Consider the following 121,896-nt stretch of genomic DNA (forward strand, 5'->3'; position numbering starts at 1 on the left):
GTAGGGTCAAAGGCATGGAGAGGGGAGAGCGTCAGTCGTGTCTTCAGTGGAAAGAACAACTTGACTTCTCTGAAGCAGCGTGATTATGGAGGTACCTGTGGAAATGTAGGCATTTGGACTTTATTTAGTGTTTAAAGAGGGATCATTGCTTCTCGCTGCTATGATCATGACTTGCTTTAATGATGGTGAACCTGGTACATGAGCAACAGGGCAACTTGACCTAGTTTGAGGCTCCTGCTTTCCTACATGGCCTGGATCTGGTGATCCTGAACCCCAGCTCCTGTGCCACCTGCCCTGCTGGCAACCTGGGGCAGCAGATGGATGAGGGACACCATGGTCCCACCATCACCACCTGACAGGCACCGGGCTCTGCCCACAGGGCACGCAGAGTCACCATCGCACTGAACCTGCACTTTTATTCCAGGGATTCCCAACGTTTGACAGGGTGGAAGCCCTGTGGCCAAGACGTCTGGATCTGACCTGGGGACCAGATAAACTAAGGCTCAGAGCCAGACCTGCGGTAATGGAAGAAGCGGGCCCCACCTGCACAGGTTTTAGGATCTGGGGGTCCAAAATCTTGGAGCCAAGGTTGCCCCTGAGCCCCAGACCTTTCATTTGCAGGCCCTGAAAGTTTCACAGGAAGCAGTGATGTTCCTGCACTGTCTGGCCCTGGGGATGCACCCCCAGCAATCATCCACGACTCCCTCCCCGCCTCCCCGGTGACCAGGCCCAACACGGCCAGCCAGCCACGGTGAGAGCACAGAGCAGCCAGGGAACAGCGCACAGCCCGCTGGCTCCAGATCCAGCTGGGCAGCCCCCTGAGAAACTCCTGCACCTGCATGGGAGAAAGTGCACCAGGCAGCTCAGAGGGGACACCTCCCAGGGTCCGAAGCATGGAGAGAAGGTGCACCAGGCAGCTCAGAGAGGACGCCTCCCAGGGTCCGAAGCCTAAAGGAAGCCTGGCTATGCCGGCGCGTTCCGGAAGCGCCCCTGCCGCTGCCGGCTCAGGTCCTCAATCAGGCCCCGAAGCATCTGCGTCCAGTCGTCACCCTTCCGCATCGGGGTACAGCGCGCCTCCTTGTGCTCCAGGGCGAGGATCTCCGCGGGAGTCTCCGGGGTCAGCCCGGCAGCCAGCACGGCCTCCGGGAACTTGGCTGCAGAGGCGGGAGCCAGACAACAGCGGGGAGGGCTGCGGAGGCAGGGCAGGTGGGAACAGGGGGCGGAAGACAGAAGACAGCGGGACAGGTACAGAATGAAGGCCAGGAGGGAGAAGAAGGAACAGGGGAAGGGGAGAGGTAGGGTGCAGAGAAAGAGAGAGAGAAAAAGACCTGTTTGGTCCCTTGAACTTATCTCTGCAAGCAAATTGCTCCTCCTTGTTGGAGGCCCAGCTCCCCCTTCCAGGACCACAGTCTCAAGACACAGTTCCACGCAGCACCCATCATGCTCATAAAAGCCATCTGTGGGACTTCCCTGGCCGCCCAGTGGTTAAGACTCTGTGCTTCCACTGCAGGGGGGCATGGGTTCCATCCCTGGTCAGGGAACTAAGATCCCGCGTGCAGCAAGGGGCAGCCAAAAAAAAAAATGTCCATTTGTTCACATTCCTCTCTCCCCTGCTTGGGGAAGAGGAGGACCCCTGAAAGCCAAGGGGTCCCCCCGACACACAGGCACCCACCACCTGTACCTGGGCTGCCTCCTGTCCACCTGCTGGTAATGGTAGCTCACAGCCACGGCCGAGTGAGGGCACAGCAAGTACTGGTTCTCTTCCCAGCAGCGGCCCATGGTCTGGGTGATGGCCTCATCTGACACTGACTGAGAAATTACTGCTTCTGAAAGCTGACAGGTTTCAGGGTCAGAGGGGTGGGAATCAGGGCTGAGGGGAAGTGGGGAAAAGGGGAGAAAATTCCCACCACGTAACATAGCCAGATATGCACCAGAAACGCAAATGAAACGTTCAGATTGAATGGCTCAGATCCAGCTCAGAGAAAAATCTGGTTTCCCACGTTTCCCAGTTTCAAATGGATTCACTCAAGTTAGGGGAAGGATACCTTTGAGTTTCAGGTCAACACATTTAGTTAGAATTTGGCTCATGAATCAGCAAATTAGTGTATGTAGTCTTGTTCGACAACGGGACGGAACACAGGGTAAGGGCACTCAAGCCTTCCTGCTGCTTTGTTGTTGGCACGCCCCCTTCCTGTGGATGTGAGAATAGCTTCCCGTCAGTTCCCACCCAGCTCTTGTGGCACCTCCTTTAGGAAAACTCCCCACTACCTTTAGAAAGAGGAAGACTCCCTTCTCAGTGCTCCCTTGGTGTAGATGGTTTATTTGATCATTCTCTGAAAATTCACTGCATGCTTACAATGTGCCCAAAACCCTGCATATACTCAACTGCAACCAATAGAGACCAGAGGGCATTATAAATTGTTTAGATACCTTCCTGACCCATTAGGGTTCACAGAAGACAATGCGTGTGTTTTATTTATCTTTGTATCTCCAGCACCAACCATAGCTCCTGACTCATGGTCAATATGTAATATGAGTGAGTGAATGAATGAATGAATGAATGCTGCTCCAGCAGTTGGAATATCTTCCACGTGTACGGCGGGGGAGAGAACGAAGAATTGGGGGATATGGTGTCTGTCTTCATGGAGCATCTCATTTACATGAGGAGAAGGATTGTGGATGTCAATACAAACCATTAAATAAGTTGAACTTTGGCTGTGTTACGGTCCGAATGTTTGTGTCCCTCCCAAGTTTATATGTTGAAGCCCTAATCCCAATATGATGGTATTTGGAGGTGGGGCCTTTGGGAGGTAATTAGGTCATGAGGGTGGGGCCCTCATGAATGGGATTAGCATCTTTATAAGAAGAGGTCAGAGGGCTAGCTAAATCTCCTTCCACATATGAGAAGGCAGACAACTGCAACCCAGAAGAGGGCCCTCAGCAGAACTCAACCACGGCACCCTGACCTCAGTCCTCCAGTCTCCAGAACTGTGAGAAGTACATCTGTGTTGTTTCTAAGCCGCCAGTCTGTGGTACTTTGTTATAGCAGTCCAAACTAACTAAGACAGGTTGCACCAAAAGCAGCATAGATTCCAGAAGACAGAAATTCCACTCCAGTCTGTGTGGGTGTATCTAGTTCTGGAGACAACCCTTTAAGATGGACATGGACCACTGAAAATTACGTCATGTAAGGGACAGCTAAAGGAAGGCTTAGCAGGTAAACGAAGATTCTCTTTAAGTATGGGGATCAGATGGCTCACCAGTGCACAAGCTAAGAAGTAACAGGTTCTAGCCTGATATAAAGACCTTCATAATGATTAGAGCTGATGTGAGGTAGTGAGGTCCTAGGCACTGGAGATATACACAGTCTGGATGACGATTTGGTGGGAATGTGGCAGAGAAAATTAAAAGCAAATTCAACATATGAAATTCTTTTTTTATATTAAATAAGTTTTCATCGCCAGGTTACCTTAAAATAAAAGCAATCCCTCCCTAGGCTCCTACCCATCTGAGGAGATAAAATTTCTCCTTCTTTCTTTTTTTTTTTTTTAAAAAAAAGCTAATAGAACAATAGTCTCTGCTCATACTGGATGGGAAAAGTGGCTTCCAGTTATTATTGGAAATCAACAATAATAAATAAAAACAACAGTTAATATATTAAGCCCTATATTGCCAGGCAGTATACAAAGTTCTTCATGGGTATTATTTGACTTAAAATTCAACAATGCTATGAGGCAGGCATTCTCTTTATCCCCATTTTATAGATGAGGAAATTGAAACACGGAATTTAAGAAACTGGTCCAAGGTCTCACAGCTGGCTTGGAGTTAAGCCCCACCTGACTCTAAACCAATAACCTCTACTGCCTCTCCTCATTCAACAAAGAAATCCACATGAAGTGACGGCAGGTGTGCCAGGCTTATAGTAGGTGCTCAAGAAACAAGCATCCCCTTTCCTTGAACAGATTTTCAAACCCCAAGTCTGGTCTTGTGGCTGCACCTTTCCCTTCTCCGTGGTGTATGGGTGGTAACTGACCTTGCTGTGCAATTCCTTGGGCAGACTCACACCTCGGGTCCTTTCAAACTGCTCCATGAGGGCTCTCGTCACCTGGCTGTCAGAGCCAGAGAGCAGCCAGAAGATCCTCTCCATGTTGTACGGCACCTGGGCAGAAAGGCGGGGTCCCGAGGGTCACGCTGACCTCAGCCCTTGACCACCTCCACCCAACCAACACCTGGGTCAGACCTGCACATCGCCTCACAGGCCCCACCTGAATGTCCATAGCTGATGCCAAGGTTGGTTTGACGGCCTCAGACAGAGAGAAGTCTCCCCGCTGGACGGCCCTGTGGATGATGTCATTGGAGTTCACTGCCACGACCAGGTGGATGGGCAGGCCCATCTTCTGAGCGATGAAGCCAGCTTAAGAGAGGAGAACAATGGTCTCTTAGACACAACACCAAAAGCACAACAACACAAGAAAAAAAAGTAGATAAATTGGACTTCATCAAAATTAAGAAGATTTTGTGCTTTTGGAAGCTTTTGTGCTTCAAAGGAGACTATCAAGAAAATGAAAAGACAACCCACAGAAGAGGAAAAACTATTTGCAAATCATATACCTGACATAGGACTTGAAGCCAGAATATATAAAGATTTCTTACAACTCAACAATAAAAATAACCCAGTTAAAAATTAGGCAAAGGACTTGAGTACATATTTCTCCAAAGAAGATAGACAAATAGCCAATGAACACATGAAAAGATGCTCAACATCATTAGTCATCAGGAAAACACAAACCAAAACCCCAGTGACATACCACTGCATACCCACTGGGATGGCTAGAATCAAAATGATAGATAATAACAAGTCTTGGTCAGGATGTGGAGAAACTGGAACCCCCCCCCCATACACTGTTGGCTGGAGTGTAAAATGGTGCAGTCACTTCAGAAAACAGTCCAGCAGTTTCTCAAAAAGTTAAGCACAGAGTTCCAATATGACCCAGAAATCCACTCCTAGTTTCTATATACTCAAGATAACTGAAAGCAGGGCCTAAGCACAAATGTTCATAGCAGCATTATTCATAACGACTAAAGAACGGAAACAATCCGAATGTGCATTAACTGATAAATGCATAAACACAATGTGCTATAGCTGTACAATAGACTAGTATTCAGCCGTAAAAAGGAATAAAGTACTGATACATGCTACAACATAGATGCGCCTGGAAAACATTACACTAAGTGAAGGAAGGTCAGACATTGGATGATTCTATTTATATAAAATGTCCAGAATAGGAAAATCTATAGAGACGAAATAGATTAGTGGCTGCCTAAAGCTGGGAGGGATGAGGGGAAATGGGGAATGACTGCTAAAGGAACAGGACTTCCTTTTAGGGTGAGGAAAATGTTCTAAAACTGATTATGGTGATGGCCGCACAAATCTGTGTATACTAAAAACTATGAAGTTATATACTTGAAGTGGGTGAATTGTATGATATGTGAATCATAGAGCAATGAAGCTGTTACAAAAAAAAGAAGGAAAGAGTAGGAGAAGGTGACTGTGCCCTGACACTGTTCCCGTGCCAAACCCTGCCCCCAGGCAGGTACTGACACATGCTCGCCACCATTTGCAGAAGAGAAAATGGAGGTTCTGAGAAGTTGAAATGACCCATCCAAAGCCTGCTAAGTGGCAGACTAAGGATTTGAACTAGGTCTGTCTAAGTCTAGAGCACATGCTGAGTCCCCTGACTCAGTCTCCTAGAACCAGCGTCCTCAGACTGCATCCCCTGGAAAGGGACTGAGGGGGCACAGAGCAGCCCTAATAGCAGTGTCTATTTGCATGGAACAAACAAAGAATTCCTCACCCTGAAGGATGGAAAGCCCAGAAAGGCAACGTGGTTTGGGGGAAGGTTCCTACTGCCATGAATGGCTTATCTCTGATGAGTAGGTGAAAGGAGTTAAGGATAACCGCACCGCCCAACATCACTCTTAATTTTGCAAAGCACATTCACAGTCTTATTTCACGTGATCCTCAGTAAACATCATGATATCCTTGTATGACAGAGGAGCGACGGAGGCTCAAGGGGTCCAGGGGCTTAAGGTCAAGCAGCTAGTTCCTGATGGAGCAGGGCTGGATCGGAGTCCCCTCTGCAAACACTGCTTTTGTGCCAGGCGCTGTGGCAGATACTGGGATGTGTGCAGGTGGCATCACTCCCTGGAGGGTGATGCAAATGGGCAGCCATGGAGGGGGAAGAAGGCTGAGCCATCCTTGTCTACCAGCCAGCCTGCCGTTCTTTCCATCCCTGCGTTAGCTGAAGTCAGGAAGCCTCCTGACCGCTAAGATACTTTCATGGTCTCACCTAAGCTCTCCTGGACGCCCATCAGAAGCGATGCCACTAACAGAACCATCAGAAAAAAAGGCATGCCAATCAGGAGGCATGCTTGTGAGGATTCAGGCTCTGGAGCCAGCCTGCCTGGGCTGCCATCCTGGTTCTGGGACTGACTGCTGTGTACCCAGGGGCAGGCTGACCAACTTCTCTGTGCCTCAGCTTCCTCGTTATAAAATGGAAATAATAGTATCGTCCCCCTCATAGGCGCATGTGAGGATTTAAGGGGTTAATACGAGAGAAGCACTTAGAGCAGTACCTGATGCATCGTCAGTGCTTGATAAATGTTAAGTATTATTATAGGAAATGATTTGAATGCCACGTAGCTCTATTGCTCTTGACCCTCATAAAGTTCACAGACACGCATAAAGAATCTTATTTCTGCGAGAGATATGGTAAGTGTTCCAATCTTTGATAGCTGAGGAGCTGAATCTAAGAGACAAGACGTTTAGCGAGTAAAGGACAGAACTGGCACAGAAGCCTAAGTCCAGGACTCTTTCCACATCACACGGTCTCCAGGGAAAACACGCCGTGCCAGGCGAGCCCTTATCTTCAGAGCGGGCAGCTGGCTGGAGCTGGGAGGAAAGTCCACGTTCCTGGCAGAGGGCACTGCCAGCCGGGCCAGCGGCTGAACCTTGGCCTAGTCTCCCCACGTTCTGCTGAGCAAACACATCAGATCAGGCAGCCGGAGCACCTCGGGGTTAACCCATCCTCCTTCCCCTGTGGCAAGAGGCCAGGATGTCACCCCCAGGGAGTTGGGGCAAGTTTTCTGGAAGCTTCTTGTGTGTCATTTCCCATCACTTAGGACACAACCTTTATCCTCAACCAAAGTGCAGCTGGGAGGACGGGGACCACAGGCGTTTTTCTGGAAAGCCCATTTCCGCCCAGGGGTCTCCTCACCTGCGAGGCTACCGGCACCCCCCGATGGTACAACCACCTCCACGGGGGGCAGTGGGTGCAAGTCTAAGGTTGGTGCACACCGGAAATAAGCGAAGAAGTGGTGGGCCATTTGCACGAGGACCCGGGACCAGTTGATGGAATTCAGACTCATCAGACTGTGCTCCTTGACAAAGGCCACGTCGGCAAACACGGCCTTGATGGGCTCGTCCAGCTCATCGCTGTTCCCCTCCACTGTCAGAGGAGAGAGGAGAGGGAGTTATCATGAAGGACCCCCCGGGGGCCAGCACGTGCCCATAAGGTCAGCATGTACTCCTAGAGACCATCCTGCTGGGACCTTCACTCAAACCACGTCTCATATCCTTGGGGTCACATTTCCAATGTTTCTACCATTATCTAAAACGAAAGAAAATGTCAGCTTTCTGGGATATGGGGGAGAATTCCTCTTTGTATTCCATGCCCTCTTCCCCAGTCTCCGGGGATGGTTTATCAGATTGTGAGATGGTGAGAGGCTGGGCTTTACTTCACCATCCTCCATCAGGGGCTGGAGGGAAAGAGTCGCTCTTCCCACGTGGGTCCCTAGTCCAAGTTGCATCCCTCAACCCAGCCCAACCAGCAATCCAGCCAATATTGTTCTCTTGTCTGAAACCTGGGTCTGTTTCTCCACTGGGTCCAGACTTGGAGGACGGTGGGAGAAGATTATCAGGGGAAATGCCAGAGTAGGCACCGAGGTTATTTTTTTTTTAAAATAAATTTGTTTATTTATTTATTTATGGCGGAGTTGGGTCTTTGTTGCTGCGCACGGGCTTTCTCTAGTTGCGGCGAGCGGGGGCTACTCTTCGTTGCCGTGCACGGGCTTCTCACCGCGGTGGCTTCTCTTGTTGCGGAGCACAGGCTCTAGGTGCTCGGGTTTGCGGCATGCGGGCTCAGTAGTTGTGGCTCGCGGGCTCTAGAGCACAGGCTCAGTGGTTGTGGCGCACGGGCTTAGTTGCTCCACGGCATGTGGGATCTGCCGGGACCAGGGCTCGAATCCGTGTCCCCTGCACTGGCAGGCGGATTCTTAACCACTGCGCCACCAGGGAAGGCCGGCACTGAGGTTACTATTCATTCCACCCTTCATCGTGTAGCAGTGATGAGGCTGCAGGACTGACTCCAGATCCATGTACAGGGGGGATATTTGCTGGGGTGCTAGGAAAAGATTCACTGTTTTTAAGAGAGAGCCACAGGAAGAGAGACTTGGTTACCTTCAGTAACCATCATATGCCACACGAGGAATGAGGCTGAATGGAAGATGGAGCAGAGAACCTGGCTCCAGTGAACCAGCCAGTCGGGAGCCTATCCCACCTCTAGACTTCCAGGGACATGAGCTGAAAAGTATCCCTGTTCAAGCCAGTCTGAGTTAGATTTTCTGTTACTTCCAACCAGAAACATCCCAAGTAATATGTAACTAGCTCTTGTTGATTATCCTGTGCTTAAGAAGAACCAAGTATACAATGTATATGGAAATGCATGACTTTAGAAAACATTAGTGTCCAACACACAGCAATCCAGGTGGCCCATCTCTACTCCCTGAGCTCACCAGCCCAACAGAAAACACATGCCCACCGTTAGCTCCCGAACTAACACACATCCTCCTGGAAACCAAATCAGAAGATTCCAGAAAGGAAGGGAAGAATTTGAACAGTCCTGTTTTAGAAACAAAAGCTAATTCCTTTAAAGGTTCCTTTCTTATTTTCTTTCTTTCTTTCTTCTTTTTAAAATTTTTTGGCCATGCCACACAGCATGCGGGATCTTAGTTCCACAGCCAGGGTCGAACCCACGCCACCTATGCTGGAAGCGCGGAGTCTTAACCACTGGACCACCAGGGAAGTCCCTGCCACTATTTTTCAAATGTGCACCATTCTCCACCCCATGGTCAGGAACGGCGCTTCTACACATGCCCTTAGGTCAAAGCCTTCCAACATCTGTGGACAAGGAGAGAAGGGCGTAGGTGCAGATTAGAGGTACGAAAAGCTCTTCTCTGCTTTGATTCTAGGTAAAGACAGTCCTAGATTCATAAAGAGCAATTTTGGTGCTTAGGGTGTAACAGGGACACTCAGGAACCTGAACCTTGTACATTAAAATCTTGTCGTGACTGCAGGAAAATGCAGCCAGATATGGGTAATTCATTACTAAGGCTAATGTGTAAGATTTTTGCCAACACCCGCCTCAGCTAAACCATAAACTTTTCAGTGGAATGCGTATGTGCTTGCTAAAGAAAAGAGTAGAAGGGGCTTTTTGTTTGCTCTTGAACAAACAGACAAAGAATATTCATGCTACTCCCATGGGTAAGGTTCGTTCTCACTGTTCTTTTGGTCCTTGACAAAATTGGTGTTCTATAAAAACATCATCTATGGGATTATAACAGGAGGCCAGGCCAGTTATAGAAGGAAGGTTTTCTGCCACCACATTTGCTGTCCTGCCAGGTGAGTGACCAAACCAAGCCAGGCCACCTGGACAGCTTGCCCAAGGCCACAGCGCACAAAACCTCACCAAGACCCCTACTGCTCATATTCCAACCCCTTCCTTGGGGGGCTACCTGGGGGGTCGTAGGGTGTCAGAGGTAGAAATAAAAAACAAAAAGTATGACTCCACTCAAACCCATCCCGCCTTCCTACACTCTTGAACTCCGTAATGATTAAACGCACTCAGAACAGATGGCCAGACATTAAGGAGATGGTTTTTGCCTCTCTGCAAACACAAACGCTACGATTCGTGATGTGGCTCAGGAAGGGGGGTCACTAGCAGTGGGTCCCACTGAGTAGCTTCTTATTTTAAATACTGAGACCTGCTAACCAAGTGCATAGCTTAGTTGATTCAACACTGCAAGGGAGGGCATGAGCTGCCAACACGCGACGGCACATTCTCTTAAAAATAATTATTAAACGTGTTTTTGCCATCTGAACTTCAGTGCCCTGGGACAGAACCCAAGTCAGTTGGCTCAGGCTATGACTCTGGGTAGCTGCCTGTAGATATGGACCAGCAGGGTGCACATGCAGGGAAGTGGCATTCTCTGGGGTATGATTTTCAACCTGCACTTCCTCGGTTGTACTGTCAGTATTGGTTTACACACCTGTCACCTCCAGTAGTTTCTGAAACTGTGTAGCCACGAGCCTGCTCAGAGCTAAGTCAAGGCATACACCAACCTCTAAATATGACTGATGAAGGAAGGGAAGGAGAGAGAAAGGGGAGGAGGAAGGATGGTCAGCTAGTCGATTGACTAGTTTTGTTCCAGCCCATCTCCCAAAACAGACCACTCGAGGCAAAGCCATGCTGTCCCCGGAGCCTCTGTCCCAACACTCACCTCCAAACACGTGGACATTCTCTCTCAGCACTGTCGTCATCTGGAGCTCCTGAATCTTTGTGCAGCGACCTTTGGGCAGCAGAACAATGATGTCCACGTTCTCTGCCCCCTGAACACTCTCGATAGCAGCACTCCCTGTGTCCCCAGAAGTTCCTGGATGGGAAGAAGGAGGAACCCTCCTCTTTAGGACGAGGGAGATGGAGAAGGAAAGCAATGGCCCCTAAAGCACTGTCGTCAAGTGAGGCAATATCCTGGAGGGTAGGAACCCAGTACTTAATCTGGGGTCCTTGAACCTCCAAGGGGACCACGGATAGAAATCAGGGCATCTGTGAGCTTGGCGCCATACCTTCTGTGTATTTTATGTATTTATTCTATTATTATTCTAAGAAGGTTCCACAGCTCCACCAGACTCAAAAGGGTCTGTGGCACAAGAAAAGTTTAAGAACCCTGCTCTATAAATTAGGAGGTTGGGATTACCATATACACATTATTATACATAAAATAGATAACCAACAAGGACCTACTGTAGAGCACAGGGAACTGTCCTCAGTATTTTGTAATACCCTATAAGGGAAAAGAATCTGAAAAAGAATAGATAGATAGATAGATAGTTAATGTATAACTGAATCACTGTGCTGTACACACACACACACACACACACACACACACACACACACACAGACACACTCACACACACAGCACTATAAATCAACCATACTTCAATTTAAGAAAAAGAACCCTGCTCTGGAAGAACCAATAACACACTCCCCGAGAGACGTCAGTGGAGGGCATCCTGTGGGCGGACCCTGGCAAGCTGGGGCACTGTAGGGCTCCAGGGCGCACGGCCACGATGCACACCTACAACCACGGTGATGTGTTTCTTCCTCTTCTCCAGGAAGTACTGCAGGAACTGTGCTGCGCAGCACAGGGACAGGTCCTTAAACGCGTAGGTGACCCCATGCCACAGCTCCAGCACGTTCAGCCCATTCCTCAGTCTGGATAGATGGACCACCTCTTTGTGTCGGAATCTGCTGAAGGCTCGGTCGATCAGATCTGCGAGGGGAGAGAGGGGACGTTGGACGGTGATTAAAGGCCATTCTCTTGTCCCTCAAGTTCACTCTCAGTCTCTTTACACTTTTACATTTGAAGTTTCTTTCCCTTGTTACCAGATAAAAAGACCAGAAGTTTTTATCATAAAGGATACTGTGTATGAATATAATTGTTTAATCCTAGGAAAAACGTCTGAAAAGGCATGAACTAAACTGTTCATGGATTCCTCATAGTGATGGCTCCAGAGACCAGAATTGGTGCTGTAAGACTTTCATTTTTCACTTTATAAATTTCTTCATCATTTGGATTTCCTGTGTGCATGTATTCCAATGAGATTCAATTAAACCATTGCATAAGAAACAAAGCAAATGTCTCATCTCTTCTAATTTTCCTTCCTAAAGACAGAGACTTGTTTGTTTTTGCATTACTTAATCTCACACCTGTGATGCCAGAAACTTGAGATGGTTTACTTAGAATCCTACCTAAGGCTAAGGTCATCTAGAGTAGTGTTTCTGAAACTTTAATTAGTGAACCAATCACCTGGGATCTTAAAATGCAGGTTTGGGGTCTGTAGGTCAGAGAAGTCTGAGAATTCTAATATGTACCCAGGCAACACCATCAGTGCGGGTCATCGAACTACATTCTGAGTCCTCTTCTTCTCAGCCCCAAACTCTCACCATTACATTTGGTCCACAGACCAGCAGCACTATTATCATCTGGACATTTGATAGGAATGTAGAATTCTCAGGCCCACCCTAGACCTACTGAATCAGAATCTGCATTTTAAAGATATTCCCACAGAGAATCTGTAGGCACATAACAGTCTGAAATGAGCTGGACCAAAACACTCTCAAAGTCCCTTCTGGAATTACCATTAAAGGAGATAAAACAGCAATCTGAGGGTCTGGGTGTTTTATATGCAGGAAGGAAATACCCCACATTCAAGCATCTCAGGACAACAGCGAAATCCCTTGAAAGGGTTTTTAAAAAATAAGCAAAAAAAAAAAAAAAAAATCTCCGCAGATCACTTTGGCATTCATCTCACTGGAGGTGGGAGCTGGAATGAATGAACACTTTGGGGATATTTCCAATTCTGGGATTCCAGAGTCTGGAGAAAACTCCAAAGTTTCGGAAATGTGGCTAGGGACCTCCTAGGGGTTAAATGATGGATTTGCAACTCCACGGTGGGCTGGGCTGGCAGAAGAGTGAGATGGGAGAGTAGAAAGGCAGGGTCTGCTCACCATTTAAGTCATCTCTTGGAATGAGCTCGGGGCCAATGAAGAGGCTACACAGCTCCTTCACCAGGCTGGGGTAGGAGACCACACTCCACTGACGCAGGGTGTCTCTGTCCAGCTGAGGCAGCTTCTCGGGCATGTAGAGGCCCCCATCCGGAGCATAGCCAGAGAAAAGGGCCCCTTCAAAGTCAACCCGTGGGGCCATCCCCCGAGTACTGACGTACCACATGATCCTGGAGGCCTGCAGAGGGAACAGTCCCAGAGACACTTGATCTCCAAGCTCAGTACCCCATGGGACCATGCTGAAGTACACCCAGCCCCTTCGGCTAGCCCCTGGGCCATGATCCAGACTGGGAGGCTGGAGCTCTGTGAAATCTCAGGCCAGCTTCACCTGAGACTGCGCAAATCCTGACCTCACCAATCAAAATGAGGTCATTCTACTGACCTACTGCCACGGGAGAGGGGGTACTGGAGCATTCTGGGAAAGGAGAACACTTGGTCCTCACTGATGAGGAAGAAGTCCTTGGAGTGGGGAGAAGGAATAACACTAATAAGGCACGTGTCATTTTGATACCCCCTCGATAAGGAGAGGATGACACACTTGATTACACTCCCTTTTGAGAGATGTATCTTCTGCTGCTAAAAAAATAATCATCACCTTCCATGGATTTTTAGCAATGCTGCCTATAACCTAATGGTTCTCCACTCTGGTAGTTTGTTGCAATCAGCCTGGGAGTGTTTAAAAAAAATACCCCTACTTGGGACTCTACCTGGATCAATTAAATTGAAATCTCTACATGAGGCTCCTTGGGTGGGTCTAATATGCAGCAAGGATGAAGAATAGGGTGGCCAACCCATCCCAGTTTGCCCGGGACTTTCCTAGTTTTAAAACTGAAAGCCCCAAGTCCCAGGAAACCCCTCAGTCCCAGGAAAACTAGTACGGTTAGTCATCCCAGGTGAAAAGCAGTGCCCTGCCTCTCAGCCCGATCCTAAAATAGTTAGAAGTGCTGATATGCTACTCTTACTATCATCTGGCCCGGCTCACTGGTCCTGTCTGGAGGCAGAACTCTGATTAGCATGGAAGGGGATATGGTCCAAGGGCACCCCAGGCCTAACTCTGGTCACACTTCACATCAGTTAGGTTCCCGGGAGCCAAGAACCATGTTAAGCAGCTGGGCTTGAGCTCGGAACACCTTTCTCTGGATCATGGCTGTGAATTCTGATTATAAATCCCCACAACACCTCTGGGGATGAATTTGACTAGACATAGCTCTCAGTACCAGCTTGGACTTACTTCTGTGCCAGGGCCAGAGGGGAACCCCTGCCCTCTGGGGACAAAGCCACCTGAAGCCTTCCACCTATGAGAAAGGGAATGAGCTAGCATTGACCTGGAGGAATTCTGGTTCCCTAGACTGTGACTCTGACACACCTGAGCCCAGAGCAAGTCCTACATGGGCTGTCCTGTGCCACGCCCAAGCCTACGAACACGAATGCATCCAACTTTGAGAGGCAGAGACAAGTTGAATTGTCCAAATCATGAATCTTTTGAAAGTGAAAGTGGACGTTATTAATAATTACGCTGAGACAATGGGGATAAACCAGAACCGTCTCAGGCAAACTGGGACATATCACCTTGTATAGGGGTGCACGGCACAGAAATGAAATCAGGCAACTCCAAAAGCCAACTGCAGGGAGTACGCAAAGAAGGCCCAGTGTCTCACAAACCACAACAGGGTGGGAGGGCACAGGGCTAGCAGTGCCTTCAAGCAAAAGAGTAATTTCTGTAACTCTGCGGCAAGGGTTAAAGCCAATGCATAAGACCCTGGAGTAACGGGAGGGCGGTCGTGCCTGGCCACTTCCCGGGGTCCGATTAAAGGCAAGAAGACAACCGGGCTGCCAGAGAAGCCGTGGCAAGCATGAGGGCAGTCAGAGCTACAGAGAAGCGCGAAAGAAAATATCTGCGGAATGCACTTTCCCGGGGCGCTGGTCTCCGTTCCCGCCTCCACCTGGCCCAGGAACAAAGGAGAGGGCCTGAGGCCGGGCTCTGCACATGTCAGTGGGAAGAAGTGGACTGATAAGCACACGGGCGGCTGTCTGCACCAGGAAGGGCCGCCGCCGCCGTTCTATCCAAAGACCCCAAGGGGCAGCCTTCTGAGGCCAACACGGCAAAGCTACAGGCGCTATACACCACTGGGTTCAGTGTAAGGTAAATTGGAGAGAGAAGCCCAGTAGTAGAAGCCGCTGCCACAGGACGTGGAGAAGCTGACGAAAAAAATCAGGCACTCTGGTTGGACTGCTGTATGGGGGCTCCAAGCATCCGACGGGGACTGAACTAAGGGGCCTCTGGCGCACGATTTTATAATTTGCCCCTGTGACTCCGCTGGGCCCTATTCCAGGTTAGAAAAACTCTGACCAATAATCTGGATGAAAAGCAAGGGAAACAAGAGAGCGCCGCAAGACAAGGAAACGTTTCAAGAAGGGTTCCTCCAGGAGGCGAAGAGATTTCTGAGCAGGGGTGAGGCCATGGGGAAGACTTAAACCTCTGCGGCCGAACCCCTGGCAGCCGATCGCTGACCTCGTACTGCGGCCCCTGGGGTGGAGGCCCCGATAGGCCCACGGCAGGCGCCGGCCTCTCCAAGGTCACTGGGCACCAGTCCTCCGGCTGGCCTGGTCTTGAGCCAAGACGGTTTTGATAAGGTCTTAGGGATAAGGCTCCACTCCCAGCCTCTGAAAACGCCGCAGACTTCTCAGTGTCGGGGCTCTCTGAGAATTGCAGAAATCCTGCCAAAAGTGCAAAGCATCGGGAACGCTCAACCCTCCCGGGTTCCTCCAAGTCGCAGCGCCCGAACTAGAGACTGAAGAAAGGGGTTAGGGAGGCCGATCCAGCCACGCTGAAATCCGGGTTCAGCAAAAGTTCCAGAGCTCAAAAGTCTCGCTACCGATTACCCCTGAGAGGGCGCCGCGATCGCTGGAAGAGGACCCGGAAAGGGGACCGGGGGCCGGCGCGCGCGTTCTGGAGGCTCGGCCGCTGGGGCGCCCGCTCGCGTGGGGGCGGAACCCCAATCCCCGTCCCGGAATCGGCTGGTTGGGCGGGAGAGTGGGAGGGCTGCGGGGTCCGGGCCGGGTGCGCTTACCTGGTGCCAGGCCCTGGGAGTGGCGGGGCGCGGCCCGGGAGGCGGATGGGGCGCGGCGGGAGTGCCTGGTTCCGGACGTGCGCGCGGGACGCGGGGGCAGCGGCCAGGCTTCCGGTCGGAGGATGAACCGGGCCACCTGGCAGGGAGGCTAAAGGCGGAAGAAAGCGGCGTGGGAAGAGGTGGAGGAGGGAGCGACAGGGAATGCTAACGAGAGGGAAACCATTTATTCTTCACTTAGTATGCTTTTCTGGCACTTTGCTAAGCGCTTTATTCACAGTCTCTTAAATCTTCCTTGCAAGCCCCGGAAGCACCACATCGTCGCACGTTGCAGGGTAGAAAACAGCGCAAGATGCAAAGAAGAAAGGCCCTTATCGTCTCTGGGCTTCATGCTTCCCACCTACGAAAACTGGAAGGCTGACAAACTGTTTCTCAAACTAGGGTTAGTGAGTCAGGAATTCAGAATCCACAGGGATACGTGACATCGTATTGTAGGAAAACACTTTTTATTAAGCACAGATATATTCTAGGGTAAAATGCCTCCCCAATTTATTTTAAAGAAAAAAAGCAAGACGTGAAAAAATGTCTTCCAGATATAGCCAAATGCCCTTGGATTCACGTCCCTGCTCCTGGGACCCGACCCACTTAGATGGCAAAATTTGTGGAACTGGATGTGACAGATGCCGGATAAGCTTTAGACTTGCCTCTAGGCCGGGCTTGGTCACTGTAGGTGGTCCCACTGGGCGTCATGGGGATGGAGGGAATGGCCGCCCTCTGGTGTTGCCGTTACTTCTGCTATCTTCCTTCTATTTATGACATTCTCCTAAACCTGTGGTCTCTGCTTACTCAAGTTACCTGCCCTCCAAACTTTGGCCCACACATGGTGTCCACATCCATATAGGTCCACGCACCTGCCGTCGACTGACTCCAGTCTGAGTGGGTCTCAAATTCCTGAAAGAGAAAGTCTGACTGGTCACTGCTCAGCTTAGAGATTGTTGTCATGGAATTCACACAGCGGCCAGAGGGACCATTCCCAGAGAGGAATATAGGTCAGGAAGGGACCTGCAAAGAGTTTCCATCCCCTGCATCAAGTGTACTTAATAACTCAAAGGCCAGGGAAACTGAGACCCATGGCAAAAATGCCATAAGATGCCGCAGAGTTTGTTACAATACTCATAACCAACAAAGCATCTTCTACTGCTGGACGCTTCTTATACGTATGGTTCTTTTTTTTTTTTTTGGCCACGCCGGGGCATGTGGGATCTTAGCTCCCCGACCAGGGATCAAACCCACCTCCCCAGCACTGGAAGGGCAGAGCCTTATCCACTGGACCACCAGGGAAGTCCCTGTATGGTTCTTATATGTACTAGTTATGCACCCTTTTCTATCATACTAAATAACGTCCTCCATTTCTGAATTTATTTGGAATAGCAGTAATTGTGCCTAATTAATAAGAAGCAGATGCCTTTTAATGTTCTGATAACTGGTTTTACTCAATAACTTTTGATAAACTTGTAGAATACATTTGAGAAGGGTACAAACAGTTCTGCAGTTAATATTACTTCGTGTTGCTCTTTTTTCTATTTTCTTCATAGCATTTATTGCTCTCAGACTCATGTGCTTGTTGGCTGTCTTTCTCTCCTCTCTATTCTAATGGAAGCTCTATGAGAGCATGGACCTTATTTGTTGTATCCACCACTCTCTCCCCTAGAACAGTTACTGGCCACACTCAGTACATGCTTATTGAATGAATGAATAAAATGCATAGAAAACAAAATTGACTTGTTTAAAATATTAGCCATCTGGATGTCGCTGGTAACTCATTTAGCAAAGGCCAGCCTACAAAAGTTGATTGGATAGTAGTGTGAAATTCCATCACACTAGTGGTGGCCGTGTTAAACATCCCTGGAAAACAATGGTCAGCAAGAAAGTTTCAAGCTTCAGCATGAGAACGCACTTTTGCAGTTCCATACATTGAGAATTAGACAATCCGCATAGACTGAAGTGATCTTAAATGCAGAAAGGGAATCTGCAGGCTGTGAAACTTTCTTATTCCTCTGGGTGAGCCAAGCAACCATTTCCCGTGGCCCAAACCCGAATGTAGACCCTATTCTAAGAAACTTTTGATGGCGTTAGGTCAGTGGTTCTCACACTCCCAGGCGTATAAACATCATTTAGGCCTGTGCTTCTCAAACTTTAATATACCAAAGCTTCACCTGAAGATTTTGTTAAATATGGATTTTAATTCAGTAGATCCGGGGTGGGGCGTGAGATTCTGCATTTTTAGCAAGTGTCCAGGCAAGACCAATATTGCTGGTCTGAGAACTCCACTTTGAGTAGCAAGTACCTAAGAAGTTTGTTTTAAATGCAGATTCCCGGGTGCCATCTCTAATATTCTGATTCAGAAAGTCAGTGGCAGGGACCCAGGAATCTTTATTTTTAACTAGTGCCCCAGGTGACTCTGATTCAAGTGATCTGTTGGCATATTTAGAGAAGTTTTGCATTTGACCGTTGTAATAAAAAAAAAACCCTCAAGAAGAACAAGGAGGGCTTTCCTGGTGGCGCAGTGGTTAAGAATCCGCCTGCCAGTGCAGGGGACACGGGTTCGATCCCTGGTCCGGGAAGATCCCACATGCCGTGGAGCAACTAAGTCCGTGCGCCACAACTACTGAGCCTGCACTCTAGCGCCTGCGAGCCACAACTACTGAGCCCAAGTGCTGCAGCTACTGAAGCCTGTGTGCCTAGAGCCCGTGCTCCTCAAGAGAAGCCACCGCAATGAGAAGCCTGCACACCGCAACGAAGAGTAGCCCTTGCTCGCCACAACTAGAGAAAAACCTGTGCACAGCAAAAAAGAGCCAACACAGCCAAAAATAAATAAATAATAAAAGAAGAATAATGAGCTAACAAGCTGCCTTGAATAAAGGCAAAAATGGCAACTAGGGAAATAGGAAAAGCGTTTGGGGGGGATAGAGAGGAAGCTTTTTATGGGGACCCTCTCACGGGTGGTGAGGAAGATTGACTCAGGGTAATGCTCACCTTACAGTGCTTCCAAATGGCCTTTGGACACCTAAAAATGTCCAACACAGAAGTTCGTGAAGGGGTTAGTGACGTCACGAGCTCTTAGTATAGAGCATGACATCCTTCATGACAATGAGCCTGGATTCATATTTCAGGAAATAATTGGAGCAACAGCTCCTTTTTAGAGGCAATTAGAAATATAAGAGCATTAACATTTTACTTCATCCCCTATACTCTCCTCCTCGCTCTGTCTGCTCGGGCCACAATGGTGCCCACCTCTTCCAACATGTGACAAACATGGTGTCACTTCAGGTCTTTGCAACTGCTCTGTCCTCTTCCCAGAATGCTCTTCCTCTCGGTGCAGTCAGGTTTTTGCTCCAAGGTCTCCTAATGCGAAAGGGCTTCCAAAACCACTTGGTCTAAAACAGTACTTAGTTATCCTTCTACGCTGCTTTACTCTTCTCCATAAATATCACCACCAGACACTCTAGAGGGTCACTGGTTTCTCCTCACCATAATGGAAGCTCCCAGGAAAACAGGGAATCGTTCTGTTCCATTCTCTGATGTATCCCCTGTGCTCAGACAGTGCCTGTCATATAGTAAATGCCCCGTAAAGTATTTGCTTAAGGAAGACATTACTACAGCAACGGAGATGCTTTTCCCTCTCTCTACCCTGACACCTTCCCTTCCTCCTGGTCCCAAGGTTCTTACCAGCACCCTGACCGGGAATGAGAACAATCAGTTAACTCTTTTTAATAACTAATGCTGCGGGCTTCCCTGGTGGCGCAGTGGTCACGTGCCGCGGAGCGGCTGGGCCCGTGAGCCATGGCCGCTGGGCCTGCGCGTCCGGAGCCTGTGCTCCGCAACGGGAGAGGCCACAGCAGTGAGAGGCCCGCGTACCGCAAAAAATGCTGCTCTGAGTGTGGTTACTCTATTTTGTCTTTCTCAACAAATTATAGAAAGACAAAAGAGTAAGGTCAACATATAATAATTTATTACTTCAGGTGAGTTACAAAACGATAAGTGACCATCAAGTTGACACAGGTATTATCCACGGCATGTGGATGACACAGGTCAGGGTCACAGAGAACAAGCCTGAGACAACATGGGACACGAGTCAGGCAGGTCAGTCATAGATCAAGCCGAGGCTGGGAGGAGAGGTTGACTGTCTAGGACAGGGGTCAGCAAACTATAGCCCACGGGCTAAATCTGGCCCACGGCCTGTTCTTCTGGATACAGTTTTACTGGAACCCAGCTGTGCCCATTCATCTGAGTACCGCCTGTGGCTGCTTTTGCACTAAGACAACAGAGTGGAGAATCTGCACCATAGACCCTATGGCCCGTGTCAACTGAAAAAAAAAAATGCACAGAAGTTGAGAATTGTGTTTTATTCGGTGGACTGGCTGAAGACTTAAGCCCGGGAGGCAGCCTCTCAGATAGCTCTGAGGGACTGCTCTGAAGAGGTAAGGGAGAAGCCAGGATATACAGGAGTTTTTGCAACAAAGACCGGGTAGTCGGAACATTAAGAGATTACTATTAATTAAAGGAAACCAGACATCTCAAGTTAATGAATTGAGCGCTCTTCTGTGTATGGGAAGATGTAAAAGTCTGGGCTCATTGAAATCATTCCCTCGATGTGCGCCGCAGCTGTCTGGGGCCGGTGTCTTGCTTTTCTCCACCCTGAGTCCCCTCAGGGTGCACAGTGGGTGGAGGCTGCAGCGGCCAACGGCTTGATGGCCCCAACATCCTTTGTTTACTGATGCGACAGGCGATATTTTTCACCCACACCCGCAAAGCCTAATATGTTTACTATCTGGCCCTTTACAGAAAACGTTTGTCCACCCTGGTCTAGCAGCTTCTTCCTAAGTAGAATGACAGGCAGAGAGTGAAGGTGGGAAGTATTTGTCTGAATACTCTGTGGGAGACTCGGAACTTGTTGACCATCTATCTCACAACACGACTCCACAAGCAGAGTCAGGAAAACACCTGCCAAGGGAAGGAGGGAAAGCACCAGGGCCAGGAAACAATGCGAGTCACACAGGGGCACAGAGGGAAGGGGAACAGTTTAAAACACAGGAAACATTTTAGAAACCTATGATACTCAGCTGAGCTACCTGAAAGGAAGGAGCAAAAATGCTGGAGGTGTATCCCAAGCTGTAGGAGGGGAGGGGAGAACGGTCCGTTTTCCCTGGTGCAGAAATGGAGCAAGTTAGCCAGGGCTTGGGGACGGAGGCACACTAGGTCCCTGGGGGCAGATCTTAGAGACATCACAGTGTCTTCAGGAATCAGATATGATTCTATAAATCACTCCTGCATTGGTCAGTCATTGGACACGGCTACCCCGTGGGGGAGGTATGACCTTGGACGAGGCTGATACAATGGCTGTCTACAATTGTACCGTCAGCTGATACAACCTCCAAAGAAGGCTGTGGGTCGAAGGTCTTCTCCCAGCAGTTCCCAGCCGCTGGGGAAGAAGCTTTTTCTTCCTGAAGGAGTATGTGAGCAGGACATCACAGTATCCTCCACATTTAGAAAATGATTTAAGAGGAGTAGAGCTCTCATTCTCTGGAACTGACATTATTAAAGTGATGAACACTTACTCTGCCATTCACTCATTTTTATTCCATAATATATATATATATGATGTATGATTAAAGATATTTTATATATATTGGACACCTAAAAAAGTACCAGGCACTGGGCCAGGCTCCAGGCTCTGCCCATCAGGATCCCATAGTCTGCAGAGCAGCGGGGTAGGGACAGACCGAAAGACACACACAGCCCAACCGAGAAGTGCTGCAGGGGAAGCAAGCACAGGCCTGGCTCAGCACACAGAGTTGGGGCTCAGGAGATGCAGCCACGGCTTCACAGAGGAGGAGGCCCCTGGTCTAGCCTGAGCGACTCGGATTTACAGCTTTAGGTGGAACAGAAGTGGGCTTCTTTCTACCCATTCACGCCATGCAGAAAGCTGAGTGATACAGAGCTTGTGGCTCCCTTCTCTCGCGCCTGGTACTGCCAACCTGTGTTCCAACTCTCTGGTTCCTGATTCCAGCATAAACCAGGGTGTTTACATTCTTTGCCACTAGATGGCAGTATTCGGTCAAGAAGACCGGCTACCGTGGCTTATTGCTGTCTGTCCCAGTTCCGATTTTGGTTGATGCGGGGAAGGGGGGCACGGGGAGGGGTCTTGGGAATGGCAATAGGGTTTTCCATTTTTTTTACTTTAATTCATAAAATTGTATATGACATATATATCCATGCGCCTAAAGGATTGAAAAATCAAGCAAATACTGGAATATTGGTGTCCATGGTAGACTGGAAATTACTGCCTGATGTTTTCCTAGAAAATTGGCAAAACTAGAATTTTGCCATGAGAATTATTTTTTCTTACTGTGTCCCCCCTACCTCCTGGCCAGGTATCTGGTGTACAGATTGGTGATGTTATACTTAAATTCTTTTCATGATCTCCAGCTGGGACCACCTTCTATCACTTTTGAGTGTCCCGCCCACGCTCCACCCAGTGAGGAGAAAAAAAATTTCTAAATGCAGAGGATACTGTGATGTTCTGCTCACATCCTCCTTCAGGAAGAAAAAGCTTCTTCCCCAGCGGCTGGACTTTCTGTGGCAGTTGATATGGGGCACGTCTGGGGCATTCCCTGACAGCAAGACGACACAGATGTGCCCAGCTGCGCACCTGAAAACCACCACATAAGCCTCATGATCCTAATCTTCCATGATAATGAGTCATTGATAATATCTAAAGCTAAAAAAGGAATGAGAGGGGGACCTTCAAGGTGGCGGAAGAGTAAGACGCGGAGATCACCTTCCTCCCCACAAATACATCAAAAATACATCTACATGTGGAACAACTCCTACAGAACACCTACTGAATGTTGGCAGAAGACCTCAGACTTCCCAAAATGCAAGAAATTCCCCACGTACATGGCCGTGTGGCTGACACGGTCCTGGTGCTCCAGCTGGGTGTCAGGACTGAGCCTCTGAGCTGGGAGAGCCAAGTTCAGGACATTGGTCCATTGGAGACCTCCCGGTCCCATGTAGTATCAATCGGCGAGAGCTCTACCAGAGATCTCCATCTCAGTGCTAAGACGCAGCTCCACTCAACAACCAGCAAGCTCCAGTGCTGGACACCCCATGCCAAACAACTAGCAAGACAGGAACTCAGCCCCACCCGTTAGCAGAGAGGCTGCCTAAAATCATAATAAGTTCACAGACACCCCAAAACACACCACTGGACATGGTCCTGCCCACCAGAAAGACAAGATCCAGCCTCATCCACCAAAACACAGGCACAAGTCCCCTCCACCAGGAAGCCTACACAACCCACTGAACCAACCTCAGCCACTGGGGACAGACACCAAAAACAACGGGAACTATGAACCTGCAGCCTGCGTAAAGGAGACCCCAAACACAAAATGAGAAGACAAAGAAATACACAGCAGTTGAAGGAGCAAGCAAAAACCCACCAGACCAAATAAATATAGAAGAGATAGGCAGTCTACCTGAAAAAGAATTCAGAGTAATGATAGTAAAGATGATCCAAGATCTTGGAAATAGAATGGAGAAAATAAAAGAAACGTTTAACAAGGACCTAGAAGAACTAAAGAGCAAACAAACAATGATGAACAACATAATAAATGAAATTTAAAATTCTCTGGAAGGAATCAATAGCAGGATAACTGAGACAGAAGAACGGATAAGTGACCTGGAAGATAAAATAGTGGAAGTAACTACTGCAAAGCAGAATAAAGAAAAAAGAATGAAAAGAATTGAGGACAGTATCAGAGATCTCTGGAACAACATTAAACACACCAACATTCTAATAATAGGGGTCCCAGAAGAAGAAGAGAAAAAGAAAGGGACTGAGAAAATATTTGAAGAGATTATAGTTGAAAACTTCCGTAATATGGTAAAGGAAATAGTTAATCAAGTCCAGGAAGCACAGAGTCCCATACAGGATAAATCCAAGGAGAAACATGCCAAGACACATATTAATCAAACTATCAAAAAAATATATTAAAAGCAGCAAGGGAAAAGCAACAAATAACATACAATGGAATCCTCGTAAAGTTAACAGCTTTCAGCAGAAACTCTGCAAGCCAGAAGGGAGTGGCAGGACATATTTAAAGTGATGAAAGGGAAAAACCTACAACCAAGATTACTCTACCCAGCAAGGATCTCATTCAGATTCGACAGAGAAATTAAAACCTTTACAGATAAGCAAAAGCTAAGAGAATTCAGCACCACCAAACCAGCTCTACAACAAATGCTAAAGGAACTTCTCTAGGAAGGAAACACAAGAGAAGGGGAAGACCTACAATAACAAAGCCAAAACAATTAAGAAAATGGTAATAGGAACATACATATCGATAATTACCTTAAATGTAAATGGATTAAATGCTCCCACCAAAAGACATAGACTGGCTGAATGGATACAAAAACAAGACCTGTACATATGCTGTCTACAAGAGACCCACTTCAGACCTAGGGACACATACAGACTGAAAGTGAGGGGATGGAAAAATATGTTCCATGCAAATGGAAACCAAAAGAAAGCTGGAGTAGCAATTCTCATATCAGACAAAATAGACTTAAAATAAAGACTATTACAAGACACAAAGAAGGACACTACAGAATGATCAAGGAATCAATCCAAGAAGAAGATATAACAACTGTAAATATTTATGCACCCAACATAGGAGCACCTCAATACATAAGGCAAATGCTAACAGCCATAAAAGGGGAAATTGACAGTAACACAATCATAATTGGGGACTTTAACACCCCACTTTCACCAGTGGACAGATCATCCAAAATGAAAATAAATAAGGAAACAAGCTTTAAATGATACATTATACAAGATGGACTTAATTGATATTTATAGGACATTCCATCCAAAAACAACAGAATACACTTTCTTCTCATGTGCTCATGGAACACTCTCCAGGATACATCATATCTTGGGTCACAAATCAAGTCTTGGTAAATTTAAGAAAATTGAAATCGTATCAAGTATCTTTTCTGACCACAATGCTATGAGACTAGATATCAATTACAGGACAAAGTCTATAAAAAATACAAACAAATGGAGGCTAAACAATACACTACAAAATAACCAAGTGATCACTGAAGATATCAAAGAGGAAATCAAAAAATACCTAGAGACAATTGACAATGAAAACAAAATGACCCAAAACCTATAGGATGCAGCAAAAGCAGTTCTAAGAGGGAAGTTTATAGCAATACAATCCCACCTCAAGAAACAAGAAAAATCTCACATAAACAACCTAAACTTACACCTAACGCAATTAAAGAAAGAAGAACAAAAAAACCCCCAAAGTTGGCAGAAGGAAAGAAATCATAAAGATCAGATGAGAAATAAATGAAAAAGAAATGAAGGAAACAATAGCAAAAATCTATAAAACTAAAATCTGGTCCTTTGAGAAGATAAACCAAATTGATAAACCATTAGCCAGACTCATCAAGAAAAAAAGGGAGAAGACTCAAATCAATAGAATTAGAAATGAAAAAGAAGTAACAACTGACACTGCAGAAATACAAAGGATCATGAGAGATTATTACAAGCAACTATGCCAATAACATGGACAACCTGGAAGAATGGACAAATTCTTAGAAAAGCACAACCTTCTGAGACTGAACCACAAAGAAACAGAAAATATAAATAGACCAATCACAAGCACTGAAATTGAAACTGTGATTAAAAATCTTCCAGCAAACAAAAGCCAAGGACCAGATGGCTTCACAGGCGAATTCTATCAAACATTTAGGGAAGAGCTAACACCTACCCTTCTCAAACTCTTCCAAAATATAGCAGAGGGAGGAACACTCCCAAACTCATTCTACGAGGCCACTGTCACCCTGATACCAAAACCAGACAACAATGTCACAAAAAAAGAAAACAACAGGCCAGTATCACTGATGAACATAGATGCAAAAATCCTCAACAAAATACTAGCAGGCAGAATCCAACAGCACATTAAAAGGATCATACACCATGATCAAGTGGGGTTTATCCAGGGAATGCAAGGATTCTTCAATACATGCAAATCAATCAATGTGATACACCATATTAACAAATTGAAGGAGAAAAACCATATGATCATCTCAGTAGATGCAAAAAATTTTTTTGACAAAATTCAACACCCATTTATGTTAAAAATCCTCCAGAAAGTAGGCATAGAGGGAACTTACCTCAACATAATAAAGACCATATATGGCAAACCCACAGCCAACATCGTTCTCAATGGTGAAAAACTGAAACCATTTCCACTAAGATCAGGAACAAGACAAGGTTACCCACTCTTACCACTATTATTCAACATAGTTTTGGAAGTTTTAGCCACAACAATCGGAGAAGAAAAAGAAATAAAAGGAATCCAAATAGGAAAAGAAGAAGTAAAGCTGTCATTGTTTGCAGATGACATGACACTATACACAGAGAATTCCAAAGATGCTACCAGAAAACTACTAGAGTTAATCAGTGAATTTGGTGAAGTAGCAGGATACAAAATTAATGCACAGAAATCTCTTGCATTCCTATACACTAACGATGAAAAATCCGAAAGAGAAATTAAGGAAACACTCCCATTTACCACTGCAACAAAAAGAATAAAATACCTAGGAATAAACCTACCTAAGGAGACAAAAAAACCTGTATGCAGAAAACTATAAGACACTGATGAAAGAAATTCAAGATGATACAAACAGATGGAGAGATATACCATGTTCTTGGATTGGAAGAATCAACACTGTGAAAATGACTCTACTACCCAAAGCACTCTATAGATTCAGTGAAATCCCTATCAAACTGCCAATGACGTTTTTCACAGAACTAGAACAAAAAATCGCAAAATTTGTATGGAAACACAGAAGACCTCGAATAGCCAAAGCAATCTTTTTTTTTTTTTTGCGGTACCCGAGCCTCTCACTGTTGCGGCCTCTCCCGTTGCTCCTGTTGCGGAGCATAGCCTCCGGACGCGCAGGCTCAGCGGCCATGGCTCACGGGCCCAGCCGCTCCGCGGCACGTGGTATCTTCCCAGACCGGGGCGTGAACCCGTGTCCCCCGCATCGGCAGGCGGACTCTCAACCACTGTGCCACCAGCAAAGCCCAGCCAAAGCAATCCTGAGAAAGAAAAACGGAGCTGGAGGAATCAGGCTCCTCGACTTCAGACTGTAAGAGCTACAGTAATCAAGACATTATGGTACTGGCACAAAAACAGAAACATAGATCAATGGAACAGGATAGAAAGCCCGAGATAAACCCATGCACATATGGTCACCTTATCTTTGATAAAGGAGGCAAGAATACATAATGGAGAAAAGACAGCCTCTTCAATAAGTGGTGCTGGGAAAGCTGGACAGCTACATGTAAAAGAATGAAATTAGAACACTCCCTAACACCATACACAAAGATAAACTCAAAATGGATGAAAGACCTAAATGTAAGGCCAGACACTATAAAACTCTTAGAGGAAAATATAGGCAGAACACTGTATGACATAAATCACAGCAAGATCCTTTTTGACCCACCTCCTAGAGAAAGGGAAATAAAAGCAAAAATAAACAAATGGGACCGAATGAAACTTGAAATCTTTTGCACAGCAAAGGAAACCATAACAAGACTAAAAGACAACCCTCAGAATGGGAGAAAATATTTGCAAATGAAGCAACTGACAAAGGATTAATCTCCAAAATTTACAAGCAGCTCATGTAGCTCAATAACAAAAAAAACCAAACAACCCAATTCAAAAATGGACAGAAGACCTAAATAGACATTTCTCCAAAGAAGATATACAGATTGCCCAGAAACACATGAAAGAATGATCAACATCATTAATCATTAAAGAAATGCAAATCAAAATTACAATGAGATATCATCTCACACCAGTCAGAATGGCCATCATCAAAAAATCTAGAAACAATAAATGCTGGAGAGGGTGTGGAGAAAAGGGAATACTCTTGCACTGCTGGTGGGAATGTGAATTGGTACAGCCACTATGGAGAACAGTATGGAGGTTCCTTAAAAAACTACAAATAGAACTTCCATATGACCCAGCAATCCCGCTACTGGGCATATACCCTGAGAAAACCATAATTCAAAAAGAGTCATGTACCAAAATGTTCATTGCAGCTCTATTTACAATAGCCTGGGCATGGAAGCAACCTAAGTGTCCATCATTGGATGAATGGATAAAGAAGATGTGGCACATATATACAATGGAATATTACTCAGCCATAAAAAGAAATGAAACTGAGCTATTTGTAATGAGGTGGATAGACCTAGAGTCTGTCATACAAAGTGAAGTAAGTCAGAAAGAGAAAGACAAATACAGTATGCTAACACATATATATGGAATTTCAGGGAAAAAAATGTCATGAAGAACCTAGGGATAAGACAGGAATAAAGACACAGACCTACTAGAGAATGGACTTGAGGATATGGGGAGGGGGAAGGGTGAGCTGTGACGGGGAAGAGAGAGTCATGGACATATATGCACTACCAAATGTAAGGTAGATAGCTAGTGGGAAGCAGCTGCATAGCACAGGGAGATCAGCTCAGTGCTTTGTGACCACCTGGAGGGGCAGGATAGAGAGGGTGGGAGGAAGGGAGACACAAGAGGGAAGAGATATGGGAACATATGTATATGTATAGCTGATTCACTTTGTTATAGAGCAGAAACTAACACACCATTGTGGAGCAATTATACTCCAATAAAGATGTAAAAAAAAAAAAAAAAAAAAAAACACCTAGGAAAGGTTGTAAGATAGAGTGGTACAAACAGTAAGAGAGGCATAGTGACTAGAGTTCAGAGTGAGGAGGAAATACTTCCAGCTAGGAGGAGGGGAAAGGGAAGGGGCAAGGATGACTGTCTTCTCCCTACATCTCCCACCTGTGTGGATGGCGTTAACATCGCCATGGTAAGCCAAACTGGGGCTTCCAGGAGCATCTTCAACTCCTCCCATTCCCTCTCACCCACCTTTAATGGATCCCCAAATGTTCTCAGTTACAATCACAGAATAGCTCTCCAATTCATACACTCTCACCTCCTCCCAAGTTCAGCTCCTCTCCTCTCCTGCCAGAAGTTTTGCAGGAGTTTCCTAACCAATTTCTCCACCTCCAGCTCTCTCTCCATCCAGCCCGTCTTTCACGCTACCTAGAGAGTAATATTCCAAAATCACAAATCTGATTAGCCTTCCTCTGCTTAAGAACTTTGGTTGACTTTCCATCACCTAGCATAGCAATATCTAAAATTTTGTCACTAGCATATCAGCTTCCCTACTTTATTGCTGTCACATCTCCTTATGTCCTGTGCCCAGATTTTTTTTTTTTTTTTTTTTTTGCCTGTGTTTCTTGGCCCCTTCCCCCCACTTCACCACTCAGCTCTGTGTTTTGGGGGCTGGAGTCTATGAATAATATTTTCTGAACTCCTTTGCCAGTTGCTTTTCTGTTAGGACGTAGGGTATGGCAATCATCCAACCAGAGGGCAACTGGAAATCAGCAGGAGGAGACACTCTTCCTTCTGCAGCAGTTACTTGAAGTTCTCGTGGTTGCTGCTGTGACAGCAGGAGTGCAGTGGCTCTAGATTCCAGCAGCCTGGTCAAGGTGGATCCAGAACTGAAGGTACCAGCAACCTCCAACCTTGTAGAACCAGGTGTAGACCCCTGGGTTCCAGCTTCAAATTCCCTTTTGCTCTTCCAGCTCTTCCATCACCTTGGTAACCAATCTCCCATATTCAATTCCTGCATTTGAAATACCTAGGGTAATATCTGTTCTCCACCCTGGACTCCTGTACTGTTAGTTATGTACTATTTTTCTCTAAATGACTCCTTAAAAAAAACAACCTGACCTTATCCAAGGTAATAATATTCATGAGGTCATAAGTTGATGTATATTTTTCTAATACATGTTCGACTAAGTGCAAAACTATTAATATGTAAATTGTCCATCTATATCCCATCTAAAATCATCTCTTGTACTGATATATATCCCATTTGGGGAAACTATAGGCTAGGGAATACAGTCCAGCCTCCCCATCACCATCTGGTTGTGGCCTCCCTCTCCAGCTCCCATCTCCGGTTCCCCTACACAGACTCTTCCATCCTCCTCTCTATCCTTCCTCCCCAAATGACACGCCTTTCTTCAACAACAGTATATTTTTTTGTTCTCTGTTCATGAAACTATCCTGATTCTTTCCCTGACCAGAAAATCTCTTCTTGGGACTCCTCTGCTGACGTAGTGGTTAAGACTCCGTGCTCCCAATACAGGGGGCCTGGGTTTGATCCCTGGTCAGGGAACGCAATTCCCCCATGAATGTCACAACTAAGGAGCCCGCCTGCCATAACTAGGACCCAGTGCAACCAAATAAAAATAAAATAACTAAATAAATATATTTTTAAAATTACTTCTTACTCTTAATTCAATCATCCCCTACATTTTGAAGTATTATTTAAACTTCATGCTCTTCAAAGGGCAGCTTTGACTCTCTTCACGCTCCTTACTAGACAGGGAGTTCCTTTGTAGATTCAAAATATAACCCCTGCAGGAACTTCACACCGTAGGTCAGAGTATTGCTTGTTGAGTGAACAGTCAAGAAGATGAATTATCCGATGCCTGTGGCTTCGGTGGGATCCGAGGCTGGGGAAAGTCTACCCTGGAGGAGGGAACAGAATGGCGCATGCAGTCACCATGAAGCACCAGGTGAGTGCTTCCAGAGCGGCCCAAATTGGATATTCCAGTAAATCCAATACAGGAAGAACAGCAGATACTAGCTTTAAAGAATTAGAATTCAATAAACTATGCTTTGCACGGCGCCTCTACTGGACAAGGGTTCAGCAGCTACTTCAGGACGTTTCATTTCTTCGAGATCAGTCTTCATGCACATGGACTGTCCAGTTATTTGACCTAGAGTAACAGGACATTTCTAAACCAACAGTAACCCAACCATCAATGGCTCAAGAGGTCAACAGCACCTGGACTATTGTCTTGTCAACATTTTCTAGACCCGTGCTCCATGGAGAGGGTAATGTTAAGCTCTGGTTTAGAAGAATTTTTATCAGAATAACCAAGATATACCTTTAAAAATTATAATGTGGAAAAAACAAAAGGCAAAACCATAAGCTTTGGGCTTCCCTGGTGGCGCAGTGGTTGAGAGTCCGCCTGCCGATGCAGGGGACACGGGTTCGTGCCCCGGTCCGGGAAGATCCCACATGCCGTGGAGCGGCTGCGCCCATGAGCCATGGCCGCTGAGCCTGCGCGTCCGGAGCCTGTGCTCCGCAACGGGAGAGGCCACAGCGGTGAGAGGCCCGCGTACCGCAAAAACAAAACAAAACAAAAAAAACCCCATAAGCTTTGTGTCCAGCAGACGGGGTTCAAGCTCCTATTTGGCAACTTCCTATTTGGGTAGCCAGGTAGCCATTACTAATCTCTTCTTACCTTACTTTTCTCTCCTGAAAAATGGGGATAACAATGCTTACCTTAGAGTATTGCTTTGAGAATTCAGGAAGAATTTTCAGAGAAAGCACCTACTTAGTAGTCAATTAGTGGAAGCCGCATTTTATCACTCTTAACGTCATAGAATTCATGGACTCAAATAGAAGTGACGATTGGGGATGTCAATCTAGAGGAACAGAACCCCCAGGAGGGCTATATGGAGAGGGACTGTGGAGCTGAGCCTTGAGGGGTGTCAGTGGAGTGACCATTCTGGCTCTAAGGGGCTGATGATTCTAAGGCAGAGAGAATGCAGGGCTGCAGGGTCGGGGTGGCTAGTTGGCCAAGGGCTGCTGGAGAGAGATTTCACTTTGAAGTGTCAGGCTGACTTTGAAGCCAACTGGAAGCCTCCAACCCTCAGAGGGCAAGGGACATAAGGACACAGGGACACAGGACAAGCAAACATGATTAGCTTTTACAGCCAACACAGGAGACTTAGGAACCAGCCTTGCAGATAAGTTTTGAGTTCTTCCTTGATTACATCAGCCCTCAAGTTAGTGCCACTCCCTGCCACGTAATCCACAGGATTTTCTACTCTACCGTGTCACGGGAAAGGAGAACTCACTGGGGGGCCCAAAGGAAATCACAGGAAAGTCTCACTTTACACAATAGGGATATTCCTAAAAGTTCTGGCGTAAAGGGAAATTTTGCTGAATGCGTTTTTCAGTATAGTCTGTGTAAGTGTGATTCCCTTTACAGGGCAAACCACAACCGGCAATTCTTGTTTGGCATATTTGTCCTTTTGTCCCACTGTGGCTTCTTCAAGGAGGCAGACCTCTAAAAGGCCAAGGACATTGAGTGGTTTCAAGGCAGATCCCATTCTAGGTACCGGACAGTTTTTATAGGGGGGATTCTTGAAGGAATTTACAATGATTGAAGAGACAGAATAAGCATATGAAAAGCAAGGCTTAAGAATGTCTTTTAAAGGTTTTCGTCAAAGGATGTACATCCTGAAATTCCAACGAAAAGTTTTTTTTAATGTTTATTTATTTATTTGGTTGCACCAGGTCTTAGTTGCAGCAAGTGGGCTCCTTAGTTACAGCTCACAGGCTCCTTAGTTGCGGCTCCAGGGCTCCTTTAGTTGCAGCATGTGGGCTCCTTAGTTGTGGCATGTGAACTCTTAGTTGCAGCATACATGTGGGATCTAGTTCCCTGTCCAGGATTTGAACCCAGGCTCCCTGCATTGGGAGCGCGGAGTCTTATCCACTGTGCCACTAGGGAAGTCCCCCCACCAAAAAGATTTGAAACAGCACATGATAAAAACAGAGGACTTGCAGGACTGATGACACGGCCTGCGAAGCTGATACAAATTCTTCCCTCAGGACGCATCAAATGTGCAGCTTGAACCATACTGCCTTTGCCGATGTACAGCTGGGGTCTCAGGAAAGAAAGAAAAACCCCCAGATGCCAGGAACACCGTAGGAATTGTAAGTCAGAGAAGTAAGCAGTGAGCTGAGGCTGGGGCACCTGGAGACATTACCACTGGCCCAGGGAGATGGGAAGGAAGCTAGTCCCCAAGTCAGGAGATAAACGTAAAAGTCGGCCCTGGGCTGGAGATACCTCTGGACACCTGGCACGAGCAGACGCCAAGTGCTCTGATCCCCTCTGACTTCACTTTCCTGAAGGACTTGGGTTGACACAGGGCTTTCACAAGGCAGAGAATGTCAGGACCATTTAATAGATAAGGAAGTGGAGACCCAGTGAGGTTGAATGATTTGTCCAGGGTCACACGTCTGTTAGCCAGAAGAGCTGGACCCAAACTCAAGTCCTTCCCCTCTTGCAGCCCTGCCTCTAGTGAAGTACATGCCATCTCCTGAAACACCCAGGAAGTGGGGAAACGGACACTGCAGACATCCTGGGATCAGATCCAAGTGCAGAGGTGCCTGGCCTCAAATAACTGGCAGTCATACCCTGGCTACCAAGAGGCTGTCACCCCTCCCACGCCTCCACGTTGCTCATCTGAGTAGGGAAAGTGAGGAGAGGGGATGTCTGGTGGGGCTTGGAGGGGGCTGGAGTCTGCGAGTGGACAAAAATCAGAAGCCGGGCCCGTGAAGTGGGATTCTTTCTTTCTTGAAAGCCACTTGAACTTTGTCATTGCAATTAGGCTTATCTCTTCTTGTGTTTACTTAGCTTGTGGGCGGGAGATGTCATTACCCTTTTTTAATTTTATGGAAAAATACTTACAAGTGGTAAATTTTGAAATGGCCACTAATTTCTGTGACTTCAAGACTCTCTCTCTCTCTCTCTCTCTCTCTCTCTCTCTCACACACACACACACACACACACACCACATACAGTCTAGCCAAGAGGAGGCTGCCCCTTTGCCATGGGAGCTGTCGCATCTCCAACGGCTGTGCTAGCCCCTTGACCAGCCTCTGAGCTGGTCATACCAGGCACTGCCTGGACGGAGAGGCAGGAAGGGCAGGGCAGGCAGAAGCGTCTGCAGGGAGTCAGTTCACAGGCACTGCTCTCCCTCGGACACCAGAAAAGGGTCCAGGCTTCCTGAGAGGCCTCTGGGATTGGTGCCGTCCTGCCCCATGGGGAAACTTTTATGATGCTCTGTCCCCCTAGCCACCGTAGAGCCCAATGAGCAGTACTGTGGGTTGTGTCATTTGACATCCATGGTCAAGGGGAGAGGGTCTGGATGTGGAATTCATATACCGGGCATCCCTGTACCCGAGGAGGGGTGTTGGGCAGGCAGTGGCTGCCTGAGAGAGCGTGCTGTGTCCAGGGCACTGCCAGGAGATCCTCCCAGATAGAGCACTTGATGGCGGGGAGGGATTGGGGAGTGTCTCAGGTATAACTTGAATTTAGCCCGGGGCTCGACCAGCGCACGGTCGTTAGGCAGACACACGTCAGCTATTAGCCAGTGCGTTACCCTACGTAACCCAGATGCCAGCAGGGATTAGATGGTACTCTGGGATTTGGACAAAATTAGTTTGAATTCCTCTAAAGCCCAACCTAGGATTTAGGGGGATCCCTGGGGAAAATGCACCCTATGGCCACTCGGCTTCCTGGTACTGTTTTCAGGGTGCTGTCTTGGCTGCATTACATCAACCCAGAGATGAAACTCAGCCCATCATGTTCCTCTTGCACATCTATTGATTCATGGGTTATTCTTTACTGAAGCATGGAAGTAGCTGGGGAGAGAACTGAAGAAAGACAGATGGGGATTCAGTTGGCAGTTTCAAATTCAACACCAGCCTTCCTGGAAGCCTGCCTGCCTCCCTACCACTGGGGATGCCTTAGTGACTCGGTCACCCCACACCCTCTTGCTGGCCCCTCTCCTTTCTGCCTGCTGCACTGTTCTCTCTCCTCCCCCATCACCCAGGAGGGAGAAAGATGCAACTGATGTGTCTCTCTCAGTCTCCTGCCCAGAGCAGCCCTGCTGCCTCATCAACTCAGCCTCACCAAACACAGACCCCGGGCTCCCTCACCCTCTCTCCCTTATCCTGTCATTTTCTCTCTCTCTCTCTCTCTCTCTCTCTCTCTCTCTCTCTCCCTCTCTCACACACACACACACACACACACACACACTAATCTCCTGGCTGCCCAGCCCTGCCCAATCTGACTACTCTGTATCTCTCGTTTTTGTTTAACAAGAAACACCGTGGACTCATTATCTGCTGACAGTTTTTATTTGCTGACTCGTCATTAATTGGACGTCTACTACGTGCCAGTATTGGGAATACCAAGGAAGAAGTACAGTGGAAAAAAAGGCAGAGAGAAATAATCCCAGTAGGAATGACAATATAGGTACTTGCAAAGTGTTCTCTGAGCCCAGAGGATTCATAGAGGAGGCTACCAGGGGGAGAAGGACAGAAGGGCAGGGGGAGCCCTGTGAAAGCCAACATAGAGGCATGAGCACCCCGACAGGTTCAGGGGTCCAACAGGTCCTACCTTCTGCCTTCCCCTATCTTGTCCCTGCCTAATTAAATGCATCTCAACCTCCACACACCTGGTGTAAAGGTACGCTTTCACACTTCCAAAAGGAGATTTTATTTTTTGGCTGTGTTGGGTCTTCCTTGCTGCACACGGGCTTTCTCTAGTTGCAGCGAGCAGGCTTCTCATTGCAGTGGCTTCTTTTGTATCGGAACACAGGCTCTAGACACGCAGACTTCAGTAGTTGTGGCTCGCAGGTTCAGTAGTTGTGGCGCCCGGGTTTAGTTGCTCCGCGGCATATGGGATCTTCCCGGACCAGGGCTCCAACCCGTGTCCCCTGCATTGGCAGGTGGATTCTTAACCCCTGCCAAAGTGGTTAGTGGAAAGTCGCCAAAAGGAGATTGATTTGGACTGTGGAGGAGCCTGTGAGGAATTCCCAGAATACAAAGCAGCTCTAGGGACTGATGACAACTTGGTAAAAATTAACTTAGTGTGATGATAAAGATGAGAAGAGATCATAAGGTAACTAAGGTGAGGTTTTGAGATTAAAGGGATTCTTTGGTATTTTTCTGAGTGTCTAAATCTAGATCCACACGTACACATACACATCTCCACGCATATACGTATAAATACATATACACATGCACACACACACATATATGCGTGTGTAGGTATGTATGCATACACGTACACGCACACACACATTTCATGGGATAGCAGCACCTTAAAGTCTGCAGAGCCATAGGGCTTTGACCTGATTGGCTCTCATCAAGGTTTGCTGAATTGGAGCAAATCACTGCTGCGCGCAGCCTGTTTTTTTTTAATCATTGACCATTGCTCTCAGGAGTTAATGTTTGAACCTGGCCATAAAGGAGTCGACAGCGGCTGACCTATGACCTACATTTGAAGGGGAAGGAGCCCCCTATAAATCAGCCCACGCTGGCAGCCCTGCCAGCAGAGCTGTTGACTCAGCTGTGAAGGGAGCTTCGTCGCCACCATGAACTTCTCCGGCAAGTACCAAGTGCAGAGCCAGGAAAACTTTGAGACCTTCATGAAGGCAGTCGGTGAGTGCTGGGCCAAGGCTGGGGGCCATGGCCATGACGGTCTGGTCCTACACGTGGTGGCGCTTTGGGGTCCTGAGGTCTGGATGCGAGGAGCGGTCCAAGCTTTACACAGACCAGGGGTCCTGTTCTGTTACTTTCGAAGTGTATGCTAGTCCTCCCTGCACAAGGCCACGCCTTAGGCAAGTGGAAATAGCACTGAACTAGGGTCTGATCTGGATTGAAGCCGCCTCTACTGGTACCTCATGGTGTGACCCTGTTCATTCACTCGTTCATTCATTTATTCATTCTTTTTTAAAAAATATTTATTTATTTATTTTTGGCTGTGTTGGGTCTTCGTTTCTGTGCGAGGGCTTTCTCCAGTTGCGGCAAGTGGGGGCCACTCTTCATCGCAGTGTGCGGGCCTCTCACTGTTGTGGCCTCTCCCGTTGCGGAGCACAGGCTCCAGACGCGCAGGCTCAGTAGTTGTGGCTCACGGGCCTCGTTGCTCTGCAGCATGTGGGATCCTCCCAGACCAGAGCTCGAACCCGTGTCCCCTGCACTGGCAGGCAGATTCTTAACCGCTACGCCACCAGGGAAGCCCCATTTATTCATTCTTCTAACAAACTTTGATTCAAGGCCAACCGCACGCTGAGATGAGTGCCGTGCTGGGCAGATACCACGGAGACAGATAGCAATGAGCCACGTTTCCAAGGTCACAATTTAGAGAAAAAGAGAAGAAATAAATGAAGTCAAGCATGCGCTAACGTGTCCTGAGTGCTGACTCAGCATCAGGCCCTGTGCTAAGCCCTGAACAGGCAACATCCCGTGAATGCCTCACCAGAAGACTCTGAGTTGGATACTATTATTTTTCCCATTTTATAATTGAGGCAATTGAGGCCTTGAAAGGTGAAGTAATCCCAACCGGGGTCACATAGGCAGTAATCCCAAACTGAGCTGGGATTTGAAGCCGGCTCTGGTTCCCAGAGACACATTTAAAATCCCTTCGCCCCACCCCACCGGGTCACTTACAGGAGGATGTGGTGGTCCTGGGAGGGCATCGAGGGAAGCCTTGGGAGGAGCGAAGGCGAGCCTTGGGAGATGAGCGGGTGTCCCCTGTGGGGCTGGGGGAGGGGAGTGTCCTCCAGGGGGAGGGAGCAAAGGGGCGGGGGGACAAGGAAGGATGCTGAGAGGAGAGGGTGGGGAAGACAGCAGAGGCAAAGAGAGGAGGAGATTCGGGGAAGCTGAGAGCTAGGACTTTCTCCTGTAGGGCACGTCATAACACCTCTCTGTGTCCTGCATCCCCCACTTGGGCAACAGGACCCTCCCCACCACTGTCCATGCACCTGGTTTTCATGAAGCTCAATTCATGTAACAACATAGACATGCTCTGAAATTCGTAAAGCTCTGTCCCCGGGCAAGGGACACCTTGTCCATCTTCCTCAGGAGCCTCAGTGGCAGAGGTGGAGGTAAGGATAGGGGGACATAGGTTTGCCAGGCACAGTCTGGGTGTGTGCCTGCCGTTCTGGCATAATTATTCAGAGCTCCCCTTCCACTCTCGGGGGGGGACCTGGCTTGGGAGACAAGCTGGATGGTCCCCTGAATGTGGAGGACAAAATCCTTTACACTCAAAGGAGCAAAGTCTGAAGGCTTTAAAGTAGGAGGAACGAAGAGGGAGAGCAAGTAAGAAGCAGGTGCTCGGCCGAGAAAAGCTTCCCCGGGCAGAGGGGTGTGTTTTTTTATAAACCAACTGGCAAGATAGTAGGTACATGAGATCAGGCCAGGTCAGGCCACTGACCTTCCCTTTCAGAGGTCAAAACCCACACTGCTCACAGGACTCCAGAAAGTGCTGGGGCCTCCGGGAAAACACGGCATCTCCCCTCCCCCTCCACATCACGGGGTTTCTCTTGTGACCTTGCAGCTCCCACCTCTGCCCACCTCTGAACTTCCAGTGCTTTCCACCAGGTATGCCTGATGAACTCATCCAGAAGGGGAAGGACATCAAGGGGGTGTCAGAAGTCGTGCATAACGGAAACCACTTCAAGTTCACCATCATCACTGGCTCCAAAGTGATCCAGAACGAGTTCACCTTGGGGGAGGAGTGTGAGATGGAATTCCTGACTGGGGAGAAGGTCAAGGTAGGAGGTGCCCCCTCGAGCCACCCTCTGCTTCCAGAACTTTCCCTGGAGCCTGGTCCCAGGCTTCCTCCCTCAAGGCTCCCACCTCACAATTCCCACTGCTGATACCCTATCTCTGAACCCACTGCCGGGGTGAGAGGCAGAGAGACAAAGACAGCTCTTAAGGAAGAAGCTCTTAGGGAAGCTGCCAGTTTCCTGCGACCCTCTGGAGGAGTTCTGGCCCAAGGGTCCGAGCTCTCCCATATAGAGGGTATGGGGAACCAGGCCCAGAGTGGGAGTCTTAGACTCAGAATCTCCCAGGCCCAGCAATGGGCAAGTGGCAGTCTGTGCAAAACCCCTAACAGAGCCCTGAGTTCATCCGTGAGCCAAAGGAAATGGCTTTGCTGAGCCTGGAGCTGGTGGTCGTGGGGAGAGACTTCCTGAAGGAGGTGCCTGTGACACCAAAGAACCAAAGCAGGCCTTCAGACCAAGCCTTGTGGGTTGGTCAATGAGCCCCTAGACTTTGCTACCTCATCTGTGAAATGGGCACAGTCACCCTTCCCAGAACAAAGGCAGCGGGCGGGGCGGTGTCACCTCCGCTGGTCTGTGGCTGAGGTGTGCGATGAGAGCTGGGTGTGGGATGTGTGATGGTGGGCAGGCGGTGGCAGGGAGATCCAGGCAGGGGGGCGCCCCCCACAAAGGGCCTCTGTTCCTCCGTCCGAAACCCCACACACCCCAGCACCACCAGTACCACTGAGTGGCCATCTTCACTCCTCTCCCCCAACATCTGCTGGGTTTCTGTTACCTCTTCCTGGATGCATATGAAAAGGAGACCGCAAGAGGAAAGATAAAGGTGCTAGAAGGAATAATATAAAATAATACAAAGCAAAAATATGTGTTCTTCCAGCTGGCCAGGATTTTGAATTTTGCCACTCCCTCCCTCCATTGGCTTGGAGAATTGCGACTTGAATCAATTTTATTTGTGTTTGATTTGAGACAGCTTAGGGGTCTTATGCTGACTCCTAGATCACATCCCATAGATGAAAAGTCTGGCAAAAGAAGCCCTGCCGTTTTCTTCAGTTCTTACACGCACCTCACTTCTGTTCAGAGCCAGAGAACAGGGTTTGGTTGCTGCAAGCAGAGACCTGTGCGGGGGAGCCAACCTCATGAGCGAGAGGTTTACTCCCTCGCAGACCCTTCCTCCCAGGCCGTTCCTTTTGTTCCATGCAGGCGGTGGTTCAGCTGGAAGGTGAGAATAAACTGGTGACAACTCTCAAAGGCATCAAGTCCGTGACTGAATTCAACGGTGACACAGCCATCAGCGTAAGTTGACGCTCTGACTTGTGGTTCCTCGTGCTTGCAGCCAGGGGTCAATCTCTGCTACCACTTACTGAGCACCCGCTGCGCCCAGGAAGCTTTCACACATTATCTCGAATCTTCCCACCAACACTGAACTTTCTTAATGGGGAAACTGAGGCAATCATACCGCCAGGAAATGGCAGAGCTAGGGTTCCTCTGAGCTGGATCTGTCTCACAGGGCAGCAGTCCACGGCGATACACTGCACCACCCTAGGAGAAGCCGGCTCCTACTGGAGACGGGGGGAGCTTTGTACATTTCTTACTGGCTTGCAATGCATGCTAGTAAGTCATCTTGTTCTAATAAAACCAGTGCAGTGTGTTAGGGCAGTTTTCCAATAGAGAAGTATGGTGTCTTAAGGAAGGGGCACACTTTTCTAATTCACCAAAAGCCCCCCATGTGCTGGTGTTGGCTCCAGCTGGTGCTTCCCTGCCTCTCCCAGTTCCTTCAGGCTGTCCTTCCACCACCACTTTCCTGGTCAGGGTCGACCACTCCTACCTCCCCCACTTCCTTCCTTCCTCACTGCCATCCCCTGCCTCCTCTCCCCTTCCTCCCCCAACACCCAAATAGGATGGGGTAGGAGAGGAGCCTGGTAGGAGACACAGGGTCGTGCAAAGCCACCAGCACAGGTCACACTTCCTAGACTCTGCTGGGATGTGGACACAAGTCTCGCTCGCGGGCTGGAGGACAGAAATCCATTCATTCCCACCTGTGGTCCTCTGATTCATGGAGAAACCTTCCCATGGACGCAGCACCCACGCTCAAGGAAGGCTTGGTTTGGCAGAAAGTTGGGCTGTTTCATTGCTTTTTCTATTTTATGACGTTGCAGTAATTGTTGGCCATAACCCTTCCCTTCTGCGTCACTAACCAATGAACACAGAGTCCTCCATCTGCCTTGCAAGCCCAGGGAACTCAGTAAATGCCTTTGCCCTTTGGGCATTTATAAGGAGAATCATATTCTCGGCAATTTCATGGCAGCTTATGGACCTGACACTCCGGTTTGTGTGTGCCACTTCACCCTTGGTGTCTGGCTGTCGGCCACGTCCTCTCCCCGATATGGGAGTGAATAGTACAGTGTTTCTCCTGCAGTTATAGTACAGTGTCCCCCCGGCTCTTCCTTGCCCCCAGGTTGTATTTTGGGGAGTAACAGAGGCAGAACACTGCTCAAGGGGAGAAATCCCTCAACGAGGGAGAGAGTGAGGGTCAACCATGAAATTTGCGGTCTCCAGCACATTCACAGCAGAGAGAGGCACCTGCAGGGCAGTGGGAGATAAGCTGTCCTGGACTCAGTCCTGGCCAGTGTCTTTGATATGATCCATTGCCTCTATTCCTCTCATGTCCTGTGAGGGAGGCAGGATGGGGGACTTAATAGACAGGTTGACCTGTCCAAGGTCATCCAGCTAATGAGTTGTAGAACTAGGGTTCAAACATAGATCTTTCCGTTCCATTTCATTGCCGTTGAAACTAAAGGGCTGCCTTTTCACCCTGATGACATCACCCCACATCATTGCCATAGTCTTGTTCAAGAGAATCAGCAGGAGGGAAGGGCTGGGGGAGAAAGGAGCAACCCTCAAAAACTCAAACACTTACGGATCCAATGAATCTAATGTTTTTATAGGCTCCACAGCTTTGGGAGGGAAATTATGCACTACCTACTAAGTCCCAGGCTGGATGCCCAGGTGTTTCCCCATACACTTGTCCTCAGTGCTCAACACATGTTTGGTCCGTAGTAGGTGCTCAATGAAACTTTGAGAAATTGGATCAGATTGGACTGGTTTGGATGGTCTTGCTGTAACAGTCATTGATGTAGAAAGGAATTCAGTAAAAGGCAGGACAACTCTGCACGTGAGGAAGTAAAGTGACCAATGGGATTTTAGAAAAGATTGCCAACCCTTCCTCCGGTCCTATAGAAAACAGAGGAGTCTTTGAATTACTACATATGTTAGCATACTGGGGGCTTAACTATCACTTACAATTCAACATCAGATGAGTGTTTCACGATGTCTTTTCTGGCTTTCAGACCATGACACTGGGGGACATCGTCTTCAAGAGAATCAGCAAGAAAATTTAGACAAGTCTGCATTTCACATCCTTTTAGTATATACAATTAATGTAATAAAGTGAACTTTGTTTTTAAAAAGTGTGTTTTCCTCTTTTCATTGATGTGGTTATTGAACGCCGATCACCTCTATTTTTGTAAATCTTGATCACCTGCACATTCCATCCTACAGAGTCAGGTCTGATTCTCAGCCTGAAAGCAGACCCCAGGCTGCCTGCTCAGGTGACCCTGTAAGGGACACATGATGTGGCTGGATCTGTAGAGCAGCCCTGGAATGAGCTGTCCCAGTCAGCCACATGGCAAGGAGCTGGAACGAGACGGGCTGTGTGCTGGGTCATCCCCATGGGGACAGAGACAGCAGAAACACGGGGCAGGCGAAGGGAGGCTATGCTCACAGCAGCCCCACCCACCAGGGGACATGAACAAAAAGATCGGGCACTGGCCCACCTAGGGACAATTCTCCTTCCTAGAGGAGGGCTGAGTGAGAAGCTTCCAGAAGCAGACAGAGGAATCTCAGGTAGAAATTCCCTCCATGCTGCGGGCAGAAGCAGAATATGGGAGAAGAGGGATTTCTCCAAACGGCACCTTGTACCAGGCTCTGGTAGCTGTGATGGGTTGAGTTGCATCTCTCCAAAACTCACATGTCGAAGTCCTAGCCCTCACTACCTCAGACTGTGACCTTATTCAGACATGGTCGTTGCAGATGTCATCAGTTAAGTTAAAATGAGCTCATACTGGAGTAGGGTGGGTCCCTAATCCAATATGGCTGGTGTCCTTATAAAAAGGAGAAATTTTTGAACACATACACCCACAGGGAGTCTGCCATGTGGAGACGAGTTATACAACCACAAGCCGAGGAACTAGCAGAAGCTAGGAGAGAGACCTGGACCAGATCCTTCCCTACCTCTTGCAGAAGGAGCGTAGCTTTGGTCACCTTGATCTTACACTTCTGGCCTCCAAAACTCTGAGACAATAAATGTCTGTTGTTTGAGCCGCCCAGTCGGTAGTACTTGGTTACAGCATCCTTAGCAAATGAACACAGAGCTCATTTCCCACACCCAAAGAGCTACCAAGCTCGAGCATCTCTACCTTATATCTTTCAGCTCTCAGAACGGTGCCCAGACCACAGAAAGCTCTCAACAAAGATGCTTTAATGAATGGATGAATCTATCATCTTTCCCACCTTCCCTCTTTTGGGGTTGAAACCCCGTTACTCGTTACTTGCATTGTTTCACAGGCCACTATGGCATCTCCCTGCCTCTCTCTCTCACCTGCGAATCTCCACCCCACAAACTGTCATCTTCCCTAAAAACAGCACTGATCATAATGCATTGCCCTACACATAAGAGTCAAACTCCTCAACCTGCATTCAAGGCTCCGTAACAGGGATCAGTAAACTTCTTCTGTAAAAAGCCAGAAAGAAAATATTTTCAGTTTTGTGGACCACCCAGGCTCTGCCACAACTCCCTAATTCTGCTGTTGTAGCACTGAAGCAGCCACAGAACAATACCCAAACAGGTGGGCATGGCTGTGTTCCCATGAAACTTTATTTATGAACACTGAAATTTAAATTTCACATCATTTGCCTATGTCATAAAATATTGTTCTTCTTTTGATTTTTTTCAACCATTTAAACATGGAAAACCATTCTTAGCTCCCACACCATATAGAAACAGGTGGGGACTTCCCTGGAGGTCCAGTGGTTAAGACTCCGCACTTTCACTGCAGGGGCGTGGGTTCAATCCCTGGTCAGGGAACTAAGATTCCTGCACGCTGTGGCAGCTGGATCTGACTCATGGACCATAGGTTGCCGAACTTTGCTCCATTATGTCCTGTCCCACCTTATCTAGCTTTACACCCTTCCTATAATATACACTGCAATCGAGTTAAACAACCTCTCATTCCTCTCATAATTTAAGTGCCACCTCCTCCAAGAAGGCTTCCTAAACTGTACAGCTGAAAGTACTCTTTCCCTCTCTGGCTTTTTATCTGCACCAGTCTATTGGATGAAGTTCTTCCTTCCTTGCTCTATAGTTTTCCTCATATGTTAGCCCTCCTTCTTCCATATGGAGCAGGATCTTGGGGGAAAAAATGGGAGACAATTATTTCAGGAACTAGGGCAGACTTAAGGAAAGTGCTTCAGAGTTTCAGTAAGAACTCAGAGTTGGAAGATACAGGGGGAAATACAACTAATAGGAGACTACAATATGCCATTCACAAAATAAATTCCAGATGAACTAAAGAGCTAAATGAATAAATATGAAATATTAGAAATAGATATGATGATAGACAAATAACTTGAAGTATAGAAGACCATCTTAAACGAGGTGCAACATCCATGAAGGGAAAGATTAATTTATTTTACCACCTTACAAATTTTAAATTTGATATGAAAGAAAGACACTGTAAACACAGTTTCCAAAAAGAAGCAATAATGTGGGAGAATATATTTGTGGCTTACATAACAGAGGTTAATAGACAGAATATAAAAACCTCCCCCAAATCAATAAGACCAACAAGTCAATGGAAAAGTGGGTTGAGGACATATACAGGGAATTCACAATATGAAATATCCTTAGTCTCACTGTTAATCACAGAGGAGGGATGTAAGATGAGATATCATTTTACAAATCAAACTAGTAAAACGTAAAAAGATTGACCACATCCAGTGTTTGCAAGGATGTGATGAATGGCTCTCCCATCAGCTGGTGGAGACGTAAACTGGTACAGCCCATTTGGAGCACCACTTAGCAGTATCCGTTAATATTTTCAATGCGAATTTCCTAGCACCTAGCAATGCCACTGTTGTATATCGCCCTAGAGTTGTGTTTAAACACAGGCACAAAGAAGCATATAAAAAATGCAGCAGCCCCAAACTGGAAACAAATGTCCATCAGTAAAAAAAGGATTAGATAAACTGTGCTATGGCCACACTCTGAAATAACCTTTGGTAGATTAAATGGACGAGTAGATCTATATGTACTGTTATAGGACTATCTCTAAGACCAAGCATTAAAAAAAAAAAAGTAAGTTTCAGAACAATATCAACAGTACAATATCATGTAAATTTTATTAAAATACGAAACAAAATTATCTATTTATATAGATATACAGATATGTCTATGACCATGGATGGCTGGAACACCAGATAATAGCCATGACTTCTGTGGCAGGAACAGGAATTGGGTGGGAGGTCAAGAGAGCTTTTTGCATTATTTTTATTGTTTGAACTTTTTACAAGGAACTAATTTTGTGGAACTACTTTTTTTAAATGAGCAATGACTTTTTAAAAAGCAGATGATTTCAAGTAAAAATAGTGGGCTTGAAGGCACAGTTCTAGTTAACTAATCCATGATTTTGGACCTCAGTTTTCTCATCTGTAAAATGGGCAATACAACACCTTCTCTCATAGCTTTTGTAAGGATCCCATGAAATGATGCCAGTAGCATGCAAATAAAACATGTCATCATTGCCACTTGGATTCCTAGGGAACTGCGGTTGGGTTTGACATTTAGACTTTTAGTAGCAGAAGCTCTGTTACTGCCCAGAGAAATTAACCTCTGTGAGCAGATGAAGCACAGAGAAGAAACAAGGTTTGCTTAGGACCACCCGGCTGATAAATGGTGCATCTGACGTTCTTTGACTCTTAATACACAGGAGGCAGAAAGTAGTAGAAATGAGGTCTTCTCCTCAGCAAAGCCTCTAGGGATCTGACAAACTTCCCAAAATCTCCTCCTAACTGGGAACAGCTCTGGATTTAGGAGGGTGTTGTTTGTATGTTTTTGCCTGAAAAGGAGAATTCATTTTAAATGCTGAATTTGGATTTCGTACAGGTGCCTAGAGAAATCTGGGCCCGAAGCCTGCTTTAAATAAATTGAATAAACAGCTGTTGATGGTATCAGCTATTTTTAATTGGACCCCTAGTCTCTTCTGACCCCTCCCTCTTCCCTCCGCCTGTCCTGTGGGCATCCCACTACCAGAGACGGCTCTTCCCCTGTGACAGCGGATTGATTTGTAAAGAGTCAGTTTTGGTGTCTATATCCACACAAAAGTAGACATTTCTTTTTTTTTTTTTTTTTTTTTTTTGCAGTATGCGGGCCTCTCACTGTTGTGGCCTCTCCCGTTGTGAAGCACAGGCTTCAGACGCGCAGGCTGAGCGGCCATGGCTCATGGGCCCAGCCGCTCCGCGGCACGTGGGATCCTCCCGGACCGGGGCACGAACCCGCGTTCCCTGCATCGGCAGGCGGACTCTCAACCTCTGCGCCACCAGGGAAGCCCAAAAGTAGACATTTCTGTTGTTGTTGTTTCAACTGATTGTCATTAGAATAAAGAAAGTGATTTTTTTGTGGGGGGAGGTTGGGGGGTTGAATATAACAGCTCATACTCAATCTTCAGACCATTTTTTCTATATATACTAGAGGCATCTTGACCATCCTATGATTTTCTAGTATTTCTTACCAGTAAAACACAGAGATGTGGAATTACATGTATCTTTTCCACAACCTAGACTCATTCAGCCAGATCAGGGCTGGCCAATGCTAAGCTCTGAGGAGACAGTAATTCCTGGGAGACGTGATGTCTAGCAGGGAGACCAACCCATAAGCCACATGGCGACAGTATGATCCGTGCTGTGATGCTGACGTGTACAATCACCAGAGCCTGTCTGCCTCAGAAAATGTCTCAGCGGAAGTGACGTTTCAGCCGACTCTCAAAGCATCTGAGTGTGTTTGCTTGGCAGGGAGGTGTGGTATAAATGGAGGTTTGGCAAGAGATGAGGCTGAGAAGGACACAGAGTCTCTGTCATGAATATTCTCGTAAGGAGTTTAGACTTGACCCTGGAGACCATAGGGAATCATTGAAGGGTTTTCAGCTGCAAGAGGAACATGATACTAAAGGCACTATAGAAAAATCATTCTGGCCATGGTGTCGAGGATCAAAGAGAGGGCCACGGCTGAATACAGACAGACTATGAAGAGACAGCGGCGATGGTCCAGGCCAGAGATGTTGGGGACCTGAACCAAGGCAGTGCCTGTGAGGATGGAGCAGGGTGGAAAGGTTCACGAACATTTAGGAATTAGAGTCAATGGGATCTAGTGACTAGGTGTGAGAAGTAAATTGGAAAGATATATGTCAGGGAAATACTGGATGACATCACTTCTGTGTGGAATCTACAAAACACAACAAGCTAGTGAGTATAACAGAAAAGAAGCAGACTCACAGAGAGAAGAAACTCGTGATTACCAGTGGGGACGAGGCAGAGGGGAGGGACAATATAGAAATGGGGAAGTCAAAGGTACAAACTATTATGTATAAAATAGGCTACTAGGATATACTGCACAACATGGAGAATACAGTCAGAATTTTGCAATTACTATAAATGGAGTATAACTTTTAAAACTTACTCCCTATCTAGTGAATCCCTATATTGTACACCTGTACTTATGTAATATTGTACATCGACTATACTTGAATTTTTTTAAAAAGAAAGATACATGTCAGGGATGTATCAGCAGGAAATAAGCCTCACGCAAAAGGGTTTTCTTGATGAGAATTTAATGAAAGCACCATATACAAAGGTGTGGTTTGAATAAGGGGAGCTTACGGGGTAGGTGAGGCACCCAGGGACCCGCAACCACAGAAAACCATTACCACCCATGGGCCTGAAGTGGCAACCTGGAGGACAGCATTACTGGAGCTCAGTGAGAGCTGGGACCCTTCGAGAACCACCCAACAGGCGCTGGTTAGGCAGGGAGGGGCCAGGGAAGAGGGAACATGGTGGGGAATAACACCCACCTCTCTCTCCTTCTACCATCCCATCTCCTGCCAGTGCCTCCCACTGGCTGAACAAGAAAGCAGAAGTCAGCCCTCCTGGGCGCAGAGCCGGGCAGAGAAGGGTGGAGAAGGAACGTAGGGAAGGGAAGATGGAGACAAACTAGCACAATGGGAATTCCTTTAGCTGCGAATCAAAGGAGCCCACTTAGGACTTCCCTGGTGGCGCAGTGGTTAAGAATCCGCCTGCCAAAGCAGAGGACACAGGTTCAAGCCCTGGTCCGGGAAGATCCCACATGCCGTGGAGCAACTAAGCCCGTGAGCCACAACTAGTAAGCCTGCGCTCTAAAGCCTGTGAGCCACAACTACTGAGCCCACATGCCACAACTACTGAAGCCCGCGCACCTAGAGGCCGAGCTCCACAACAAGAGAAGCCACCGCAATGAGAAGCCCGCGCACCGCAACGAAGAGCTCCCTCTCACCGCAAGTAGAGAAAGCCTGCGCGCAGCAGTGAAGACCCAACGCAGCCAATAAATAAATTAATTAAAATTTAAAAAAGAAAAAGAAACCCACATAAACTGGCTTAGGCCAAAATTAAAGGTGGGACGGGGTAGTTCACTGACTCATGTAACTGTCAAGCAGGAGTGGATCCAAAGCCTTACAAGAACGTCATCAATACTTCTCTCTCTCCTTGTCAACTCATTTTTCTCCCTCGATGTCAGCTGTGTTCTCCCAGAACTTTCCAGGCAGCAGTGAGTCTGACTACCAGCATCTCTAGGGTCACAGACCGAGAGGTTTTATTCCCAGAGAAGGGCAGGGACTCCTTCTCCAGTTCAGAAGGGCCCAGCAAGGGGCCGACTGCCTGGCATGGGTCGCATGGGGTACTGGAGGCAGCTAGGAGCAGCTCCTGACTCAACATACAGCTTGGAAGCTTGGCACTGGCCATGGTGAGAATAGTTACACTGAGAAAAATCAGCAAACGTTACCAATCGGGTTCTTCTTAACTTAGTTGCTGAATGTTTACCAGCAAACCATTGTGGGTCGGGAAATGCTGCACCATCATAGGTTCAAGCTGGGTGAATGAGGAAGGGAAAGAAGGTAAGTTGGACATGGCTGTCAATGTGATGGATGGGAAGGAAGGTTCATTCTCCTGGTGCCTGGAGATCAGGATGCGAGTCCCAAGCCTTCTGCTCAGAGACTTGCTGCTGTGTCTGCATGACTGGTCTGAGGACTTGGTAACAAGACTGCTGTGCTAGGCAGAATGATGGCCTCCAAGGATGTCCCCACGCTACCCCCCAGACCAGTGACACATGGCAAAAGGGATTTTGCGGATGTGATTAAGGCGAAGGCCTTGAAAAGGGAAGATTATCCTGGATTATCCCAGTGGACCCAGTGGAATCACAAGTATTCTTGTCAGTAAATAGAAAGGCAGGAGGGTCAGAGAAGGAGTGGTGTGTTGTTGACTGGGGGCCACAAACCAAGGAGTGTGGGCATTCTAGAAGAAGCTTTTAGAATCTGGAAAAGACAAGAAACAGATTCTTCCCCAAGGGCCTCCATACAGATTCCCTTCTGCATCCTTGAGAAGTAAGCCCTGAGCAATCTTCCCAAGCAGTGGTTATATCTGGCCTTTAAGACACGTGTCTGTCAATACACTGGTGAGGCAGTGAACAAGTGGGTTAGTCGGAGGGGTAGTAATCAGAGTCTTAGACTTGTTTGTGAGGCCCTGCGGGATAGAGGTTTCAGAATGCAGAGCTCACCCCAGCTGAAGTAAAGATTTCTTTAATGGTCTTGCTAAGTATCTGTTCTGCTACAGTTATGTAGCAAACCCCATACTTATAGATTGACAACACTACAAATTAATGTGTTCTTCTAGAGTTAAACCGATTACCATGATGTAAATATTCCCACTGTGGCTAATGGCGGGCTATCAACATGATGCTGATAGATGCAGAGGTGGGAAGAAGTGTATGCGGTTGGCTGTCTCGAGCTGGTCCAGCATACCACTGCTTGTCTCTACCCTTCACCTCCACTTTCTTAGTAGGAGAAGGGACACCCTGATAGAAGCATGGTTGGAATGCTCATGGACCACTTACGATGGGCCAGGCACTGTTCTAAGAGCCTTACATTTAAAAAATGTAATTCTTTATTAAAAATTAATTAATTTATTTTTTATTGTTGGCTGCATTGGGTTTTTGTTGCTGCATGTGGGCTTTCTCTAGTTGTGGCGAGCAGGGGCTACTCTTCATTGTGGTGCGCGGGCTTCTCACTGCAGTGGCTTCTCTTGTTGCGGAGTACGGGCTCTAGGCACACGGGCTTCAGTAGTTGTGGCACGTGGGCTCAGTACTTGTGGCTTGTGGGCTCTAGAGCACAGGCTCAGTAGCTGTGGCACACGGGCTTAGTTGCTCCGCGGCATGTGGGATCTTCCTGGACAAGGGATTAAACCCGTGTTGCCTGAACTGGCAGGTGGATTCTTAACCACTGTAACACCAGGGAAGCCCAAAAATGTAATTCTTATAGCAACACTATGTGATAAGCGGAAATAAGGAAACTGAGGCATGGATGAGATAACCAGTCCAAGGTCATCTAGTTAATATCAGGAGAGCTGATATGAACTTAATTTGTGTCAGTGTCCATAATCTTGAGAACTACACTGAAGTATTCTCTAAAACTGCACTGTCTAATACAGTAACCACTAACCACATTAGCTATTATAATTGAAATGAAATAATTAAAATTTCAGTTTTTCATTCATATTAGAAACATTTCAAGTTCTCCATTGTCACATGATTCTAGTGGCTACTGTATTGGCCACAGATAGAACACATTTCCATCATGACAGAGGGTTCTATGAATAGACTGTCAGAAGGAAAGAAGCCACACTCATTTGCTTGGAAATACAGAAAATTTAATGGCCTCTGTGGACTGCAATAACATAAAAACTCGAGATACACAGTTTCATGTCTCTTCTGCTCTGATCTAAGCAAATTCATTCACTTATTCATTCATTCATTCAATACACATTAACTGACCACCTACTATGTCCCAGGACCTGTGTTAGGTTCTGGGGATAGAAAGATGAATAAAGGAACAAAGCTCCCGCCCTCCGGAGCCTCACGATCTGATGCTGGAGGCAGGCAAGTGAAAAGGCAATTATAGGGCCATGAGGGGAGTGTGATGATGGGAGACTCAAGGATAATAGGACAGACTCCGACAGGCAGCCAGCTGACTCTGAGGCTTTCAGGGAAGACTTCACAGAAGGGGTGATTTCCAAAGTGGGTGTTGAACGATGAATATGAGTTGGCAGGTTTCGGGTATTTTAGAGAGAATGTTTCAAAACTCAGAGAGACACAGAAGAACATGGGCCACCTGGGGACCCGTGACTGAAGGGACCTGACTAACGTCTCAGATGCGATAGATACTCAGGAAGTGACTAGAAGTCAATGTTCTCCTCAGGGGTGGAAGGAGGGCAGCGCTGAGCAGGAACAGGTGTCGGGGTGGAGAGAAGGGAAAGAGAAAGAGCTTCCTTTTGGACACGCCAAGTTTGATGGGCCTGCAGAATGTTCAAGAGGGTATGCGGGGCTGAGGGTATGCGGACCAAGGTCAAGGGATACAGGTTGATGTCAAAGGACATCAGCCTCACGGCAGTGATTAAACGAAGGGCCTGGCCGAGCTCATGGGGGAGGGTGTGCAGAGAGAGATGAGGACAAACTGAGAGTGACCCGAATGAACAAAACCAGCTCCAGGAAATGCCAGGGGCAGGAGAGAAACGGGGCCAGGGGAGAAACCTCATTAGAGGATCATCGCAAAGGATGTGGTGCCCAGAAATCATGGGCTGTGATGCCAACTGAGGCAGAGAAGCCAAATCACATGAGGGCTGAAAAGTCCCCCCAAGAGTCAACCGTGGGAAGGGCCACATTCATGGACTCAGGAAGCCAGGCTGCAGTGGGTTCAGGAAGAAATGGAAAGTAAAGGAAGGCAGATAATAACTGTGGGAGACAAAGCCTTTTTTAAAAATACTCAGCCTTGGGCTTCCCTGGTGGCGCAGTGGTTGGGAGTCCACCTGCCAATGCAGGGGACGTGGGTTCGTGTCCCAGTCCAGGAAGATCCCACATGCCGCGGAGCGGCTGGGCCCGTGAGCCATGGCCACTGAGCCTGCGCGTCCGGAGCCTGTGCTCCTCCACAGGAGAGGCCACAACAGTGAGATGCCCGCGTACCGCAAAAAAAAAACAAAAAAAGCAACTCAGCCTTGAAGATTATGATCAGAGTTTCCCCAGCACATCTATTAACTGCTTTGAAGAAGCCAGTAGACAGAGAAATGTGAAGAATCCAGGGTGAGAAGGAATAAACGGGAAGCAAGGCCCCAAGGACCTAGGAGGGGATGGGATCCAAAGCACAGGTGGAGCGTTTGGCTTTGGAGGAGAGGGGCTCTCATTCCACTGGTGTGAGACGGAAGCGGGAAGGATGAGCACAGACACAACATGTGTGAACGCGGGAAGAGGAAATTGAGGAACCCCATCTCCTGGCCTCTGGGTGAAGCAGGAGATGAGGTTCTGCTGAAAGCAGAGGACTCGCTCCAGGACAGGAGTGAGGACCTGAAATAACCACTGGGCAAAGGGAGAAGCACAGGGAGCACGCCTGGGCTGCACCCCAAGGCCAGCTGAGGTTGGAGAAGAGGCCGTGGATGCGCCTGAGGTGAGAGGTACCATTTTCCTGGCTGTGCTCAGACCTCCAGGTGCAACAGAGGAACAACAAGACAGCTGAACTCATCCAGGCCTGGACTCTGCCGAGTAGGAAGGGGGGATGGGCAAAAAGAAAAAGAGGCTGACACCCTGGTTATCTGGAAGGATGTGAAGACAGGAGGAGGGGGGACACACTGGAGAAAATACGATGCCATCTAGCAATCAGGGGTGGAGGAAAAAGAGAAGTGAACAGATGGAAAGCAATGACCAGAGAGTCAGACATCAAAAATGAAGAAATTGGGAATTCCCTGGCGGTCCGGCGGTTAAGACTCCGCCCTTCCACTGTGCCGGGGCACAGGTTCGATCCCCGGTCGGGGAGCTAGGACCCCGCATGCCACAGAGGGCGGCCAAAAAATGGAGGAATTATGGGGGATGACAGTGTCCAGGGTGTAACTAAGAGAGGGTTTTAATGGGGGAAGTGGAAAGACACCTGGAATTGAGTAAATGAAGAATCTATAAAACAAGTGGTTTAGATGGTCTGTGAAAGTGGACTTCGAAGACACCGAATCTGAGGAAGAGGGGACGGAAAAGAAGACCTTGAATGTGGGGGAATGGCCAGCGGTGTGGCAGGTGACAGTGACAAGGAAGGGAAGAGGTTTGGGGGAAGGTTTCATATGAGGATAGAAGAGAGACCATTTGAACCGGCACAGTTAGGTCCCTGGCAGAGGGCTGGAGCCATCCTTACGTGAGCTTAGAAGAACTGTCAGTCTCCCTGTGAAAGTTCTGAAGCAGCAGGTGTCCTCAATGAAGAGCCAGGTGCCAGGTGCCAGTATTCCGCACAGAGGCGGCACCTTTGCAGAGTTTTTGGACAAAGTTTTTGGCACATTGGCAGAGCTGTTGGTCAGGTTACAAGGGAGGCAGTGGATCATTCTGAGGACGAAAGGGTGGGGATGGAGGAACTGACACTTTAGGCACAGATGACAAATATGGAGCCTGATGGGATCACCTGACCTCAAGAGGTTAGCTAGAGCTCTGGGGTCAAGGGTGGCCCCAGAGAGTAGAGAAGACTTGGTGACACTCTCAAATGGGGGGGGCTTTTGTCCAGGATCCCCCAAAACATTCGTGAGAAGTTTGGGATCCCAGAAGATAACAGACCAATGGGACAACTAGATCGGTTGATTCCCAAGACCCACACTCTTGGGTGGAAACCAGAGCAGCCTCCCAGGAGATGAGGGCAAGTTGGTCACACTCCCAGAGAGGTCCTCACCTAGGTGTGCAGAGTCCAGACTAGACATTCCTTCTGGTAAGGAAAGCAGAGGACCCAGGGAATGGACAATGAAAGAAATCAAGCAAGGGAAGTCATAATTATTCGTTACTAAAAAATAGAGATTTACTGGGGGCCAGTGATGAACTCTAAGCTGGTAAAGGCCACCCAGGCACACGTGACAAAATAAAAGACGCAAAGGCCAATTCCGCTGGACCCATGATCATCAGGTATGTGGGTTTCCAAGTTTCTCCCTCAACTTCACCCTGAAGAGACTTCTCCAATCCTAGGAGGCCAATGGTCAGAAAAATCTCAGCTATTATCCAAGTAGCCCCACGTCATGGGAATCACAGGGCTTGGCAGGGAGAGTGTGGAAAGGAAACACTCCCTCTCTGTGTTCTAGAAGTAGTTTCAGAATAATGCTGGGAACCCAGACTTTAAACTGAGGCCTCAAGTGGTTTGGGCAAAGCCCTCCTTCTGCATACGTGCCCTTCTGAAGAAGTTTCAGTTCTCTGAGTAGGACCTGAAAGGCCCAAAGACAGTCTCTTCTTCATAACTCCACACTCGCCTGAGGAAACTGAACATCACCCATCCCAGTCAGCAAATCCCGAATATTCCAGAGACACCTGCACAGATAGGTGAGCGGCCACCTGAGACTCCAGGTACCTGCCACCCTTAGCTCAGATGTCATCTCCTCCATGACACCCTCACCACTACACACACACACACACACACACACACACACCAGACACATGCCCTCCACTGTACTCCCTCTCTCCATAGAGTTTACCATTGCATTTATTATCACACTGTGCTTTAATTGTTTACATTTTGCCTCTCCAGCTACATTTGGAGCTTCTTTATCCCTATAAATATTTATCCCAATAAATATTTGTAGGAGGAGTTGGACTGGTCTGGGATAGGGTTAAATTGAATTGAACTGAGTTGAAATGAACCGAAATGACACTGGGAAAAAAGAGTAGGACATTCCTGCGGCAACAAGGCTGAGCGTTACGCTGATTTCCTCATCAAGGGTCTCCCCAGAAACCCACCACCTCCAGAATGTCTCCCCAGTTCCCCAGCCACGGCGCCCCTCTCCCACCAGGCAGGTCCTCATTGCTTCTTGTGGAACAAAGCCGGCGCCGGCTCATTGCTGGGTTCAGCCATGACCTGCATGGGCTGGTTGTTCAGGGCGGCCTCACGCATCTTGTGGTACATGAACTCGTTCTGTCGGAACATGCGCAGCTCCATCTCCGTCTGCATCCGCATGGCCTGTGGGAGCGGATACACCGAAAACAGTGAGGACAAACCCCCAGGATGTGTTGGTTTCTGACCTACCTTGGCCCTTTTGGAAATGACAGACTATGGGGTAAGTGGCTCCCAGCCACTGAGATTCAACTGTACCTCCCCAGAGGACACACATACACACTCATACACTGCGAGTCTAATGTCCTGGCAGTGGACTCCATTTGTTAGGAAGAGGGAGTCAGACCCCTGAGAGAGTAGCTTGAGGGAATGCTCTCAGCGGAGGATGTTTGTTCTTAGGAACTGCTAGGTGGGGACCTGGATTTGAACCCTGGTTCCTGAACTTAAGTCCCATCAACACTGTGGGACATCAGGCAAGTGACTTAATCCCTTCAGCCCTCAGTTTCCTCATACACGAAATGGGTGAGATTCCCTTGTACTTTACAACGGCCGGGAAGATTACTATTTCTATGTGACACAGAAAAACCCTCATTCTCCCATATGTTAATTCAAGAAATATCTATCAAGGGCCAGGCTTCGTTGAGGGGCTGAGGTTAGAGCAGTGAATACAATGACAAACACTTGTATTTGACAAGCTTAATGTACTGACATACATTCTATGACACCAAAGTCTGTCCTCTTTCCCTATACTACTGCCTGAGGACAGTCCTCTGAACCCCGTCACTTTCAAATAAATCAGCCCTCAAAGCACAAAGCCAGCCAGCAGCTATGAAGAGCATGCCACTCACCAGACACTGTTGAGCGCTTTTCACACATCAGTTCATTGAACCTTTGCCACAACCTTACCCTTTTTTCTCCATTTTTCTGATGAGAAGACTGAGGCCCACACACTCAATATTTGTAGCCACAAAGCTGGAAAGTGGTCAAATCGGAATTGGATCCCAGCAGTCTGGTCCCAGAGCCTGTGCTCCCTGACTCTACTCCATGCGGCACGTTTTCTAATGTACGTGCTACACACACATGTACACCATTAGGTTTTCTCAGTCCAGGCCTGGAGCATCCCAGCGTTCAAGCCTCAATTTTGCTGTCCACTCGCTTTGTGACCAAGGACAGGTTACTCCCCTTCTCTGGGCCTCAGTTTGCTCAGATATAAAACAAGGGGAGTGGACTAAACATTTCTGAATTCCCTTCTGGTCTAGCAGGCAATCTAGGGTCTTTCCAAAAGCAGAGTCTAGCCCTCAGCTTCCATCTTCAGAGAGCCCAGACTCGCCCCAAGAAGCCACTTGCCTCTAAGTCCTTGGTGATGGGGTGGGAGGGTCCGTGTGTCACCAGGAGAATGGCGTAGGCTTTGCAGATCATGCCGTGCCCCACCTCAATGTTGCCAGCATGCCAGTTGGTCAGCCCTGCCCGCATGATGGCCATGCCCAGCTGGGCATTGTTGGGGTGATACAGCTTCCTGCAGGGGCAGAGGAAGTAATGATGACACATATTCCCAACCTACCTTTTATCTGCACAACATCTGACAACTTATAAAGTGACCTCACTGATGAAGTCCATATACTCTCCCACCAGCGCTGTGAGGCGTCAACCATCAGGGGAGACTAGGGCACACAGAGATGCACTGAGATGCCAAACACCCCACGCGGTGAGGCTGCAAGAGCTGAGGCTCCGACCTAGCTACTGAGCCAAGTCCTAATGGGGAAACGGGGTCAGGATTGTACTTGGAACTTGAGTACAAGGAGCTGGGAGCCTTCAGCCCTCCTTTGAACGGGCTAGGAAGTTCAGGGGAAAAAAAATAATTTGAATGTCCTTCTTGGGACAGGGTTGTATCTTCACCTCCTTGGCACTCTCTTAACAGGACTTCCTTTTCGCATGGTGTACAGTTTTCCCAGATTTTGTTTATGAGTAACATCCACTCAAAAAAATGCAACTTTCTTATGCCAACATATTCATTTGGCCAGAAATACAAATCCACATGCCCATGTGGACACATAAGGCAAGAGAGGACATTAGCAGAGGGAAGGCAAAGGAGCTGCCTTTTACAATTTATAAGCAAGAATGGCTGACACCTCTTTTTTTTTTTTTTTTTTTTGCACCTTGCTGTGCAGCATGTGGGATCTTAGTTCCCAAACCAGGGATGGAACCCACGCCCCCTGCAGTGGAAGCGAGGCATCTCAACCACTGGACCACCAAGGAAGTCCCACTTTTTTAAAAAAAAAATAAAATCTAAAGCTGACAAGATTGCCTCTGTTGATTGTTAGGGGGGAGAAACTTTTCTAAGCACTTAAAATCAAGCCAGATTTAGCCTTAAGGAAACCACAAGCAGAAGATGCCTCCCAAATGATAGACAAGCTGGAGGATTTGGGAAAGACCAGGGATGACAAATAGATTTCATCTCAGGTATCAAATCTGATTCTTTGGACATTATTGCTCAGAACACCACGATACAAAGACTCAGTTATAAAGAGGACAGTTATCGATTACTGATGCCTGCTGTGGGCGCAGGAGGGAGAGGTAGCGACAGGCATGCCATCTCTTTGCCATCCCTGGAATAGACACGTTTCCAGGAGACTACCTGAGACCCAGGATCGTCACCTACATATAGCCATCCACCATCCTCCTGGCGTAGTGTGAGGCCTCCTCAAAGGCCTGCAGGTAGGAGAGGACCTCGGAAACGGTGCTCAACAGCCGCAGCGTGTAGATGTTGGTGTCGGCAAACACTGGCTCCTGCTTCTGGAGGCACTCCCGGCATAACTTCACAACCTAGGAGACACAGGCCCTGTCTGTTATCCCTGCACCAGAGCACATGCTTGACTCACATACGGGAGCATCACGATGGCATTGGACACTCACTCTTCGAAGCTTGAGGAAACTACCGGCAGAGAAGGGAAAGCACAAGTTTGTGATCTGAATAGCAAAATGGCCCTGTTTGGCTAAGATGTAGGGATGGCAAGGGTAACAGTGGGAGACACAGCTGATACGGCAGAATGAGGAGTTATCATAGAAGTCAGCAGGGAGTTATGAAAGCATGTTCCTACATATATATGTACTCCTTCTCACAACGACACAATGAGATAGGCACTACTAATATTCCCATTCTCCCAGACGAGGAAACTGAAGCACAGAGCGGCGAGTGCTTTGCCAAAGTTACACAGAAAGTGAGCAATGGAGCAAGTATTCAAATCAAGCAGTGGAGCTTTATCTTAACCATCATTCCCATGATTCTGCATCCTGGCTGTGCTCTGGAGTCATCTGGAGAGCTTTTTTAAATCCCGATGTCTGAGTCCTACCCCAGACCAATTGAAACTGAATACCCGGGGGAGGGACCGTGGCATCCTTCACATCTGCCCCTGGGTGGCCCTTATGCACAGTGAGGTTGGACAGTCATGCCCCGCTCGAAGTGTACGGGAGGGATTGGCAGAGAGAGAGGCCAGGCGACCCATCAGGAGGAGGCCACATGGGTCCTGTTGAGGAAGAAGACGGGCCCGACCACAAGCGGCTTTACAGTCAGGCTTTTCCAACTGATTCATGTGTAGACATATCTTCAGTTACACCCTACAGAGTCAGATGGTCTCTAGATTTTAGTGGTTCACAGTTCTCCCCTCCTTCCCTTGCCACTCTCACGGGAGAAATGTCACACAATTCTTTCCATTTCAAATGCGTGGAAACCAGTTTTCTCTGAGACTCTCCAAGAGGCCCATGAGGCAGCCAGGTAGGGGCGTGGCAAACTGTGAGCTGGCAAACAATCTATCCTGAAGACAATCTTTGTAAGCCCATGAGCAGCGTCCAGCCCTGCACCCGACCCTACCAAGCGTGAGCAGGGAAGAGGACAAACGAAGAAGACGACAGAGGAATGGAATCCGGAGCTCCAGCTCCTACCGCGAGCCTCTGCCATAGATTTTCCGGACTGTACAGCAACACTTTGTTCATGGGACTCTCTCCCCGCAACCTGACAGAACTCCCGGGAGGCAAGGAGCATGTCATGTGTTGGTCACCCCAGTAAGGGCTCAAAAGTGGGCAAAGAATGAGTGAGGAAAGGAGGCGAATGAAGATCAGAGAAAAGCAGATAGAAACGAACAGAAATTAATCTCCCACCTTGCCATGCCCTAGTGCCATCCAAACCTAGCTACCAAATTGTCTAAAGAGCTTGGGGGAAAAAATTCTGATTCATGGTCCCTGTGTTCTGTTGCAGACTAGACGGATCACACCTTAGGGGGTGAGACACGGGAATCTGTACTTCCAACAAGCTGCCTTTGTGAATTCAGTGCAGGCACGTGCTCTGCAGGTCAGTGTTGGCCGTGGGTCTCAACTTTAGGTGCCTGTTGAAATCACTCGGGGGCTTTACAAATCTTGATGTCTGGGTCCCACTCCTAGAGGTTCTGGAGGAATTGTCCTGAGCATCAGGATTTTTTCAATGATTCTTGTGTACAGCCAGTTGAGAACGCCTGGTGTTTCTAGAACCAGGGTTGAACGCACAGTTAGTAGATCTGGACACTGTAGCCAGGACGCGAGAAAGCAAGACACCCACTGCCATTTCCATTCCTCCATCCCCGATATCACAGACACCCCTGACCCCAGGACGTTTGTCAGGCTGCCTGTGCTCTCCTCAAACCCAGTTTCAGTGAGTTGCCGATGCAGGGGACACGGGTTCGTGCCCCGGACCGGGAAGATCCCGCATGCCGTGGAGCGGCTGGGCCCGTGAGCCATGGCCGCTGAGCCTGCGCATCCGGAGCCTGTGCTCTGCAACGGGAGAGGCCACAACAGTGAGAGGCCCACGTACCGCAAAAAAAGAAAAATGAATTCTTACCTCGTGGTACAAACCCTCAGAGCGAGCCTTGTCAACGTTTTCGAGCGTATCCTTGGAGAACTGTATCATCTCCTTCACCACCTCCTGAGAGGGCTGGAAAAGGGAGGGACATTCAGTTGGAGACCCCCTTGTGAGGCAACCCACTGCATCTTTGAACAGCTGCCACCTTTGACATTCACTGTAGTACAAGATGAATGCCTTCTTCATTGAATGCTTCAGTTCTGTAAATGCCACGCAAGGTCCCTATAGCTCAGGACTTCCCTGGTGGTCCAGTGGTTGAGGGCAGAGGCCGGGGACTTGACCAAAAAATATCATACTGCAGTTTGCCATTGGAGCTCATTAAAGAGGGCCCTGTAGCTATGGGCTGTCAACCCTTCCAAGTGTCTCTGCATCCAGTCCCTATTTCCTTGTCTAGACCAAAAGGATATCCATGAGAGAACTCGTCAGCCGTGAAATCTAGACCTACCAGGCTCCCTATGTTTGCCTAAGCAGTCTAGTGATCTTGTAAAAAAAAAAAAAAAATGAGGTTTTGATATTTGAGGTACCATAATTAAGAAGCCAGTTCCCATGAAGGCACGATAATTTTGAAGAAAAAGTGCCAAATTTCTCAAAGACCAAAGGAAAAGTTTGCTTGCTATGTTTATCCATGTCAGAAGCTCTTTTCTGGGGGGACTTCCCTGGCGGTTCAGTGGTTAAGACTCCTCGTTTCCACTGCAGGGGGCACAGGTTCGATCCCTGGTCAGGGAACTAAGATCCCGCATACCACGTGGCAAAAAAACCCCAAAAAACTCAACAGCAAAAAAAAAAAAAAATACTAAAGAAAGAGAAGTTTTTTTCTGAAAAAAAAGATTTTTTTTTTTTTGCTTGGGCAAATCTAATATAACTTTTTTCCAAAATAAAAATAACTTTATTATTTATTCTGACTGTAAAATTAACATATGCAAACTGTAAAACATTAAAACATTATGAAAAAGTACGGAGAAAACAGTAGAAATGCCCAGAACCCACAAGAAGATGGACACAGCACGTTGAGGAGTATTTTCCAATGACTATACAGAGGAAAAATATTTAAACTATGTAACAACTGGTACAGGAAAGGCACCGACCTATCAAAGGCACAGACACATCAACAAAAGAGTATGTCTGTATGACTGTGTGTTCTGGCTGAATTGCAGTCCTGCATGTACACACATGCATGAGTGTGTATATGTCAATAGCATCAATCTTTTTCTAACTCGAATAATAACATATTTCTGTCTATTGCCTGCTTTTTTTTCACTCAGTAGATTGTGGATATTTTCGCATATAAATATAAAAATACCTATATCGCCTTTTTAGTAACTAGAGTTTTCCACTGGACAAAACTAGAACAATTTAATCAGTTCTCTGGTCGTCAAATTTTTTCACCACAAAGAATTGGGATCAACAGCTGTGTTTATATCTGCTGCTCACATTATTTTGTGAGGTCACCGTCACTAAACTACCAAAAAGTTACAGGAGAGTGGGCATCTGTTCCCTTAAAAATACAGCCCCCTAATACGTGGAGATCAAGGGTCTTCCCTCAGGCTCCCAGCTGTCTTGAGCCAGTTCCACAGTGTCCATCTTGTAATAGGAGAACCCGAACCCAGGACAGCTTGCCTCAGGGTCGAGATCACTTAAGGAAGTGGGATTATATTTATGCTTCTCCCCACTTCACCTACTTTGGCTTCTGCAGAGTTCTTGATCATCCCTAAAATTCTGACTACCTTCATTTCCATATCCTTCTGTATGGAAGTCTGTCTCACAGCCTGACTCCAGCATCTGATGCATCCATCAATGCTCTGAGTTCTTCTGGCAGGTCTCACTCCTGACTTAACTTTCACCTTGACCTTTGATTTGGCTGAGATTCCTGGCTTCTGGCTGCCTTCCTGCCTGACGACCCGAATGTTGGCTTCCCGCCCGAGCGCTACTCAGCATTCTGCTAGTTAGCAGACCATGCCTTGGTCCCAAGACCAGTCATTTCAGCGTGCGTCTGCTTTCCTTAGCCTGTCTGAATCAAGCACATTAGTGAGAGGAGTCCATATCTTGCCTGGTTGTGTAGAGTTCTGTGACTGGTGGTTCGGAGGTGTGTCACCCATCCATCAAACGTACATCTTTAGTTTCACCTATAGTTTGTTGCCCAAGTGTTGGCTCATAAAATCACACTAGTCTCCAACCCACTGCACGTTCCGTTGTCTTTAAAACTCAAAATTCTTAGTGAATCTTCTGGGGTAATCAATATCTTGCAGGGTAAATTCAGGGAATACCAAGCTGTTAGGTGTTAATGAAAGCCTTGCTCAGTTTGATGTTGTAAGGAAGAGTGTTACTTTAAGCTCTGGAAGGGAATTAAATTTTTACAAGGAGGCAACTGCCAATGTTCTCAAAACAACCTGGCTGAAAGGTTGTTAACTGACACATGCAACATGGGATAAAGCTATTCTGAGAAGGGAAATGGGCGGTTCCACTTGGCTCCCTTTTCGGAGTAAAGGCAGGAAAACCTGATCTGCAGATAGGATGTAAGGAAGCCCACAGAGAGAGGCTCCCCTCTCGAGGAGCACACCACAATTAATAGAAAACAGGGAGGAAGAGAAAGGAACCGGAGGAGAAGGGGTAGAAGCCAGAGGAGGAATCAAAAGAGGAGGAGGGGAAGGAAAGAGGGACATTAGCTCCCCAATCTTGAGAAACTGGAACATTCCTATTGTGAAAACCATAGCTGAAGGCTGGAGAGAGAGAGAGAGAGAGAGAACCAAACAGCCTAAACAAGGAGGGTCCAAAGCTACAATCGGGGGAAATTGGTGTTATGTTCTCATTTTTAAAAGATTTGGTTTTTATTTTTATCCAGGTCTATATGTGTGTGTTTTTATTATATTTATTTAGTTATTTATAATATATACATAGGAGTCAGAAACAATTTTGATGCCAATTTAAGGTTTGAAGATGAGTCACAAAGGCTGGTGTATAGAAAGGAGCTTGTCAGGCTGGGATAAAGCATTATTTAAATAAAGAAAGAAAAGCAACTGTGATGACATCATAGATAGAAAAGCTTGAAGGAACTGTTAATAAGTTAGTCCAATGCTCCACTTTACAGATGAGGAAACTGAGACCCACAAGGAAGAGACGTGCCCAAGCTCAGACATTCAGGGTCACAGCCAGAACTAGAACACAGGCCTCCTAATTCTCCAGTATTCTTTCCACTACAATATAATGGCTTTTTATTATGCCTTCAGATGCACTTGCTTTTAAAAAGTTATACTCAATTTTTTCTTCTGCTTACTTGTTTTGGTTGAGTCATTTTTATTTTGAGTTATTTCTTTATTTTAACAGAGAAACCCAATGTGATATAAAAATAATAGACAGTTTTCGCTTTGAATCAAGGTCGGTTCAAGCAGAAATCATCGATGTTTTTATATCAAGAGAGATGTCAGCTCTGCTAATTCAGACTGAAAGACGTAGGCATACAGTCACCAGCTGGTGAGCATATCTAAAGTGAAGGGACAGGAGCTAACAGCCACACATCACCTATTTAACTATTGGAGTTGCCAGGTAAATATTGAAAAATTTAGAGAAATGACTACACAGTTGTTTCACTTAATTTCTGAAGGGAGAAAAGAGGGTCTGGCCTCTTTGAAAAATTAGGTAGTGGTGGAAGCAAGTTATGAAAAAAATACTCAGGGCCAGGCACCAGGAGGGAAGGCTGGCTGGCTTGCTGATAAGACACATATTATCCTGCAGGTTCTGGAAGGTCAGGGTGAGGGTGGACACAGTGGCTTATTCTTTTCTGTAGCTCCTGTGGTACTGTGTTCAGTGCCCCACACATAAGTGTCAATACACATTTCCTGGAAAACAGAACCTTTGATTCTGTGAAAATGGGGTTGTTCCTATAAGGAACGCATTCCTGCTTTGTATCCTGCCTGGGAGGGATGACTCTCAACTTCTCCACACTAGGCATCGTTGATCCACTGGTTACAGATTCCTCCTCCTACTTCTGTCTGTTTGGAGACTGACTCTGCTTGTGAGCGAATCTGTGTCAGGGCATGTGTCCCTTTTAATTGAAATAATTTAATAAATTTAATTTTCAGAAATGGTAGCATACACAGTGTTATGGGTTGAATTTCATCCCCCCCAAATTAAATTCCTATGTTGCAGTCTTAACCCCCAGTACCTCAGAATCTGACCTTATTTAGAAATGGGGTCATTGCAGATGTAATTTGTTAAGATGAGGTCATACTCAAGTAGGATGGGCCCTTAATCCAACAGCACTGGTGTTCTTAAAAAAACAATGCCAGGTGAAGAGAAAAAGACACATGAGGAGAAGACCATGTGAAAAGGCCCAGGGCCAGCTACAAGCCAAAGAAAGAGGCCTAGAACAGACACTTCTTTCACAGCCCTCAAAAGGAACCAGCCCTGCCAAGACCTTGATTTCAGATTTTAGCCTCCAGACCTGAGAAACAATACATTTCTATTGTAAGCCACCCAGTTTGGGGTACTGTGTTATGGCAGCCCTAGGAAACGAATTCATACGTCAATGTCCAGCCCCTTAACTCTTTTCCCTTAAGAAATAGAGCTCAACTATTTACAATTACCAAGACATGGAAACAACCTAAATGTCCATCGACAGATGAATGGATAAAGAAGATGTGGTACAATGGAATATTACTCGGCCATAAAAAAGAATGAAATAATGCGATTTGCAGCTACATGGATGGACCTAGAGATTATCACACTAAGCAAAGTAAGTCAGAAAGAGAAAAACAAATACCATATGATACCACTTATATGTGGAATCTAAAATGTGACACAAATGAACTTATCTATGAAACAGAAACAGACTCACAGACATAGAGACTTGTGGTTGCCAAGGGGGAGGGGGATGGGGGAGGGAAGTATTGGGAGTTTGAGACTAGCAGATGCAAATTATTACATGTAGAATGATAAACAACAAGGTCCTACTGTATAGAACAGGGAACTATATTCAAAATCCTGTAATAAATCATCATGGAAAAGAATATGAAGAAGAATATATATATGTATGTATAACTGAGTCACTTTGCTGTACACCAGCAACTAACACAACACTGTAAATCAGCTATACTTCAATTTTTAAAAATAATAAATAAAAAAAAAAGAAAGAGAGCTCATTCCATGTCTGTACACAAAGATCTAACTCATTAGTTTATTTTCTTAACTTAAATATTTCCCTATTGGTGGTTATTTAGCTTTTTTCCAATATTTTGCTGTTCCCAATAATGCCATAATGTACTATCTCTTTACACATATATTCCTGTGCACATACGCAAGTATATCTGCAGGGTAAATTCTTAGAACTGCTTGGCCAAAGGGTAAAAAATATTATATATTGAGAGTAAAAATAAGTTAGTGGCAAAAGAAGCCTCGAATAGCCAGAAAATGAAAGAGAGGTGCATCAAGTGGGGGAACAGAGCTATCTGGACAGTAGCACTGACACCACTGGGTAATGAAGTCATTGAGAGAGGCCCCACCATCTGAACCTAGAAGTCAGTTTTGCTTGTAGCCTTTGCTCTAACCAGAGACAAGTTCCTGCCCACACTTAGGATGCATACGTTAATTCAGAAGTATATTTGTATCTTAAATGCTCTGGTGAACTGTGAATTATATAGAAGTGCTGGGTTAGCCTCCCCGAGGAGAATGGCTCCCGGTTAAAAACCTACGTGTGATTTTTCAGACCTGACCGTAGGCAATTCCAAAGGCTCTCCCTGGCAGGCCTCACGGGTGGGGGGAAAGCTGCCCTCCCCACAGGGGATTTGGTGCAGGGCCAGAGCACCGCAGTCTGTGAAGGGAGATGCAGCCGAGGACTCAGGTCCCCCGGCAGGTCATGCTCTTCGCATATTTGCATTCCTGGACCAGGTGCCTTCGTTCCTAAGTCTCTCGCTCTCTTTTATTTTTTTTTTAATTGAAGTATAGTTGATTATCTGAGGTCTTGAGGTCTTCTTCAGGAGCCTCTACGAAGGCTTGCTTATTGTGAAGGGGGCGCTGGGGGACATCCCCCTTGGTAAGACTTCCAGTGCTGAGTGGTCTCACCATCAATTAGGCAACAGTTACTCAGGAATTAAGCATATTAAGCAATCCAAACATTGCTCCATCTCCCCATTGCCCATTTCCATGGGACTAGGAATATCTTTGTGATAACCCGACAACAAGTCTCTTTGCCCATCTGGTCTCTCTATATGGAATTCTCAGCATCACTTAACCTGCAAAGGGGCAAGAAGAGGAACTTAAATTTACTGAGTGTCTACTCTCTATGCCTCTCCTTCAGTGTCTACTCTCTATGTCTCTCCCTTAGTGTCTACTCTATGCCACTCCTTCAGCGTCTACTCTCTATGCCTCTCCTTCAGCGTCTACTCTCTATGCCTCTCCTTCAGTGTCTACTCTCTATGCCTCTCCTTCAGCGTCTACTCTCTATGCCTCTCCTTCAGTGTCTACTCTCTATGCCTCTCCTTTAGTGTCTACTCTCTATGCCTCTCCTTTAGTGTCTACTCTCTATGCCTCTCCTTCAGCGTCTACTCTCTATGCCTCTCCTTCAGTGTCTACTCTCTATGCCTCTCCCTTAGTGTCTACTCTCTATGCCTCTCCTTTAGTGTCTACTCTCTATGCCTCTCCTTTAGTGTCTACTCTCTATGCCTCTCCTTCAGCGTCTACTCTCTATGCCTCTCCTTCAGTGTCTACTCTCTATGCCTCTCCCTTAGTGTCTACTCTCTATGCCTCTCCTTCAGCGTCTACTCTCTATGCCTCTCCTTCAGCGTCTACTCTCTATGCCTCTCCTTCAGCGTCTACTCTCTATGCCTCTCCTTCAGCGTCTACTCTCTATGCCTCTCCTTCAGTGTCTACTCTCTATGCCTCTCCTTTAGTGTCTACTCTCTATGCCTCTCCTTTAGCGTCTACTCGCTATGCCTCTCCTTTTACATATATCATCTTGCTTAATCCTCATAACAACCCCTGTAGCAGGTGCCATCATTCCTATCTTACAAATGAGAAAACAGAGTAACTTCCCCAAAGTCAGACACCTGGCAAGCAGTGGTACCAGGACGCTAGCTGGGACCCATCTGCGTGCTCTGTCCACCACCCGCTCTGTCCACCAGGGCAGTGGCGCCTTGGTTAGCTGTGGAATCTGCCCTCGCCTGGCTCCTGGGGAAGATGCCCAGAAGCACCCCAGTGGTGGGGCTGCCTGTACCTTCGGGTCGTCTTTCACACCCAGGAAGAGGTCGTCCTTCAGCCCTTTCTGGCAGTGCTCACACGTACAGTCAAAGTAGTACTGCTTCTTCAGCTGCTTCTTGCGTTCTTCGCTGACGTTAAGGAAGTCGATATAGGACACGGTCAGCTCCTCTCCTTCTGAGATCTTGCCCAGGGCCCGGAGTTCAATTCTGGAGCAGGGTAAAGGAGAAGAGTCCATCAGATCCGGGGTGGGATGTATGCTCTTCAAGGTTTCAAGAAGTTGAGTCTCAAAGACAACGACCTCCACTAACACTGAGAAAACTCCATTCCCCCCCAAAGGGGGAGATGTGGTGTAAAGGACAGTTTTCTGGAGAGTTCTACTCTACTCATTATAACAATCAAATCTGCTCCATTCAGCTAATTGCTCTGGAATCAGCTCAAATAGACTCCCAGTAGAGGGCTGGGCTCCGTCATAAAAGCATACAAAGGTCCCACGCCTGCAGGTCTCCCAGTATACTGATTGTCTGTAACAAAGGAATGGAGAAATAATAAGGCAAAAACTCCAGACGAGAGAAGCCTTGATAGTCATTTCTGGTTAGTTTGGAGACTGCTTCTCTCAGAAACACGCACATTCAGTTACCCAGAAGCTTGGCCCGTTCTGTGTCTAATTATAAGCCCCCTCTTACCTTAACCTTTGGTCCAATGGTTCAGACCTAATTTATGTGAGGAGACTTATGCCTGCAGATCTCTGAGGCAAATAAAGGCTAGCTCTTTATTAGCCCACTGCATTGTTCACTTTTGTGTTTACTGGGGGACATGGCTTTGGGGTTGAAGGTGGTTAGCGAGAGCAGATGACATTGTAACCCCCTTCCAGCCTAGACCTGACCCTCCAATTACTTACAGCACTACACACCTCACCATGTAATATAGATACAGAATGTACTGAAGACAAAATCCCACTGCACAACTGACACCCAGCTAAGCCAAACTAGCTGAGACCAGCCTGTGGGCCTCTCAGCCATGCATCTTCCACCCAGGAGTCCAGAAACTACAGAAGAGGGGTGAGCCCGGCAAGCTGGATCCTAAGCTATGCTCCTGTATCCCTACAACATCAGGGGGCCTCCCTGCCCAGAGGGAACCCATCACCCAGAGAGTGAGGGGCAGGATGCAGAGGGCTGGGAAAGCATCTACAGAGAAGTCCATGGTCATTTCCTTTACCTCCCAGAGAGGCTGATTCAGATGCCACGTGAAAGGCAAGAGAAGATTCTAGCACCAGAGAAAGGTCCCAGTCAGAGGGAGCCCCCTCCACGTGCTCGGAGGCGACAACCAAGCGAGGAACAGCAGTGACTTGCATGTCCAGGCCCCTGAGGTGACCGCTTAAGGTTAAAGAACCTTCTCTCAAAGTGGGGTACACTGCCTTGCCCAATATATGTGATAATACAGGATAAGTAAGCAATTCTGCTCCCACTAGCCCTTTCACAGAGGCAGCTCACTATATTGACATGTCCTCGTTCAACAGTAAATCAATGACCAGTTGAGTTGGCCAGTAGCTTTGCTTTGCACCAAGGTTAATCCAATTCTTACAAGGTCTCAGAGTATCTCAAATTATTTCAATGATATGAGAGAGTTTTCAAAACCAAATTAATGTAAAGTCACTTAGGTATAAGAAATGCACAATATGCCCCACTTTACCTAACCTGGCACTGGGAATCAGGGGAGGAATAGTGACCACTATTCTGTTTTGGATCCCAGACCTCTTCCATCTCTAATGCTCTGCAGTTCTACAGTTCAGCCAATTGAGCCACAAGTAGGCAACTTAAGTATTTCTTGTAGAGAGGTCAGGAGCAGAGTCCAGGGCCACAGAGACTTAGAATTAGGAAGGTCCCTAGACACGCTCTCACCTTGACCTTTGCTCTACAAATGTAGAACCAAACACCCAGGAGATGATGTGAATCGTCCAAAGTCCCTCGCAACGCACATCAACACAGACTCAGGTGCACCAACCACTCCTACCCCTGCCCTCCCAAAGCCCAAACTTCCACACAGCATTTTGTTGTTAATCCGAAGATCATTTCAAGTACTTTCAAGCCCACCTTGAGAAAAAGGCCCACTGGGGCTGTGGAGCTGTCATTAAGAAAAGTCCGAAGTAAAATCTAACCTAAACCACTAATTCATGGTTGGCCAGAAGCAATAAAGAGAATACTATGAATAAATATTTATCAAAAACATCACAGTTATGGGTACCATTTTCAGAACCAGTCTGAGTGAGAAGTTGGAGGTTATAAACAAACACAGAGTCCTTGGGCTTCCCTGGTGGTGCAGTGGTTGAGAGTCTGCCTGCCGATGCAGGGGACACGGGTTCGTGTCCCGATCCGGGAAGATCCCACATGCCGCGGAGCAGCTGGGCCCGTGAGCCATGGCCGCTGAGCCTGAGCGTCCGGAGACTGTGCTCCGAAAGGGAGAGGCCACAACAGTGAGAGGCCCGCGTACCGCAAAAAAGAAAAAAAACAAAAACACAGAGTCCTTTAGTAGGTCAGTAATATCAACAGTGCTCATTTCACGATAAGCAGGGTTTAAAGGGAGAGTGTGGGTTTTTGCTAAGATGATGTGGACTGGAAAGGACCTTCACGCTTTGAGGTTGGAGGAGAGAGAGAAATGAGGAGTAAGAGAGGGAAGCATAGGCACAGCAGGTAGTGGGTGGGTGAGGAACAAAATGATTAATATAAATGCATTAAACACACAGCATCCAGCAAAGACAAGATTCTGGGGAGCAGAAGGACATTACGGACAGACAGCCAAGGGGTCTCGTGAAGGGGCAGCCCCAGCAAACCAGGCAAGTGAGGGAGATGGGTCAGAGCAGCAGGGATGTTTCCAAAGACTGACCCACCTCATCTGGGTGTGAAACATGGATTTCACTGCCTCATGACTGAAAAACAAAACAGACACCCAAATGGAAATCATTACCATTGGCTTATCCCGTACGGCTAGCAAGGGCGCACAGCACTCCAGGTTATGCCATCAAAGCTTTGGTCATCACAACCATCTTTATCCCAGCCGCTCCTAGCTGGGCTCCCTTGACAAGAGGCAGCCTGCTATAGTGGAAAGTGCACTGGATTTGGAATGAGAAGTTCTGGGTTCAAAGGGATTCGGCCCTGGACAAGTTGCTTCACTTCCCTGGGCCTCGGTATTCTCATCTGTAACCTGGTCATGAGACCGTCACGAGACAACGCATCGAAAAGTAGAGTGCTACAGTATTTTTCAATGGCAGGGCACAAAAAGTATGGGAACCATTCATGAAAGATGCTCCAGGTTGCCCAGTCCTGTTTGAGCGCCAAATCGTGGGCAAATTGGGCTTGGAGTACCCCTTCAGAGTCTTGGGGTTTTCTGAGTGGTACACCAATAAGGGCTTCAACTTAGAGTCCCCAGCTGTGTGGCCACCAAGAAGCAGCATCAGGCGATCTTTGGATGATTCAAACCCTGGCTCAGCTTTCTCTTCTACTGAAATAAACCTTCCTTCAGGCATTCTTTTCCAAAAGAATAAAATAAAAGTCGAGTGCTAAGAAAACACATGGGAGGCTATTATTGTCCCACTAACAAGCATCTTGGACAAATAAGGGTGGCCTCTTTGAATGTCTATTTTGGGAACAGTTTGAACTGTGTCTGGAGACCCATCACTCAGGAAGTATGCAGAAATTACTGGGGTTAGAATTGGGCTCCTAGCACCACGTCCAGTGTTCTTTCCACTATGGCAGCAGCTAGACAGTGACTGCAGTCACCTCTTGCACAACATCCAAGAAGCTCGGGTACAATGTGGCTGCTTGAAATTAGTGGATGCGTGGAAGCCAGAGCGGGCACTGGTGATGATCTGAAGAAAGGGCCCCCGGGTTCTTGTGGCTGCTACATGTGGTGACAAGAAGAGCTCTGGGTCACCACCACTTAGGGGAGTGGTGTCCAGAAAGACCAGCCCCACATGTGAATCTGATCTTCTCTGCCAACCAGGGTAACTCCAGACACCAGCTCCTCTGGGGAGGATTCCATGAGGTCCAGGCCAGTGACCCCAAGAGGCTTACAAAGGGAAATACAAATGCTGGGGAAAGATAATCATCTGGGTGCAAAATGAACTGTCCTGTCTTGAGTGACTTTCTCAAGTGCTACTGTCATGCATGCCCTTGCTTCCAGAAATAGGAAGGAAAAGGGAAATCAGAGCCCTCGCTCTGTTGGAACTTAAGCTTGAGTCTTGGCTGAGAACCAGAAACCATTATCTTTGGGGGGAAGCCTGCTCATTGTTGATGGCTTAGAGTCAACTGGCACCTGTCATAAGAGCTCATCTCTAAGAGCAAAAGAAATATTGTTTAGGCCTCATTCCCCCAAAGCCCCCCAGCCTAAGCCATGGACAACGAGGGGCTCATCCTGTTTGCTGACTCTTCTCCATTTGCGCCCCACCCCAAATTCCATTCTCTGCCCTCCTGTCCCGACCTGTGCCTTCCAGGGGGGCAGGGCTGACCTCTGAGGGCTTCATCACCCAGGTTCCTTGGCCCTCTGGCTTCTGGTTGGGGTTTGGCCCATGGGAGGAGATCAGAAGATGGGAGGAGAAAGAGGTTGGGGTATTTAGTCTCTTGGCTCTCCCTCTGCCACACCACAGTTCTAGCAGTGGCTGGTTTCTCTACAGGTACAGCCAAGCTGTTGGAGTGGCGGGGGTGGGCAGGGAGAAAGGGCCCCCTCCTATGGCTACAGCTCTCACCAGCTGCAAGAACCGTACTTCCTCCATTGCCCCTCCAGGTCAAAAGGTGGTAATGGTTTCATTCTGTCACTAGACCCTGGACATTTCACCATTCTTTGTCAATTTCTTCGACTCTACCCACACTTCCGTCAATTGTGCTCTTACTAACTTCTCTTAGGGTAACCCCTGCGTGTGCCTTCTGATTTCTGCTGGGAACTTGACTGTTCCTGCCAAGCGCCTTCTCAGTTGATGAGGTTCTGCAATGACCTCTAGATAGAAAAATCTCAGGCTTCAAGTTCTAAATTATGTAGCAGTTAGAGGTTTATCTAACATATCTAGGCAACCTCAAGAAACATACAGAGACTCCAAAATTCCTCATGTGGAATTCTTTGCCATCTTCCTCATTATGTTTCTCCCATTCACAATTATTCTAGAATAAAATTTCTATTTTCTGTCCATTTGGAATCCATGCTAGCTCAGGTTCAACAGGTTACTTTTGGTTTAAATCAAGGGTAGAGACAATACCGTAAGGTCTCCCCATTCCCAACATACCAACCCAAGTTGAAGACATACTCACTTGCCGTTGTTAAATATGACCGTGCAGTTGGGCCAACAGTCATGGTTCACCAGGCCCAGGTTGGGGAAGATGCCCACACCCACTGCCTGCAGGCCTCTCTGGTCACTGAGCGTGAAACCATTGCAGTTAATCTACCCAGGGGAAAAGAGGAGAGTCAGCTAACATAGACTTGGCGCAGAACACCCTCCAGCTGTTGAAAGTTTTTTAAAAAATAGAAAACCTGGTCTCATCCTGGAAATGCTTAGAGAGTCTGGAAACGAGACAGTCAGTCTCCTGTTCTCTGTGTGACTCCAAATGACCCTCAAGATTAGCACCGTGGGAAAGTCTCCTATTTGCTAAAATGCACCACCACCTTGAAAGTTTTGGGTAGCTGTATTCTAAAAAGGCCCAAAATGGGAATTCCCTGGTGGTTCAGTGGTTAGGACTCAGTGCTCTCACTGCTGGGGCCCCAGGTTCAATCCCTGGTCGGGCAATTAAGGTCCCACAAGCCGTGTGGCACAGTCAAAAAATAAAATAAAGTAAAAAAATAAAAAGGCCCAAGATGGAAATGTTGGTTCTGAGAAGTTTCTCCTTTTTCCTGTATCTGAGTCTCATGAGTCTTCCCCAGCGTCTATCTTGGTTTCTCTCTCTGTGCCCTTCTCTGCTTTGTGTGTGTGTGTCTCCTCTGCTACCTTTGACTACTCTCAACTCCTATAACTATTCATAAAATAAAATTAACATCTGTTTTTGATGATTTTGTGTCTGGTGGATACCTTGTACTCCCTGTCCACAATTTTAAAATCTGATGAGTGCAACATTTATCTCTGAATGCCAGGCATATCAAATTGGTTACTGCTTATACGGCACCTGATTTCTTTCTTTTTCCTTAAAAAAAGTTATTTTTTTATAGAAATAGATTCCAAATGTCTGCTCTCAGGGTATAAAAAATGTATAAGCATAAATATTACCTAGGATACATTAATATCTGCACACAAGTTTCTGCCAAATGTAAAAATCATATATATAAATACATGCTATCCATAATATTTATAACACAATATACATTTATAGATATATACTGATCTGTATAGCACATAGCTATTTGTTATTGATACTAGAGGACAGTCACTTTCTCCATCAATCTCATTGGTCATTCAGCAAGTACATGAAGTTAAGCCCGTCAGTACCACTAATAAGCTGTGTTACCTTGGGCAAATTTCTTTCTTCTCTGAGCTCTTATTTTCCCATCTGTAGGTTGACTAAGTTAGACTAGATGATCTTCATGGGTCCTTTCAGCTCTACGCCTTGGTGATTACAGCATCCTTGGCTGTAGTCCCCAGACCACCTTAGAGATACTCAAGATAGTCTATGACACCCATTCACACCAAGGCTGTGGAGCATAGAAACTCCACATGTGAGAGTAGAAACTCTGGCATCAGACAGACTGATGGCTTCAAGAGGCCTGGATAGGTTGCTCAAGGCAGTGCCCTCCAGAAAGCCCCTACTCTCCTCTCCCTGGTTGCCCATGATCAGCACATCAGATGTGGGAAAAGGAAGAGTCTTACTTCCAAAGTGACTGGTGGGCAAGAAGGGATAGTGACTGGGTCTTCGTTTTCAATGTGGAGAAGAGAAAATATAGGAAGTGCAGATGAACGAGAAGGTAAATCACCATCAAAATCTACCGCTCAGAGCTAACGAGTAGTTTACGCTTGGGGTGCTGACTTCAGCCACGCAGGCGTGACCTCAGAGTAAAGGAAGACCGGAAAGAGAACTGGGTAAAAGTTTGTCATGTGAGGTCTCTGTCCCCCGTCCAGCACTTCTCTTGGCCTCCCCTTCCACACGGACCTGGCAGCATCCGGAAGGTCCTTCGTCGGACAATCCCAGGCGCCAGCCCAGCCCCAAGGCCACTTTGGGAGAAATCTTACCACGCCGAAGATCCGCGAGATGTACTGCATGCTGAACTGCTGGCTCTGGGGCGGCCAGTACTGCAGGAAAGTGTCCACGTCCCCCCGCAGCTCTTTCAGCGCCTCCTCCCCGAAGTGTTCCACGTGGCTCTGCAGGTCGTCCACGGGGACCAGGCAGCCCTCCGTGAGCCCGCCGCCCTCTCTCTCCACCCGCCACAGGACGCGCGCCGCCAGCCTGCGCAGAGGGGCGGGGTTAGAGAGGCCTCGCTGCGCTCATTCATTCGACAAACGCTTGCTGAGAGTCTAGTACACGCCCGGCACAGGGTCGGGCCCAAGACACCGTTTTGAACTAGACGGATGGAATTTCTTGTAGCATGAAGCTTCTTAGAGTGGGAGACCTAAGTTGAAAAGATAATCTAAACTACTGTTAAGTGCTATGCCCCAAATCAAACAGGGTGACCTGATAGGGAGCGGTTGGGGAAGGGGAAACCAAGGTGATGGGGGGAGGCTTGACACGGCACCCCCTGGCTGCCCGCGGAGTGAACAAGCGCCCGCCCTGTGCAGATGGGGAAAGAACAGCGAGTACGAAGGAACAGGGAAAGAGCTTGGCACGATTAGAAACAGCAAGGTGCTGGAGCTAGGGAGCAAGGAGAGGAAATCACATAAAGGTGGAGAGGTGGGCAGAAGCCAGGTCACGTGGGTCTGGGTAATCATGGAAGGGGCCTGGGGACACAGTGAGGTGCAGCAGCCTGGGTCTCTCCTGACTGTGTGGCTAAGATGAGCACTGGAGAAGGAGTCTGACGACTCCACTTCTTACTGTGTGACCCTGGGCAAATCACTTGACCTCCCTGAACCTCTCCAGTGGCAAGTAAAGTGAGGATAATATGTATCCCCTGCCGTGCTAACCTGCAGAGTGTTGGTTCACAAACTGGCCCCCATCCACAGAGGGCAGGAAGAGAGGCAGACCACTCCAGATTGGTGGGTGTCAGTTCGAATCAGCAGGGGACTTACTTAGGAGGCTTGTCTTGGGCGGCCACAGATAAAAAGATCTTGGGGGCTTCCCTGGCGGCGCAGTGGTTGAGAGTCCGCCTGACGATGCAGGGGACACGGGTTCGTGCCCCGGTCCGGGAAGATCCCACATGCCGCGGAGCGGCTGGGCCCGTGAGCCATGGCCGCTGAGCCTGCGCGTCCGGAGCCTGTGCTCCGCAATGGGAGAGGCCACAACAGTGAGAGGCCCGCGTACCGCAAAAAAAATAAATTAAAAAAAAAAAAAGATCTTGGTCCCTGCCAGCCGAATTTTAGGGTTTATAAAGAGGCCTTCACTGGGTTCAGTCATACCTTCCAGGTGGTTTCAACACCACATTGCTATCTCAATGCCACATTCTTGGGCAGCTTCTGGGAGGTGGGGAAGGCAAGCGAGCACATTCCAAGGACAGGGGAGGGGATGAAGACCTGGGTCCAGCTTGCAGGTCAACCAGAAGTCGTGTCCTCTCAATGCCCTCCTCCAACACAGAGGTGTTTAGGAGACAAAGTGAGGTAGTGGATGTCGACATCATGTGTGAACTTATTCACATTCTTAATGATTAGATAGAGAGAAGGCAAAGACAATCTAAGAGGGGAAACAGTATAAGCAAAGGCCCTGAGGCAGCCCCAAACGTGCATATGCAGGGAGCAGGGGCAAGGAAGGCCTCGTCTGGAAGGAGCAAAGGGCTCTGGAGGAGAAGGGGGGTGGTTAATGTGGGACAAGAGGGAGGGCCCTAGAAAGCCAGAACCCAGAACTTTGTTTTTTGGGGAGGTTTTTTTTTTTTTTTTTACATCTTTGTTAGATTATAATTGCTTTACAATGTTGTGTTAGTTTCTGCTGTACAACAAAGTGAATCAGCTATATGTATACCTATATCCCCTCCCTCTTGGGCTTCCCTCCCACCCTCCCCATTCCACCCCTTTAGGTCGTCACAAAGCTGATCTCCCCGTGCTATACAGCATAGAAAGTACAGAACTTTGAGTATGAGACAGAGGGCCTTACTTCACTCTGAGGGCAGAGAAGGCCCACTTGTTAACCATTAGGCAGCCCATGCCCACAAGATAAAGCCTGTGACCAAGGGACACTTTGGTGACTCTCTGCCACTCATTAATTTTTTGACACAGGCAGATCAATTTTTAAAAAGTAAACATTGGGGGGCTTCCCTGGTGGTGCAGTGGTTGAGAATCTGCCTACCAATGCAGGGGACACGGGTTCGAGCCCTGGTCCGGGAAGATGCCACATGCTGAGGAGCAACTAAGCCCGTGCGCCACAACTACTGAGCCTGCGCTCTAGAGTCCACGAGCCACAACTGCTGAGCCCACGAGCCACAACTACTGAAGCCCGTGAGCCTAGAGCCTGTTCTCCGCAATGAGAGAAGCCACTGCAATGAGAAGACTGCGCACCGCAGCCAAGAGTAGCCCCCGCTCGCCGCGACTAGAGAAAGCCCGCACGCAGCAACAAAGATCCAACACGGCCAAAAATAAATAAACAAATAAAATAAAATTTTTTAAAAAAATTAAACACTGGGGAGCCGCACGAAACAAGCCTGCAACCAGCTCCACCAGTGGAGATCCCCTCATAGATGGGCTTCCCAGACCAAGGGAGAGCATGGAAGAAGTGACCATATCCTGTCTCTCTGGGACTCTTTCCTGATTTGCACTCATCCCAGCTTGCTTGGACCCGGGCATGCTGTCCCTGCCGCCATCCCCCGCCTGACATTTGGGAATCCCAGTCTCCATCCCGGGGCCCAGCTCTGACCTGATGTTCTCATTGGGCACCTTCCCGTATCTCTTGATGGCCGAACACTCGTTCTTGTGGTTCTGCCAAGCATCCTTCTGGCAGGTGCGGTCACAGTAATGGGCAAACTTGCACTGCCCGCAGCGGTGGAGCTTCTCCTGCCTCTTGAAGCAAGTGTGGCACACAACGTTCACAAGGCTGGAAATGGAGGGAGAAAACCTGTGATTGGGGGACACCACACTGGCTTTTGGGGGACTGGGGTTTGGGTACTGGCTGTCCTTGTCTTTCTAAGCTTCAGATTCTCATTTTTCAAAATAAGGGGCTTGGGTTTCCAAAGATCTCCTCTAGCTGTAGCTACGCTTCTGGCAGATATTTTCCAGTGAAACCAATGTAGGGAACTCTACTGTGCTCTTCATATAAGCCCTTCAATTTAATTCAGCAAGAGGTCATAGAGTTACAACCTTTATGCGTTAGCCACCGGGAATACCACAAGTTGCTGGATGAACACTTGAACTTGGGATCACCATGCAGCATGAGCACCCACTACAATAGGGGGGCCACAGGGTATTCCTGGATCACAACGGAGGAACCAAGGAAGTCTTCTAAGCCAAGGGAGTGGCTGAAAATTCCTCCCAATCCTCTTGCCAAAAGTCACTTGTCATTGGCACCGTGGTCCGGGAGAGGGCATACTGTGCGACATATTCTTCTCATTGTTGAAATGGAATGTCCCTTTCCCCAAAGAATAAAAATATCGTAACTGCTTACGATATGATGGGACATGAAACATGGCATGGTTTACACAAAATGAAGTCTACACGTTATGATGTATGTCATAGCTCTGCGTGTTTTGCAGGAGTAAAGATGGACAAGGTTACTGATGTCACAGATGTTATCTGATGTATTCTCCCGGCTCAGAGAGAGAGTGGAAGTGATGGGTGGCCAACTCCACAAACTGCTGTGTCCCCATCTGCTGTGAGGTGTGATGCTAGTAATTTGTTACTAGTCATAAAGTACTCAAGGGCATGAAAGGTTAGTGCTTCTTTATAACTTACAGTAGATGCAAGGTTATTCCCCTAATAATGTCTTCCTCTCTCCCTTGCATTCCCTTAAGCTTTCCCAACGAGAGAGGAAGAGTAGAATTACCCTGACATACTTACAGTTGCACAGAATCCGCAGCGCATCATAGCTATGCCGCTACTGCTACTTTGACCAGGAGAAGGCTGGGGACAGAGCCCCAAGGTGCTACAGTACAGATTTCACCCCAGTCTGGGTGACGGAGAGACCTTTACAGTCATGCATATAATCCCTTATGAGGCTTGACTCAATGCAACTATCAGTTCAACAATATCTCACCTTCCTATTGTCTCATGAGCGTCTTTACAATCACTTTGCTGTAATAAACGTTTAATTACTTTTCATGAAAAGAAAACGTGATCAATCTGAAATGATTTTTCTCCTAGTGAACACATAGTGGGTTCCAAAGGTTAACCACCAAAGTATTTTCTACAGGCTCACACACCTGTTTAAATCTCATTCCACAATTTTTTTAGGACTTAGAGTCAATTTTTAAAAGCTGGTGAAATCCAGGAAGTATTATGAGCTATCTCCTAATTTAGATCTCCTTGAGATGAGGCTGACCTTTCTCTCCATCACCCCACCTGCCATTAAGGCTTAGCCACGAGGCTGGAACTAGGAAGAAGGAAGAGGGTGGGTCTGATGCAGAGAGGGGTTCCTCAAACTTTAGTGTGTGTGCACATCATCAGAGATCATGTGGTTCTAATTCAGCAGGTCTGGGGTGGGGCCTGAGATTCTGCATTTCTAACAAGCTCCCAGGTGATACTGATGCTGCAGCTTTAAGTAGCATGGATGTAGATATGAGAGATAACCTAAATTCTACCCTTTCTTGGGGGGCGGGAGGGGGGCAGTATGTGTGGAAGTATCAGGTAGGCAGGAAGGGGAAGTTTAAAAAAAAAAAAAAAGCTTGTCTTTCTGGTCTCCATCTCTTTTTGTTGGTGGTGGGATGGGTATTACAGAAAGTCAGACCTGGAGTAGGTCAGAGTTGAGTTCAGCCCCTGATTCCAGTATCTACTGACTGTGTGACCTCAAGCAAGTACCCTAACCTCTCTGAGCCTTCGTTTCCTTATGTGAAAATGAGAATAGCAACACTTAGATCTTGATATCATTTAGACAAATGACTATTACCTTTTTTAAATTTTTAAAATTATTTATTTATTTTTGGCTGTGTTGGATCTTCGTTGCTGCACCCAGGCTTTCTCTTGTTGCGGCAAGCGGGGGCTACTCTGTTGCGGTGTGTGGGCTTCTCGCTGCGGTGGCTTCTCTTGTTGTGGAGCATGGGCTCTAAGCGCGTGAGCTCACGGGCTCTAGAGCACAGGCTCAGTAGTTGTGGCGCACAGGCTTAGTTGCTCTGCCGCATGTGGGATCTTCCCGGACCGGGGATCGAACCCACGTCCCCTGCACTAGCAGGTCGACTCTTAACCACTGCACCACCAGGGAAGTCCAACTATTATATTTTAATGAAACGTACTTGGTATCTTAAAAAACTCAAGCAAGGGGCTTCCCTGGTGGCACAGTGGTTGAGAGTCCACCTGCTGATGCAGGGGACACGGGTTCGTGCCCCAGTCCGGGAGGATCCCACATGCCGCGGAGCGGCTGGTCTGGTGAGCCATGGCCGCTGAGCCAGCACGTCCGGAGCCTGTGCTCCGCAGCGGGAGAGGCCACAGCAGTGAGAGGCCCGCGTACCGCAAAAAAAAAAAAAAAAAAAACTCAAGCAAGAAGAAAATTACAAAGAAGTTCCAAAATTCTCCCACTCTCAGAGTGATTCGAGGATTAAATGAAACAACGTGTAAAGTAGCAGCTAAGAGCCTGGCACAGAACAAGTCCTCAGTAGGTGTCAGAGGTTGGGCCAGGTGATCTCTGAGCACCTGCTCTCCTCCAGCATCCACTAATTCCCAGGCAGCCACCCCAGAGGACGACTTCCCAACTGGAAGAGAACCTATAGGTAGGGGGCCAAGGGTACTTCCGTGATAGAAATACCACCCCTTCTTTACTTCCCCACCATGAGAGCATCTAAAAGACGTGATGTCTTAGAGGGAAGTGATAAGTGAAATAAGACAGAGAAAGGCAAATACTATATGATATCACTTATGTGTGGAATCTAAAAAAACACAACCGGGCTTCCCTGGTGGCGCAGTGGTTGAGAGTCCGTCTGCCGACATGGGGGATGCGGGTTCGTGCCCCGATCCGGGAGGATCCCACGTGCCGCGGAGCGGCTGGGCCCGTGAGCCATGGCCGCTGAGCCTGCGCGTCCGGAGCCTGTGCTCTGCAACGGGAGAGGCCCACGTACCGCAATAAATAAATAAATAAATAATTTAAAAACACAACCAACTAGTGAATATAACAAAAAAGAAGCAGATTCACAGATATAGAGGACAAACTAGTGGTTACCAGTGTGGAGAGGGAAGGGGGAAGGGGCAATATAAGGGTAGGGGAGTAAGAGATACAAACTATTAGGTATAAAATAAGCTACAAGGATATATTGTACAACCCAGGGAATAGAGCCAATATTTTGTCATAACTAAAAATGGAGTATAAACTTAAAAAATTGTGACTCATTATATTGTACACCTGTAACATATAATATCATGCACCAACTATACCTCAATTAAAGTTCTAAGACCACTTTTTAATTTATTTATTTTATTGAAGTATAGTTGATTTACAACGTTTCAGGTATAGAGCAAAGTGATTCAGTTATACATACATATATATAATATATATTCTTTTTCAGATTCCTTACCATTATAGGTTATTACAAGATATTGAATATAGTTCCCTGTGCTATATAGTAGGTCCTTGTTGTTCATCTGTTTTATATATAGTAGTGTGTGTCTGTTAATCCTAAATTCCCAATTTATCCCCTCTCCCACTTAAAACCACTTTTTAGATGACAGGAGAGTGCTTCTTCCAGCCAGCTTAGATAGTGACCTTCACCAAGCCTCATTTCTCCTCCTTAGTCTCATTTTCCCAGTCCCCACAAGAGTCCCATTCACACAATGCTTTGCAATTGAAAGAGATGGTTTTTAGCAGTTCTCTTGTGTTAAACCTTCACAACAACCCTTTAGAGTACAGGTCATCGCTATCCTCACAGGGATAGTATTCTCATAGGGGTCCCTGAGGGCTGACACTGCTCCCAGCACAGAAGGCAGAGGAAGCCACCGAGCCTACCTGCTTTGCCTGCAGCCGAGTGTGCCCTGCCCCAGCCAGCGTCCCCGCTCACTTTTTGCTCTGCAGCCCTGGGCTATGTCATCTGTCAGAGTCAAGTGGGATGGAAAGACAGCTGTTGCTCAGCTCCTTGTATGGAAATAACCAGTTACTGGACAGATAAATGCAAATAGAAGGTGTCTGCAAGGTGGATGAGTCCTCCAAGAGCACAACCAGAGAGAACTGGACCAGCAGTGCTGGCTTCCTGGGCTGCTTAAAAACTCTCATCCTGCAAAGTGGTCTCCCCTCAAAAATCGAGGGGGAGGGCACATGTCTTAAAGAACATCACATCCTTCAAGTACCCAGAGAACTTTACAATATTTTCAATTCTGTCTTTCTTCCTTGTTCCTTCCCCTCTTTCTTCTTTTTACAAGTATTTATTGGGCATCATTTGCAACAATGTGGATGGACCTAGAGGGTATTATGCTTAGTGAAGTAAGTCAGAGAGAGAAAGGCAAATACTGTTTGTTATCACTTATATGTGGAATCTAAAAAATAAAATAGATGGATGAGTATAACAATACAGAAACAAATTCATAGATATAGAGAACAAGCTAGTGGTTACCAGTGGGGAGAGGGAAAGTAGGAGGGGCAGGATAGGGGTATGGGATTAAGAGGTACACACTACTATGTATAAAATAAATAAGCTATAAAGAAATAAACCGGGCTTCCCTGGTGGCGCAGTGGTTGAGAGTCAGCCTGCCGATGCAGGGGACGCGGGTTCGTGCCCCGGTCCGGAGGATCCCACATGCCGTGGAGTGGCTGGGCCCGTGGGCCGTGGCCGCTGAGCCTGCACATCGGGAGCCTGTGCTCCACAACGGGAGAGGCCACAACAGTGAGACGCCTGCGTACCACAGAAAAAAAAAAAAAAAAAAAAAAAAAGAAAGAAGCCATAAGGGTACAACACAGGGAAATATAGATTATTTTGTAATAACTTTAAATGGAGTATAATCTATAAAAATATTGAATCAATATGTTGTACACCTGAAACTAATATAGTAAATCAACTATACTTCAATTTTTAAAATTTTTTGCTTTTATTTATATTCTTTTTTAACTATACTTCAATTTTAAAAAGTAAATTAAAAATTTTTAAGTTTATTAAAAAATATTTCTTGAGCTTCTATTATGTGCTGTGCATTGAGCTAGGTGACAGAGGGCCTTAAAGACAAAGAAGATACAAACTTTGCCTTCAAGCAGTCCCAAGGCTGGGCTGGGGCATAAACATATATAAGCAAGGTGAGGCATGCCATCCAGGAGTGCTGGGAACCTGCTGCAGGGTTCAAAGTGAGGGAGGGAGGAATCTGGTAAGGTGATCACCGAGGAGGGGGCGACGCACTGTTCTGACCCTGTAAAGATGAGTTGGGTTGTACTCAGAAGGTCAAATTCTTCCACCATGGAGAGGCACTGGCACGAATCAAAGGCTTCCATAGGGGGAGGAGTCGGGGTAGGCACATATAGGAGAGAGGAGGAGATGTTTGACCAGATCATAGGATGCACCGTATGGGGAAAAGATGTTGGAAAAATGACCGGATTGTGGGGGACCTGGAATGCAACTCTCAGTAGCAAGTCCTTATTCTGCAGCAGAAGGAAGCCACTGGAGGCTTCTGCAAAAAGGAGAAACACGGCCAGAGTTGGTACACTCACTTTCTTTTCCCTATGGCATCTACCTAATGTCCTTTTTAAACGGCCCGCATCAACACTTAAGGGGTATCACTGGGTTCACATCTGCATGATTAGTTACCTTAGCAGAAGAAGTTAGGTGGTACTGCATCCCTAGGTCAGACCTAGGGATTACCTATTTATTTTTAACATCTCTTTCATTAAAATAGCACTTCTCAAGATTTTCTCTGCCGCGACTCCCAGGACAAGGTTCACACGCCCCACTCAGACCTGGACGCATCTCCCACATTCTACCTGAGACCAAACCCCTGTTCCCAGGCTCAAAACACATCTTTAGAGGCAAATGAGTGAAGGTGACATTGTTATGGGGACAACATGGCATTTGACCTAATCTATGTTTAAAAGGCTATTATCCCCAAACTTCTGCATTTAAGGATTAGTTAACAAAATTTAGCAACACAGCTCACAACGGGTCATATGACATTTCAGCACGTCTGACCTCCACAGCTAAATTAAAGCACCAAATTAAAAGCATATTTCTAAATCTACTGTGGTTACCCTTAAAATCAAGTGCCAATGTTTAAGGCTGTAACCTGAATACTTTCACAGTTACTCATTTTCTGAACTATCTGTTCAGGAATTTCTCTAATCCCTTTATTAAATTATTTCCATTTATAGCATCATTTATCCCCCACCACCTACCCACCAGCTGTTACCAGATTAAAGGCTACACTTGTGTTTGTGCATATGCCATGGTTAATTCTGGTGTTCCCATGGGCCCACATAGAATTACATGGGCTGAAAGCCCAACTCTCTCCACGGGACCTGAAGAAGCTCAGAGTCGGTTTGATTTTCAAACAAGCCCAGCTGATAGTAATTTCTTTTAAAATACCTTTCTTTTTCTCATGTTCTCATCTTTATTTTTCCCTATTCAGATAGATAGATAGATAGATATTCTCATATTCTCTTGGGCACTTTCAACTCTTTAAACAGAATCATTTAGGAGCTAGTCAAGAACTTAAAAAAAAATCCACTATCCTTGCCACTTCTTAACATCTTTGGTGATAAATTGGATTAATAGGAAATTCATATGATTGGTTGTGATAGGCTGTAAAATAGCCCCCCCCAAATGTCAATGTCCTAATCCTGGAAACTGCGAATTACCTTACATGGCAAAAGGAACTTTGCAGATATAATTAAGATTAAGGACCTTGAGATGCGGAGATAATCCTGAATCATCTGGGTGGCCTAACGTAATCACAAGCGTCCTAATGAGAAGGAGGCAGGAGGTTGGAGGAGGAGAAGATGCTACGTAGCTGCTTTGAAGATAAAACCCAGAGGTGCAGGCATTCTGTAGAAGCTAGAAAAGTCTAGGAAACGTAGTCCTGTGGACCCATTTCAGATCTCTGACCTCCAGAATTGTACAATAATAAATTTGTGTTGTTTAAGCCACTAAATTTGTAGTAATTTTTACACCAACAGTAGGAAACTAATACATTGGTTTGTTATTATAAACACTTTTTTTTCCTGTATAATCACATGTATATTTCTATTTCTTACCTATGAGTTTTTGGATCTAACCATTCTCAAGCCCCAGAACCAGATGTTTATTCTTCTGAAATTGATGGGTGTGTATTCTTTCTTTTATTAAGGCTAAATAATATTCATTGGACTGACAAGAACAAAAGAAAATTAAGTAGGCAATCCTGGGCCCACTTGTGTGTCAGGGCATGGGAGGCAGTGAGAAATGATGACAGACGAGATCCTGGGAGATTCATACGTGCCCTATGACTCACTCCTGTGACCTGGCGAAAGCCTCAGTTTCCTCATCTGTAAGAGACGATTGTATGAATTCAATGGGTCTTGACCTTCTTCTGGGTTGAGGATCGTTTTGAAGGAGATAACTTTCTCCCCAGAAATAAAAAACATGCTTGCACATCCACATAAACTTTGATCCTCCAATCATAGGTGATTCCTTAGCTAAGGATCCGTGGACTCAGGTTAGGAACCAGTAGGCTAGATATACTCTAAATTCAAGACATCTGGGACTGTTAAAAAAAGAATAATCAAATCGTATTTTTGGCTTCTAGAGATGCCCACAAGCACATTTCCTATGCCATATCTTGTATTTGATGCTAAAATAAAATAATAATCAGAAGAAGCTTTATTCCTATATTAGCTTAGCACCCTTCTCTTCCTGAACTGGAGTCCTTTGCATGTACTGAAGAAATGGTGCAACCCAGAAATCTCAGGCTGGAAGAGATCCTCAGGGTCATATGACTCAATTCCCCTCTATGGCCCGACTCTTCGTGTACATCATCTCTGCCAGGTTGTCACCAGGAAATATACAACCTTGAAAATAACGCTTTCCATCTCCAGACTGTGCCTACAGCCCTGTTCTACCTGTCAGGCAATAGAAGCTCAGTGTCAAAGGCCTAAAAGCTTGCAGCTGCCCCAGGAAAAGGATTGGGACTGATAACACCTTTTAATAGTTCCAATTTTTTTAAAAACAAAAACAAAAATGCAAACTGGAATTTAATAACAATTTCAAAAGCAGCGTTATGAAAGCCCATTCAGAAGTGGTAAGCAAAACTACACTCTGACATGTTGTGAGTTGGTGTCTCTAAAGGTAAGGATATCTAAGACCTTCTTAAATGACTTGAGCTCTGGCTAGGACTTTTTATCTCTCCCATTTTGACCTGAAATATGACTCTGTATCTTCTGCTCGAGGTGCCCATTTCTTACTCTTCTGTCAATTAAAAAAGAAAAAGTTCAGAACCCTCTTTCTTGCAAATAACAGTTCGTTATCGGTAGATGGCTATTAGGAGAAGTTTTTCAATGTTACTGTAAAACATGCTTCAAATTCATGCCCCTGGTGAATTCTTTGGAATCTGTTCCAGGCTGAGCATGTATCTTTTGGTTGTGGGTATTGTTTGAAGGTGATGGTGATGATGTGACTTTATTCATATTGTAATAAATTGTGCCCCATGGACCTTAGTCTGTGGGTCAACTGGGTTAACCAACTGATTGATTTTACAGTTTGGAAAAGATGGAGGTTGTACTTCAGAGGGCTGGAAGGGTCCTTCCAAGACCAAGCACAGAAAAGATAAGGATCCAATCTCCTTGCTGAGGCCTGAGTCACACTTAAGACTAAAACCATTTATCTTCTCATTCCATTTTATGTAAAATGAACTAAATAAGCTAAAAAAGGAAAATGAAAGATGCAAAGACAATAAGTAACTGGAATAAAAGTAAACTAAAAGAAAAAAAAGAAACTTAAAGCTTAGACATCATTTTAAAAGATACATGTAAAATGAGAAAAATGGATAGTTTTAAATATAAAAGACATGAAAAATTAAAGAAAGTCAAAACTAATTGAGGACTATAAAAGAAATGAAATCCAATGAGCTGGGGACTTCCCTAGTGGTGCAGTGTCTAAGATTGCACACTCCCAATGCAGGGGGCCTGGCATCAACCCCTGGTCAGGGAACTAGATCCCACATGACACAACTAAGAGTTTGAATGCCACAACTAAAGACACTGCCTGCCACTACTAAGACCTAGTGCTGCCAAACACATAAATAAATATTAAAAAAGAAAAGAAATCCAATGAGCTAAGAAACCAAAATGATGCAAAAGAATTCAGAAAATTTAGAAGTCTTGAACATTAAGAAGTAATAAACAAATGAGCTACACATAATTTTAAAATGAGGGCATCAATATAAAATAGACAAATAACAAAAGAAGAAACGTAACGACCAATAAACTTTTTTTTTTTTTTTTTTTTTGCCACACTGTGCAGCTTGCAGGATCTTAGTTCCCCAACGAGGGACTGAACCTGAGCCCCCAGGAGTGGAAACTCGGAGTCCTAACCACTGGACGTCCAGGGAATTCCCCAATAAACATATTTTTAAGGACCTTTCATCTCCCTAATAATAATAAAAAATTTCAAAACAAAATAACGCTAAAATAAGTTTTAAAGGTTAAGGTGGAAAATACAAAAGTAAAAGATAGCTTTCCATGCTGGCCAGAGTTGGGAAGGAGAGGCTCTACTACTCATGGAGAAAACTGGTTTGATCCCCTTTGGTGGGGTGATTTGGAGATCTACATTAAGAGCCTTAAAAATGTCTTTTGAATCCAAAATATATATTTCTAGTTCATTTTTAATAAATAATCAGAGACATAAGGAGAGATCTACTAGGAAAAGTAGGAAAGAACCTTGATATCCAAAATATAACACTTGTCAAATTGATGGACAACAGTCAACAAAAGGAACATTATACAGTCATTAAAAATGCTTTGAAAGGATAATCAAGGTTTGGAAAGTTGCTCACAATATATCGTGAAGTAAAGAAGACAAGTTGCACAATACTTCCACTTTCGTGTAAAGAAAAAATGTATGTTAATTACACTGAATCTAAGATATCATCAATTATTAAATGCACTACTTTTTTTTATCATTAAGAAACAACAGCATCAAAATGCTCCCAATTAAATCATAATGAGCCATAGATTCTGGGATACATCATGATTTCAGAGGTGTTAAAATGAAACGTGTATTCTAGAATTGATAAAATACTATATTGTGTCACATTCCTTTCATTGTAAAATAACCTCCCCCAAATATTTTAATATCTTGAATTTAGGGAAGCATTTTATGATAAAGGTATACATTTAATACAGTGTTTCTCCCACCACTACCCTCCACCTACAAATCGCTGGGATCAAGAAAATATTTTATATGCATCATATTTGCATAAAAGAATTGTAAGAAGCCAATTATACCTCAATTTTTAAAGAAAAAAAAAAGTTGTAATGATATATACCAGAAGGTTAACAGTAGTTTTCTGTAAATGCTAAGGTTGCAGAGAATTTTTATTTTCTTACTTTGGTTCTCCTAGATTTTCTAAAATAAGTTTTTAAAAAATCTATACAAGAGAGCATAATGAATTTCCATATTAGCCCCACCTCATGCAGAAATAAGCAAGATCAGTCAGGCTAAGGAATCCTGGAGCTCCTATTCTCTGTCCTCCCTGGAACTGGGAACCCTCAAAGTACAGAGCTAGAAGGACAGACAGAAACCTTGAACAGCCCCTTCACCACCCCTGGGGTCTCATCCATTTTGAAAGACCAAATCCATGTAAAACAACTCCTTGGTAAATTGACCTTACCCACTTACTTCGCCTTCATCCCTTTCCAGCACCCAACCCAAAATACCTAAAAGGGACGGCAAATAGGCTTTCTTTTAAATACCAGTTTTGGTTGATTAGCAGTGGCTCCCTGGAGTACCCTGCTAGAAAGAACTCTCAGGCCAACTTGGAGTTCAGAAGAAAGGATTGCCTGATTGATTAGCCATGTCTGCCAGGGATCATGGTAGCCCAAGTGCTACACATTTGCCAGGTCTGAATGGATTATCTTTCTTTTATTCTTGCTCCTTTATGTTTAAGCAGACCAGCTGTTTTTCCAACAAGCAAAATTAAAGAGATCCTAACCAGACTAAGGACTATATTATAAAGTCCTGGATTGTTGCTCTTAATGCTAAGCCCAGTCTATTCTAGCAAAGACGCAATTCAACTTGCAAGTCAGCATGACACAGTGCAGCATTATATTTTATTTTATTTTATTTTTTTGCGGTACGCGGGCCTCTCACTGTTGTGGCCTCTCCCGTTGCGGAGCACAGGCTCCGGACGCGCAGGCTCAGCGGCCATGGCTCACGGGCCCAGCCACTCCGCGGTGGGATCCTCCCGGACCGGGGCACGAACCCGCGTCCCCTGCATTGGCAGGCGGACTCTCAACCACTGTGCCACCAGGGAAGCCCAGCAGCATTATATTTTAAAGCTGAATATCACATATATTATGAACCAGTAATTCCACTCCTAGGATACTCACCTCATGTATCTGTTCACCAAGAGATACAAACAAAAATGTCCACAGCAACCACTTGCAGGAGAACGGAAAAATAAATTGTGGTACCTACACACACAGAGCTTATTCGTTTTATTAGTAACACAAAACCATATGGATGAATAATAGAACTACATTTGAGTGAAAGAAGCAAGAGGCATAAAACCACATATAACATTATACCATGGTTTAAAAGATGATAAATAGGGACTTCCCTGGTGGCACAGTGGATAGGAATCTGCCTGCCAATGCAGGGGACACGGGTTCAGTCCCTGGTCAGGGAAGATCCCACATGCCGTGGAGCAACTAAGCCCGTGCGCCATGACTACTGAGCCTGTGCTCTAGAGCCTGCAAGCCACAACTACTGAGCCCGCATGCTAACTACTGAAGCCTGCGTGCCTAGATCCCGTGCTCTGCAACAAGAGAAGCCACTGCAAGGAGAAGCCCGCACACTGCAACGAAGAATAGCCCCCGCTCGCCACAACTAGAGAAAGACTGCACGCAGCAACGAAGACCCAAAGCAGCCAAAAATCAATAAAATTAAATCTTAAAAAGAAACTATATAGAAAAGATGAAAAATAAACTATAAAAACTAAAGTATATATTGTTTAGGACTATGTACATATGTGATAAAACTAGTATTCAAAAGGCAGGGGAATAAATAACACAAAATTCAGGATACTGCTGTAGTTACCTTTGCAACAAGTATGAGACAGGATAGGGAAAGATAGGGAAGATGCATGTATTAGAATGTTCTAGTTAAGTAGGATGGTGGTTTCACAGGGGTTCCTTTGTTGTAATGCTTCATAACATACATATATACGTACATGTACATGTCATGTATCGTTTGCAAGAAGAGATTTTCATTTAATGCAGTACTCAACTAAAGATAAAATCTTTCTTCACGTTTGTGTTTGGAGGGTAAGGCAGAAATAATATGGCTTGCAATAACATGGATTAGAAGGTGCCTCTTTTATAGAGTGACTTTTGTGGGTCACCTGGTCCTACCTCTCCAGTCAGTTTTCTCCTCTACAGCGGCTGAGTCTCCACAGGAGCCTAAAATTGGAGTGAAGACAGGATGAGCAAGGCTTTTCTCTGATGCCTCTCTGGGCTGTCTCAGGTGCGCCCGAGCAGGTCCCTCATCTGTGCAGTGATGAGTTTGAGTATATCACTTTTTTAAAAATTGTGAAACAGTAATTTGAATATCTATCTTTCTTTTTTATTGAAATATAGCTGATTAACAATGTTGTGTTAATTTCAGGTGTGCTGGGTAAATCACTTTTTAAAATAGTCTTTTAGATTGTTTTTAATCATTTTAAAGACTGTTTACTCCAATCATCCTAATTTTTATTAGTGTTGTAACAATAATATAAGATTTTATTAGAATCTTATCCACAACATACACTAAAGTTTTTTATAGTTATTACTTCAAATGAATGATGAATTCTTTATAGTAAGAAAAACAGGTAAACAACCTAAATGTCCAGTTATAAAGGAGTGGTCAAAAAGCACGCAGCCGTTAAATACTATCTTTATGAAGAGAGTATAGTAACGCAGAAGGTACTTATATCATTAAATGAAAAGCCATGATAGTTTATAAGATCCCAGCTAATAGTACAAATGAAACCTATGTTTTAAAATAAGCTGGAAGGAAATAGACAACAATGTTAATGTTAGCTTCGCGTGAAGATACATTTTTTTTTCTTCCTAAGTTTTACTCTTGTAATGGAAAGAAAACCTGCTCAATTCCAAATGCTCTTGAAAACGAAACGTGATTGGCTATATTGGCTTTTAGGGAATTGGAGACACCCACAGAGGTGTTCCATAAAAGGCAAAGTGGCAACTCAGCAATAGTAACAAGATCATTGTTCAGAGTTCCTGTGTTTCTAGCTTTTTATGTCTTAATTCTGAATCCAACTGACTCCTCAACTGCCCCCAACACACACACACACAACTAAATAAAGACACGCTCCCCTTGAAGAGGTATTATTGTCATCTTAGCCCCCCTAAATTCTTCAGCTGTAGCTAGCCGTATACTCTGTTCACTGCCTTTTCCCTGAAGGTCTTGGTAAACTGGAAGAAATGAGAATTTGAATGCTACTCAAATTATCTCTGAAAAGCCGTGCCTGTTCTCAGGATGGTCATACAGTGAGCCAACCACAAAGCCTAGATTATCAGAGGCCATCTTAATTCAGACCACTTCAACATCAGGCAGGTCACCCCAGTTCTGGGGCTCAGAGGATACTGTCATGATTTTATCACAGTGCAGGGTTTTGTTTTGTTTTGTTAATAAAGAAAGATTTAGTACTACTTTAAAAGTTTGGTGGTCAAGTATGGACAGGATTGTGGGGAAATGGGGATGTAATTTAATAGAGCCACTTTGGAGATCCTATTAAAATGGAAAACAGCACACCCTATGGCACAGTGATTCCTCTTCTAGCCATTTATCCTAGAGAATAATCACACATGTATACAAGTGGACACAGTCAAGGATTTTGATCACAGAAATGTTTGTTTTTATGAAAAATTGGAAACCACCAAATGTCTCTCAATAGGGGAACAGATTTTCAAAAGTTCATGTATTTATAGGGTAGACAGTCCACAGCAGTTAAAATCCACAGCAGTCCATACAGCACATGTATCAACATGGATAGATCTACGTGTGGCAGGAAAAACACAGATCTTCGAGGATTTAAAAGAAGTGGCTATAGACTTATAATTCCCATAAGGATATATATCAAAACATGTCGTTGAGTGAAAACAGCAATTTCCAGAATGACATCCAAAGTATGATACCATTGGGAGTTCTCTGATGGCCTAGTGGTTAGCATTCCAGGCTTTCACTGCCACGGCCCGGGTTCAAGCCCAGGTCGGGGACCTGAGGTCCCCCAAGCTATATGGCGCAGCCAGAAGAAAAAAGAAGTATGACACCATTTCTGTTAAAAAGAAAAAACAGACAAACGACAGCCATACCTCTTGATAAGTACGGATATACATAGGCAGGCAGGTACATAGATAGATACATAGATACACAGATACATAGATAGATAGAGATATATGTAATAGTACAAGAACATTCTAGAAGGAAACACATTAAAATCATAACAAGGGTTACCTCTGAGGAAAGACAGAGGGGACTGGGACATGGGGTGGGAAAGGTGAAAGGGGATTCCAGTTCATTGGAGATATTCTAATTTTTACAGGTAAGTGGATTCCAGATTACTTGTGTATTTACAATTACTTTTTTAAAGTCTTAGCAATGACTTAATCCTCTAATATATTTATTACACCTCAGAAACTAAAAACATGGAGGCTTCCATACGAGAACATTACCTAGGGCAACACACCCACCTCTCTACTCCCTGTCCCTCCACCCTCTCCACACACAGCACTCCCACTCGGCCAAGTTCACTGGTGTTCTGAGAGCGTGCCCCAAAGCTTTTGCTCACCTTTGCAACCCTCCCGGGCACCAGAGCGAACCCCATTGGCCATGACTGTTTGCAGAAACAGTCATGCCAGCAAACACTTAGCTGTCCGAGTGCCCTGCGTTATCAATGGTCACACGGATTGTATCCCTTTCCCTGCTGATTTTGAGAGCAAAGTATTCGAGAATGCGGCACCGGCTAAACCAATGGGAGAAAAGAAGACAACCCACATTCCGTACCTGTCAAAGACCACTGCGGAATAAGCCCGCTCAGCAAAGATGACGTCAGCAGCCCAGAACTCCTTAGTGGCCTTCAGACCTCTGCCTTTGCCCTCAGAAGTGAAGACCTCCACGTTCTCCATTCCCCCTATTGTCATCTCAGAAGCTTCGGGCAGCTCGGCAGATATTTAACACTGAGCCAAGTCCCTTGTCCTCGCTGCTATTTCAGCACCTTCAACATCCCAACAGCAAGACTATAAATGGACAGGCACCTCCCCTTCCCTACCCCCTCTCAGCCACCGGGCCCTCACCCCCCCTCTGCCTCTTTTCCTGGAGACGGGGATGGGCCAGGCCAGAGGACAGTGACCTGGGAAGGGTCCCATTCACCGCCCAGCAAAACTGACAAAGTCGAAAATGACCATGGGCTGGTGTGCTTCTCAAATTGGGCCTGAAAACTTTGGAAAAGTTCCTTTGCAAGGAGTCGTGAAGTCCTGGATTGCAGTCATGCCCAGCTGTAGTTGGAATAGGCAGCCCTTGGTCAGTAGGGTATTTTTAGAAGCCAGATGCCTCTGTCAATCCAAAGCAGACAGCTGACATGGTCCAAGAGAAGAGGCGAGGTGATGCTTGCTGCTCTGGGACCCTTCAGCTGTCAGGCTTGGACTTTCTCAAGTCAGATGGGCCCCTTGTTTCCCTACTCCCTCCCCCACGGGTAGATTGTTGGCAGAGAGCAGCAGATGCTAAATTGACCCCTTTGCCGTGTATATAACAGTACTATTTAGGCTCCAAGGGACATCCCTCTTCTCCAGTATTACCTGGGGCTCCCACAACATCCCCACCTGGGGCATGGAGGTCTGAGCGTTCCCTGATGATGTATGACTCAGGCTGTATTATGAGAGGAGGTAGGCCTTGAAAATGAAAACCCTCATGTCTATCATTCTATCAAATCTCCCTTAAATGGGTGTCCGCTGCCAGAAAAATACCAATACCTTGTTCTTTCCCAGGAATGAGGACATTGGAAGGATTATTCTAAAATCTCTATTGAACTAAATGCTACTCACCTCGATCTCCAGGCAGCTCTCACTGATGCTGAAAAGAAAGACATTTGCAGATCTGGAGCTATGGCTTACCTTCAAGGTAATATTTTTAGTTTCAGGGATGCATCTGTGTACAGATTTCTGTGCTCCGGGTTTCTGTGAGTGTAGTAGTCTACAAGCACTGGCTTCTGAGTCAGATAGATCTGTGTTTGACTTTTGAGCCTACTAGAACAACTTTGAGATAGTACCTGTAAAACAAGAGTGATAATTTCTACCTCACTGGTAAATGAGATAATATATACAAAGGACATAGCACAGCACTTGGTACTTAGTACAGAACTTATTAAATGATAGCAAATTTATTTTATTTATTCTGTCACGTTATCTTCCCCAAACCATCAAGATATGCTAGAAATTCTGATGTGTCTTTAACCAAATTGCATCTCCTGAGACTTCTTTGACTCTTGGAAGCAGATGCAGAATCCTCTGTCAGACCACGTATCCCAATTTTTAGGTCATAACGCATAGCCCCTGGAACCAGAGGATAACTCAGTGACTTCTGATGTATCCGAAAGACCAAAACACGTTAAGACCTTTAAAACTGGGTGCCCCCCAAAAGTAAACATCACATGCTCTCAGGGGAAAAAAATGATTAAAAAGGAGTTCTTTTAGTTAGTTTCAAAAGAATGGCTGCATCCACATTGCCTGGCAACAGCCAGAGTCCACCCTTGGGAGCTAGCAGCTCAGCCTGGCAGGGATGGTGTCATTCTTCTCTAGACACTTATACCCCTGGAACAGGTTCAGCCCAAGCCAGGGTCAAGGAGGAACTCTACCTGCCACAAGTCAGAAGGAGAGAGGGAGCATCAAACCCAGTGCTTTAGCTTCAACTGAGTCTCAACCTTATCAGAACAACAAGAATTATATTATTAAAGTGTGGTAGACAGAATAATGGTTCCCCAAAGATGTCCAGGTCCTACTCCTCACACCTGTGAATATGTTACTTTACATAGCAAAAGGGACTTTGCAAATGTGATTAAATTAAGTATCTTGAGAGAGGGAGATTATCCCTGGATTGGATTGTCCAAGAGGGCCCAATGGAATCACAAGAATCCTTATACGAGGAGGTTAGGGGAGTCAGAGTCAGGTGGAGATGTAACAGTGGAAGCAAGAGGGTCAGAGTCAGAGAGACAGTTGAAGATGCTATACTGTTGGCTTTGAAATTGGAGGAAGGGGCTATGGGCAGAGAAATGCTGGCACCCTCTAGAAACTAGAAAAGGCAGGGGTACAGCTGCTCCCCGAAGAGCCCTCAAAGGAAGCATGGCCCTGACGACACCTTGATTTGAGCCCAGTGAATCCCATTTCTGGCTTCTAACCGGCAAACTTTAAGATAGTAAATTTGTTATTTTATGCCACTAAGTAATTTGTTACAGCAGCAATAGGAAACTAACACATGAAGTATTATACTTAGTTTCTCATTATAGTAAGTATTATATAAAATGCCTTTCGCTGGGCTTCCCTGGTGGCCCAGTGGTTGAGAGTCCGCCTGCTGATTCAGGGGTCAGGGGTTCATGCCCCAGTCCGGGAAGATCCCACATGCCGTGGAGCGGCTGGGCCCGTGAGCCATGGCCGCTGAGCCTGTGCGTCCGGAGCCTGTGCTCCTCAACGGGAGAGGCCACAACAGTGAGAGGCCCGCATACCACAAAAAAAAAAAAAAAATCCCTTTTGCTGCTCTGAAATAAAATTCATACAGAATTTATCAGCTCTTAAACTTAAAAAACATAAATTACTAACTCCTATAGTCTGAACGTTTGTGTCCCCCACCAAATTCATATGTAGAAATCCTTACCCCCAAAGGTGATGGTATTAATAGGTGGAACATTTGGGGGGTACTTAAATCATGAAGGTGGAACCCTCATGAATGAGATTACATAGCGCCTTATAGAAGAGCCTCCAGAGAGATGCCCTAGGCCCTTCTCTTCTGCCATGTGAGGACACAAGGAGAATCCTGTGACCTGGAAGGGAACCTCCAGCCAAACGTGCTGGCTCCCTGATCTAAGACTTCAAGCTTCCAGGAATGTGAGAAATAAATTTCTGTTGTTTACAATCTACCCAGTCTTTGCTATTTTGTTATTGCAGCTCAAATGGACTAAGACACTGGTCTAACATAATAAGGGAGAAATAAAAATGAAAGTTAAATTATAATAAAAGTATATATATTCATTGTAAATTAAATATGTCAATGTGCTCACAAGACACATGCTTGAGTACAACTACACTAGAAAACATGATAAAGTAGTCAGATGTTTGCACCTCTAAGTAGAATCACTACGATGGTGAGAGCTAAAGATGTAGATTGATTTGGGGAACACAAATACCACACAAGGCATCGTTGTCTGTGACACGATTTTCTGAAATGGTGAGTGACTCCTAGTAAGCTCTGAATGAAAGAAAGTATAATCTTTCTTCAGTTAACAAGAAGTTGCCTTCCTGGAAAATTTACCATGCATTAAAACTTTATAAAAACTGCTCTAAGATTACATAAAAGAGTTCTAGACTCAGATAAATATAAACAAGATTTTGAAAGCAGCTCTTTTGCCCCTTTCCTGTTTGCCCATTTCTGTTCCCCTCTAACCTTGAAAGAACCTAATTATAGGAATGAGATCACCAGGCAATTTAACCTAACTCCTGACTTACGTTCTCCTGAATACACACCATGCTTTGTCTAATCTGTTGATATTTTCCCTAGATAACAAGAGGTAAAAATGAAGAATTAAACAGCTAACAAATGACTAGCTCTCTACCCCCAACAGCCCCCTTAAGCAATCCTGCAGGTAGATCATGCAGGCAAGATCACATCTGAAGAAAGAGTCAGCCAGTCTACCTAACCGAGAATGATGCAGAACCCAACCTCCTGCCTCGATGATTCACTGAGATTCTTCCCCTTTTTCCCCTTTAAAAACTGTCACGGCTGAGCAGAATCTTCAAAGTTGGCCTCTGGACGTGAGTCCAACTTTTCCCCAGATTGCCATCTTTTCTGATTAAAGTATCCTTCCTTTCTACTGACACTTGCCTCTCAAATTATTAGCTTTTGAGTGGCGAGCAGTCGAACCTGAGTTTGGTAACAGTTTTACATAAGTGAAATACACATCTGGATATTTGAAGTTGTATAGGATGGGCAGAGAAACTTTAACGTACAGGGCTGTCCCTTGCTTCCCAGGACATCCAGCACCTCTGGCCAGGACCAGTGAGACAGGGGATATCGGCTCTAGTTATCAGGCTGGTGAGAGGAAAGGGAGCACAGGGCCCTGCTATATTACGTATTAACACAAATCCTATGTAAACGTATTTTGCTCATCTGCCCCCCTCCAGTTCTTTTTTTTTCCTCACTGGGATCCAAACCTTTCTTGCTGGCCCTAGCCCTGCCCACAACACGTGAGTAGCAGCCCTCAGTCATCGTGACAACCAAAAGTTATGCCCACGTTTCTAAGATGCCCCCTAACTAGTGGAACTGCCTCCATTGAGAATTGCTGGTCTTCGTCCTCAGGAAAAGCACATCTAGAATTTTGAAAGGTTTTCTTATTGCTCTACTGGGGCTGTTTAGCCAGAGAAGAAAAGATTCAGGAAGGACATGAAACCTTTCTTCAACGTCATTCATCACAGTATGGAAGAAGCAGTAGATTCATTCTGCATTTCCTGAGAGAGCAAATTAGGAGGGCAGAGTGGACATAACCATATGGCAATGTGGTTTAGCTGTTAAGATCGTAAACTTGAGATTCACAGACCCCCACGATCATGTTTCTGTTGAGCCCTTTTCTGCTCCAAAAAGATGGAAAATTGTTCCATTGTTAATGATTTTAATAACCATCCGGTCTCTTTCTTTGGCATGTCTGGATAAAGAAGGGTGGTGAGAAAAGAAGAAAAATGAGATTGTTCAAGTCAAAGGACCCCTGGTCCAGGAGAGTGGTCTGAGCTGGGAGATTCCAGACAAGGGGTGACGAGAATGACCATTACGGTCCCATTTACCTCTATTTTAGCTGAACTTCCCTCCCCACTCAGGCCACACACACACATGCCAAGGACATTACTATGGCTACTGAGTACTCCCATACCCTAAAGGGGGTGTAGGGCAACTGTTGGCAGCAACTATTGGCAGCAAGGGTAATGCTGGATCCCCAGTCGTGCACCTTAAGGGCAGAAGGTTAGACTTCCCTGGCAGTCCAGTGGTTAAGAATCCGTGCTTCCACTGTAGGGGCACGGGTTCGATCACTGGTCAGGGAACTAAGATCCCACAGGCTGCGCTGTGCAGCCAAAAAAAAGGGTAGAAAGAGGTGCTGTGAAGAGGACAGGACTGAGGGCCGTTTTGGAGAGAGTTAGTAGCGTAACATCGCAAGACCAGACATGGGTTTCAAGTAGCCCTTACTATAAGCTCCACTGGTTAACTTTCATCTTGGGTAGAATCTGTTCCCGGATTTCACATTGCAGCCCTAAAATCTTTAACCATATTCTGTATTTGTATTGTCCTGGATCTTCAAGCAAACAATCTCAGAGGTCTTAAGAGAATGATTGTGTTCCCGTCAGTTGGATATGCTGCAGTTCAGAGAATATGTGCAAATAAGTGTGAAGGTGGAGAAATGAAACCTCGAGTAACCGTTTTGAATCATTGAGACAGTCTGTGTGCCTGTGTTAATACCGCACTGGTTGATCTACCGCAACCTGGAAAAACTCCAATCATCCCTTCTGTTGAAAGGCTCACTGTCTGAGTCACACATCTGCAGGGACCACCATCTGGTGGCAAATCAAGGGAGCTGCAAGATTTTAAATCTTTTTCTAAGGCCTTTTTCAGTAGAAGAACAGCCCTTTATCATTGGATTCGACCTTCCTTCGTACCCAGAGCTAAGATTCATTTAGGCCAGGGGTCAACAAGTTTCCTTTGGGCCTGTGAACTAAGAACGGTTTGTACCTTCTTTAATGGTTGGGGGGAAAAGTCAAAAGAATATTTTGTGACACATGAAAATTACATGAAGTTCAAATTTCAATGATGACAAATTAAATCGTATAAGAAAACAGCCATACTCACTTGTTTACATATTTTCTATGGCTGCTTTCACGCTACAACAGCAGAGTTGAATATCTGCAACAAAGACCATAAGGCCCACAAAGTCAAAAATATTTACTGTCTGGCCTTTTACAGAAGATGTTTGCCAATCCTGCTTTAGACCTAGCAGTGTTAAATAAGCCAGGGGTTGCTCATTGCTTTCAAGTGTATTCACTGGCTGATTTAGTCATTCATTGCATAATCACAGGATCAAAGAAGTTCTTGTGCACACCTAGCACTCACATTCCAGAATGACAGGAGCAGGCTCCCTCCTGAATAGTCCATTATATCCTGTATAATTACATCATTGACAAAACTTTACACTCTCTCTGGTCCCTGTGTTCTTACTCAAGCAGCACAGTTGCTTCCATCGTTCTTCCTTTGCTCTTAGAAATCCTTAGCTCCTAACTGCTTTCCTCCCAAGAATTCCTAAATTCACTCATTCCACATGCATTTATCAGCACATGTACCAGGTACTATACTCAGTGCCCCGATACAAAGATGATTAAAACATAGGCCCTGTATCTAAGACATTGACCATTTAGAGAGGATTATGGAAAAGCATATAAAGATGGTGAGAGAGATGTAGGAGGCAAAGGGGAAAGGGTACTTAAGGCAGCCTGAGGAATCAGGGAAGGCTTCAGAGAAGTAGCAGACAGGGATAAGTGCGGAGGGGGAGAACCAGAACTGGAGGAGACCATTTCAAGCCCAAGGACACAGCAGCAGGAGCAGAGATGTGGAGGTGAAGAAACAGCATGACATGGGCAGAAAATTACAATCAGCTAGGTATTCTGGGAGCTACAGAAGCACATGTATTACACTTCTTTATCATTCTGGCACCAGACTATCACCCTTTATGTCCCAGCTTTTCATATACATTTGAGAGATAGTCTAACAGCAAGAATTCATGTTTGAATGCTTGAAATTGTGCTTTATTTGCACCACCTCATAGGTTTTCACAGCACCCTTTGAGGTGGGTATTATTGAGCCCTCCTAGTTAAAAAGCAGCAGCATCTCCTAAGTATAAATGCCAGAGAAACTCTCAGGTGTGTACACAAGGAGACTGCCCAAGAAGGTTAAAGCAGCACTGTCTGTAAAAGCAAAAATGGGAAATAAGCTCATAGTCTTATGAAAGGAGAACGGATAGCTCATGTGCATTCATTCAATGGATGTTATAGAGATGTGAAAGGGAATGAATTAGAACCTCACATCTCAGCAGAGGTTAACATCAAAAAACAATGGTGAGGGGCTTCCCTGGTGGTTGAGAGTCCACCTGCCGATGCAGGGGACATGGGTTCGTGCCCCGGTCCGGGAAGAACCCACATGCCACTGAGCGGCTAGGCCCGTGAGCCATGGCCGCTGAGCCTGCGCGTCCGGAGCCTGTGCTCCGCAACGGGAGAGGCCACACAGTGAGAGGCCCGCGTACCGCAAAAAAACACAAAAACAAAAAACAAAAAACAATGGTGAGTGAAAAAAGCAAACTGTAGGGGAATAAACAGCAGGCATAATAACATTTATATAAAGTTTTAAATCATGTAAAGCAATACTTCATGTTAGTTAGGGATAAATACGTATGTAGTAAAAATACACATATAAAGAAAGGCATGGGCTTCCCTGGTGGCACAGTGGTTAAGAATCCACCTGCCAATGCAGGGGACACGGGTTCAAGCCCTGCTCAGGGAAGATCCCACATGCCGCAGAGCAACTAAGCCCGTGTGGCACAACTACTGAGCCTGCGCTCTAGAGTCCATGAGCCACAACTACTGAGCCCACATGCCACATCTACTGAAGCCCAAGCGCTCTAGAGCCTGTGCTCCGCAGCAAGAGAAGCCCGCGCACCGCGATGAAGAGTAGCCCCGCTCGCCACAACTAGAGAAAGCCTGCGCACAGCAGCGAAGACCCAACACAGACAAAACTAATACATAAATAAAAATAAATAAAATTTTTTTAAAAGGCATGAGAATGAGAAATACTGAATTCATGATAGTATTTACTCCTAAGGGGAGGAAGAGTTCTTTAGGAAGTAGGGAGAGGGTGTTTCAGGAAGAAGTAGAAGATACAATAAACTGAGTTATGCAGTAGCTTGGCATTTAGGGGAATAAATAAAGGTTTAATGTTGCTGAATCGTCAAGTGAATGCAGGGTGGGGAGGTGAGAACAGTAGGAAGATAATGATATCAGGCAGGCGCACAGAGGTCCAGGAATAGCAGTCATGTTTGACTTTCTCCACCAGAATACGAGGAGCCAGGATGACGTCCAGATGGAACCCTTCGGCAGTATGGAGAGTAGATTGGAGGGGGGAAATAAGAGGAAGGATAAGTTAGGCAGCTGTTGCCATGGCACTAACAAAAGATGATAAGAACCTGAAATTGGTCAACAGTAGTGTGACAGGAAAGGAGAGCATACCCAAGAGAAACTTTTGCACAGTGCACCCAGGGACACGCCCATCAACAGGAAAATGGGTGGAATTTGGTACAGCAATTAGATGAATAAATAACACCTATATGCAGCAGCCTGGATGAACCTCAAAGTGTCCAGTGAAACAAGTTCCTGAATACTTCTAGAGAAAGACATAAATCTTATGAGATTCAGAAACAATCTAAACTTTTTTTCATCACACATATATATGATAAAGGTATATACATACGGGGATTCCCCTGGTCGTCCAGTGGGTAAGACTCCATGCTCCCAAGGCAGGGGACCCGGGTTCGATTTCTGGTGGAGGAACTAGATCCGCATGCATGCCCCAACGAAAAGATCTCGCGTGCTGCAACTAAGACCCTGCGCAGCCAAAATAAATAAATATGTATATTTTAAAGATACGTATATACATATGAAAGGAAATGATGACTACAAACCATGGTAATGATTTCTTTGGGAGACAGGGAACGAAAGGATGAATGTGTGTGTGTGTATATATACACGCATATACTGAGGGAGCCAGAAGGAGAGAGAAAAACGTCACTTATGGAGCAATGATGACAACGTATTATAACCAAGGATTTTGCTCAGTCTACTCTGTGTATTAAAGGTTCTAACAAAGAAAAGAAAAACAGATAAAACAGGAAACCATATATTTTTCAGATATTTTGGAGGTAGAATCCCTAGATTTCCTGACTGTTTTTCTTAGTGGTTTGAAATTCACTCTCCCAAGGTCAGCTGCCCCACGAGCGTTTCCTTCCTTCCAACGGAGAGACCCGGAGCAGCCGAAGAACAGGAGGCGCGAGCCAGGTTAGAACCGAGCCCCGGAAGTAGCGGACGAAGGGGGCGGGGTAAACAGGAAGGCGGGGCTAAACGGGGCTTTCTGGGAGCGGGGCTGCTGGGCAAGCGCAGTAGCGCGCCTCGCCGCCATGGGGGCGGTGCCGTCCAGTTAGCCGCTGGTGGTGGCGGCGACTTCCCCTCCGGAAGTCAGGTCTCCGCCTCTTGCCCCCACCCCGCTAGCTCGGCTGCGGAGGCAGCGGTTGTCCCTGCCTCTCCGCCTACTCCACCTCGGCCTACCCACCGGCCGGCGGTGTTGGCGGGGAGGGGGACAGTAGTTGTAGACGGCCGCCCCTGCCTCAGAGAAGGTGAGTTCCCGCCCCGGCAGCGGGGGCGGCCCAGGCGTTCAGCCCCTCGACCCCACGGCCCGGGAGAGGCCGGGCGGGCCCGGAGAGTACGCTCCCCTCTCCACCCGCCACGCCCGGAAACGGGCGCCGGGGCCCCCACACGGATCGCTGCCGGGGAAGCTGAGGTTGGAGCGGGAGAGAGGCGACCAGGCCGAGGCCGTGGATCTGAAGCGTCAGGGAGAGGGAAGGGGGTGATGAGGACACTCAGAGATCGAGGGGACAGAGACGAGGAGAGAAAAGGCTCCAGACGTGGAAGGGCGTAGACCTGCGCAGGGTGAAATCAACATCCTGGAAAGTAGCGACCTCACTCACACGTGGGGAGAAGTGGAGTTCGGAGTTCGGGGAGAGTAGGAAGTAAACACGCGAGCTTGAAGGTGCCGGGCCCTAGAGGAGAGAAGGGGGTGAGGCTTTTGAGGGATCACTTTGTAGAGTTTGCCCGGGTTTTTGAGGATTACGCCGTGTAAAACAAGCCTCTAAGATTTACAGCCCTATCTTGACAGTGGTCTGAGTTTTAATATGTACCTGCCCGCGTCAAAGCTAATAAAGCAGGACATCGGGGCGGCGAAAACAGCTTTTATTCAGCAACTACTGACAGTAGGAAAAGAGTTGAGCTCCATTCCGATTTGCGCAGAGGTGTCCGGGGGGGTTTAAAGAGAAAATGTAGGAATGGGGCAAGGTGGAGCTCAAGTAGAGGCAGGGACGTGCAGAATTACAAAGGGTTGGGTAGTGTCCTTGCATCAGGCGAGCTGTGTCAGTTCGCTGGCAGTTACGGAAGTGAGGATTCTGTTTTCCCACAGGGACTGGGAGACAGAGGCCCTGTCCTTCCTGATGATTACACTGCAAAGGAATGGCTTCCAGATCCTTGAGAAAGACACTCCTAAGTTGTAGGAGGTACACACATACATCTCAGAGGGACAGAGCAAGGGTTCACAATCGTAATCCCTTTTTAGTTAAGTACTAAAGAGCGGCCAGGGACCTGTCATCAGGTGTTGGCTAGAACAAACAGTAAATGTCTTTTGTCAGCCCCAACTTTTTCCAGATCTGAGCTCAAAATGGGGCTGGTTCATCCGAGGGCCGTAGCCACAGGCTGCTGGAGGCCAAGTTAAAGTTTGGTCAAGCCTTTGTGCAGAAGTTTGGAAGGAGTATATCTGCCTAGAGTTTTCACCAGCACATTTTCCCTAACACATAAAGCTATTTCTTGATCATCTCAATCTAAGAGATGTTTGAGTTTCTACAATTATTGTATACCTGCAAACAAACTGCTGGTTCCAAACCCTGAGTTTAGGCTTTAAGGAAGTTTTCGAAAGGATTTTAGACGGTGGAGCTTGATCCCACTGCAGAAGATCTAGTAAAACGTTACGCCATCTTCATAATTAATTTCTAGTATTTGCAGTGTTGCCTTATGTTGCTTTTTGTCTCCAGAGAGAAAGATGGTGGAAGCCAGAACATTGTTGGATAATTTAATTTCTTTTTTCCTGAGGGACAACAGTAAATATAGTAACTTCATTAAAATAATTTTTATTTTCATCCTCTTCCACAATATACTCTATTTTTGTGTGGTATTCGGTAATCTTTTATACCTTTCACTTGGAGGAATGGCAAACAGTAAAGTATTATAAATTTCCTAAAACATTTTGTAAGAACTTTATATAAATTCCATTCACTAAAAATGGAAGTTAGAATTTCATTGCAACCAAATGATGTTCCATTAAGTCCCTTAGTGAAGACAACCTTTGGAAGACTAGATTTAGTGTCTTCAATCAACCTGGGTTAGTATGATTGTTAGGATATTAAAAAATAAAATCTCTTGAATTTTCTGCTTTCGTACCAGATTTCCTGCCTTTCACTAACAAGTAAGCCTGAGCAGTTTATATGTGTCAAGACTACAATTCATTTTAGCTCCCATGGCCACATCACAGGAAGATTTGGAAACAGTTTCTTACAAAAAAAAAAAAAAAAAAATACAGCTTTCTGCCAGACTTGGTTTTTTGCAATGACTTTGAATATGTGCAATTACTAAACACTTTAAATCAGTTCACACGATGCTAGCAGTTACTTTTCTATACTGCTTCAAGGTGGTATGAGAATACTGGAATAGGAGTCTTGACTGTTAAGTTCTAATGCTAATTTCTTAACTAGCTGTATGACCCTAAGTCCCAAACTTCCTGGACTTGAGTTTTGTCATCTGTGGGGAGGGGAGTTGGACTAGCCCAACTGAGTGGTTCTCAAATCAGGGGTGCTTTTGCCCCACCCCCTCCTCAGAGGACATTTAACAGTGTTTGGAGCCTTTTTTTTTTTCCCCTTGGTTTTTGCCACTGGACAAGAAAGGGCTTGTTGATTACAGGTGCTACTGGCATCTACTTGGTATAGGCCAGAGATGCCGCAAACAACCTAAAATGCACAGGCCAGCAACACAAACAACAAAGGATTATCCTACTGAAAACGTCAGTAGTGTCGAGGTTGAGGAAGTCTGCACTAACTAAACTGAGCTCCTTGACAGCTCTAAAACTGTGAACTGATTTTGCTGCTCCATACTGGTATTCTTTCCATGGCCTGGCTGTGTACTAGAACAGCAATTCATAAAACGTGAAACTTTGACCTCTAATGGCCATCAAATGACATTCAAAGACTAATGAAGTCTGTTGAGTTATGCTTGAGACCACTAGGATTTGAAAAACAAAATACAACTTGTTATCTAAAAATTACCTCTTGTCGCTTTGAGTAAATATCCTATTAACTTTTCAGTTAACTGCTTCTTAACACGTAAATATTTGATATGCTGTTTAAAACACTAGTAGGAGTAGGACCCAAGGTATTTTTAGTTTAGATATTTATAAAAGCCTAACGTAATTGCCAATATAATAGTACATGAACAAGAAGAGAAAAAAAAATTTGCTTAGTACTTGGCCAGTATCTTTTTTTTTCTTAAAAGACTATATTAGGAGATTCCTCCAAAAGGTATCAAAGAATTGGCATGCTTCCAGTTATTAAAATTCCACTCTCACTTTCAAGATCCTGATACTATTAAAACTGCAGATCCATTTTCACCTATAGCTGTAACACTCTTATAAGGAGCTCCTCTGTATTGGGCTTGATAATAAACAAAGCTCAGTAAGGATTAAAAATTAGCAATCAGGGAATATATAGACGGTGTAAGATTATAAATAGGAAATTGAGAAATTAAACTCAATCACAAAAACCCAAAGAAATACCACATGACCAGACTTATATGAAAAGAAATATGCATTGCATTTATGGTCAAGGGAAAGATTTTCCAGGACACTTTGTAATTCATTCAGTCAAGTTTCTCAGATATTTTTGATAGTTAAAAATGTTATTGAGGGGCTTCCCTGGTGGCGCAGTGGTTGAGAGTCCGCCTGCCGATGCAGGGGACACGGCTTCGTGCCCCCGTCCCGGAGGATCCCACATGCCGCGGAGCGGCTGGGCCCGTGAGCCATGGCCGCTGGGCCTGCGCGTCCGGAGCCTGTGCTCCGCAGCGAGAGAGGCCACAACAGTGAGGGGCCCGCGTACCACAAAAAAAAAAAAAAAAAAAGTTCTACTGAGTAATAATATTCCTAAGAAATCAGTAAAAACAAAACCACAGCAAACAGTTCTTGCTTATCTGCTTTTTAGGAAAAAAATTAGACTCATTTTAAGAATGAAGAACATTTCTGAATTCTTATTGAATCATAAATCCATTTACATAGCAATTGCCAAAAATGTTCCTTTGTTTTCTTGACAGTAAGCAGAGATTCGAGTCAACTGACAGAAAATCTAGCTAACAGCCCTTCTTACAGTTATTCAGAAAACAGTTAGAGCTCCTACTATGGACCAGGTACTGTGTGTTAGGACAAGAGCATTCACAGACCCATTCACGTTTACTGATCTTTTAGGAGGACTGGCATGTATTTGGTGGCATTCTGACATAGGATGTCTGCCATGGGTCCAAGTAAAACTAATTTCACAAGCAAGAGCCTTGAGCTAGCTAGCCATAGATTACATATAATTATTGATGTTCAAAGGTTTAGTTTAAGTTAAGACATATTTTATGTTAAGCATGTAACTAGTGCCTGTAATTAATGATTTTGTTAATTTCTTTGTATTTTGTCATTGGAAATATGCCATAGTAAATCCTCAGTTACTTTTATGGTTGTAGTATTAGTGTAAAATAGCTAGAGCTTGGCAAACTCGTAGGTCACATACTAATCTCATTTCCTGAAAAGGCAAGGTTAATAACTAACACAGTTAAGAATATTCATGATGCTAACAGGTACACGCTGCATCTCTCAAAACTTCTTAAATGGGATTTGACCCTCAAAGTCAAAACAAAAAGAAATAAAACAGCATACTTTGGTTAATGGTTCCTTTGGGGTTTTTTTTGTTTTTGGCCGCACCACTCGACATGCAGAATCTTATTAGTTCCCCAACCAGGGATCGAACCTGTGCCCCCTGCAGTGGAAGCGCAGAGTCCTAACCACTGGACCACCAGGGAAGTCCCAGCATACTTTGGTTAAGATAACAGAATCAGTTACCTAGTCTCCTAAAACTTAGTGCTGTGTCCTACTTAGTCTTTCCTAAGATTATAATGGTATTAAAAGATTGCAAATCTCAAGAGCCAGGAACAAGGCAAGGATATCCATCCTTACCACTTCTTTTCAGTATTGTACTAGCGGCCCTAACCAGTATAGTCAGACAAGAAAAAGAAAAACGTTTACAGATAGGAGAGGAAGAAATCACACTGTCTTTATCTGCAGGTGCTATGATCATCTATGTAGAAAACCCCAAGGAATTTTGGGAAATGCTACTAGAATAAGAAGTGAGTTTATCATAATGGACACGAAATACAAGGTCAATATACAAATCCAATAGTATTTCTAAATGTTAGCAACAAGCAATTAGACATTGAGATTTTTTAAAAAATACTATTTACTATTGCATCAAAAACCAAAATACTTTTGGATAACTTTAACAAAGTACAGTGAATGCTAGATAACATTGCTGAGAGAAAGAAGATGCAAATAGTGGGGAAAATTGTCTTTTAATGCTTCTTAGTGAACTAAGTTTAAAAGTATAGGACCATGCCATTAATTTGGTATATTTATTAAAGAGGAAGAATTTATTAAAGGGAACCTAATTACACCTAAAACTCAGCAAATTAACATTCCTAATTTTGCTCAAACATTTTTTTCTTAAGTGATTAAAGATATTTAATAAATATTTTTAAAACCTTTATGCTGTACTATGTTTTAATACCATGTCACAACACAAATCAAATAATGTGCTGTGGGCGTGAAAAATTTTAGTAAATTTTTCACTCAAATTGAGTTGATTTGCTCGTTCAACCTATTAAACCTATTGAGGCATATTAAAAACATTTCATACAATGCAAAAGTTAAATTCAGGTTTTGCTATTTCTAAAAGGGTGGTTGGAATGTAACAAATTCTCTCTGACAGGTCTAGAATTAGGAAAAGTGGAGTGGTTCTTAGTATTTTATTAAGATATGAAGCATTTTTTAGACAGTTTTGAATTACGAGTAATTCATACTCTTCATATGTTTCATATTTAACTCAGTAGTTCACGTGCAGTGTTTTTACTACTTTAGCTTTTGCAATGGCTTTAGCTACTAATATTGAAATAAAAAAGACCAAACCTTGTACAGCAATTGAATAACAACGTGCATAGTTTCATTTCTCCAAAATAAAAGATTCCATTTTCTTTCTCTTTCCACTATGATATCTTTCCTGGAAGTAAATGGCATTGTGAGTGTTGGTCTATAACTAGGCTTGTGGTGTACAAATAGGAATGTCAAGTTTTCAGAATTTTGCTAGATTTTTTCCAAAAATTTTAGAAGGTACAACTGAAAAAATACTCCAGGTTAGTTTCAGAAGAGACAAACTATTTCTTGCTTGAGACCTAATACCAGCTTGTAAATAGCCTGCGTGTTTCTGCTTGACACTCCATATTCTTTTAGACATTGTATGTAGCAGACATTAACACAGGACGTAAACTGAAATCTTTATAAAGAGTTGGTTTAAAATCAGAGCAATCAGAAAAGATAGTAAGGATCAAGTTGAACTATCAGCTTTCATTAAAAAAAAAAAAACCAAAAAAACAAAGTCCCTCTGAAACATGAGTTAGCTTGAAATACAAAGAATAGATAGGTACTCCTGTCAGGCACTCCTGACCTGTTTACCCATAACCTTTTCTACTTTCTGTAGTTACTAGAATAATTGGTTGGAAAAACATTTCATTCTATCAGTTAAGTAGATGAAATCCTGAATAGCAATAAAAACAGCTCAGCTGTACAGCACTCACTATGTGCCATGCACTCTTCTAAGCACTTCACATTTACTGATTTCCTTAAGACACACAGCAACTCTGAGGTGTATGTTATATCCTGTGTTAGAGGTTGAGAAACTTGACCAAGGTCATATAAATAACAAATGCCAGAACTGACTCCAGAGTCCCTATGTCTGGCTCCTAGAAGCAGTGAGATAATTAACATAGTATGACAACCAGTAGTTCTGCATAGGTGACTCGAGCTTTGTTAGGTGGGTGATCTTTCTAGAAACAAAGCCAACACTTAAAACTCCAGTTTAACAAATTAAGGTAGAATTTTTTTTTCAAAACATTCATTATAGATCTTTAAGGTCCTCTCGTACACTTTACTGAGGTATACTTACAATAAACGACACTTATTTAAAGTGTACAGTTCAATGAGTTTTTGACAGGTGTATACTCCCATGAAACCACCTTCATAAACAAAATGCCGAATGTTTCCACCAACCCCAGCAGTTTCCTCCTGCCCCTTTACAGTCCATCCCTCCCTCCACCCCTGTCCCTGGCAACCACTAATCTGCTTTCTATCACTATAGATTAGTTTGCATTTCTAGAACTTTTTATAAGTAGACTCATAGTAGGTACTCTTGTGTCTTACTCAACATGATGATTTTGTGATTCATCCATGTTGTATGTCTTGCTATTTCGTTCATTTTTACAGCTGGATAATTCTGTTGTATGGATATACCACATTTTGTTTACCCATTCCCTTGTTGATAGACATTAGGGTTGTTTCAGTTTTGGGCTATTACAAATAAAGCTGCTGTGAATATTCATGTACAGGTCTTTGCATGGACATATGTTTTCAGTTCTCTTGGGCAAATACATATGAGTGAAATGACCGGATCATATAGTAGGTATTTAACTTTTAAAGAAATTTTCAGATTGTAAAGTTGTACCATTTTCAATTCTAACTAGTAGTGTATGGGAGTTCCAGTTGTTCAGCGTCCTTACCAACACTTGGTATTTTCAGTCCTTTTAATTTAGTCCTTCTGATGATGGTGTAGTATTATCTTCTGGTTTTAATTCTCATTTACTTGGCTGTTTATATATTTTTTCTGAAATGTCTGTTCAAATTGTTTGCCCATTTTAACTGAGTTTGTCTTATTATTGAGTCATAGAGTTCTTTATTTATTCTAGATATAAGTCCTTTGTCTGATGTATGAAATAAGAATGCGTTCCACCATTTTGTGGCTAACTTTTCATTTTTTTTTAATGGAGAGCTGTGTAAAGCCCTGGAGATCAGAAAATATTTCAGGTTTTGTAAAAGCGGGGAAGTGGATTCCAGACGTGGAGAAATTTTACATCATTTCGAAAGGCAGCCAAGCATATCAGTTAATAACAGATTCTGGAGCCAGACTGCTCCTGTCATTTATTAACTGCAATCACAGACATGTTCCTCAACTTTTCTATGCCTCAGTTTCCTCATCTATTAACTATGAATCATAACAGTACTTAGCCCATAGGCTTCTTAGGAGGATAAAATTAGTTACTATTCTTAAGTGCTGAAATAGTACCTGGTACATGGTAAGGGCAATGCTGGGTAAGTGTTACAGAACAAATTATTAATAGGTGACTTGTAAATGTAATACTTTGAAGTGACCATAAAAGGCAATTTCAGGTTTACTAAAAGTACAAGTGATGCCATGCCTTATTTTCTTTTGTGAACCATCTGGTAGATCAGAGGAATGTGTGGGATCATATTCTTCAGTGAGGACACTCAGTTTTCCGTGAGATTTTGGGGTATCCAGCAGTGTGCCAGGAGGTACTTGAAGTTTAAATGGCACATTTTATTTAAAGATTAAGTTAAAACTTTTACATAAAATGGATGTTTTAAGACTAGAATTCAAGAAGTTCATGAGTTTTTAAGGTTAATCATGAAACTTGAAATACATCTTTCTGTGATTGATCTCTAGGCTGTATACTCCCTAGACCTCCAGGCAATAGGAGTTCACTTGTCTGACTGTATAGAATGCTTTGGTCAAAATGATTGAGATTGAGAACGATTGCTGTAGAAAGAATAGTTACAATTTAGGAAGACATGTCATGTATTTTTCAAATATTAATAAAATGGAAAAATAAGACATTTATGTAGTACAAATAGATTTGAATAATCAGACTCATAAGAAGGAAGATGGTGGGGAGTGCAGTGGAGAAGCATAGAGTGTTCACATAAAGATGCTGAATTTAATTTTGGAATAAACTCAGATTCTATGAAATTCTTAATGTCTTTCTTATTGGGAATGAATAGATCAATCCTAGATGAAGGAAAGAGGTGAATTCTTTGTGGCATGCCATAGGTATTATCTTACTGTCTTCCTACTTAAAGTTTTCACCAGTAACATGGATGAACACATAGACTGAATGCATATAAAAACTATGTGTGGGAAAAGTAGCAAATGTCAAGATTAAAACAATTTGAATTTTAAAGATCGTCAGAGGTTTAGGTGGCCTAAACCCATTACAAGATGAAGTGTAAAGTCCTGCATTTAGAGAAATTAGTCAATTACATTAAGTACCAGATGGGAGAAGACAGCCAATGTGGGGAGAGAGATGCTACCTCTGGGATTTTAGCGATTACAGAGGTCAGTAGAAGTCAGTAACATGTCTGCTGTAAGACACGAAGTACTAAGGCTGGATGCCCCAGCTCATTTCCATAAAGTCCAGAGTTCTACTGGTGCCCTAATAACTTCTCCTTCAGAATGGTATTTTCTGGACTAAAAAATGTATTACCATAGTAAATATCAGAGGCTTACTAGATGTTTTTATACTAAAATTGTCATTCTAATAAGCAAAAAGCCAGTACGTTAGCCTTGCAAGCACTTAGGAAATTAAGGTTTGAGATGGTATATGAAATGATATTCAGTTGAAGATTCAAAATATTACCCTAAATGTCTTACCTCCCTTTATTTTATTCATAGATACCACGTTGAATGAGCAAAGACTGAACTTTTTACAGATACCTTTTGTAAAAGGCTTGTAAGGAATAGTGCCATAATTTGAATTGCAGTGGATTTCACATTATGAGGTAGGTTGAAAATAAAGGGCTTCTAAATTGTTAGTATTTTTTATACTGAAGCTGGTACTTTGACTTGAAAGCAAGCAAAACTCTTAAAAGTGTTAATTCAGATCAGATATATTAAAACTCATGAGTGCTATCTTCAAATTCAGAGGTGTAAACTTTGGATCGCTTTCTCTAAAATAAACAATATTATTTATTTTTCAAGGGTAAAATACATACTCAAAAAGTTAGGTTTACTTTCAGATATACAGGGAGCAAAATAAGAAATTGAAGATGCATTTTATGCATTTTCAGATGATTGATCTATGTTGATGTAATTCTAAACTTTGAATTATTTAATTGTTATAACAAGATTGTGTTTGGTTTCAGGTAAATGGGAGTGGAGTATTGGACAAAAAATAGATTTTTAAATCTCTGCATCATGGTTTTTAGCTCAGTTGTTGCACCGTGTCACTATTTGGGGAAAGTTCATGCTAAGAAACTGAAGCAATTAATGGGTGAATATGATCAAATTTCTCCACCAAGTTCTCAACCTGATAAGGGTAAGGTTCCATTCACCTCTTCATTGAACTCTGCACCATCTGTGATCTTTTGGGATTGGATTCTTTCACTCTGCATGTCTTCAAGGTTCATCCACGTTGTACTATTTATTAGTATTTCATTCCTTTTTATTGCTGAATAATATTCCATTGTGTGAATTGCCACATTTTATTTATCCATTCATCAGTTGATGATCACTGAGTCATTTCTGCCTTTAGCTGTTAGGAATAGTGCTGCTGTGTACATTTTTGTACAACTTTTTGTGTGGACATAGATTTTCAGTCCTCTTGCGTTGAAACCTAAGAGTGAAATTGCTGGGGTTACGTGGTAACTCTATGTTTGACACTTTGAGGAACTGCCAAACTGTTTTCCAAAGTAGCTGCACATTTTATATTCGCACCAAGAATGAATGAAGTTTCCAGTTTTTCCTCCTTTTCGTCAACACTTATTATTATGTCTTTTTTTGTCTTTTTTTATACAGCAGGTTCTTATGAGTTATCCATTTTATACATATTAGTGTATATATGTCAATCCCAATCTCCCAGTTCATCACACCACCACCCCACCACCACTTTCCCCCCCTTGGTGTCCATACGTTTGTTCTCTACATCTGTGTTTCTATTTCTGCCCTGAAAACAGGTTCATCTGTACCATTTTTCTAGGTTCCACATATATGCGTTAATATGTGATATTTGTTTTTCTCTTTCTGACTTACTTCACTCTGTATGACAGTCTCTAGATCCATCCATGTCTCTGCAAATGACCCAATTTAGTTCCTTTTTATGGCTGAGTAGTACTCCATTGTATATATATACCACATCTTCTTTATCCATTCGTCTGTCGATGGGCATTTAGGTTGCTTCCATGACGTGGCTATTGTAAATAGTGCTGCAGTGAACATTGGGGTGCATGTGTCTTTTTGAATTACAGTTTTCTGTGGGTATATGCCCAGTAGTGGGATTGTTGGGTCATATGGTAATTCTATTTTTAGTTTGTTTTTTTTTTTGCGGTACGCGGACCTCTCACTGTTGTGGCCTCTCCCATTGCGGAGCAACAGGCTCCGTATGCACAGGCTCAGCGTCCATGGCTCACGGGCCTAGCCGCTCCACAGCATGTGGGATCTTCCCAGACCAGGGCACGAACCTGTATCCCCTGCATCGGCAGGTGGACTCTCAACCACTGCGCCACCAGGGAAGCCCTATTTTTAGTTTTTTAAGGAACCTCCATACTGTTCTCCATAGTGGCTGTATCAATTTGCATTCCCACCAATAGTGCAAGAGGGTTCCCTTTTCTCCACACCCTCTCCAGCATTTGTTGTTTGTAGATGTTCTTATGATGCCCATTCTAACTGGTGTGAGGTGATACCTCATTGTGGTTTTGATTTGCATTTCTCTAATAATTAGTGATGTTGAGCATCCTTTCATGTGTTTGTTGGCCATCTGTATGTCTTCTTTGGAGAAATGTCTATTTAGGTCTTCTGCCCATTTTTGGATTGGGTTGTTTGTTTGTTTTTTAATATTGAGCTGTTTATATATTTTGGAGATTAATCCTTTGTCCGTTGATTCGTTGGCAAATATTTTCTCCCATTCTGAGGGTTGTCTTTTCATCTTGTTTGTAGTTTCCTTTGCTTTGCAAAAGCTTTTAAGTTTCATTAGGTCCCATTTGTTTATTTTTGTTTTTATTTCCATTACTCTAGGAGGTGGATCAAAAAAGATCCTGCTGTGATTTATGTCAAAGAGTGTTCTTCCTATGTTTTCCTCTAAGAGTTTTATAGTGTCTGGTCTTACATTTAGGTCTCTAATCCATTTTTAGTTTATTTTTATTTATGGTGTTAGGGAGTGTTCTAATCTCATTCTTTTACATGTAACTAGCTGTCCAGTTTTCCCAGCATCACTTATTGAAGAGACTGTCTTTTCTCCATTGTATATCCTTGCCTCCTTTGTCATAGATTAGTTGACCATAGGTGCGTGGGTTTATCTCTGGGCTTTCTATCTTGTTCCATTGATCTATATTTCTGTTTTTGTGACAGTACCATATTGTCTTGATTACTGTAGCTTTGTAGTATAGTCTGAAGTCAGGGAGTCTGATTCTTCCAGCTCCATTTTTTTCCCTCAAGACTGCTTTAGCTATTCAGGATCTTTTGTGTCTCCATACAAATTTTAAGATTTTTTGTTCTAGTTATGTAAAAAGTGCCTTTGGTAATTTGATAGGGATTGCATTGAACCTGTAGATTGCTTTGGGAGTATAGTCATTTTCACAATATTGATTCTTCCCATCCAAGAACATGGTATATCTCTCCATCTGTTGGTATCGTCTTTAATTTCTTTCATCGGTGTCTTATACTTTTCTGCATACAGGCCTTTTGTCTACCTAGGAAGGTTTATTCCTAGGTATTTTATTCTTTTTGTTTCAGTGGTAAATGGGAGTGTTTCCTTAATTTCTCTTTCTGATCTTTCGTTGTTAGTGTATAGGAATGCAAGAGATTTCTGTGCATTAATTTTGTATCCTGCAACTTTACCAAATTCATTGATTAGCTCTAGTAGTTTTCTGGTGGCATCTTTAGGATGCTCTATGTGTAGTGTCATGTCATCTGCAGGCAGTGACAGTTTTACTTCTTCTTTTGCAATTTGTATTCCTTTTATTTCTTTTTCTTCTCTGATTGCCGTGGCTAGGACTTCCAAAGCTATGTTGAATAATAGTGGCGAGAGTGGACATCCTTGTCTTGTTTCTGATCTTAGAGGAAATGCTTTTAGTTTTTCACCATTGAGAATGATGTTGCTGTGGGTTTGTCATATATGGCCTGTATTATGTTGAGGTAGGTTCCCTCTATGCCCACTCTCTGGAGAGTTTTTATCATAAATGGGTGTTGACTTTTGTCAAAAGCTTTTTCTGATCTATTGAGATGATCGTATGGTTTTTCTTCTTCAATTTGTTAATATGATGTATCACATGGATTGATTTGCATATATTGAAGAATTCTTGCATCCCTGGGATAAATCCCACTTGATCACGGTGTATGATCCTTTTAATGTGTTGTTGGATTCCATTTGCTAGTATTTTGTTGAGGATTTTTGCATCTATATTCATCAGTGATATTAGTCTGTAATTTTCTTTTTTTGTAGTATCTTTGTCTGGTTTTGGTATCAGGGTGATGGTAGCCTTATAGAATGAATTTGGGAGTTTTCCTTCCTCTACAGTTTCACCTGTGAAGCCATCTGGTCCTGGACTTTTGTTTGTTGGAAGATTTTTAATCACAGGTTCAATTTCATTACTTGTGATTGGTCTGTTCATATTTTCTATTTCTTCCTGGTCAGTTTTAGAAGGTTATACCTATGTGTCTATTCCTTTCCAAGGATGTGTCTATTTCTTCCAGGTTGTCCGTTTTATTGGCATAGAGTTGCTTGTAGTAGTCTCTTAGGATGCTTTGTATTTCTGCAGTGTTTGTTGTAACTTCTCCTTTTTCATTTCTAATTTCATTGATTTGAGTCCTCTCCCTCTTTTTCTTGATGAGTCTGGCTAATGGTTTATCATTTTGTTTATCTTCTCAAAGAACCACCTTTTAGTTTTATTGATCTTTGCTATTGTTTTCTTTGTTTCTATTTCATTTATTTCTGCTCTGATCTTTATGATTTCTTTCCTTCTACTAACTTCGGTTTTTGTTTGTTCTTCTTTCTCTAGTTCCTTTAGGTGTAAGTTTAGATTGTTTGTTTGAGATTTTTATTGTTTCTTGAGGTAAGCTTATATTGCTATAAACTTCCCTCTTAGAACTGCTTTTGCTGCATCCCATAGGTTTTGGATCGTCATGTTTTCATTGTCATTTGTCTCTAGGTATTTTTTGATTTCCTCTTTGATTTCTTCAGTGATCTCTTGGTTATTTAGTAACGTATTGTTTAGCCTCCATGTGTTTTTTTTTTACATTTTTTCCCCTGTAATTGATTTCTAATCTCATAGCGTTGTGGTCAGAAAAGATGCTTGATATGATTTCAATTTTCTTAAATTTACTGAGGCTTGATTTGTGACCCAAGATGTGATCTATCCTAGAGAATGATCTATGAGCACTTGAGAAGAAAGTGTAATCTGCTGTTTTTGGATGGAATGTCCTATAAATATCAGTTAAATCTATCTGGTCTATTGTGTTATTTAAAGCTTGTGTTTCCTTATGAATTTTCTGTTTGGATGATCTGTCCATTGATGTAAGTGAGGGGTTAAAGTCCCCCATTATTATTGTGTTACTGTCAATTTCCTCTTTTATAGCTGTTAGTGGTTGCCTTATGTATTGAGGTGCTCCTATGTTGGGTCTATATATATTTATAATTGTTATATCTTCTTCTTGGATTGATGCCTTGATCATTATGTAGTGTCCTTCCTTGTGTCTTGTAACATTCTTTATTTTAAAGTCTCTTTTATATGACATGAGTATTGCTACTCCAGCTTTCTTTTGATTTCCATTTGCATGGAATATCTTTTTCCATCCCCTCACTTTCAGTCTGTATGTGTCCCTAGGTCTGAAGTGGGTCTTTTGTAGACAGCATATATATGGGTCTTGTTTTTGTATCCATTCAGCCAGTCTGTGTCTTTTCGTTGGAGTATTTAATCCATTCACATTTAAGGTAATTATTGATATGTATGTTCCTATTACCGTTTTCTTAATTGTTTTGGGTTTGTTTTTGTAGGTCATTTTCTTCTCTTGTGTTTCCCACTTAGAGAAGTTCCTTTAGCATTTGTTGTAAGCTGGTTTGGTGGTGCTGAATTCTCTTAGCTTTTGCTTGTCTGTAAAGCTTTTGATTTCTCCATCAAATCTGAGTGAGATCCTTGCCAGGTAGAGTAATCTTGGTTGTAGGTTCTTCCCTTTCATCACTTTAAGTATATCTTGCCACTTCCTTCTGGCTTGTAGAGTTTCTGCTGAGAAATCAGCTGTTAACCTTATGGGAGTTCCCTTGTATGTTATTTGTCATTTTTCCCTTGTTGCTTTCAATAATTTTTCTTTGTCTTTAATTTTTGTCAATTTGATTACTATGTGTCTCAGCGTGTTTCTTCTTGGGTTTATCCTGCCTGGGACTCTCTGTGCTTCCTGGACTTGGGTGGCTGTTTCCTTTCCCATGTTAGGGAAGTTTTTGACTATAATCTCTTCAAATATTTTCTTGGGTCCTTTCTCTCTCTCTTCTCCTTCTGGGACCCCTATAATGCGAATGTTGGTGAGTTTAATGTTGTCCCAGAGGTCCCTTAGGCTGTCTTCATTTCTTTGCATTCTTTTTTCTTTATTCTATTCCGTGGCAGTGAATTCCACCATTCTGTCTTCCAGGTAGGTCACTTATCCGTTCTTCTGCCTCAGTTATTCTGCTATTGATTCCTTCTAGTGTATTTTTCATTTCAGTTATTGTATTGTTCATCTCTGTTTGTTTGTTCTTTAATTCTTCTAGGTGTTTGTTCTTTAATTCTTCTAGGTCTTTGTTAAACATTTCTTGCATCTTCTCAATCTTTGCCTCCATTCTTTTTCCAAGATCCTGGATCATCTTCACTATCATTATTCTGAATTCTTTTTCTGGAAGGTTGCCTATCTCCACTTCATTTAGTTGTTTTTCTGGGGTTTTACCTTGTTCCTTCATCTGGTACAATGTCCTCTGTCTTTTCATTTTGTCTATCTTTCTGTGAATGTGATTTTCCTTCCGCAGGCTGCAGAATCATAGTTTTTCTTGCTTCTGCTGTCTGCCCTCTGGTGGATGAGGCTATAAGCTTATAGGATAGATGATTGCTACAGGGGCTCTTCCTTGATCTGTGTCTCAACAAGTGGCACCTCTCTGTCTTTTTGATTATAGCCAGCCTAGCGGCTATGAGGTGAAATCTTTTTATTATAAAACATATTTAAACATATAAGGAGAGAAAGCAGTATTATGAACGCTCATGCACCCACCATCCAGTTTTAACAATTATCAACATCTTTTTAATCTTATTAGTGACTTTTAACAGTTTTATTGAGGTATAGTTGACATACAGTAAACTGTATGTATTCCAGGTATACAATTTGATAGGTCTTGAGAGGTGTATATACCTATGAAATGATCACCACAATTAAGATAGTAAACATATCCATACCCACAAAAGTGCCATTTACAATCACTCCCTCCTACTTTTTCCTGCCTCATCCCCAAGCAACCACTGTGTTACTACAGGTTAGTTTCCATTTTCAAGAGCTTTATATATACGGAATAATATAGTATGTACTCTTTTGTCAGGCTTCTTTCATTCAGCATGATGATTTTGAGATTCATCTATTTCAAGTGTATCAATAACCTATTCCTTTTTATCATTGATTCCATTCTATAGAGATACCACTATTTGATTTATGCATTCACCTGTTGATCAATATTTGGGTTTTTTTTTTTTTTCCTTTCCAGGGCTATTACAAATAACACTGCTATGAACATTCATGTATAAGTCTTTATGTGGACATATACTTCCTTTTCTTTTGGATAAATATCTAGGAGTGGAATAACTGGATCGTATGTGAGGTGTATGTTTAACTTCCTCAGAAACTACCAGACTGTCTTCCAAGTAGTTGTATCATTTTACATCCCTACCAGCAATGTATGAGAATTCCAGTTGTTGCACATCCTCACCAGTCTCTTTAATTTCAGTCTTTCTAGTGAGTGTGAAGTAGTACCTTTTTGTGCTTTTAATTGACATTTACTTGATGACGAATGACACTGAGCATCTTTCATTTGTTTATTGTCCATTTGTATATATTCTTTTCTGAAGTGTCTGTTCAAATTTTTTTACCCATATTTAATCAATTATTTGTTACATTATTTTGCTCTAGTCAGAATTTTTATACTGTTTGAGTAGAATAAGGGCTGAATTTTCTGGCTCATCAAATTAGGCTTCATTTAGATTTTCTTTTTAATCTCAAATTGCCAGTAAAGCTAGCTGATCACTAGTGACTCTAGATTTTGCTCTCAGACTTGTTCTGTTAATGGACAGAAATGTGTGATTCTACATGGGTTACGCTGCCTCCTAATTTTTGGAAATAAAGTACAACACAAAAATATCTAGCGCATTATCATCTCATAGTGAGTACCTTTTCTGCTAGATTTGTAACGCAGGATTTGAGGTGGGGGGAGAGAAAGAGAAATAGTAGTTGTACTGCCCCCACCTGCCAAAAGAAATTTAAACAAGCAAACAAAGACTAGCATTATCTGATTTAAATTTCTTTTGAAACTTTTCTCTACATATAAATCCTAGCCCCTCTCAGCTGTCACCTCCATTTCCTTCCTTACCCCTCCCACCAGTGCTTTAAAAGAGAACAAACCAGAAGGCATTCTAGAATGCTTTTTTCACCAATCAGAAGTAATGGAATGAAATCCAAGACCCTGTTCGGAAGATACGGAACTCTTGTCCCTCGTCTTTCCTCATGCCCTGTACCTACGATTAGTTTTGTCTCATAGCTGAATTTCTAATTTCCAGCATTCCCAAACCATTTTACAAACATCCTTTTATTATTACGTCTTAAAATACTCTAGTCAGGTGAGTATATGTGTTCATTTTATTTTGTGTGAGTAAACAGAAGATTTTTAAAGATCAAATTACTTCTCTATGGTTTATTTCTTTTCTTAGACAACAGTATACAAAAAATTGACTATTCTGAACTTTAGAAATTGTTTGAACATTCAGATCAGGACAGTCACCATGGATATGTAAGTTGTTGTATCCCTAATTCCTTACGTTTTTAGCCCTACAAAAGAATTCTATATGTCAGCTCCTTTCTACCCTCTTCATCCCACTTCTGAGAAAGATAAAATTATTTGTGAGTGGCCTAGGCAGTATTTGACCTTTCTGATGCTCCTTTTTGGCATTTAATGTCATGATGTTTAACTTTGATGCCAAAGTAGTTTTAATTTGTTTGGGCTTCTTTATTTTGTTTTTTGAGACTCTTTTCAAGAGTAAAGGAAATATTCAGCATAAAATAATATAGTAAGAAGAATTTTCTCCCATCTTCTCTACAGAGAATCCCTTGTCAACCTAATGAATCGTTCAAAGAAGACATCTGACTCTTTTCAAGATGAACTTGAAGATTATATCAAAGTGCAGAAAGCCAGAGGCTTAGAGCCAAAGACTTGTTTCAGAAAGATGAGAGAGGATTATTTGGAAACCTGTGGATACAAAGAAGAGGTTGTTTCTAGACCCAGGTGTAGAATGTTTGATCAAAGACTCCCTTATGAACCCATCCAGACCTACCGAAGACCATGCAATATCTCACAAGCAGTGGAGAAGCAGTTACCTCTGTGGCTACCAGCTCATGACAGCAGGCTGAGACTAGACTCCCTGAGCAACTGTCAATTCACCAGGGACTGTTTCTCAGGAAAACCAGTAGCCCTGAACTTTAGTCAACAAGAGTATAACTGTAGCTCATACAGTGTAGAATCTGGAGTTTACAGGCACCTCTCCTTAGAAAACAGTACCAGTGCCCATCAAGCTAGTTATAAACAGATACATCAGAAGAGAAAAAGGCACCCAGAGGAAGGCCAGGAAAAGCCAGAAGAGGAGCGGCCCAAGCGTAAGAGGAAGAAAGCTTATGAGGAAATAGATTTAGACAAACACAAGAGCATCCAAAGAAACAAAACAGAGGCGGAAACAGTCAGAGTCAGTACAGAAAAGCCTAAGAACCAAAAGGAGAAAAAAAGCCGAGATGTAGCCTCTAAGAAAGAGAAACGTAAGCATAGAAAAGAGAAAAAGGAACAAGGGAAAGAAAGGACAGAAGAGGAGATGCTTTGGGACCAGTCTATCCTTGGATTTTGAAGCTCTTGCATTGGTTCTCCTGAGGTTAAACTGAAAAAATAGTTGAGGAGCTTGGTTTTACGTTGTCCACGTTCATATCGCTCTTTTCATGTGAACAGGTACAGAGCCTAAGTGAACAGAAAACATTTAATGTACTTGCTCTCCAACATGGAAATTACTTTTCTTCTCTTCTAAAATCATTACTACATTTTTCTTATGCGTAATGTAATTTCCCTTAATGAGGGTGGCTCTGCTTTTATTCATCAAATTGCTATGATGGTGGAAGTATTTTTCCCTTGGGAGGTCATTTATTTTAAATTGGAGGATTAATAGGCTTTACAGAATCTATTTCTTGATTGGCTTTTAGTTTGGGGTGGGTGTTTTTATATATCTGTGAAGCAGTTTAGATTGATTTTTTTTTTTCCCTTCGCTAGATCTAACTTGCAGTATATTTTCTAGATTGGAAAGTGGAAAATGACATACATTATAATAAGCTTAAGTTACATACAGTTTTAAACGTTTCAAGAAGTCTTGATACAAAATCAGTTTATATTCTGGAAATGTTTATAATATAATAAAGTTCTAATTTCTACAATTTTTTTTGTTTTCTGATTTCTGCATTTTTGAGCACACAGTGATGTGTTCCTATTCAACAAAGATGTTCTTCTGGAAGAGCAATAACTGAGCATATATAAACCCACTTTTTAGGGCAGAAATCTGAACGACCACAATTTTTCCAAATAGTTGAAATTGGGGAATTTATAAGAAAATGCCATTAGAGGGACTTCCCTGGCAGTTCCGTGGTTAAGAATCCGAGCTTCCACTGCAGGGGGACAGGTTCCAACCCTAGTCAGGGAACTAAGATCCCCCATGGTGTGTGATGTGGCAAAAAAAAAAAAAAAAAAAAAGCCATTGGAATATTCTTTCCTGACCAGTGTTTTCATTCTGATAATCCACTTTTTTACGATAAGCAGATCAAGTCTTTGAGCACTGCTATTTTGTTGTAGAAAGAGTGGTGACCTGGGAATCTGAATCCCAGGATTCTAGACTCAACTATGCCATCAAGTTGTTATGTGACTTTGGGGAATTCACTTTATTTTCCTCATTATCAAATATACCTAGAAGGACTGGCCT

General features: G+C 44.9%; 4 protein-coding genes across 15 annotated transcripts in view; 2 read left to right on the forward strand and 2 right to left on the reverse strand.

The window, feature by feature from the left end:
* Positions 1–16,168, reverse strand: part of THNSL2 (threonine synthase like 2) — a 17,379-nt gene extending 1,211 nt beyond the window's left edge. Inside the window, exons 1-10 of one of the 6 annotated variants that reach the window (XM_067704435.1) lie at positions 16,037–16,096; positions 15,478–15,683; positions 12,909–13,143; positions 11,476–11,670; positions 10,618–10,770; positions 7,278–7,508; positions 4,266–4,414; positions 4,034–4,159; positions 1,682–1,833; positions 1–1,189 (exon numbers count right to left, since the gene is read on the reverse strand). The exon at positions 1–1,189 is cut by the window's left edge and continues 1,211 nt beyond it. In XM_067704435.1, the coding sequence (XP_067560536.1) occupies positions 964–1,189; positions 1,682–1,833; positions 4,034–4,159; positions 4,266–4,414; positions 7,278–7,508; positions 10,618–10,770; positions 11,476–11,670; positions 12,909–13,131 (1,455 nt within the window). In that variant the 5' untranslated portion in view covers positions 13,132–13,143; positions 15,478–15,683; positions 16,037–16,096 and the 3' untranslated portion in view covers positions 1–963. The other 5 variants (XM_067704430.1, XM_067704431.1, XM_067704432.1 and 2 more) reach the window with 5 other exon arrangements.
* A 20,199-nt stretch (positions 16,169–36,367) lies between these two features.
* On the forward strand, positions 36,368–42,116 carry FABP1 (fatty acid binding protein 1). The gene is made up of 4 exons (XM_067703882.1): positions 36,368–36,523; positions 38,465–38,637; positions 39,847–39,939; positions 41,994–42,116. Exons 1-4 carry the CDS (start codon positions 36,457–36,459, stop codon positions 42,042–42,044), a joined length of 384 nt encoding a protein of 127 aa, XP_067559983.1. The 5' UTR covers positions 36,368–36,456; the 3' UTR covers positions 42,045–42,116.
* An 8,568-nt stretch (positions 42,117–50,684) lies between these two features.
* On the reverse strand, positions 50,685–101,734 carry SMYD1 (SET and MYND domain containing 1). Its single transcript, XM_067704436.1, has 14 exons — positions 101,602–101,734; positions 101,131–101,264; positions 98,467–98,520; positions 93,483–93,637; positions 92,377–92,587; positions 76,926–77,102; positions 74,165–74,378; positions 72,261–72,391; positions 69,851–69,889; positions 66,983–67,172; positions 59,758–59,850; positions 57,550–57,713; positions 56,238–56,406; positions 50,685–55,016 (listed from the first exon to the last, which is right to left on the reverse strand). The coding sequence occupies exons 5-14, from the start codon at positions 92,511–92,513 to the stop codon at positions 54,858–54,860; spliced, it is 1,473 nt and encodes a 490-aa protein (XP_067560537.1). The 5' UTR covers positions 92,514–92,587; positions 93,483–93,637; positions 98,467–98,520; positions 101,131–101,264; positions 101,602–101,734; the 3' UTR covers positions 50,685–54,857.
* Positions 101,735–101,871: 137 nt separating this feature from the next.
* On the forward strand, positions 101,872–121,357 carry KRCC1 (lysine rich coiled-coil 1). 7 transcript variants are annotated; one of them, XM_067704442.1, is made up of 5 exons: positions 101,874–102,049; positions 106,843–106,936; positions 111,350–111,456; positions 111,820–111,992; positions 119,991–121,357. In XM_067704442.1, the coding sequence occupies exon 5, from the start codon at positions 120,010–120,012 to the stop codon at positions 120,781–120,783; it is 774 nt and encodes a 257-aa protein (XP_067560543.1). In that variant the 5' UTR covers positions 101,874–102,049; positions 106,843–106,936; positions 111,350–111,456; positions 111,820–111,992; positions 119,991–120,009; the 3' UTR covers positions 120,784–121,357. The 7 variants fall into 7 exon arrangements, with proteins under 7 accessions (XP_067560540.1, XP_067560541.1, XP_067560539.1 ...); XM_067704443.1 differs by having other exon boundaries at positions 106,843–106,904; XM_067704439.1 differs by lacking the exon at positions 111,820–111,992 and having other exon boundaries at positions 101,872–102,049.
* The last annotated feature ends 539 nt before the right edge of the window (positions 121,358–121,896 follow it).

This window comes from Pseudorca crassidens, chromosome 14 (assembly GCF_039906515.1).
Source record: "Pseudorca crassidens isolate mPseCra1 chromosome 14, mPseCra1.hap1, whole genome shotgun sequence".
Classification (NCBI taxonomy): Eukaryota; Metazoa; Chordata; class Mammalia; order Artiodactyla; family Delphinidae; genus Pseudorca; species Pseudorca crassidens.

Bases quoted from the DNA above. Each gene is read 5' to 3' on its own strand.
- FABP1 (XM_067703882.1), top strand. From the start codon at position 36,457: ATGAACTTCTCCGGCAAGTACCAAGTGCAGAGCCAGGAAAACTTTGAG. The intron at 36,524-38,464 runs GTGAGTGCTGGG...GCTTTCCACCAG, and splicing joins GACCTTCATGAAGGCAGTCG to GTATGCCTGATGAACTCATC. The intron at 38,638-39,846 runs GTAGGAGGTGCC...TGTTCCATGCAG, and splicing joins TGACTGGGGAGAAGGTCAAG to GCGGTGGTTCAGCTGGAAGG.
- SMYD1 (XM_067704436.1), bottom strand. From the start codon at position 92,513: ATGACAATAGGGGGAATGGAGAACGTGGAGGTCTTCACTTCTGAGGGC. The intron at 72,392-74,164 runs GTAAGATTTCTC...TCCCCTGGGTAG, and splicing joins TCTCGCGGATCTTCGGCGTG to ATTAACTGCAATGGTTTCAC. The intron at 57,714-59,757 runs GTAAGAATTCAT...TGTGTCTCCTAG, and splicing joins CTGAGGGTTTGTACCACGAG to GTTGTGAAGTTATGCCGGGA.